Source organism: Schistocerca cancellata, chromosome 4 (assembly GCF_023864275.1).
Source record: "Schistocerca cancellata isolate TAMUIC-IGC-003103 chromosome 4, iqSchCanc2.1, whole genome shotgun sequence".
NCBI lineage: Eukaryota > Metazoa > Arthropoda > Insecta > Orthoptera > Acrididae > Schistocerca > Schistocerca cancellata.
This window is the reverse complement of record NC_064629.1, coordinates 270331565-270475743: the sequence shown is the minus strand read 5'-3', so window position 1 is coordinate 270475743 and position 144179 is coordinate 270331565.

Here is a 144179-nt window from a genome sequence, read left to right as displayed (position 1 = left end):
ATGACAATGCCACTACAGCAGAGTTACTAAACACGGTTTTCCAAAATTCTTTCACCAAAAAAGAGATGAAGTAAATATTGTAGAATTCGAAACAAGGACACCCCCAGACATGAATAACTCCTCCTCGGTGTATTGAAGCAGTTAAATCATTTAAGAAAGGCACGGCCTCCGATCCAGATTGTGTATCAGTTAGGTACCTTCCAGAGTATGCTGATACAATACTTCCTTAATTAGCTCTCACATAGAACTGCCACTCGTCGGAAGATTTGTATCTAAAGAGTGGGCAGTTGCATTACAGACCCATGTCACTAATGTTGTTTTGCAGTAGTTTTCTCGGACATACACTGTGCTCAAACATCATGAATTACCTATTTTTTGACAAACAGCTAACATGGATTCAGAAGATATTGTTCTTTGAAACACAACCAGCCCTCTACTTTCACAAAGCAATGAAGGCCTTCGATAAGAGATGTCACATTTATTCTATATTTCCAGATTTCCAGCAGGAGTTTGACTGTCCGTCACAAGCGACTGCCAATGAAATTGCGCACCTACGTAATATTGTTTCAGTTAAGCGAAAGGTTTCGTCATTGCCTGTCAGGAAGTTCACAGTTAGCAGTAACTGACGGAAAGTCATCGAGTAAAATAGAAGTAACAGCTGGCGTTGTCCAGGAAAGTGTCATAGGCCGTCTGCTGTTCGTGATCAACGGAAGGGAATTACTAGACATTCTGAGCAGCCCTTTTAAATTGTTTGCAAATGGTACTGTCATTTTCTGTCTTGTAGAGTCATCAGATGGCAACAGAAATTGCAAAATTAGTCAGACAAGATATCTTTATGGTGCGAAAAGTGAAAATTGACACAAATTAATGAGAAATAAGAAGTCATCCACATGAGTACAAAAGGGAATGCGCTAAATTTCGATTCTACTATGAATCACACAAGTCTAAAGGTGGCGATTCAACTAAATACTCAGGAATTACAGTTACGAATAACTTAAATTGAAAAGATCTTATAGATCATGTTGTGGGGAAAGCGAACTAAGGACTGCGATTTATTGGGAAACACTTAGAAAATACAACAGCTCTACTAAGGAGATTGTATACACTATGATATTTGTCCTTTTCTTGAATACTGCTCAGCTGTATGGGATCCACACGAGATAGGGTTAACGGAGGACATCGAGAAAGTTCAAAGAAAGGGCAGTTCGTTCGACACTATCGCAAAATAAGTGATACAATGTCATGAATGTGATACATGAGTTATGATGGCAATAATTAAAACACTGGCGTTATCCGTTGCGGCAGGATCTTCTCATCAAATTTCAATCACAAACTTTTCCCTCCGAATGCGGGAATATGTTGTTCGCACCCACATACAAAAGGAGAAATGGTCATCATAATAAAATAAGAGAAATCGGAGCTCGCATAGAAAGATGTTCGTTTTTCCCGCGTCCCTTTCGAGAGTGGAACGGTTCGATGAATCCTCTGCCAGGTACTTAATTGCAAGTTCCAGAGCAAGCATTTATATCTAGAAGTAGATGCGCAAAATATGGATATCGCAAGATTCGAACAGCCTGCCAAATGGAGACCCACAATGAGGCCCCTTTCAAACCCTGTCAGGTGCTAATAACGTTGCCTCATACGAGTACGCTGCATTTCTACGTGTTTCACAGTAATCACGCAACATTTGACGCCGTTCACGCCCCTCACGTACCCTTCCAGGCCCGTTAACAAGACTAACCACCGACACCTCTTCTGCACTCTATGTCTGTTCTACCTGTCACGATAATTGTAACTCTAATCATATACATACCTGCCGATGGTAGGTACATATAAGAAGTTATATTGGCATTCAACCATGTCCTCTAGGTGCATCACCTTTTTTTTGTGAAGTAGTATTTCATATACGTTGCAAGTGAGCGTTGTGCTTCCATAAACAAAGTTTGAATTAGTGCACCTGTGGACGAGCATCAAAGGGTGAAGGATTGGAAAATGACTTTCGAATTTAAATTTTAATATTATCCAGAAAATAAACAGAACATCTCACTAATAAGACATACAAATGTCCTCTAACGGAGACACCGGTGTGCAGAACCACACATTTACAAATGTAGAAACGTAACCCTATATTCACAATAATCTCTGAAACATTAATAACTGGGAAAGTAATACGAGGAGCCACTGATATGGTTGGGTGAATCAATGAAAACCAGATATTGATCCCTATTCTAAGAAAGACGTAAATGAACAAAGAGCCAGCATTGCCCACGTGAAACGCAGTTATAGAGCACCTTCCGCAAATAAACTTGGAAATTCATGTAAAATGTAGTTATGTCAGTACAGAAAACGTCTCGCCAATAATGCTGGACGGTGTAGCTTCAAAATTTTCATTTTAATAACACAAGACAAATATCTATGCTTTGCAACTCGGCAACAGGGAGAACGTGTTTACATGTCCAGAAGGAAACAAATAGTGTGCTGTCTGCCCATCAACGCTACCCTAGCGAACTAAAACCTCGACGTCAAGGAACATAATTCTCCGACGTGACTCAACGTTCAAAGTGCTCAGTACAAAATTGTTTTGCACTTCGCAGCCAAACAGTAAGCTACACTTTTCTAACGGAAAACTTTACTATAGAGCATTTGAGTCAGGAAAGTACTTAGCAACTGGCGTACTAGTACATGACATGAAAGTCGTTTATAGGAGATGTCTTTCAGGTCCCCAGAAGTCTGCGGAAGATTTCATTGTGAGGCCCTTGCGATTCTCTTGCTGTTTACAAGCAGCGTAAAGCAACGAGAAAAACTTGTGTACATATCTTCGTGACAGTTCGACAGAACTGATAATTTTCAAGTTTTCCGTTACTTAATAGAATATATTTTTGCTCCAGACATGGGTATTCGTGCAGCACGATGCATCGGCGAAGCCTATCTAGACGCAACTACTAGCAACTCTAATACCAAACTAAATAATTTAATTTAATCGTATGTCGTATGGCTAGGGCCCACCGTCGGGTAGACGGTTCGCCGGGTGCGATCTATCAATTTGACGCCACTTTGGCGACCTGCAGTCGATGAGGATGATGGGATGATGATCAGAACAGCACAACACCCAGCCCTGGGCGGATAAAATTCCCCGACCAAGCCGGGAATCGCACCTGGACCCAGAGGATTGACAATCCGTCACGCTGACACCACACGGACACCAAAGTAATGAAAGGTCTTTAAAATTTTATAACAGTGCCCTACACTGAGATATTCATTTGGCTGCCAGTCTTTCACTTCATGGCCTATGTTTCGAGTTAAAAAGCAATTTTCTAGGTAGCTCAATTTTTTGTTGTGTAGTAATTGGTGCTTGTTGCAAGACGAAGTATAAAATGTTCTGTGTTTTAGTGCCGCGTCATGTCTTAGTTAAAAACATGAGCTTTCGAAGATATCCACAATCTCATTCATCAAGATCTGACTCACTTCCGGAACCGATGTGTATCTGTTACTCAATGATGCTCTGACCCACTTTTGGTCAAGTGAAGTCACGAGGGGTGGCATCTGTGTGACTGAATGTGGGGAAACAGTGAAAATTTTAACATAGATGTAACAGTGTCAGTTGGCTGTATTTGAAGTTGGGTGTCGCACGAAACTTTTCAGTGCTCTATTTCTGTATTGCAAGCTTAGAAAGGAATGATTTTCTCAACTTGGCACGTTGCTTCCAGATAGGCCATCCCAATAAATTATATTTCAAGAAATGCTATTTCGGGAGCATGTGCAGATTATTACCTGATAGAAACTATTGAGATCGAACTTCAAAACACAAGGAAACAAAATTTGTGGTTTACATAGTCTTCATTTAAATCCAATATGTTGGACACTCAGACATCTACCATGGGCCAATAAGATTGCATGTAGGTAACGTAACGTGAGTGCAGTCTGAAACCAAGCAACTCAGTCACCTCCAAACGCCAAAAATCTTATTAACACGTGATAAAAGTAAACATAAAGCCTTCATTAACACTTCTAATACCATGCTCTATGGTCTAGCCACCTTACTACATATGGCAGTGTTGGCGCTAAGTATTGTTATTTTATACCCCTACCCAATATGGGCATAGGTGGGCTGACAGTGGCACAGTTCGCAGTTCTTCAGCCAAAGAATTGTATAAAATATCAAAGGGGAAACGTGAAATACATAAAATACAGGGATAACAGATGAAGTTGACACAAGAGAAGGGGAAAACAGTGGTAGTTAACGAAACGAGCAAGGAGTAGTTTGACGAGACACATTTACATAAAATCCACATACAGATAAAATGACACTCCACGAGGACGTAGCACATAAACACTGGTGGTACAGAGAGCACGAATAAAGACGCGATCACAGTATGAAAGCCACATGGGACGATGATACTTAAACACAGTGCACTTATGTAACGCACACGGCAAGCACCAAAACACGACGAAGAGAAATTGGATTAAAACTGAAAGGATCTGCCAAGAGATGCGAGGTCAAAGACGAGGGAGCAGGAAGGGGCAGAAGAGAGAGGGAGCCGGTAGCACACCAAGGGACAGGACACGTGGAGGGTGGAGAAGGGAACAATCCATGAAGGAACGCAAGGACTGGGAAAGGAGAAGCAGGAAGGACAGGGGTAGGTGGGGGAACAGTAGAGGGGGAGAGAAAGGAGAGGGAGTCCTAGGGATGAGGAGAGAGGAAGAGGAGGATCAAAGTTGGAATGAAGGATAAATCTTGGGGCGAAGCACATCATCTAGGACAGAGAGACGCTGGATGATTCTTTGGGAGAGGAGATGGAGGGTGTGGAAATACAGAGAGGGTGGAAGACACCGGCAGAGGCGTGGCAGCAGGTGGGGAGTGGAGAGGAAAGGCAACACCTGGGGGTGAGGAGATATTTATGATTGCTAATGAATTACCAATATTGGTAATGTTACTCATACATAGTGAGGAATAGAAATAGCCACAGCTAGAGGCGAGAAAGCAGGAATGAAATCATTTCGCAGAAGTAGTGCAATCTGAATAGGCAATTTGGGACTGATACCTCATAGGGAGTTTGCTGGTGTGGTGGAACTCCCTACGACAGGAGCAGGTGAACGTTCTGCATGCTGCTTCATGCAGGCTTAACCTCGTCCTGCTGAAAGTCCAATGCGGAGCGCTTCCCTCTGGAGAGTTGTAGTAGGAAAGCAAACCCCAGTTTTGACCCATAGCCGGCAACGCTTATTTGTCCTAGGACGTTGATCGACCAAACAGGGCTGAGATTTACTTATTTTAGAGGATATGTGAGGTTCATTAAAGTAAAAGACTAGAAGAAAAGGCGACTATGGGACTTCGTTTATTTCGACATATTTTACAGGATGTGTTACCTTCAGTAAACTAAAAGATTAGAATAAAAGGTGGCTCTTGAATTCAAAATTATTGAGGGTTGTTTAACACCACGATAACATCGTGCACTACCCTTGGGTAGACGCCGACGAAACCTCCAAGACCGTACATAAACAGACGTCTGTTTCAATGTAACTATAGAACTGTTCACCAAGTATGGACTTTACAGTCGAATGGCAGACTTCTCTATTCTTATTTCACTTACATAGAGCGCACAAATGAAATGGGATAAACGGTGGCATCGTGCGGGGTGACGTGACGGTAGCCTCCTTCTTGTATTGACTTAAATCACTTTTGTTATAACAGAATAGACGCCGAAAATTTCAGACACACAGCGATAGTCTGTCTTTCCTCGAAAAATCTAGAAAGTTTCCTATGACATTCTTAAACAAAACTTCCTGATATAATAAAAAAACGTGTATCTGACTATGTCTCGAACGAAGGTGATGTGCCGCCCCTGCGGCGGGGTGGGGTTTGTCTGTAAAGGCAGAAAATTAAAATTCACCTACCTCAGAACGGCGTCTGCTCGATGTCTTTTCATTCGGCAACGTAGATACTTACAAGATGATGTAAAATCAGTATTGATAAAAAACACCATATCTACACTTACTGAGGCCGCGCAACTCTAGTAATGAAATAAAGTTCTGTAGAAAAACTGTCATTAAAATTTTATCAGGCAGTAAGAAAATGGATTGGCTTCTGGAAACAATGTCCGAAATTTCAACACAAAAATGTTTATTTTGTCCTTATAGCCAAAGAAACGGTACTATTCAGTCCACATTTAAACTATTGGCTATTACCTTCCGGTTCGTGATTCGTACATACATTTCACACGCACAGCAGCCAGAAATCTGTCCAAACCCGACACGATTTAAAACACGTTTTCACAGTCATTAATTCCACCACTAACATGAGTTATTACATTCGGTCCTTCTTGTGGATTTCTAAAAAAGAAACTGCTCGCCAAAAATGCTCAGTGGTTGAATACTGAAACATGCTATTCGGATACTATTTTCACACGCGAGTATCATTCCAACAAAACAATTCCAAAACTTCCAAACTTCACAAAACTGTCTGTAACTACATCAGCGTTAGTCACGAAGGTATCAAACGAGAGGAATTCAATATTCCTTCATTTTACACATAATGAGAAATATCACATTTAACATCTCCTTCCGCGACCGAAGCTGGCGAGCAACTTCCTTCTTGCAGCCTCACTCCCAGTATAACTATCAGGTAACGACAGGAACCGTCTCAAATCTGATTGGCTGATCATACTCACTACCAATCATAATGCTCGCTCATTATCATACTCGCGCCAAAACTGGCCTGCACCAATCGTTATACACAGCGCATTTGCGTCAATCTGACATGCAAATATTAAAGTAATGTTTAATAAATGAAAAAGAAAAGACAGTAATTCTGAAAATATCCTTTAGATACAGATTTTACTCCAGCTGACTTTCTGGCTGCTCTGTTACAATAGGAATTACACCTAGACATATATCGTCAGCAAAGTGGGTAAATTCCCTAGGATCATTTTCCCACGACAGGCTTGTGTAAGTCTTGTGGGTTAGTTAAGATGATATATAATGCAACATTTAAATCTGACGAATGTCCCACGTACACACTCTCATTCACTCACATCTATTCCCACAACAATATTAGACACAAATAATAATTTTGTCTGATTTTTATATTACGAAACTATGATAATTACAATGTTGAAATTTTTATACAATCTTCTCCTGAATAACAAAAGGTAGTGTACCGATTTTGAAAATGACTGAATAATATTTAATATCATATATCTAGGTTCATAGGTGGCATGAATATACAGTCGCTCGAAGTGACACGCTGGTGCGTTCACACGCTGCAGTAGCTGCAGGTGTACATGACTCATTGATAGGACCCAACTTGCGGTTACCTTCACAGCCTCCAGCTCCAATACTGCAGGTTGTATAACAACGAATGTTATCGCGCAATATCTCGTGACGTTACACCCCGACAAAAAAAAATTGTCAACGAAAATAGCTAGCCATATATTCTACTTACTACTAAAATCATTCAATTTTGTAAAGACAAGACACATACGAAAACTAATTTTTCCCGTCTTATATACTGTAAATAATACATAGTAAGACTACTTATTTCAGTAATTTTGAAAATCTCACAGCACTACATTTTGTAATATACTGATCACAAAACATTCGTTTGCAACTGTGTCAAGTACATCTTAACTTTGTTCTAGGTGACCAGCTTTCAGCAGAAGAAAATATAACCTTAGGTATCTCAGATTAAATCATAAATTATATCTGTGTCAATGTGAATAATTTATTTATCTCTCAGTGCTTCAGAAACTATTAGATATTAACATCTTTTTCAACTCATTCATATCGAAGTAACCTTAATATTTTAATATTCTTTATTTCTGCAGGCAATGTGTCAGAGACTACTTTAGGTTGATGCATCGTACGCTTACGATATATGGTTTTGCAATGTACTTATCTTTGAAAATAATTCTTGTTATTAGTTTCATAATTCTAACCTTAGCTGGTTAATGCAGAATATATTGTGTGATTTAAAGTATCACACAATCATATATAAATAATTAGGGAAGAGCTATAATTTTAAATTCCTTAAAATGATTCCCACACATTTCTTTGTTGGTAGGCACTCTCATTAGACTTTTTCCTTGTCGAATTTTCAATCTCTGTTTTGCATGAGTTACATTTCCCAGAGCAGTACTCCATACCGCAGCAGGCTATAAACATTTTCATATGAAGCACGTAACACTGTTTCAACGTTACAGTAGAAACTAAGCATTGTTAATATGTGTATGTATTCAGTCAAACTTTGTCCAGTTGTAAAATAAGTTTCCCTTTCTGTATTAAGTGATAAAATATCCATACTTCAAGAAACTTCACGTAACACCCTTGTCACAATTCAATGTCCTTCAAGTTCAGTATGGCACAACTGGTGAGATATTGGTAACTAATATAGGTATCAACTGGGTTTAATACTAATCCTGTACTGGCGTAGAGAAACAACTAAAAGAGCTGAAAACAAATAAGTCGCCGAGTCCGGATGGAATACCAATTCGGTCTTACAAAGAGTTCAGTACGACATTGCCCCTTACTTAGCTTGCATTTATCGGGAATCTCTGGCCCAGCGCAAAGTTCTAAGCGATAGCAGAACAACACAGGTGGCTGCCGTATATAAGAATGGTAAAAGAATGGGTCCGAAAAATAATAAACCAATATCCTTTACATCGGTTGCTGAGTTAGAATATAATAAATTATCTTGAAATGGAAAAGTTTACGTCCACGAATCAGTCCGGTTTTAGAAAGCATCACTCTTGCGAAACTCAGTTAGTCCTTTTCTCAAATGATATACAGTGAATTATGGATGAAGGGCAACAGGCAGATTCCATGTTTCTACACTCCTGGAAATTGAAATAAGAACACCGTGAATTCATTGTCCCAGGAAGGGGAAACTTTATTGACACATTCCTGGGGTCAGATACATCACATGATCACACTGACAGAACCACAGGCACATAGACACAGGCAACAGAGCATGCACAATGTCGGCACTAGTACAGTGTATATCCACCTTTCGCAGCAATGCAGGCTGCTATTCTCCCATGGAGACGATCGTAGAGATGCTGGATGTAGTCCTGTGGAACGGCTTGCCATGCCATTTCCACCTGGCGCCTCAGTTGGACCAGCGTTCGTGCTGGACGTGCAGACCGCGTGAGACGACGCTTCATCCAGTCCCAAACATGCTCAACGGGGGACAGATCCGGAGATCTTGCTGGCCAGGGTAGTTGACTTACACCTTCTAGAGCACGTTGGGTGGCACGGGATACATGCGGACGTGCATTGTCCTGTTGGAACAGCAAGTTCCCTTGCCGGTCTAGGAATGGTAGAACGATGGGTTCGATGACAGTTTGGATGTACCGTGCACTATTCAGTGTCCCCTCGACGATCACCAGTGGTGTACGGCCAGTGTAGGAGATCGCTCCCCACACCATGATGCCGGGTGTTGGCCCTGTGTGCCTCGGTCGTATGCAGTCCTGATTGTGGCGCTCACCTGCACGGCGCCAAACACGCATACGACCATCATTGGCACCAAGGCAGAAGCGACTCTCATCGCTGAAGACGACACGTCTCCATTCGTCCCTCCATTCACGCCTGTCGCGACACCACTGGAGGCGGGCTGCACGATGTTGGGGCGTGAGCGGAAGACGGCCTAACGGTGTGCGGGACCGTAGCCCAGCTTCATGGAGACGGTTGCGAATGGTCCTCGCCGATATCCCAGGAGCAACAGTGTCCCTAATTTGCTGGGAAGTGGCGGTGCGGTCCCCTACGGCACTGCGTAGGATCCTACGGTCTTGGCGTGCATCCGTGCGTCGCTGCGGTCCGGTCCCAGGTCGACGGGCACGTGCACCTTCCGCCGACCACTGGCGACAACATCGATGTACTGTGGAGACCTCACGCCCCACGTGTTGAGCAATTCAGCGGTACGTCCACCCGGCCTCCCGCATGCCCACTATACGCCCTCGTTCAAAGTCCGTCAACTGCACATACGGTTCACGTCCACGCTGTCGCGGCATGCTACCAGTGTTAAAGACTGCGATGGAGCTCCGTATGCCACGGCAAACTGGCTGACACTGACGGCGGCGGTGCACAAATGCTGCGCAGCTAGCGCCATTCGACGGCCAACACCGCGGTTCCTGGTGTGTCCGCTGTGCCGTGCGTGTGATCATTGCTTGTACAGCCCTCTCGCAGTGTCCGGAGCAAGTATGGTGGGTCTGACACACCGGTGTCAATGTGTTCTTTTTTCCATTTCCAGGAGTGTAGATTATCGAGAAGCGTCCGACACAGTGCCCCATAGCAGACTGTTAAGGAAGGTACAAGCATGCGGAATAGGTTCCCTGGCATGTGCGTGGCTCGAAGACTTCTTCAGTGATAGAACTCAGTACATTGACCTCAACGCGAGTGTTCATCAGAGACAAGGGTATCGTCATGAGTGCCCCAGGGAAATGTGATAGGATCACTGTTATCTTCAATATGTTAAATGGTTTCGCAGACAGGTTAGGCAATCATCTGCGGTGGTTTGCTGATGATGCTGTGATGCATGGGAAGGTGTCGAAGTTGAATGACTGTAGAAACATACAGGATGACTTAGACAAAATTTCTAGTTTGTCTGATGAATAGCAGCTAGTTCTAAATGTAGAAAAATATAAGTTAATGAGGATGCATAGGAAACACCATTATTAGCGTCCTGCTTGACAGTCACGTCGCTTGAATATTTGAACTAAACGTTGTAAAGTGATTTGAAATGGAACGAGCACGTGAAGTTTCTGGTAGGTAAGGTGAATGGTCGGTTTCGGTTTGTTAGGAGAATGTTAGGAAAGTGAAGTTCATCAGTAAAGAGGACCAGCCATAGGACGCAGGTGCAACCTAGTCTTGAGTACTCCTCGAATGCCTGGGGTTCACACTGGGTTGGATGAATTAAAGACATCGAAGCAGTTCAGGGGCGGGCTGCTAGATTTGTTACCAGTAGGTTCGAAAAACACGTAGGTATTAGTGAAATGCTTAGGAAACTCAAATGGCAATCCCTGGAGGGGGGCGACGTTCTTTTAGGGGTACACTGTTGAGAAACATGAGAAAAAATACCACCTCAGCTGTATCTTGTGAGTGTCTGTATTCTATCACACGATTAGTTTCGGTGTCACATTACCACCATCCTCAGGCCCCACCACTGACAAAAGTGTATTTGATTTCCTTATTGCGGGATCCTTATCAGTAGCACAGGTGGGCTAGTTTTCATCGGGAGTCTAGACTCCCGATGAAAGCTAGCCCATCTGTGCTAGTAACAAGGGTACCACAATAAATGCGGCAAGGAACTCAAATACTCTTCTAGCAGTGGTGTGGCCTGAAGATGGCGGTAATGTGCCGCCGAAACTAGTCGTGTGATAGAGTAAAGACATTCTCAATTTAGTGCTGAGGTTGTACTTCTTCTGATATATATCGATAGCTGAAGGTCCTCGTACATGCAAGAAAATGGACATCCATAAACTATTGAGAAAATTTAGAGAACCGGCGTTTGACGCTCACTGCAGAATGATGCTACTACCGCCAACATAAATTTTGCATAAAGACCCGCATATAAGATACGAGAATTTAGTTCTCATACGGAGGCATATAGACAGTCGTTTTTCTTTCGATCTATTTTCGAGTGGAACAAGGAAATAATGACTAGTAGTGACAAAGGGTAACCTCCACCACGCACTGCAGGTGGCTTGCGGAGTATGTCTGTAGATTGTAGATGTAGGTGCAGACGTAGATCCAGTACATTCCTTTGGCGACGCCAACTTGTAGTCAAAATAATTCTAGTGTAAAATAACTAAGATTTATTTTGTAAGATATGAGAATTTCTTCTCAAATAAAAGAGTAATCTTCAAATATAGTCATTTTGTTAGATACTTCCTGAACTGACTTCTAACGTTTAAATTGTTTCAGTGCACCTGTGGAGTCAAATGTGCAGTACACTCCTCTGCATCCACGTGAGGACAGTGGAGGAGGCGTGAGAGGAGGCGAGGCTGAGACGGGTAACCAGCCAGACAGTGTTGAAGATGGCAGTCCCCAGCACGATTGCACAGCCCTGCAGTGGTTGGTATATCTTCACTCCATTTCTTTCGTTTGCCCCATCGCCTGCCTTTTCTTTCTAGAGATAGTGCTGTTGCGCAACTAACGGACTACTAGCAACGCTCTCGCGTACTTTAAATTAACTACACTCCACGCTACGAGATAAAGAAGCAATGACTGGTACAACCTATATACATGACATTATTGAGAGTTAGTGAGAGCTGGGAAGGAAGTAAAATTGGGCTGGAGGAGGGGGGGAGGGGGTAGACAATTAGCACATCCCTGTTTCGACCGTTAATACCAAATCATAGGTGCTACTTCTCATTCAAGTATCTCCTCAGCTGGCTTCAATAGACTAGCTGCAACTCATTCCCTTCCAGTCATTAGATGAAGGTTGTTTGCACAAGATGGAAATCAACTCAAAACCTCTCCATAGCAATCTGTCACATTTATGACTTGGTAATGGAGACAGAAACTAATTTCTATACAATACCAATATTTAGCTCTGAAACTTATTTCCGTAACCTCACTGAACCTGCAGGCATTTTTTTTTTGTATTAAAAGAAGTGGGAGGTTTAATGACAGTGGAGAATGTTGAAAGAAGAGAATTTCAGTAGAGAACTCTATAGACACACAGGAGGTAATAGTGGTTGAGGAGGGGGGATTTACGAGAGTGACTTGCAGAAGAGATAGCTGTTGTGATAGAAAGTGGGCCATTACCTGTGTTCTAAAGTTTGAAAGAATTTTAATTTGTCCAATATGTTGAAGAACTGTGTTCCAAAGTCCGATTCCTGATACAGAAAATCCTTATGGCAGGCGTGTGTAAAGGTACAGAGTGGATTTTACTCGGTTGGGGACGAGTTTTTCTGCTTCGTTGTTCAGATAGGATGTAAGGGTTGAAGATAAATTGGAGAGAGTGCAATGATTGAGAAGATCATACAGCAGACACGTGGTATAATGATCTCTACGCTTATTCACACGTAACCACGATTATTATTTTTATAGACAGGTTGATACGGTCGAAATACCATACATCGCAATGCGTCACACACAAGCGTTTATCGACAGTTACAGCCAACGTGAGCACTCATACGAAACTCTTTGAAGAACAGGATCACAATAATGAAGGATGGGGAGTATTAGTGACGACACAAGTTTCTTTTTAAGTTTGAGAGGAGATATTTTTTTTTACATTTCTGTAGTGAATGAAGCTATGCTGGTACCTTTTTACGCACTGCAGTTGAGTGTTCAGTTCAGTCTAAGTGATGGTCCAGGAGTATCCCCAGATCCTTTGCAGAAGAAAACAACGACTATTTCTGTGATGTTAAAATTAAAGGTGGAAGAGATTCTCTGAACTGAGGAGGAATATTGTTCACGTTTCAGATAGTATACATTGTAATGAAATATCTTAACATATAAAACCTTTGTCAGAGACTATGACCCGATCTTTGACCTCCCATGGAACATAGTAAGTACGATAGAGTACTGCACGATTGAAGCTATAGTCATATCGAGAAACATGTTAGTATGACTAAGGTGGTTGGTCTGTTACCCGTAAAAGGCGATGTATCAGTTCATATGGCACACTTTTCATATTTCGTATTGTTTTATTTGTTTATTTATGTAAGCTGACCTGATTACAGCCACCAGGCCCTCTCTTATATTGGACCACGGTTTCTCACACATGGTACCTTTTTTCATCATATTGACCGAAGAAATAACGTCGTTAATGCGACAAATTTTATTAAAACGATTTGAGTGTCTATAGCGACACTATGAGTAAATAATAGTGACTGTTGTTGTTGTTGTGGTCTTCAGTCCTGAGACTGGTTTGATGCAGCTCTCCATGCCACTCTATCCCGTGCAAGCATCTTCATCTCCCAGTACCTACTGCAGCCTACATCCTTCTGAATCTGCTTACTGTATTCTCCCTCTACGATTTTTACCCTCCACGCTGCCCTCCATTTCTGAATTGGTTATCCCTTGATGCCTCAGAATATGCCCTACCAATCGATCCCTTCTTCTAGTCAAGTTGTGCCACAAGCTCCTCTTCTCCCCAATTCCATTCAATACCTCCTCATTAGTTAAGTGATCTACCCATCTATTCTTCAGCATTCTTCTGTAGCACCACATTTCAAAAGCTTCTATTCTCTTCTTGTCTAAACTGTTTATCGTCCACGTTTCACTTCCATACATGGCTACACTCCATCCAAATACTTTCAGAAACGACTTCCTGACATTTAAATCTATACTCGATGTTAACAAATTCTTCTTCTTCAGAAACGATTTTCTTACCATTGCCAATCTACATTTTAAATCCTCTCTACTTCGACCATCATCAGTTATTTTGCTCCCCAAATAGCAAAACTCCTTTACTACTTTAAGTGTCTCATTTCATAATCTAATTCCCTCAGCATCACCCGACTTAATTCGACTACATTCCATTATCTTCGTTTTGTTTTTGTTGATGTTCATCTTATACCCTCCTTTCAGGACACTGTCCATTCCGTTCAACTGTTCTTTCAAGTCCTTTGCTGTCTCTGACAGAATTACAATGTCATCGGCGAACGTCAAAGTTTTTATTTCTTCCCCGTGGATTTTAATGCCTACTCCGAACTTTTCTTTTGTTTCCTTTATTGCTTGCTCAATATACAGATTCAATAACATCGGGGAGAGGCTACAACCCTGTCTCACTCCCTTCCCAACCACTGCTTCCCTTTCATGCCCCTCCAGTCTTATAACTGCCATCTGCTTTCTGTACAAATTACAAATAGCCTTTCGCTCCCTGTATTTTACCCCTGTCACCTTCACAATTTGAAAGAGAGTATTCCAATCAACATTGTCAAAAGCTTTCTCTAAATCTACAAATGCTACAAACATAGGTTTGCCTTTCCTTAATCTTTCTTCTATGATAAGTGGTAGGGTCAGTATTGCCTCACGTGTTCCAACGTTTCTACGGAATCCTAACTGATCTTCCCCGAGGTCGGCTTCTATCAGTTTTTCCATTAGTTTGTAAAGAATTCGCGTTAGTGTTTTGCAGCTGTGACTTATTAAACTGATAGTTCGGTAATTTTCACATCTGTCAACACCTGCTTTCTTTGGGATTGGAATTATTATATTCTTCTTGAAGTCTGAGCGTATTTCGCCTGTCTCATACATCTTGCTCACCAGATGGTAGAGTTTTGTCAAGACTGGCTCTCCCAAGGCCATCAGTAGTTCTAATAGAATGTTGTCTACTCCGGGGGCCTTGTTTCGACTAAGGTCTTTCAGTGCTCTGTCAGACTCTTCACGCAGTATCGTATCTCCCATTTCATCTTCATCTACATCCTCTTCCATTTCCATAATATTGTCCTCAAGTACATCGCCCTTGTATAGACCCTCTATATACTCCTTCCACCTTTCTGCTCTCCCTTCTTTGCTTAGAACCGGGTTTCCATCAAAGCTCTTGATATTCATGCAAGTGGTTCTCCTTTCACCAAAGGTTTCTTTAATTTTCCTGTAGGCAGTATCTATCTTACCCGTAAACTAATGAACTAATAAAGTTAATACTCGCGGTGCTTGTACTGCTGCTGATGCTGCTGCCTCTAGTAATAATAATAATAATAATAATAATAATAATAACAATCATCACACTAATGAAAGTGGTAAATACAATGAAGTTATAGGTTTACAAAATAGATGTATTCTGGTATAGCGAGTTCTGCGGAAAGGATATGTAAGGAGAGTACACCAGGTAAGAATACTACGTAATGAGGACGAAGATCCAGTTGGAAAGAAGGATGAGCAGGGGTAACAAGAGCGTTCAAGGACAATGTTAGTCATTTTGCGTAACTAAATCTCTTTTGCGTCTGGTGGTGTTGTTTATTTCTCTAATGTCGTGAGAAAGGTTATCAAAGAGCCGGGTTCCCGTTACTGAGGACTTGCAGAAAGTGGCTGAACGATGCAATGAGACAGAAAGAGTTTTGCTCTGATTGGATCGGATGATTCTATCATGTATATAAGACAAGAGCTTTATGGTCGGGGAAATATATGTGGGACAATGTACACTTATAAGACACTGGAGAAGACAGACATAATTAAAAACATTTACGGAACTTTTTCTCGTTGACACCACCGCCCCTACCGCGCTCATAATGACGAAAGAAAAAAAGTGATTGCTTACTACGTTTTCAATGCCCATGCAGTAAAACTGCATTATCAAGCATGACGTTTTAATTTATTACTTCTTTACTACTTACTCTATTCATAACCCATTTTTCATACAATATCCCTATATACCACTAAATGAACGTGAAAAATTATATCGATGTATGACTCATAGTTCAGGAGATATGACGTTTTATAATCAGAGTTTGGTGGAGTGGAGGTTTGCTGATTGTTGCCAGTCTTTGTTGCCACTTTTTGCCACAGATGTGCCTAAACCTGTTTAGGCCTGTGATGAAGCTGTGCAGTTGCTGCTTACAAGCAAGTCACCTTTTACCAGCAGCTGCTTTAGGTGGTAAGGGTTTCTCTTCATCACACATTTATACATTTGGCGTCAAGCGCACTTTGTTAATACGACAAACTTCCTACACTAGAAGTCGAAAACAAGAATAACCAAACACACGAGCATCAAAAAAGATATAGAGTAAATAGGCACACAACCTGGAAGGACTCGAAACTGAAACTGCTTCAGGACACCTGTAGTGACAGTTGGGATTTTTCAAGTCAACAAAAGGACCACTAGTGCCAAATAATCATATGAATGACATTCATGATACAGTGATTTGGTGAAAACTATGTGGTTTACATGGAAAAGCAATAAATGAGAACGAGTGTCAAAATGTTAACATGGCAATCGTAGTCATTAGATGGCAGACGAAGGGTAAAATAGATACATAATGACAGCCTGCTACGACGGCATTCCTATTCTAAAATCAGCGTGGGTACTCCTGCATAATATGCTAAGTAGCATATGATGAAGAATGGACGTGGTGGTGAATATTTCAGGCACAGTCTACGGGATACGTATAGAATGTATTTCACTCTTCAGATACATGATTTAGTCTTCCTAGAAGGGACATTATGTTCACAAATGAATGTAAACTTCCTCTCCCTCAGCGAACAGTCTAGGAGCAATACTGCATGAAAATCTAAAGAGGAATCACCACGTAACTTCTGTATGCAGGAGATCATCAGCGGATTTTCATGCCGTTCAGAAATATAAGAAGTGCATCCCTCTTGACCCGAAAAAGAAACTTGTATAGGCAGTTATATTTCCAATTCTTTATTAGCGTGATGTTATCTTTTTCAGGAAAGCTCACGGCGCTTAGAACTGGTTATGAACGCCTGTATTAGATGTGTCTTGGATGTTTGACTCTTTCATCACGTCTTACCATAAATGCACAGTTATCCTCGCTGTGTGCAGATAATTAAGATTACAGCTCTTATTGAACTGAATATGATTGCATTTTAAATTATTTAAATAGCGTCAATAACTGTATGAAATACTGTTTTCTGTTGATTTTTTAACCACTGGGAGACATTAGATAAACAACCTGAGATTGGTACTGTTCCCCAGGTTAGATATGTAGTAATGTAGGTTTACAGTGATTTATTAATAAAGATTTTACAACACGTAACTTGCATCTGAAAATTGTGTGTGAAAAGTGACTATATATTTAAAAATCACTGGCAACGATCTATCCTTGAACACCGCTATAGTCCTGAATCCACTAAAAGATGACTAACGTCACTTGTAGAACGTTCTGTTTGACTCATCTTGGCAGCGACTGTGGATGAGTCTTAATGCTTTCCTGAGGTACTGTGCTGATACCGTCTGCTGAGTGAAGCTGTCTGTCACTTCCATTCACGGTTAGCCGGCGGATGCCCACTAGGATACTATTTGTGTGGCGTCAAGAGTAAGAATAACGTTTTCTTGATGTGCTCCACCTTACTGGAGTCGACGTAACGACGTTGCCCCTCAGCTTTTGGCAGCTTCACACTCTTGTATGTAGGCTGTGTCCTGTATGTCCTTGAGGGACACAACAGTGTTAAAGATGCGTTTCGTCTATCTGATATTATTCATTCTTCGTACTGAACTTTGCGTTTTTTTCATTGAGTCTACATTTTTTTTGTTTTAAAATATTCTCCATGTTTCGTTTTTTTTGTGTAGATCCCAATTCATAATTTGAGCCGAGTATATTGAAGTAGATCTTGTCTTCTCTCGTTGATATTTCTCATTGCTTTCGCTTCCTCATAAGATATTTGCTAGCCATTTTATTCTGTTAATAGTTTCACAACACTAATGTGTTTTGCTGCTGTTGCAAAATCGTCCGTCATTTTGGCTACATAATTTATAAAACTCAAACAGTCTATTACTACAGCATTCTTCCTAGTCCCAATCTAGAAAGTTTAGAAAGATTTCAAAGTCTTCACTAACACGAAGTTGAACAAGAGTGGTTGGTGACAGTGCATCTCCCTGGTGAACTCTCCTTTAGAATTCAGAGGGCTTAGCTGCAGGAGCGGGCATGTATCCTGCACGTGTGCGGTGCACTTGCTCGTGTGCAGTTACCAGGTATTCTGCGTGCACACAGGGGAAAGTTGGCCACCCGCTTCTCTCCCCTACCCTCCGTACCGTCCCTCCGCTCCTTCCACCGTAATGCGTTTTGTTTCCTAGCTTGCTTTGTTGAATGAAGGAATAAGGTTAGTAGGTGTGTTTGAAAGAAATCATGGTTTGAAAGAGTACCTATTACCTACGATACGTTTAATGTTTGGAACAAAATTTCTACATACAGACAAACGCAAACAGTTAGGTAAACTTTCATCACTGATGTTTACTCTTAACCGAGACTTATTAATTTTCATAACAGAAAAAAATCTCTCACAAACGTATGTAGAGCCAAACATTGACATTATCTTCGCGGCTTCACGATGGAGACGAGGAAACTCATGCTGTGGAAATTCGTGATAAAAGTCTATTACACGTCTTGCCAAAAGGAACTTGTCTCTCAGACGAGAATTACACTGTAGATCTATTAATTCCATTTGCAAATTGGGATGAATATCATCTACGGAAACAGCAAATGGTCTCGAGAACCATTCAAAAGCTTGGGATAAATATGATATATCCCCAAATCGCTTGAGAAATTCCTCTTTTATTGCACTAAGACGGAAACATATTCTTTGCAATTCTGTTCTCGCACAGTAGACAGAGTAGGGAAACGCACTGCGTTCCCTGACGAGAGCTGTCGTTCCCACAGCTCAAACCTGCTAGTGAAAGCTTGCACCGTTTCAGCCATTTCACAAATTATCTGATTTTCTCCTTGCAAACTTGTGTTCAATGCATTCATGTGTCCGGTAATGTCCACTAAAAATGAAAGGTCGGCAACCCACTCTGGATCTTCTAACTTGGGATTGTACCTTCCTTTGTCCTTTAAAAACTGATTTATTGGTATTCTCAGCTCAAAAATTTTTTGAGTACATTACCGTGCCTAAGCCAGCGGCCTTCACTGTGGTATGGTATGTCACCGTACTCTTCCCCAATTTCAGCTAAATATGTGTGAAACTGTCTTTGTGTAAGCCCGTGGGCTCTCAAATAATTAACTGCCTAAATAACCACTTGCATGAGTCCCCCAGTTTTGCTGCTTTTGCACAGAGTACTTCTTGGTGCAAAATGCAGTGGACGCTATACAATGATTGTTCTGTACTCTGTAGTTTTTTTCTTATCAATCCAACAAATCCCATTTGTTCCCCTTTCATTGCAGGTGCTCCGTCTGTTGTCACTGACACCAAACGTTCCTACTTTAATTCAGCTGAATCGACAGCTTCTTCAACGGTTTTTAGGATGTCCGCGCCAGTGGTCGTGCTTTTTAAAGATATCATATCTAAAAAGCCCTCTGTTATGTGCAGAGCAGTGTCCACGCCGCGGATATAAATCACTAATTGCGCGGTGTCTGAAATATCTGTGGACTCATCAAGTGCGATGGAAAATGCAATAAACTCCAGCACTGCACTCCATAATTGACGGTAAACGTCACCTGCCATGACACTTATACGACGACTTACAGTCCGCCGAGAAAGAGTGACAGTTCGAAACTGATTTGCGTTCAGTGGGCAAAGTAAATCAGCAGCGTCATTGATGCACTCCTTTATAAACTCACCTTCAGCAAATGGTTTTTCAGCTCTCGCTATATTAAGCGCAATCATTTAACTTGCACGTACTGCTGGGCTATCATCGTTGGCGTCCTGAAAATTTGAAAACAGTGCGCCATAAAATGTTAAATCAGTTAGATGAGGGACATGACGAAAGAAAGTCGCAGATCTCTCGTGACAACAGCAACTTACATCAGATTCATCTCGTATCGTCAAATCGCTCTTCTTAAGCTCAGTCAATTTCCCCATCCGCTCAGGATCCGACAATAAATTGTAGTCGTCCTTGTGAAATTTACTATAATGGCGTTCAATACTAAACTTCCGGCCGGCCGGTGTGGCCGTGCGGTTCTAGGCGCTTCAGTTTGGAACCGCGTGACCGCTACGGTCGCAGGTTCGAATCCTGCCTCGGGCATGGATGTTTGTGATGTCCTTAGGTTAGTTAGGTTTAAGTAGTTCTAAGCTCTAGGGGACTGATGAACACAGATGTTAAGTCCCATAGTGCTCAGAGCCATCTGAACCATTTGAACTAAACTTCCGCTGACCAGCGAGAATACTGCCACATATTAAGCATTTTGAATTTTCACGTTTTTGCACAAAGAAAAAATGATTCTCCCATTCCTTTTAAAAATATAGAAAATCTCCATTTCTCCGTTTCCTTGATTCACTCTGCATTTTCCGGTTCTTGAAACACAACGTTCTCTACGTAGTGGTCGCTTCGCATCAACGTACGCAGCTTAGCCTGGTACTATATACACTACCGCAACCTGCCGGCTGTCGGCACTGCCCCGGTTCACGATTGCACGCGAGCAGCACACTTGCAGAGCTGTGCGCTCATGAGCCGCGTGCAACGTTTGCCCGGAACGTGAGTGCAATAATGTTTCAGATTTCATGTTGGCAAGATTGTTTTGTTGTCTATTACAATATTTTCAAGTTGGTGTGCTCTGTCAATATACTAAGTGGAACATTACTGTAGATTGAGGCATATGGCATTTCAAAATCTATTTTTCTATTTTTCTTTCCTCAGAAAATTATTTATTATTAATGTTTTCAGATTCAGTAATTGTTTTACTATTGACCGATATTTTCGAAACAGCCAGTGCTTGAATTGTCGCTCTAGTGGTTTTGTAGATTGACACTGACAAGATCTTTTACAGTACTAGAGGATTAGATGGTAAGATAATTATTCATCTCAGTTGTATTTTCATTGTCAAACCGAGGATGAATCAAAGCACATTTGCAATCATCCCGTACTCCCGTACCCCTTATTTCTCCCACATGTTTTCTATAGAGTTTTTTTAAACATCTAGTACCTGTACTGCTAGAAGCTTCCATAATTCAACAGATTTTTTTACAGATTTTCTCACTGATCATTTTAACGCTTCAATCGTTTCTCTTTCCTCTTCGCCCACCTAAAAAGCAACCATTTTCGTTCATTTACGTGATGTTATTTATAATTGTAGTGTTTATAAGAGAAAATTCCAATCACTTTCTACATCTACATCTACATTTATACTCCGCAAGCCACTCAACGGTGTGTGGCGGAGGGCACTTTACGTGCCACTCTCATTACCTTCCTTTCCTGTTCCAGTCGCGTATGGTTCGCGGGAAGAACGACTGAAGGAAAGCCTCCGTGCGCGCTCGAATTTCTCTAATTTTACATTCGTGATCTCCTCGGGAGGTATAAGTAGGGGGAAGCAATATATTCGATACCTCATCCAGAAATACACACTCTCGAAACCTGGATAACAAGCTACACCGCGATGCATAGCGCCTCTCTTGCAGAGTCTGCCACTTGAGTTTGCTAAACATCTCCGTAACGCTTTCACGCTTACCAAATAACCCTGTGACGAAACGCGCCGCTCTTCTTTGGATCATCACTATCTCCTCTGTCAACCCGACCTGGTACAGATCCCACACTGATGAGCAATACTCAAGTATAGGTCGAACGAGTATTTTGTAAGCCACCTCCTTTGTTGATGGACTACATTTTCTAAGGACTCTCCCAATGAATCTCAACCTGGTACCCGCCTTACCAACAATTAATTTTATATGATAATTCCACTTCAAATCATTCCGCACGCATACTCCCAGATATTTTACAGAAGTAACTGCTACCAGTGTTTGTTCCGCTATCATATAATCATACAATAATTTACGTGACGAAATTTATAATTATAGTGTTTTCAAGCGAAAGTTTTCCAGTAATTTCTAGTTACTTAGTCAATAAAGTAGAGCATCTGAAAAACTCTGAACATATGGCATACGCTTGCTCATTAGGTATAATGGATCCTCTGATCAATTAGCGCCCAGTCTGATACGTCCCATTAGATAAATCTTTAGAAATACTTGGAGAATAGTGTTACCAGCTGTCATAGAATTTCCATTGCCGATGCGCAGCGAGAACATTACGCCACCGTTATAAAACTTTACTTCACGTCCAGACTCACAGCTCTACATTTTCCCGTACCCTCCAACAAGGATACATTTAGATTAACTTTCATCAGAAGAGCACTATAATCTGAAAATTTATGGTCTGCATTTTTCATCAGACATAGCAAAGAAAAATTATTGTGTGAAAGTACTTTCTTAATTCAAGTTTTACATACTTTAGTAATGCTGATAATTAGTGATAGTATCACTTTTGGACATATTTCTCTTTATATATCCTACATCACATAGTTTACAAAATGTGAATGAAAACATCAAATTTCGCTAATAATAGCTATCATAAAGGAACAGTCTTCGGATTTTATAAGCAATTATCAAGCGCTATTACTATAATTCAAGGAAGTTTTATCACTACTAACGATAGCAATACACAAATAGATAAGATGTGGAACTGATAAACATTTTCGCATTTTTCAGGTTGTAGAGCTCCCTGTGGAGCACGCCTGCGCTGTCCCTAGTTTTTGACTAGACGGTGGGCGTTCACTGCCAATGAGTGCGTGCACCACGATTATCCGAACGGAGAATTACGTACTGCATCAGTCCCCGGAGACGAAGTGCTACAGTTCGGAAAAAATACCGAAGGTGAACTTTTTTTGGGGTGTGGGGGATTTCCCAACTTAATTACGTGCTATGAACTTGGGTAATAATATGCCATGTGTCTGGAACTACTTTTCTGGCATATGAACCAGGTTGAAATAATCAAGTTTGTTTAGTGGCATGTATCAGAAGGGAGCACCCAAAGTGTTGCTACAAAAATGCAAACAACAAAGACGTTACCTGATCTGTAGTTTTATAATGACTGATTTTCTACTATTTTTCTACTTTTTGTACCTGAAGATTACATGCAACTGTCAGATAGCCATCAATCCTGACTTCAATAGACAATATTGACTCAGAGCAAATCAGATTGTCATTTAGGTCGTGATTAAAAAACCTAACACAGTTAGTTGACCTTTGTAATGGTGTGAATCTATAATGGAACAAACGTTTGGGAAGAGGCAATCACATAACTAAAAAAAAAATTGTAACACATATTTTTTATTACACTGTGCTTCTATTGCTGCAAAGAAGGTTTGCTGTGTTTCATTGTATAGTACGGCTACTGACAGTTGTCAGCAGGCTTAATATATAATAATTACATGCAATAATAATGTACTGCTAATGTATGATCATATTTTACAAAAATAAAGAATATTCAGTGACAAAAGGCATGTTGTTTTCTTCTTGGAAAGAATACACTGGATGATCAAAAATAACACTCTTCTGGTAGAAGTTAAGAAGTGTAAAGGAAGAGCTTGCTGCAGGCTTTCACAAACTCATGAAGAAATTTTGCACGAAATCCGATAAATGCCGCCAGATTCAGTCACATTGGTTCAAAGATACACTAAATTTGATAGTGTAGATATATCTTCAGAATACGATGGTAGGAGGAGGTGACATTGTACGGGCTGGGAAAATAACACATACGCTATTGGCGGTAAGAGCAAACAGTTTTGCAAAGTAATATTGTATCACTGTCATACAATTACTTAAACAAACAGTCCTGCCTACAAATAGAAATCTCTTGAAGATTATCTGTGAAAATGCGTAGGGGGAAGAATCTGAGTCAGTGCTTCGGGGGGATGACCTCTACTGTCCCGACGATCCGAAATCAGCACGAAGACCACAAGTAAGTGTAATTTTTTTTTAAAAAATTTGTAAGTTACTACTGGAATAGCTGCGGGATCTGTACAATAATACGTTCAAATACACTTAAGTATGTCAGGTCAATAATTTATTCTAGAAGAACCTATTACACAATCCTCACATCTGAACACCGTTGTTGTCTGAGAACAAGTAATGTAAAAGTAATTATGTTAGTTAAGAACAATTGATCATTTGATTCATATGGGGTACCACAGCCGTAATTTGTTAATGTGCTGTAATATATATATAGTAACGAACCTAATACGATTAGCAAGTACCTATCGTATCTTCAATCAAAAATATAAACTATACGAATGTCCCACTGCAGATGGCAGCATTGATCCCTGACCTTTCCTTTCCTTTCTTCCCCTCTCCACCTTCAGTTTTCATATAACGTATAACAGCTTCAGATTCCGCATTCGTGAAATTTGCTAGGTCTAGCTGGGCAAGGACTCCACCTTCTTCAGTACAGATGCACAAATACGTCCGACCTCCTTTGGAAATCTCTAAAGAACGAATATGGAGGAAATAAACAGCGGCGGCGGCTAGGTGGTGCTCGATGGGAGTGTGGAATGGCCGTGAGGCGAGCTGAGATAGTCCGTGCAGTTGCGATAACACTGTGTCCAGGATGGAGCAATGGTTACCGCACCTACCTAGTAAGCAGGAGGTCCCGGGTTCGGATCCCGATCCGGTACACATTTTCACTCGTCGCCACCGATTTCGAGTAATGCTCAAATGCAGGTGATATTTGTGGTCTCTCCCTTTCCTTTTCTTTCTTCTCCTCTCCACCTACAATTTACATATAAAAATATAAACAGTACAAATGTACATTTCAGGCTAACGTACTGAAACACAGAGTCCAAAGAGTTAACGGTAATCTTCAAGTGAATATTACGTCTTCCCTACTAGTCAGTAATTCGTAAATTAGTAAGTATCCAAACGGGGAGAAGTATGCGCAGTAAAGCTACCATTAGCCATACAGCAAGGTACAAACAAAAGTTACAAGAAATGTACAGATTAAAATAAATGAAGGGAATTTCAAGACTGCTGACGTTATTTATTAGTTTGCAGAGGAACAAACCATATTCAATGAACAATAGTAGCACAGACAATCGACAACAGAAAGAGCCGAAGCTTCAACGCTGGCGAATCGGGCACTTCAATTTTACATTTCCTTATGGACCATATGCTAAAACCAGTTCTGTCTCGTTCCAGATCACCATTAATGGAGAAGCAGTTTCTAGATCTATGCTGAAATACGCCACAACTCTTATTATCTAGACAGTAGGACTGGAAAGAGAGAATAAAATAGCCAGTGCATTATCAATACAGTTTTCGGTAAATTGTTAACTGCGAATAGAGGAGAAGCATTGAGGTAAAGAGAAATGAAAAAAGAAACCGATACCTCGTATACGCAATATCTCTAAGGAGGTGGAAAAATAAATACGTAACAAAATGACATCCTCTACCAATAATAACGATCCAGAACTCGCATGAAATTCTACACGGAAACATTCGAAATTAACGCAGTTTGCCACTTAAGAATCTGTCTAATGGAAATAAATGTCTTCATAAGTTTCCCTCAAACAGATTTTTTGAAAAATAAACTGAAGAAGCGCCGCCATACGACAGACACATTTGATTCAGCGCTATAAAGTTAACTTCCGTAATATGTATTGCTTCATTTGTATATAAAAAAAACAATTTGCAGAGTCAAGATCTGTATTTCTGCACAAAGCTTTGAAACTAGGTTCCCACGTGGTCTGTGTCTTTGACAGTCCTCATTTACCACCAAAATGAATGAAACCAATACCTGACCAGCAGCGGCGGTTGATTCAGTTCTTATGACGATGCCAGAAACGTATAAAATCTATTTCCAATTTTGCTTTCAAGATCTGGTTCACAGGACTTTACAGTGAAAGTAGAAAGCTAGCAATTACTGCCTTCTGCAGACAAAGAATAACATATTATTTCTAAAATTTAACTGTGGAATCATATTACATCTTACTTGGGCCACATAAACTGAGATGACAAATTGATGGGATAGCAATATGCACATATACAAATGGCGCTAGTATCACGTATGTAAGGCGTAAATGGGCAGTGTATTGGCAGAGCTGTCATTTGTAGTCAGGTGATTCACATGGAAAGGTTTCCGACGTAGTTATGGCCGCCCGACGTGAATTAACAGACTTTGAACGCGGAATGGTAGTTGGAGCTAGACGCGTGAGACATTCCATTTCGGAAATCGTGAGGGAAGTTAGTATTTCGAGATCCACAGTGTCAAGTATGTGCTGATAAAACCAATTTTCAGGCCTGACTTCTCACCATGGACAACGCAGTGGCCGACGCCCTTACGTAACGACCGAGAGCAGCGGCGTTTGCGTAGAACTGTCATTGCTAACAGACCACGAAAACTGCATGAAATAACTGCAGAAATCTGTATGGGACGTACGACGACTGTATCCGTTAGGACAGTGTGGTGTAATTTGGCGTTAATGGACTATGGCAGCAGACGACAGAGGCGAGTTCCTTTACAAACAGCTCGACATCGCCAGCAGCGCTTATTCTGGGATCGTGACTACATAGGTTCGACCCTTGACGATTGGAAAACCATAGCCTGGTCATATGAGCCCCAGTTTTAGGTACTAAGAGCTGGTGATAGAGATCGAATGTGGCGCAGACTCTACGAAGCGGTGGACGCAGGTTTTCAACAAGACACTGTGCAAGCAGGAGATGGCTCCACAATGGCGTGGGCTGTGTTTACGTGGAACGGTCTGGGTTCTATGGTCCAACTGAACCGATCTTTAACTGGAAATGGTTATGTTCGGCCACTTGGAGACCAGTTGCAGCCATTCATGGACTTCATGTTTCCAAACAATGATCTCCCATGTCACCACACCACAATTGTCCGCGATTGGGTTGAGGAACATTGTAGACAGTTTGAGCGAATGATTTCGCCACCCATTTACGCAACATGCAAGTCATCGAATATTTATGGAACACAGGCGAGAGTTCAGTTCGTGTTCCATATCCTGCATCGGCAACCCTTTCACATTATGTTTCGCTACAGGGGCAGCATGGCTCAGAATTTCTGCAGGGGACTTATAACGACTTGATTTCATGCCACGTCAAGTTGCTGCACTACCCAGGGCAAAAGCAGGTCCCATCGCTTTGCTATTCCTCTGTCTGTCCGACTTTTAAAAAATCTTTTTTCTCAGGAATGGGTAGACGTACCAAGTTGGAACGTATCTCACATACGAAGGTCTATAGTCCCTTGGCGATGTAAAAAAAACAAAAAGTTCTAAGTCAATGCAATCAAAAGAAACGGCCATTTGTGTTACATATTTTGATGCCCACAAACTCACTCATCAAATACTATATGGCACTTCACGTTGATCTACAATGGTAAAATTTGGCAAGAAGTAAGGTTTAATACAACAACTAAAGGAAAAATTCGAAAATTGTTAATTTGTAACTAAAGGACACAAAAAAATATTTCTTTTTTCATTTTTATCCGACGACCAATTTGAAATTAAAACAAACATTAGTTCTGCATTGAGGCTGAATAGGCTGCAATGGTAAAAGTCAAACATCAAGCAAGGAATAACTTCGTTGCTCATGTTACGCGTTTCCAAGCGCCGCGGTGTGGCCCCGCGTTTTGAGGCGTCATGTCACGGACTGCGTGGCCCTTCCCGCCGGAGGTTTGAGTCCTCCCTCGGGCATGGGTGTGGGTGTTGTTTTTAGCATAAGTTAGTTTAAGTAGTGTGTAAGTCTACGGACCAATGGCCTCAGCAGTTTGGTCCCTTAGAAATTCACACACATTTGAACATTCGAACGCGTTTCTTAATTTATCCATCAGTTATTCAGGAGTAATTACTGCAGGTAGATACAACGTTTGAAGTACGGTTTGAAACACCATATCTACCTGTAGTAACCACTCCTGGATATTGAATCATAGATAAATTCCGAAACGCGTCATTTAAGCAATAAAGTCATTCCCTGCCTGATGTTTGACTTTTACCATTGTGAGCCAGTCAGCCAGAAAACCCCCAACGTTTTCAACAGATTTTTGCAATGATCCCAGTTCTAAATGTGATTATTATTCGAGTGGCCCTTTTCTGTAGTTTTAAAACTGTCTATCACGACATTGTTCCTGGGTGTATTGCGCGATCCCATCTCTCTCAATATGTGGGTACGTCCAGCATTGTCGAACATATTTTTTTTCATAGTCCTGATGTTACGGTGTGGGGAGACATAATGTTGCAAGGGCGCAGTGACTTCCTACACTTAGTGCACGGTATGTTCACTGGTCAATGTTACTGTTACACTGTACTCTTCCCCATGTGCACTTTTTGAGGGATGCTCTCGCTCTGACTTCGTTTTTGTGGATGACAGTGCGGAACATCATCGAACAGCGCTGCTGGATGAGCTCTTGGAACGGAAAAACGTTCTGCAAATGGGCTGACTTGCCCGTTCCTCTGACTTAAACCCCATCCACCACTGGTGGGATATGTTCAGGAGATGTATTACAGCACACCCACATGCACCAACGACAATCCACCGGTTTTTAAGCACGCCGATGGAGGCATGGAGCGCTCTAGCACCAGAACTCTTCTCTAACCTTGTGACAACATGGGAGCACGTTGGAGAGCACTGTTATAGGTTACCACACACCATATTAAGAACCAAATTCCATGTTTCATAATGTTCTGGGTATCGTCATAAATCGTGGTGACTTCAGTGCATTTACTGTCTTTGAATAAAAGTATTGTATCCCTTCCTCTCATTCCGCATTTATTTCCGTTACGTTGTGTGTTATACTGTAGCAATTCTTTCTGTATATGGTCCTAAGTTTCATCGAACTATGTTACTTAGCAATGACACATCACGCGAAAATTACTTTCGTCCTTAAATTTTTCACATCAGTGCACCTTGGTGTCTGATTAGACAGAACAGTAACATATTATAAGCACCATTTCAACATAGCTAAGATGGTACAAATACGAGTGAACCTGCTGAGCAAGATGGAAGGTAGTAAATGGAGAACAAATACATCAGGTCTCTGTAGAGCATCCTTTGCACTACAGCAGAACGTTGTGCACGAGACTGGCTCTGTAGAACTTATGTAAAGAAAATAGACGTCAGTTGTAATGCAGTTATGAGAACCATTAGTGTCACTCAGTTCTACACCTACATGCTGACTGCCAATACTATTGAACATGTCTTCCTCACTCTCGTCGACAGGCAGCAAGTTTCTAAAAATTATTCGCCCCCCTCTCTCTGCCTAGAGGAGACTTTCAATGCAGATGACCAGCATATGAAGGAGGAGACCAGATGCACTCCACTGGCTTCAATCAGGCCCCTTATACATGGTCCAGTCACATTAATGTGACCACCTGTCAAAAACCTGAACCACCACCTTTTGCCAAAGGTGCAAGAAGAGAGTCAGTGAGGTTCTGGAAGATACCGACAGGGATATGCAGCCTTGCTGATTCCATTGCCGTGGCCAGCTGCAGTAGATTTCTCGGTTGAGAATCCACAGTGCGAACAGCCCAATCGAGGTGGTCCCACAAAGTTTTAATTGGGTCTAAAACTGGGGAGTTTGATGACTAGGGTAGTAGACTAAATTCCTCCTGGTGTTCATCAAACCATGCATGTGCACTGCCAGCTGCATGACATGTTGAATTGTCCTGCTAGCAGATGCCGTTGTGTCAACAAAAAACAAACTGCACGTACGGGAGCATAATTGGCATGCAAATTCCAGGCAATGCATAGGAGTCAGCATGGATGCATGAATGAGGCACCTGTGGAGGCCCATACAAAGCTACATTCGCTAAACGGGCGTTGAGGAGACACAGTTCATAGCCCTTTTGTTAATCAGGGCGGTCAGTTGCTTAACTTTTGTAAGTCTATTCGCCCGTACACATCTCGACAGCTGTCATTCACTCCTGTCATCTACAGCCTGTGGTGCACTACAGTTGACTCAGCCTTGGTGTTGGATTGCGCCATTTTGCCATGCACAGTGTACTTCAATCATGGTGGTACGCAAAAGCTTACAAACTTAGTCTTTTCGAAAAAGCCAATGATCATGTTCTTTTGGACCTCAGAAAAAATTCCTCCATTTCCACATTACAACAACGCCTGTGCTGTTGTCTGTGTCCCCCTGACATGCCGTATACACCATCCACTGCTACTGCTGCATGATGCGGTCTGATAGTGGTTATTGCAAGTTGACATTGAATGTAGGCAATGGTCACATTAATGTGACTGGACCATGTACAATGTAAATAGTTCCAGATGTGTATTACTTTGATTTAATGCGTATACGATTTTTTGTTATAAATAATACATATATTAATAATAATCGTAGTATGTGTAGTGGCTACATTCACTCTGCAGTGCCCTTACATGTTCTTTGTACCTTGTATTAATACATCTGAAGTCAGTGCAATACATTAAGATTTACAGCTATTATATTTTAATTTTTGGTCTATTTTAATCTCATCTGTCTTCTGATTTAGTTTTTAGGTTCTTTTACACTCCTGGAAATTGAAATAAGAACACCGTGAATTCATTGTCCGAGGAAGGGGAAACTTTATTGACACATTCCTGGGGTCAGATACATCACATGATCACACTGACAGAACCACAGGCACATAGACACAGGCAACAGAGCATGCACAATGTCGGCACTAGTACAGTGTATACCCACCTTTCGCAGCAATGCAGGCTGCTATTCCCCCATGGAGACGATCGTAGAGATGCTGGATGTAGTCCTGTGGAACGGCTTGCCATGCCATTTCCACCTGGCGCCTCAGTTGGACCAGCGTTCGTGCTGGACGTGCAGACCGCGTGAGACGACGCTTCATCCAGTCCCAAACATGCTCAATGGGGGACAGATCCGGAGATCTTGCTGGCCAGGGTAGTTGACTTACACCTTCTAGAGCACGTTGGGTGGCACGGGATACATGCGGACGTGCATTGTCCTGTTGGAACAGCAAGTTCCCTTGCCGGTCTAGGAATGGTAGAACGATGGGTTCGATGACGGTTTGGATGTACCGTGCACTATTCAGTGTCCCCTCGACGATCACCAGTGGTGTACGGCCAGTGTAGGAGATCGCTCCCAACACCATGATGCCGGGTGTTGGCCCTGTGTGCCTCGGTCGTATGCAGTCCTGATTGTGGCGCTCACCTGCACGGCGCCAAACACGCATACGACCATCATTGGCACCAAGGCAGAAGCGACTCTCATCGCTGAAGACGACACGTCTCCATTCGTCCCTCCATTCACGCCTGTCGCGACACCACTGGAGGCGGGCTGCACGATGTTGGGGCGTGAGCGGAAGACGGCCTAACGGTGTGCGGGACCGTAGCCCAGCTTCATGGAGACGGTTGCGAATGGTCCTCGCCGATACCCCAGGAGCAACAGTGTCCCTAATTTGCTGGGAAGTGGCGGTGCGGTCCCCTACGGCACTGCGTAGGATCCTACGGTCTTGGCGTGCATCCGTGCGTCGCTGCGGTCCGGTCCCAGGTCGACGGGCACGTGCACCTTCCGCCGACCACTGGCGACATCGATGTACTGTGGAGACCTCACGCCTCACGTGTTGAGCAATTCGGCGGTACGTCCACCCGGCCTCCCGCATGCCCACTATACGCCCTCGCTCAAAGTCCGTCAACTGCACATACGGTTCACGTCCACGTTGTCGCGGCATGCTACCAGTGTTAAAGACTGCGATGGAGCTCCGTATGCCACGGCAAACTGGCTGACACTGACGGCGGCGGTGCACAAATGCTGCGCAGCTACCGCCATTCGACGGCCAACACCGCGGTTCCAGGTGTGTCCGCTGTGCCGTGCGTGTGATCATTGCTTGTACAGCCCTCTCGCAGTGTCCGGAGGAAGTATGGTGGGTCTGACACACCGGTGTCAATGTGCTTTTTTTCCATTTCCAGGAGTGTATATTGGGCCATTTGTCTTTAAGATTATATTAATTCTACGTAGTTTGACCCAGATATAGGCAGCACACGCAGGAAATGGCAAAGATTAGCAGCGAATCGAGCTTAAGAAACGCGTTTGTTTGGTGCATATTCAGAGACAGAATACGCGTCAATACAGTCAATGAATCGGCAGTTAGCTGACGTCCAAACAGAAGTAGACAGTGAGGAAGAGGGGGAACATTTAGAATACGTCGAACCTCTCGTACACATTCTAAATATGCCTCAGCAACAGGCACAGAATCTTGTGGAATTGCGAGCGCCACGAAAAGGTTCCGTAACAGACGCAACTGTACCTGCAAACACAAGACACGCACAACAGAGAGGGCAGTGGGCGAAGTTGTTTGCGCCACGTAATGGTTCAATGACATACGCAACTAGTCCTCAACACAAAGAACAACACAGGGAGAAGGGAAGGCAGTGCGGATTGTTGTAGTTATCAAACTTAGAAACGCCACAGCATAGCACAGTAAACGACGTAACTGAGAGAGTAGAAAACAATAGAACGAGAACAGACAGTTCAGCAGAAGGCAGTGTTACAGGACAGGAAGCGATCATGGAGATGTTACAAGGAATGAACGACAGTATGACGAAACAGAATCAGGATATTAATACACAGATGACGAAACAGCATCAGCAATTGAAACAGGATAATCAGAACTCGAGACAAGAGATAAAGACACAGATTCAACAAGTTAAAATCCAGATGGAAGAAGGGATCGATAGAATTAATAGTAAAATCACACAGATAAACAAAGACACGAAAGAATCGAGAGAAAGAATTCAAGTACTAACACAAAGTCACCAGCAATTACGCACTGACGTGGACAAGGTCCAATTGGACATCGTAGACGTTGACAAATAGGTGGAACGTTTTACGAAAAAAGCCACTCGAACAGGAATACAAATTTCGGAAGAAGAAGCAATTCAAAGCAAGGTCGCAAAAGTTGCACTGAAAAAATATGATCAGCTGATCAATAAGATAGAACTTAAAAACAAAGATCAGTTTGAAAAGTTTCGGGCAGCGTTGATACAAACTAAAGAAGAAGAGATCGAGACCGATTACACCTGTAGCGAAACAATTGATACGTCAAGCATTAATACAGTACCCGAACACGCGCTGTCTGAGAAAGTTCAAGTAGGACCAAGGCCAGATGTAACACTCGCTCAGAAATCGAAACAGAAAACCCCGATTAAAGTAATACATGACATATCACAGAACCAGGGACAGTATCTAGAAAAACAGGACACATACAGTCAGGCGATACCAATAGAAAGACAGGCGACTGAACCAGTAAATCCAGTGACACAATGTAACAGTAGCACAGGTACGGTACCGCGAATGACGTGTTTAGAGACAAACGAACAACACTTTTGTTCAGCAGTGTTACGATATGATGCAATTATGGGGCAGGAAACTGAGCATACGCAGACAGGCAGTAGATTACAAGAGAATTGGCAAGATGACAGAAGCAGTGGCAGACTCTTTGAGTCCATGAATCAGACACAAACCGGAGTTATGAGTAGATATGACACAGACCACTTTCTAACAGCTAGAAAATTTCAACATTTCAAGGAAGAAGGCGGTAGCGTACATGCACACACATTCATCGATCGCCGGTCGAGGTGGCCGAGCGGTTCTAGGCGCTACAGTCTGGAACCGCCCGACCGCTACGGTCGCAGGTTCGAAATCCTGCCTCGAGCATGGATGTGTGTGAAGTCCTTAGGTTAGTTAGGTTTAAGTAGTTCTAAGTCCTAGGTGACTGATGACCTCGGAAGTTAAGTCCCATTGTGCTCAGAGCCATTTGAACCATTTTTTAAACATTCATCGATCAGTTCCAAGTAGGCTTGCCAAACCATTGGAACATGGCTCACAAACTTGTCTTCATTTGTGCATACATGTCAGGAACAGTAGCGGAGGTGATGCAAAAGATCGCTGCTACCTGTACGTCTTACCTACCGTTCCGAACAGCATTTATCGAAAGATATTGGTCTAAGGAGGCGCAAAACAAAATTAAATACGAGTTACTTCAGATGACACCATATGAAAACTTAGGGGAGAATAGCGTGGTAAAATTCTTTGACACAATGGTCAAAAAGAATCAATGCCTAGACAAACCATACAGTAACGGAGAGCTGATAGGTCTATGTAGAATGATGCTACCGGTAAAATATCAACAGGCGACAGCAGAAAAAAACGAAACTGCGGAAGAATTCAAAGAGGTCTTAAGGGAACTTTAATTCATTTTTAAAGAAGACGAGGTTAAAGAAACAAGAAAGGAGAGGTAACAGCAAAAGGAGAGGACTAGGAACGAATATTCCAATAATAATAATCGTAACACTAATACCAATAATATCAGGCAATTTAACAGACAAGGACAGTGGCATAATGAAGGCAATTGGCATGGAAACGAGAACCAAAATAATTGGTGCCGAAATAGTGGCATAATGAAGGCGGTTGGCATGGAAACGAGAACCAAAGTAATTGGTGCCGAAATAGGAACGGTATTGGACACTAATACAGTGGTGGATATGGGTTTAGGAATCAGAATGCCAACGATCAAGGGTACTTTGAAAGAGGTCACGATGTCAGAAACAGCAACTGCGTCACGATGTCAGAAACAGCAACTGCCGAGACCAAGGCGCGAATAATTACACAGGAAATTACGGTCCACAGAGAAAAGAACAACACAGAAAAGGGAAACCAGAAGTAGGGGTTATGCCACCCAATCCGGAAAAACGTAAGGATTCATAGAAAAATACGGAAGAGGTTTGGCAAACGAACGACCACTCATTGTTGTTGTTGTGGTCTTCAGTCGTGAGACTGGTTTGATGCCGCTCTCCATGCTACACTATCCCATGCAAGCTCCTTCATCTCCCAGTACTTACTGCAAGCTACATCCTTCTGAATCTGCTTAGTGTATTCATTTCATGGTCTTCCTCTACGATTTGTACCCTACACGCTGCCCTCCAATTCTAAATTGGTGATCCCTTGATGCCTCAGAACATGTGCTACCAACCGATCCCTTCTTCTTGTCAAGTTGTGCCATAGACTCCTCTTCTCTCCAATTCTGTTCAATACCTCCTCATTAGTTATGTGATCTACCCATCTAATCTTCATTATTCTTCTATAGCACCACATTTCGAAAGCTTCTTTTGTCTTCTTGTCGAAACTATTTATCGTCCATGTTTCACTTCCGTACATGGCTACACTCCATACAAATACTTTCAGAAACGACTTCCTGACACTTAAATCTATACTTGATATTAACAAATTTCTCTTCTTCAGAAACGCTTTCCTCGCCATTGCCAGTCTACATTTAAATCTTCTCTACTTCGACCATCATCAGTTATTTTGCCCCACAAATAGCAAAATTCCTTTACTACTTTAAGTTCCTCATTTCCTAATCTAATTCCCTCAGCATCACCCGACTTAATTCGACAACATTCCATTATCCACGTTTTGTTGTTGTTGATGTTCATCATATACCCTCCTTTCAAGACACTGTCCATTCCGTTCAACTGCTCTTACAAATTCTTTGCTGTCTCTGACAGAATTACAATGTCATCAGCGAACCTCAAAGTTTTTATTTCTTCTCCATGGATTTTAATACCTACTCCGAATTTTTCTTTTGTTTCCTTTACTGCTTTCTCAGTATACAGATTGAATAACATCGTTGGGAGGCTACAACCCAGTCTCACTCCGTTCCCAACCACTGCTTCCCTTTCATGCCCCTCTACTCTTATAACTGCCACTTGGTGTATGTACAAATTGTAAATAGCCTTTCGCTCCCTGTATTTTACTCCTGCCACCTTTAGAATTTGAAAGAGAATATTCCAGTCAACATTGTCAAAAGCTTTCTCTAAGTCTACAAATGCTAGAAACGTAGGTTTGCCTTTCCTTAATCTTTCTTCTAAGATAAGTCGTAAGGTCAGTATTGCCTCACGTGTTCCAATATTTCTACGGAATCCAAACTGATCTTCCCCGAGGTCGGCTTCTACTAGTTTTTCCATTCGTCTGTAAGGAATTCGCGTTAGTATTTTGCAGCTGTGACTTATTAAACTGATAGTTCAGTAATTTTCACATCTGTCAACACCTGCTTTCTTTGGGATTGGAATTATTATATTCTTCTTGAAGTCTGAGGGTATTTCGCCTGTCTCATACATCTTGCTCACCAGATGGTAGAGTTTTGTCAGGACTGGCTCTCCCAAGGCTGTCAGTGGTTCTAATGGAATGTTGTCTACTCCCGGAGCTTGGTTGCGACTCAGGTCTTTCAGTGCTCTGTCAAACTCTGCACGCAGTATCGTATCTCCCATTTCATCTTCATCTACATCCTCTTCCATTTCCATAATATTGTCCTCAAGTACATCGCCCTTGTATAGACCCTCTATATACTCCTTCCACCTTTCTGCTTTCCCTTCTTTGCTTAGAACTGGGTTTCCATCTGATCTCTTGATATTCATACAAGTGGTTCTCTTTTCTCCAAAGGTCCCTTTAATTTTCCTGTAGGCAGTATCTATCTTACCCCTAGTGAGATAAGCCTCTACATCCTTACATTTATCCTCTAGCCATCCCTGCTTAGCCATTATGCACTTCCTGTCGATCTCATTTTTGAGACGTTTGTATTCCTTTTTGCCTGCATCGTTTACTGCATTTTTATATTTCCTCCTCTCATCAATTAAATTCAATATTTCTTCTGTTACCCAAGGATTCCTACTAGCCCTCGTCTTTTTACCTACTTGATCCTCTGCTGCCTTCACTACTTCAACCCTCAGAGCTACCCATTCTTCTTCTACTGTATTTCTTTCCCCCATTCCTGTCAATTGTTCCCTTTGCTCTCCCTGAAACTCTGTACAGCCTCTTGTTTAGTCAGTTTATCCAGGTCCCATCACCTTAAATTCCAACCTTTTTGCAGTTTCTTCACGTTTAATCTACAGTTCATAACCAACAGATTGTGGTCAGAGTTCACATCTGCCCCTGGAAATGTCTTACAATTTAAAACCTGGTTGCTAGATCTCTGTCTTACCATTATGTAATCTGTCTGATACCTTCTTGTATCTCCAGGATTCTTCCATGTATACAACCATTTTTATGATTCTTGGACCAGGTGTTAGCTATGATTAAGTTATGCTCTGTGCAAAATTCTACCAGACGGCTTCCTCTGTCATTTTTTACCCCCAATCCATATTCACCTACTATGTTTCCTTCTCTCCCTTTTCCTACTCTCGAATTCCAGTCACCCATGACTATTAAATTTTCGTCTCCCTTCACTACCTGAATAATTTCTTTTATCTCATCATACATTTCATCAATTTCTTCATCATCTGCAGAGCTAGTTGGTATATAAATTTGTACTACTGTAGTAGGCATGGGCTTCGTGTCTATCTTGGCCACAATAATGCGTTCACTATGCTGTTTGTAGTAACTTACCCGCACTCCTATTTTTTATTCATTATTAAACCTACTCTTGCATTACCCCTATCTGATTTTGTATTTATAACCCTGTATTCAACTGACCAAAAGTCTTGTTCCTCATGCCACCGAATTTCACTAATTTCCACTATATCTAACTTTAACCTATCCCTTTCCCTTTTTAAATTTTCTAACCTACCTGCCCGATTAAGGGATCTGACATTCCACGCTCCGATCCGTAGTTTACCAGTTTTCTTTCTCCTGATAACGACGTCCTCTTGAGTAGTCCCCGCCCAGAGATCCGAATGGGGGACTATTTTACCTCCAGAATATTTTACCCAAGAGGACGCCATCATCATTTAACCATACAGTAAAGCTGCATGCCGTCGGGAAAAATTACGGCTGTAGTTTCCTCAAGCTTTAAGCCGTTAGCAGTACCAGCACAACAAGCCCGTTTTGGTTAGTGTTGCAAGGCCAGATCAGTCAATCATCCAGACTGTAACCCCTGCAACTACAGTAATGACTGCTGCCCCTCTTCAGGAACCACACGTTTGTCTGGCCACTCAACAGACTCCCCTCCGTTGTGGTTGCACCTATGGTACGGCCATCTGTATCTCTGAGGCACGCAAGCGTCCCCACCAATGGCAAGGTCCATGGTTCATGGGGGAGGGGGGGGGGGTGATCAGATCAGAATATTCATGTCTTGGAAGGAGATAAGTCAAAATCAGAAAACACTGACAATAGCCGTAACTCAAATAGACAGGGACACCAGATATTCTTGAATTACGCTACATAGCCTGGGAGCACAGTATACAGGGGGAAAATTCCGTGTGCAAAAAAATTAAGCGAAGAAGAATTGTTTATGGGACTTAGCGATATGTTTAACGAGAATCAAGTAAATGAACGAGATAAAACAGAGCAAGGTATCTCAGAAGAAAACGAAACGCAGACACCGAGAATGCAAATCCGCGTAATGTGTATAACATGGGTGACTATGAGGAGATAGAGAGAGAGTATATCCGGGAATGTTTGGAAATGCAGGAAAAAGAGAGACAAGAGCTCGAAAACAGACGTAAGGAATTAGATAGGTCGCAAACGGTTTTGCTCACTGGGTTAACACCAAAGCAAACACAAACACAAATGGAAGGTACAATTATCCACAGGTTAAGCTATGAATCTATAGCAGAGGATTTGATGCAAGAAAAGGAAGTCGTAACATTCACAATTATAAAACCCATATTAAAGGTAAACTTTGGTGAAATTACGACACAAGCAATCATAGATAGTGGGAGTCAAGTGACTGCTATATCAGAAAGCCTATTTGAAAGGTGCGATAGAGAGAAAGAATTGCCGATTTTAAGGATAAAAAGGATAAGAGTTTTTGGAGCCTTAGGAAAAAAATGCAATTGAGGTGAAGTACAAAACACGTCTTTCATTCAATTGTCAAGGTTACAAAACACGTATTTCATTCAATTGTCAAGGTTACGAGTTTGAAAACAAGTTTGTAGTCGTACCAAATCTTACAGCTGATGTGATAGTCGGGGTAGATTTCATTAATGAGAGTAAGGTTCACATTTGCATACCACAAGGCTTCGTAACAATAGATGATGTAATACTATATTTTATTCAAACTTTGAATGAGGAAAAATTACAGGAAAAAGTAACGCAATTGCATTTATGTGAAGAAGGGGATGAAATAGAGGAGGAAAGACACCCTGATATAAGTCTGAGAAACACCCTGACCCACTCCCACCAGAAATAATAGAAGAAATTCATCAAGATAATGGTAATAAGATAGAGGAAATAGATGATATTTCACTCCAGGATAGGAAAAATTTGGAAGGCATATTCAGATCACATGTGGACGTATTTGCACCAAAGACGGGTAGCAATAAAGATTTTCAATACAAATTTGAGGTCAAAGATCATAAACCCTTTTGTGTTCCACCTTATTCCATACCATATAGTTATCGAGAGCAAGTATTTCTTGTGATTAGAAAAATGTTGGATGATGACATAATCGAACCAGCCAAATCACCATATAATTCACCCTTACACACTGTGAGTAAGAAGGACAGGAGCAAACGTTTTGTACTCGATTCGAGACGAATAAATACAATTATAATTTCGGAAACACATACATCGGAGAAATTGGAGGAGTTCAGAAGTCTCCTGGAGTACAGATCTTTTCATCCACAGATATGCGATTAAGGGTTTGGCAAATAGAATTGGAACTTTCATGTCGAAAATACACAGCCTTTATAGTCTTTGGTCGTTGCTACCAGCTCAAACGTTTACCATTTGGTCTGAAAATTTCGTCAGCTGCCTTTATTAGCGGTCTGAACTCTATACTGAATAGCGACATACATCAGAAAATTACTTGCTATATGGACGACGTTCTTGTGGTGGAGGCAACTTGGGCAGAACATAATTATATTCTGGATAATTTCCTACAAATTATGAAAAAAACATTACCAAATCTCATTTTGGAAAGTCAAAAATTAAATTTTTAGGACATAACATATCTGCAGAAGGTAAAACCCCAGACGAGAAGAAGATGAACGCTATTCGTAATATTCCTACTCCCTACAACAAGAAAAGTTTAAGGTGATTCTTGGGGTTAATAAATTTTTTCAAAAAGTTTATATGGATAGACACTCTTGCAGCACCGACACTGTGTGCAGTGACAGGAAAAACACACCCTGGATATGGGATAAACAGGCAGATGAAGAATTTCATAAGTTGAAAGAGGCATTGAAAAATGCTCCGATTTTATCACACCCAGATTTAAGTCAGGAGTTCTGCCTAGTTACGGATAGTGCAAAGACCGGGCTGGGGGCGGTACTATTTCAACAAATTGGAGAAAACGGTAAGAAAATACATAAAACAATAGCCTTTGCAAGTAGAGTACTATCGAAAGCAGAAAGGAATTATTCTATAACAGAGTTAGAAGCTCTAGCCATAGTATGGGCATTTCAAATATCTCGACATTTTCTGTTTGGCAGAAAAACACAAGTATACACGGATCATAAAGCATTAGAGTCTTTAATCTCTTCCAAATAAACCCATGGACGTTTGGCAAGATGGATGCAAGTATTGCAGGAGTATGACTTTTTAATCACATACATACCAGGACCTGAAAAAATTCTGGCTGACGCATTGTCTCGTTCACCGCAGAGAATGGCAGAGGACCAGAAAATCAACATTGAAGGAGACATTATCTAAAAACATTATCTAAAAAACGTACCATTCGAAAATTTCATCACAAATGCTTTAAAAAATTTATCTGATGAACAAAAGCAGGATCAGACCCTCCTCAACACAAACTTACTGACAAAACAAACACAGAAATTAGAAAAAAATACATAGCAAAAGACAAAATTTTATCTTTTAAACGTAATGATGATACTGCACAATGGTTAGCATGCATCCCTGACCAATTATTAATAAATACATTTGGTATACCCACTTCAGCAATGGACATTTTGGACCAAAGAAATGCTATCTAAAAATGAAACAAACAGTACACTTCCCAGATATGGAGCGACGTATTCGACTCGTTCTTAAAAGTTGAAAAAAATGCATACAGTCAAAACATGTGACATATCAGACCAGACCACCAATGTATCCAACTATTCCTGATAAATTAAGACAGATTGCTGCAATCGATATTTATGGTCCAATTCCACGAATAAGGAAAGGCTTCACCTACATATTTGTTGTAACTGAACTAGCATCAAAATATAGTACACTTACACCCTTAAAGAAAGCCAATGGATTTACAATTAGTATAGCATTTCAAAAGGACTTCATACAACAAGTTGGGCGAGTGAAAAGAATCATCCCAGATAATGGGCCTCAATATAGATCAGTGCATTGGAAAAACACTTTAGACAATTTAAAAATCAAACCCACCTTTATTTCTAAATATAAACCAAGTGAAAATCCGGCCAAACGTACCATGAAAGATTTGAGAACACTCTGTAGACCATTTTGTAGAAAGAACCACTGCACTTGGGACCTATATCTACGATACTTCGAAGAGATAATTAATGAGGCACAACATAGTACCACGACTTATCCACCAATTACAGTATTAAAGAATATAGATCCACCAGAAAAAAATAAAAGAACTCATTAAATTTTCAGTTATTCCTCGAAAGCAACAAACACGTATCGTCGCTTCTGCCTTACGAAACATTCGCTCAGCAGCAATGAGACGTAAGATCACTCAAGACAAGTCTGCCACAAAGAAACGCTTCACGCTGGGCTAAAAGGTATTCGTAAAAACTCATTACCTATCACATAAGAGTCAAAATAAATGCAGTAACCTTTTTGCAGTCTATAAACGGCCAATGATTATTTCCAGAATCGCTCACGAAAATGCCGTAGAGCTAACGAACCCAAAAACAGGTAAGTGTATTGGCATCTACCATGTGAGTCATTTAAAAGCTTGTGAATGAAAAGAGCGGTAGAGGAGATGAAAGGGAAAGAGATAGAGGGGCAAAGGAAACACCCTATCTTACACTAACCACTAAATAAAAGTTAAATTAATAGATCAACAGAGCAACTCAAAAAAGGGACAGAAAAGAAACTAACAATTTCTTGTAGTATTGAGTATCCTGCAACATGCACACAAACAAGAAATGACACACAACCCATAAAAGGATGAAGAAGTGGTAGGACATAATTGTTGTTGTTGTGGTCTTCAGTCCTGAGACTGGTTTTATGCACCTCTCCATGCTAGTCTATCCTGCGCAAGCTTCATCATCTCCCAGTACCTACTGCAGCCTACATCCTTCTGAATCTGCTTAGTGTATTCATCTCTTGGTCTCCCTCTACGATTTTTACCCTCCACGCTGCCCTCCAATACTAAATTGGTGATCCCTAGATGTCTCAGAACATGTCCTACCAACCGATCCCTTCTTCTAATCAAATTGTGCCACAAGCTCCTCTTCTCCCCAATTCTATTCAATACCTCCTCATTAGTTATGTGATCTACCCATCTAATCTTCAGCATTCTTCTGTACCACCACATTTCGAAAGCTTCTATTCTCTTCTTGTCGAAACTATTTATTGTCCACGTTTCAATTCCATACATGGCTACGCTTCATACAAATGTTTTCAGAAACGACTTCCTGACATCAAAATCTATACTCGATGTTAACAAATTCTTCTTCTTCAGAAACGCCTTCCTTGCCATTGCCTGTCTACATTTTATATCCTCTCTATTTCGACCATCATCAGTTATTTTGCTCCCCAAATAGCAAAACTCCTTTCCCGCTTTAAGTGTCTCATTTCCTAATCTAATACCCTCAGCACTTAATTCGACAACATTCCATTATCCTCGTTTTGCTTTTGTTGATGTTCATCTTATATCCTCCTTTCAAGACACTGTCCATTCCGTTCAACTGCTCTTCCAAGTCCTTTGCTGTCTCTGACAGAATTATAATGTCATCAGCGAACCTCAAAGATTTTATTTCTTCTCCACGGACTTTAATACCTACTCCGAACTTTTCTTTTGTTTCCTTTATTGCTTGCTCAATAAACAGATCGAATAACAATGGGGATAGGCTACAACCCTATCTCACTCCCTTCCCAACCACTGCTTCCCATTCATACACCTCCACTCTTATAACTGCCATCTGCTTTCTGTACAAATTGTAAATAGCCTTTCGCTCCCTGTATTTTACGCCTGCCACCTTCAGAATTTGAAAGAGAGTATTCCATTGAAGCCTTCCCCATGAACCATGTACCTTGCCGTTGGTGGGGAGGCTTGCGAGCCTCAGCGATACAGATGGCCGAACCGTAGGTTCAACCACAACGCAGGGATATCTGTTTAGAGGCCAGACAAACGTGTGGTTCCTGAAGACAGGCAGCAGCCTTTTCAGTAGTTGCAGGGGTAACAGTCTGGATGATTGACTGATCTGGCCTTGCAACACTAACCAAAACGGCCTTGCTGTGATAGTACTGCGAACGGCTGAAAGCAAGGGGAAACTACGGCCGTAATTTTTCCCGAGGACATGCAGCTTTACTATATGGATAAATGATGATGGCGTCCTCTTGGGTAAAATATTCCGGAGGTAAAATAGTCCCGCATTCGGATCTCCGGGCGGGGACTACTCAAGAGGATGTCGTTATCAGGAGAAAGAAAACTGGCGTTCTACGGATCAGAGCGTGGAATGTCAGATCCCTTAACTCGGCAGGTAGATTAGAAAATTTAAAAAGGGAAATGGATAGGTTAAAGTTAGATATAGTGGAAATTAGTGAAATTCGGTGGCAGGAGGAACAAGACTTTTGGTCAGTCGAATACAGGGTTATAAATACAAAATCAGATAGGGTTAATGCAAGAGTAGGTTTAATAATGAATAAAAAATAGGAGTGCGGGTAAGCTACAACAAACAGCATAGTGAACGCATTATTGTGGCCAAGATAGACACGAAGCCCATGCCTACTACAGTAGTACAAATTTATATGCCAACTAGCTCTGCAGATGATGAAAAAATTGAAGAAATGTATGATGAGATAAAAGAAATTATTCAGGTAGTGAAGTGAGACGAATATTTAATAGTCATGGGTGACTAGAATTCGAGAGTAGGAAAAGGGAGAGAAGGAAACATAGTAGGTGAATATGGATTGGGGCTAAGAAATGAAAGAGGAAGCCGCCTGGTAGAGTTTTGCACAGAGCATAACTTAATCATAGCTAACACTTGGTTGAAGGATCACGAAAGAAGATTAAGTACGTGGAAGAATCCTGGAGGTACTAGAAGGTACCAGATTGATTATATAATGGCAAGACAGAGATTTAGGATCCAGGTTTTAAATTGTAACACATATCCAGGGGTATATGTGGACTCTGACCACAATCTATTGGTTATGGTTCAAATGGCTCTGAGCACTATGGGACTCAACATCTTAGGTCATAAGTCCCCTAGAACTTAGAACTACTTAAACCAGAGGTTGTACAGAATTTCAGGGAGAGCATAAGGGAACAATTGACAGGAATGGTGGAAAGAAGTACAATAGAAGAAGAATGGGTAGCTCTGAGGGATGACGTAGTGAAGGCAGCAGAGGATCAAGTAGTTAAAAAGACGAGAGCTAGTAGAACTCCTTGGGTAACAGAAGAAATATTGAACTTAATTGACGAAAGGAGAAAATATATAAATGCAGTAAATGAAGCAGGCAAAAAGGAGTACAAACGTCTCAAAAATGAGATCGACAGGAAGTGCCAAATTGCTAAGCAGGGATGGCTAGAGGATAAATGTAAGGATGTAGAATTGCATATCACTAGGGGTAAGATAAATACTGCCTACAGGAAAATTAAAGAGATCTTTGGAAAAAAGTGAACCACTTGTATGAATATCAAGAGCTCAGATGGAAACCCAGTTCTAAGCAAAGAAGGGAAAGCAGAAAGGTGGATGAAGTATATAGAGGGTCTACACAAGGGTGATGTACTTGAGACAATATTATTGAAATGGAAGAGGATGTAGATGAAGATGAAATGGGAGATACGATACTGCGTGAAGAGTTTGACAGAGCACTGAAAGACCTGAGTCGAAACAAAGCCCCGGGAGTAGACAACATTCCATTAGAACTACTGATGGCCTTGGGAGAGCCAGTCCTGACAAAACACTACCATCTGGTGAGCAAGATGTATGAGACAGGTGAAATACCCTCAGACTTCAAGAAGAATATAATAATTCAAATGCCAAAGAAAGCAGGTATTGGCAGATGTGAAAATTACTGAACTATCAGTTTAATGAGTCACAGCTGCAAAATACTAACGCGAATTCCTTAGAGACGAATGGAAAAACTAGTAGAAGCCGACCTCGGGGAAGATCAGTTTGGATTCCGTAGAAATGTTGGAACACGTGAGGCAATACTGACCTTACGACTTATCTTAGAAGAAAGATTAAGGAAAGGCAAACCTACGTTTCTAGCATTTGTAGACTTAGAGAAAGCTTTTGACAATGTTGACTGGAATACTCTCTTTCAATTTCTAAAGGTGGCAGGAGTAAAATACAGGGAGCGAAAGGCTATTTACAATTTGTACATAAACCAGGTGGCAGTTATAAGAGTACAGGGGCATGAAAGGGAAGCAGTGGTTGGGAAGGGAGTGAGACTGGGTTGTAGCCTCTCCCCGATGTTATTCAATCTGTATACCGAGAAAGCAATATAGGAAACAAAAGAAAATTTCGGAGTAGGTATTAAAATCCATGGAGAAGAAATAAAAACTTTGAGGTTCGCCGATGACATTGTAATTCTGTCAGAGACAGCAAAGGATTTCTAAGAGCAGTTGAATGGAATGGACAGTGTCTTGGAGGGAGGGTATAAGATGAACATCAACAAAAGCAAAACGAGGATAATGGAATGTAGCCGAATTAAGTCGGGTGATGCTGAGGGAATTAGATTAGGAAATGAGGAACTTAAAGTAGTAAAGGAATTTTGCTATTTGTGCAGCAAAATAACTGATGATGGTCGAAGTAGAGAAGATTTAAATGTAGACTGGCAATGGCGAGGAAAGCGTTTCTGAAATGGTTCAAATGGCTCTGAGCACTATGGGACTTAACAGCTGTGGTCATCAGTCCCCTAGAACTTAGAACTACTTAAACCTAGCTAACCTAAGGACATCACACACATCCATGCCCGAGGCAGGATTCGAACCTGCGACCGTAGCAGTCGCACGGTTCCGGACTGCGCGCCTAGAACCGCGAGACCACCGCGGCCGGCAAGCGTTTCTGAAGAAGAGAAATTTGTTAACATCGAGTATACATTTAAGTGTCAGGAAGTCTTTTCTGAAAGTATTTGTATGGAGTCTAGCCAAGTATGGAAGTGAAACATGGACGATAAATAGTTTCGACAAGAAGAGAATAGAAGCTTTCGAAACTTGGTGCTTCAGAAGAATGCCTAAGATTAGATGGGTATGTCACATAACTAATGAAAAAGTATTGAATAGAATTGGGGAGAAGAGGAGCTTATGGCACAATTTCACAAAAAGAAGGGACCGGTTAGTAGGACATGTTCTGAGGCATCAAGGGATCATAAATTTAGCATTGGAGAGCAGCGTGGAGGGTAAAAATCGTAGAGGGAGACGGAGAGATGAATACACTAAGCAGATTCAGAAGGATGTGGGTCGCAGTAAGTACTGGGAGATGAAGAAGCTTGCACAGGATAGGGTAGCATGGAGAGCTGCATCAAACCAGTCTCAGGACTGAAGACCACAACAGCAACATTCCATTCAACATTGTCAAAAGCTTTCTCCAAGTCTACAAATGCTAGAAACGTAGGTTTGCCTTTCCTTAATCTTTCTTCTAAGGTAAGTCGTAGGGTCAGTATTGCCTCACGTGTTCCAACATTTCTACAGAATCCAAACTGATCTTCCCCGAGGTCGGCTTCTATCAGTTTTTCCATTCGTCTGTAAAGAATTCGCGTTAGTATTTTGCAGCTGTGACTTATTAAAGTGATAGTTCGGTAATTTTCACATCTGTCAACACCTGCTTTCTTTGGGATTGGAATTATTATATTATTCTTGAAGTCTGAGGGTATTTCGCCGTCTCGTACATCTTGCTCACCAGATGGTAGAGATTTGTCAGGACTGGCTCTCCCAAGCCGTCAGTAGTTCTAATGGAATGTTGTCTACTCCCGGGGCCTTGTTTCGACTCAGGTCTTTCAGTCCTCTGTCAAACTCTTCACACAGTATCGTATCTCCCATTTCATCTTCATCTACATCCTCTTCCATTTCCATAATATTGTCCTCAAGTACATCGCCCTTGTATAGACCCTCTATATACTCCTTTCACCTTTCTACTTTCCCTTCTTTGCTTAGAACTGGGTTTCCATCTGAGATCTTGATATTCATGCAAGTGTTCCTTTCTCCAAAGGCCTCTTTAATTTTCCTGTAAGCAGTATCTATCTTACTCCTAGTGAGATAAGCCTCTACATCCTTACATTTATCCTCTAGCCATCCCTGCTTAGCCATTATGCACTTCCTGTCGATCTCATTTTTGAGACGTTTGTATTCCTTTTTGCCTGCTTCATAAGGAGAAAATACAAAAACGCAGTAAATGAAGCAGGACATAATTAGAATAAAGAAATATATCAATCTAATCATTTTTGCCACTATCGTACATTTATGCATTATATAAAATCAGATTTTTTTTGTAAATAAGAATAACAAATATATGTAAAACAAAAAATTGTAATTATTTCTACGCGTCAGAGGGTCATCGCCACCAACATCAATTGCTAGCTGCCTCAACACCAAATGTTTCGAGATAGCGACGAAGAGGGTACAGACATGTTGAGAAAACACGTAGGACAATGACAACGACATGAAGACCAACGCTACACTGGAAATGCAGGTTGCAACCAGATTTAACTTCAGAAGAACAACGCGTAGCATGGACATGTCATATGCCACGATACTGCTACTTCATGGATAAGTGTGGGGAGAATCATGATACGACGAGACTACAAAGAAGTTACAAGAAATAAACTCATCAAGTTATATTTGGAAAGGCAGTCAGATCCTACAAATCCCATATCTTTCCTACATTAAAATTGACATATCCCTAGCCCAAGAAGAACAGTAGAATGCAAGAAAGGCGAGCAGAAGATGCAAATCGAAGAAGGGCAGAAGACAGTAAGATATCTTTGTCTCCTATCCTACAAAGAAAATTGTTTAAAACGTCTTTCCATGAACTTTGAAGCATGGTAACTACTAAACCACCTCTGAATACTTAGACAAATACAAACGAATGTCAAACGGGATATTAAGCGGTACCAACAAACTTTATCCAGTAATGGATTCAGCAAAAAAAAAAAAAAAAAAAAACATCATTCTCCCTACCACATTACCAAATTGCCATACCGAACCAGGTATGGAGTACCAAGACGTCACGGCACATATAGTATGTGACGATCGTCGGTAATCACCAACTTACTACAATCACAGAACTGCCATACCGCCCCATATGTGACAGCAAAGGAGTACCAAGACATCACCGTATACTCAATAAACCGCAGTCACCATCATCGGTTAAAAATTGCACTTCATGATGACAACATCAACAAATAAGACCCGGCCTCGCATGCTAGAGTGTTTCTCACGATTTATGACACCCATATAAATGAGTCGATGCCTTGCATCACTTCCATGGGGATCGTCGAACAAAGAAACGGAAAGAGTAAATACAACCAGCGTAAATTATAAAAATTAGCTACATGAAAATAATAGTTACCTTCTTATTTGTAAAAGTGATTATTTTATTAAATATGTAAAGTCCCTAATTTATACTTACCTCAAAATTTTTTAAAAAGAAACTAAATTAGGATAGTCATACAATCTCTTATTTTCTTTATATGTAAAATTAGAAAAAGAAGTATGTAGTATTTTCCTTCTGTAAAGAATGTTCATAAATAAATTTTTTTGTTGCAGTCATAACATTAATACCGAGGATAGAATGAAGAGAAAAGCTTCTTCATTCTTTAAAAGAAAAAAAAAACAGTGACACATAAAAGAAATAAATAAATGAAAGAAAGTGACACAACAGAAGTTTTGCGAACATTCACGCAAACCTTAACTAAAAAAAAGAAATAACCACACTATGACATGATACACTGTACACTAACGAGTTTAGAAAATTAATACTGTAAAAGCAACTTGTGTAAATAAAAAAGAAAAACTGAGACACATAATGGCAACGACAAGGAAAATCAACCTTTGTAAAGTCTATGTTTGCCTAACAACAAAACAAATTATATAACTAAAAACTAGAAACAGTAGCTATAAAGAAATAATTACAAAATTGTTAAGAATGGCTAAGAAAATTTATTGGAAAATCTAAAATAACAATTTTTGCCTGACTTTGTCAATGTTAGCCTTGACATTGACAAACCCCAGACAAATATTTTGTCACAAGGGGGGGGGGGGGGTTATGTAAGGTGGCGTGGTCTCCTCACCTTCATTTCTTACATATTCCGTCTTCACAATCGTATTGTGCACATCAAGACGCTTCATTCGAACCCAAACTCGATAAGGTAGAGTCAATTTTGTATGAATTCATGTAAGCGATATGCATATCTAATAAGGAAATCACAAGTACACATCGAGGTTGTAAAAGTCGAGGCTGGCATACACAACATGACGGCCACAGGAATTTTCGTTCTAAAGAGGAAACCAACCTGCTGGGAAGACCATCTCTTCATAGGGCTGGGTCAACAACATACCTACTTCGGTTGAAGCGACCGCCCAGAGAGAAGACAGCTTTTGCCACAACGAAGGGATAATGACCCCCGTGTTTAACTTAAAAGCAAATTCCGCTACATTGTATGGGAGCGCTCAGAAGACGCATTTTTTCATGGACCGACTGCATAGTTATGGAGTTCTCAAAGGAGGACAGTATACGCCAAACGGAGATGCTACATATTTCCGCATTGGTCGACTCAAAGGAAACATCATTCTCCCATTTAAAAGTGCAACGCTGATTGGCGGAATATTTCTGACTGGAGGCAGCGAAGGCAGCGAATGATATACCCTTGCAACTTTTCCCGAAAAAGGGGACATTCCGCTGTCGCTCTTGGAGGGGGAACACGTAACGAGAGCGAGTGCGCACCTATGTGTATGCAAAGAGCGAGGAACAAAGTCTCTCCTCAGTACTTCACTGGGAGAGCACCTCTGTTGTTCGTGAATCGGACTGATACTCTATACTGAATCGCTTGCGAATAAGCATTGTTCACTGTGTTGGCCGCAACACTTATTGTGAGGTGTGAACACAGAGAGAGTACTAGTTAAACACCTGCGAGCGACTGTTGAGTGGCATCGCAGTGGACTGGTTATTACCGGTGTATCATGCCAATAGTTAGACTAGGGGCGGATAGGAGTCCTTGACTTCATCAAGGCGTAGGGAGAGTTTGATTGGCGAAGGTCAATCCAGATAGAAAGAGATAGTTGTGTTATTTGTCAGCAGCGAGCGACACTGGCAGCACTCGTCGCAGCTCTTGGTATTGTGTCCTACAGCGTATGCGAGCCCCATCTGTCCTCCATAACAGTATACTCCATTACATTTCTCACGCGGCAGCCTTGACCGTACCTAGAAAGTTTATTCAAGTTGTGTAGGTGCGGCTCTCAGCCATTCTGCCCCGTAAATAACATTCTTAAACAAAAGGGAGAAAAGAATCTTTCCATACTTTGTAAAATAATAGCATTCGTATCTATAAGAGGCAATCTATTGTTCCGAAAATAACCCATATACTTATTATTTTTTTATATAAGAAAAAATTTCACTTGATTTCTCAGAAGTTTTTTTGTAATAAATAATATTTTTCGTTCGTTTAATGATTTTCTTACACTAACTAGCAATACTCCCGTACCCAAGCATTCCACTAGTTATGTGAGAATATACAGAATATTTTTTTGTCTTTTCCTTACAGCGGACGACTCCAGAATATATTTGTTGCCGAATATGTTTCAAGCAGTTCTTGTTGGTACATTAGGAGTGTCTGTCTGACTTCTGTAGTAGTGTGGGGTGGAAATTGTTTCTTGCAGGAGCCAAAGGGTACTTGTTGGGTCAATACATTGCGCAACTTGACAGAATAAAACCCACACACTCACAGTAGTATTTTGCTAATGCCAATCGGCGAGGTGCTAATGTTTTACAATGTGTTCGACGCCACCATAAGTGAACTACTGTCATGTTTCTTAATACGTATTATCTTTTAGGCACTCAACTAACTGCTCTTTTGTTAACTTCATTTATTATTTGGAAGTACTGCTTGATCCGAAGCAGCCCTGTGTTAGTAACTCTAATCAGCTTTTGCATGACCATATAGTACACTGAAGCGCCAAAGAAACTGGTATAGGAATGGGTATTCAAATATAGAGGTATGTAAAGGCAGAATACGGTGCTGCGGTCTACAGCTCCTATATAAGACAACAAGTGTGTGGCGTAGTTGTTAGATCGGTTACTGCTGTTACAATGGCAGGTTATCAAGATTTAAGTGAGTCTGAACGTGGTGTTATAGTCGGCGCGATGGGGAATACTCTGCTGGCGAATACTCTGCCAAGAAGATTCTAGGTGCGTCCCCAAAGCATCAACTGTAACTGCAGGAGGACCTGAACGAACAAGTTGCTGACTGACCATGTCCCAGAAACGTTTGATGGGTGACATATCAGGTGAATGGGCAGGTCAAGGAAGCAGTGGTTCCCGTCGTTCTCGGCGTTGTTCTGCTGAGATATGGCATGTGGAACGGCCTGCAGGAGGGACAGTCCCTCGGACTGTAAAACCTTCTTGGTCTAGCGGTAGCCGTTTGGATTATCCTCAAAACGTAGGAGGCGAGATCACATGCTATAGGCAATGGCGCCACAAACCATCACACTAGGTGTTTGTCCACTATGCTGCTCAAGAAGACAGACTGCCAGACTGTGTTCACCACGAAGGCGTGGAACGTTTATGTCCAATGCAATGCCAGCGCTTTGTACGGATCTCTTCTCCCCACTGATTCGAAATATGCCTCACTCTTGATGCAATATGCCCTGTACGAGCCGCAATATCCCGAAAAAGCAGGCCCGCCTCCTGGAGACCGGAGACCAGTCATTTTACCCCGTTCGGACACACTCACATGTCGATATTCTACCTTCTGATGTTGGCGAGGCATAGTGGCACTAAGTTACATGGTTTTACTTCGTGTGACGGTTCCGCAGCGACTGTGTTGCGTAACACTGACCTTTCTGTTCACACAAAAGAGGGCACTTTTGGGCCTATGTGCACGCCAGATCTCTGCCATTTAAATCACTTATTATTGTTCCGCTGTTCTACACGTCCTCTTAGTGTGGCTTACTGCAGACTAGTGCTTCTGAATGTTTCACTTTTCACAGACTGCCAGTATCCGGGTCTCTTATCTGAGAAACTTCTTCGCATACAGTTTTTTTTAGTATTATCTTCAACACTTTGTTCTGTGTCTCTCCCACATTGGATTAAACTGTTAGGTAGTACGCTGGCAGTTATCAGTTACTTTTGATTTGGTTAGTTTTATGAGTACTATGAAGCTCTACAGGTATATTTAAATCACTTGTTTTGTAGTTGTTCTTGTTGCTTGGACATACCCTACTTTCCATAACATACTGGATGTCTGCTTGCCACCCGTCTTCTCTACAGTACTTACCATTATTATGTAAAGCTCCACCATAACGGTGAAGATGCCATAGTTTCAGCCATTAGCCTAACTTGTGTGATATCTTAGTTAAATAATAAAGCACTTGACTGCAAAAAAGTAACACAAGCTAAAATACACAGTCTAATTAGTTTTATAGCATATATGTTATTTTTGTCTTAGAAAAGTATGTCATCGTTAAGTGAGATCATAAAATTAAGGGCTCTCTCATTAATTAGCATAGAACAGTTTTATCAATTTTAACGATTACATACACTACTTGCAAGTGTCTTGTTATTTTATTGCAGCCCGAATGAACGTAAAGAACTGAGAATTATTGAAGATTAGTCATGGAAAGGGATCATAGTTAAGGAATTTTCTTCCCTAGAGGTTCAACCACCGACCCAAAAACATTGAAATTCTGTTTTAGATGAAGAATGTTTCAATATTTGACCGTACTGAAAATGTAAATAGTAAGTATTTGAAAAAATGTTAGATACATAGTGATACTGAAAGCACTGTACAGTTGGCATCTTCCACTGATGGCTGGGTAAGATGCCACTTGTGTGGAGAGAAGATGCAACTGCGTGAAAGAAACAAAGTTGGTAAATCAATTAAATGAAACACAACAAAACAAGATGGCTTACATCATGAAGAACACAAACAAAAATAGCCTAGCAATCATCTGATGCTCATTCTTTGTTAAGGCTTCCAATTGCCGTTTGGTTTTTCTGATTCACGTTTTTGTATATTGCAGTAGTCATAATGCAGCCACTTCTTACACGCATTGCATTGGATCCAGATACACTTAGATTCTTTTTGTCATAAAAGCAGCCCATACAGACAGGATAGGTATCTTCGTTGCCGTCATTCTCTCCATTTGTGTTAGTGAGATGTGAAGATTTCTGATTGTCTGACTATGAACTGCTTGGTGGTCTCAACTCCTTCCTTCGCAGGTAACGGCATTTTGATCTGCTCCTTTGTGTCTTGTCCCTCATCTTCCTCCTTTTTGTACTGCTCGTTAGACCATAAAATCTTGCGTTTTGCTCTTGGTTGGCCTAGATGTTGGGGTTTATCAGCAGGAAAAGGAATTACTTGATTTTTCTCCACGAATTCTGAATATTGCTGCAGCTCTTCTGGAGGTTCCTGCATTGCTCGTACTATAGCTATCTCTGCTTTTGATATGGGTGGTGTTGATGCAGGGGTCGGCGTTGAAACACGGCTTGTGAATGGCTGTAAGATCCCCACTTTGGTAAACCTCCTGTAGTGTCTGAGTTTACTTGGTGAGTCGGTAGAATATGGCATAAGAGGTGTACACTATACACGGCCAATGCGAGGTGTTTTTCCGCCCTAGGCGAGAAATAAAACATGACACCCTCTCTTTTTACTATCATTGGTCTACCGATATCCCCCCTCCACCATCACCAACATCCAAGGGCAAAACAATGAAAATCGCTTATTATACTTTAAACTAAGGTGACCAGACGCCATTATTTATTAGAAACCGTCCTCAATTTTCATGCTTTGTCCTCAGCTACTTTAAAACTGATTAAGGACAACTGTCCTCAGATTCTTATCTTTCTTCCGCAGTTTTTGAAATTTCCCAAAATAATTGAAATAGGAAGAATGTGTCGCACGATTTACACAAGAAAGCAACTGAATATATCATTGCAACTATATTTCTCACCAATTCCTTACTTTTTTTAGTTGCAAGAAAGTGAACTAATAAAGGTGTGGAACTATTTTCTGGTGTGAATGAATTTTTCCGTGAATTTAGAAATTGTGCTACACTGAAGGGAGACATGTCGAAGCATCGAACTAGGTCATCTGGATAATCGTGATGTTATTTCGTTTCTGTTTTAGTCAGATGAAATTATATGCTCCAGAGACAAATTAAGTCTCAACTTTATGTTTATTTTAATTCATTATTCTGGCCTGTGTTCATTACCATAGATAAAGTCTCTCTTTTAACTGAAATATTTTTAGAATGAGGAATAAATTTCATCTTTTGAACATCCACTTTCTTGCGATTAAATCAATAAATAACGCCTTGTTTGCATTTCCTGTTGAGAGTTCTACAACTTCTATTAGCCGACTGGAACTAAAATATTTCAACAGAACCACTCAGTAACCTGATATTTGACAAATGACCTGTAGAAGCAAAAAGAGAAAGACGGTCTGACGGAGGTATGGTATCAACTTGTAACACGATCCTTAGCCAACGCTTATACCCCGCTCCTTCGCTCGACAGAAATTAATCAGTGTCATGTCTGTTTTCATTTTTTACTCAGTAGCGGCTGCTTTAACTTCGAAGTGGTTACAGGCAGTGTGTTTACTTTCGTCAAAGTAAAGACTTATCAAGTAACTGTGCCCTGTATCTTTGAAAACAATTGAGTGTTTTAATTTTTTCGATTTTTCATTTTTTCTCGTAATTTGCTCAAATTTCAGCTCCTTCATTTGAAACTAATTTTTTCCGCCGCTAAAATTTTTCTGCCCTGTAGTAGAATCGACCCTGACAGTTTAACTGACTGCGTTTCTCCATCAGAGATTCGCAGAGACTAAAACAACACGCCTTTAGATTATCATAGTGAGTCGTCGCATAGGATTTGTGCCTACCTGTTGTGCCGCAAAGCTGTCGCTCTCGTAGTTGATGTCCCTCGCTGAAGAAGTATCAGGATCCTCGGATTCTCTCGAAAGTGCAATTCCATATCCTATGATTCAAAATTATGATGCGAGAAGTTAATTCATTTAATGCGCCAGTGATGTGTTTCTTTATGAAAACACCTTAATCTGATGATAGTGAAACAATATACCACTTATTAACTAAAAACTTGCAAGCTATTGAGAGTATGGTCTTACGACAGAACGAATTTGCAAGGTAACCTGTTGGCGACCCGTGACTATGGCACGCAGGCTACATCACGTACTTAGAGTCATGAAACACCGTAGCTCTTCGTAAAACACCGTTATCGTAAACATTGTTCATTTGTTTATTGAAACGAATGCTTTCTTGCGTCGTAATATTGTTGTAAGAAAGTACTTATTACCAGTATACTTCTCTTAATATCTGTAGTGGAAAACTAGCCTTTTATTAGTGGATATTTATTAAACAAAATCATTTGTTTCATGCCACAATGGCCGTGGTTTCCCTACTTATTTTTGCCATGATGGAACTGTCTTTCTCACAGCTAGTCACAGCGCCTCACACCACCGTCCACTGGCAACGCCGGATGGTCCAGCGGCTACTTCAACCACCGTTGGAACTGACATCTTACTCCCTGCTATGAGTTCCGCAGTGTTGCCTGTTCTAATTGAATGCTACTGATATCGGCAGACGCAATATGAAATGTTAATCCTGAAAATAGTGAACTAGAAAGTTTTTTGAAAATAAGGGGTACCTTTCGCATCTCCCTCGATAATATCTTTTCCAAATTTTGGTTTATTTTTGTAAACAAAATAGAAATTTTGGAAAAACTAATACCCTGCTCTTACCGTTCTTAGTAGCAATCGGTACAATTTAGGTCCTTTTATTTTTTCATCAGATTATTTATAGTATTTCGTTATGAAAAGTTTTCCACACTAAATATAAGCGCTCAAGAGATATCACTAAATTCGCAGCTAATAAACAAATTTCTTTAGATTTAGATTAATTATATTAGCTGAATCTTTGAATTTTATCTCTCATAACATTGCAGACCATTACTCCTGCAAATTGAGAACCAGTGAACAGAGCCGGCTGCGGTGGCCGAGTGGTTCTAGGCGCTACTGTGTGGAACCGCGCGACCACTACGGTTCTTGGGTTAGTTAGGTTTAAGTAGTTCTAAGTTCTAGGGGACTAATGGCCTCAGCAGTTAAATCCCATAGTGCTCAGAGCCATTTTTGAACCAGTGAACACAAATAACATAGAAACTATAAAACTTGCAATACTGTATGTAAGATAACAAATACCAGTTTCTGAATATTAATTATGTGTATAAAGTGTGCTAACATGAGCAAAATTTTATTTGATTTTACAATTTTCCCGCTACCTACACCATACAGACACAAAATAGAGAAAATAGATAAACACATTATACACTAAATACACGAGAAATTTATTTCTGTTTACCCTATTATGGTGCATTTCCATTCACCATAACATTATTCAGGATCACTTGCGATTAAAGGTCATGATACTGACACATTAACTTTGGTTGAAACACTTTCTCGCTGGCCGAATTTGTTGGTCCTAGGAGATTTGTCTTCATTGTGTTTCCCTGTTGACAGCCATCATATGCACGTACCAATTGCGTTTCATGTTGGTGACTGTTGATCTGATTTGGACTTTAGTACATGTGATCTGGTTATACGTGCTCCTGATTTTCCCTTTTTTACATTCACTATAAAGTGCAGCACGAGTAGAAACAACAAAAACACATATTTTAGAAACAAGATAATAACAATTGTTTATATTTCTCGTACGATGAATATTTCAGTAATTATTTTCCTTATTCCGTCCCAGTAGCACATTGAAAACAATTTTCAAATGTTAATTTTATTAACTAATGAACTTAAATGCAATTCCTTAATTAATTAGTCTATAATAAATCACAACTCATTATATTTACACTAATAAAATTCACAATTTCATTCATATGTTTTTTTGGTTTTTTTTTTAATTCGAAGTCCGTTATCTGATGGTTCCATTAGATATTATTTTTTAATCGATCATTCAACAATAAATAATAATTCCCCAGGTGAAAACAATCATTCACATTCCTTGAGGGCAATACCAGTCACATTGTTTGTTTACTAAGGGACATACTGAGACGAGTTATTAGTTACGTCACGTCGGCGTTCATTCATTCTCGCACTCTGCCCGCATCAACTATCGGCCGTTACCACCTCCAGGCTGGCAGGTCTCTCTAAATCTCTGGCCGACACCACAACACGATAATGGCTCTGGTGGATTTCATTCAGCTCCTGCCAACTACTGTATACAAACAAAAAACTAAGCACATGTTATCTCTAAATTCTTAAAACCGTACTTTCTCTTAATACCTTTTCACTATTACTGTGCTACTATGTACAGTGAATTGTGCGACATATTTGGGTCTTTTAAGTACATCTCATTAGTTTGTTCAATTGTTCGTTGGTAGCTCGGATTTAAATTTTTCACAGCCGGCGGGCTTCACCTTAACTACCACAGTATCTCTTTACATCAACTACACTGTATATACTTCATTTTACTTTGGACTCAGGATGTGCTACTTCTGCTATGTTTGGATGTGGTACACTGCTCACCACGTAAGGTCCTTCAAAAATTTCGTAAAATTTATCTGAGTCTCTACCTTAGACGATTTCCGTTGAGCCCTTATTAGTACACTGTCTCTCAGTACAAATTCCTTTGGTGCCACTTTCGAGTGATGTCTCGCCTTTAGAGACTCTCCTTTTGTTACTAACCTCTTCACAGCTAGTTTACGCTTTTCTCCCAAACTGAGTGACGCGCGTTTCTTTGGCTCGCGAGTTTTTCCGCTCATTGAAGGTGTTACAGAGAAGTGCGGCAGTCCACAACGTGTGCATCCGACTAAACAAGTGTTACTTGCCGTGGTGTATTGCTCTCCGTTGATTACCATAAGTGATAAGTGAGTGAAAAATGGGAAGAGCACGAGTAAGCGGCAGCAGGCGAGGGTACAGGGGCGCAGGCAGCGCGAGCGCCCGGTCTCCGGCGGCAGGTGAGACCTCGCTTCCCGACATAGGGGAGCTCGGCCGGTCCCAGGTGAGTGCGGCGCTGCACAGTAAAGACACGCTAGACGTAATCGTGCAATCCATCACCGACTCTGTGACGGCCGCGGTCATGGACAAACTGCAAGAGTCTGTCGGGCGCAACAGCACCGAAATCCAGTCTCTTAGAAAGTCCCTGGCCGCACAAGAGAAAAAAGCCGCCGACCTAGAAGCTAAACTGTCTGCGGCCACCGATGAAATTGAGCAGTATAAGCGAAGGAACAGCTTGCGCTTGTTCGGGGTAGCTGAAAACGATCGTGAAAACACCGACGGCCTGGCCATTAGCCTCGTGCGTGAAAAAACTTGGCGTGCAGATCGACGTGGCCGATATTGACAGAAGCCACCGTGTTGGGAGCAGGATACTAGGTGCCATGAAACCCAGGCCCATAATAATTAAATTTGTGTCATACCGGAAAAGAGCTGAAGTGTTTGCTCAGAAAAGAAAACTCGCCAAGAGTGGGGTTACCCTGAGGGTAGATCTGACGCGCGAAAGACTAAAAGTTTTGAACGCTGCTATCACACAGTTCGGCCTTCAAAATGTATGGATCCAGGATGGCAGGATCATAGTCAAGACGGAAGGAGGGAGTAAAACGGTGACGAACATGCCCGAACTGAAAGACTGAGCGAAATCTCGCGAGACACAAAGTCTCATATTGTACTCTGTCTAATATAAGTTAATTTTTATTCTTTCTTTTCATTTTTTAACGTAAATATTGCTTCGTTATTTCTATAAGTGCCATAAGTACTCTATTTAAAATCAGTCAATTGTTTCACATAAATATTTCTTCTTTATTTGTCTATCACAAGTGCTAATGTATATTCATATTGTCAGTCAAACGGGAATTAACATTCTCCATTAACAGGAATCTCCTTAAAACCGCCTTTCTATATCTGTTATTTTCATCCTCGTCACTACCACTACTACTACTATTATCTTTTTCGTAACCACTACTGCCACTTTCCATCTTTCATTTCGCTCCCTTCTCCGATACCTCCAGCCTGTCTTTCACCTTTGGCCCACAGACGCTTGAGTCAGTCACGACCTTGGGCACACCTGTAAATACACTCCTGGAAATGGAAAAAAGAACACATTGACACCGGTGTGTCAGACCCACCATACTTCCTCCGGACACTGCGAGAGGGCTGTACAAGCAATGATCACACGCACGGCACAGCGGACACACCAGGAACCGCGGTGTTGGCCATCGAATGGCGCTAGCTGCGCAGCATTTGTGCACCGCCGCCGTCAGTGTCAGCCAGTTTGCCGTGGCATACGGAGCTCCATCGCAGTCTTTAGCACTGGTAGCATGCCGCGACAGCGTGGACGTGAACCGTATGTGCAGTTGACGGACTTTGAGCGAGGGCGTATAGTGGGCATGCGGGAGGCCGGGTGGACGTACCGCCGAATTGCTCAACACGTGGGGCGTGAGGTCTCCACAGTACATCGATGTTGTCGCCAGTGGTCGGCGGAAGGTGCACGTGCCCGTCGACCTGGGACCGGACCGCAGCGACGCACGGATGCACGCCAAGACCGTAGGATCCTACGCAGTGCCGTAGGGGACCGCACCGCCACTTCCCAGCAAATTAGGGACACTGTTGCTCCTGGGGTATCGGCGAGGACCATTCGCAACCGTCTCCATGAAGCTGGGCTACGGTCCCGCACACCGTTAGGCCGTCTTCCGCTCACGCCCCAACATCGTGCAGCCCGCCTCCAGTGGTGTCGCGACGGGCGTGAATGGAGGGACGAATGGAGACGTGTCGTCTTCAGCGATGAGAGTCGCTTCTGCCTTGGTGCCAATGATGGTCGTATGCGTGTTTGGCGCCGTGCAGGTGAGCGCCACAACCAGGACTGCATACGACCGAGGCACACAGGGCCAACACCCGGCATCATGGTGTGGGGAGCGATCTCCTACACTGGCCGTACACCACTGGTGATCGTCGAGGGGACACTGAATAGTGCACGGTACATCCAAACCGTCATCGAACCCATCGTTCTACCATTCCTAGACCGGCAAGGGAACTTGCTGTTCCAACAGGACAATGCACGTCCGCATGTATCCCGTGCCACCCAACGTGCTCTAGAAGGTGTAAGTCAACTACCCTGGCCAGCAAGATCTCCGGATCTGTCCCCCATTGAGCATGTTTGGGACTGGATGAAACGTCGTCTCACGCGGTCTGCATGTCCAGCACGAACGCTGGTCCAACTGAGGCGCCAGGTGGAAATGGCATGGCAAGCCGTTCCACAGGACTACATCCAGCATCTCTACGATCGTCTCCATGGGGGAATAGCAGCCAGCATTGCTGCGAAAGGTGGATATACACTGTACTAGTGCCGACATTGTGCATGCTCTGTTGCCTGTGTCTATGTGCCTGTGGTTCTGTCAGTGTGATCATGTGATGTATCTGACCCCAGGAATGTGTCAATAAAGTTTCCCCTTCCTGGGACAATGAATTCACGGTGTTCTTATTTCAATTTCCAGGGGTGTATGTCTTCCTCCGCGAAATCCAGCTTTTGTCCCTCTTCCGGCCAGCAGGTAAACGGAGCGCGCTCGGTCCTACAGGCGGCCACAATGGGACGGACAGGTTCCGGCGGCGGGCTCTTTGTGGCCCTCGCGAACGCGCAGTCGCTAACAGCTCACTTCGACGAGTTCTGTGACCTGTTCTGCCAATCGCTGTTCCATATTATCCTCGTCTCTGAAACTTGGTTGAAACCAAACATTTCTTCCGACGCTATCCGAATCACTGGTTACTCTCTCCTGAGGGCAGATCGTGAAACACGACGCGGGGGTGGTGTGGGTGCCTATGTTCGCTCTGATCTGAGACCTACTGTACTATGCACATCGGATGCAAAGGGCGAAGGAGAAGCAGAGTTCTTGTTTTTCGAAATAAATACATCAAATCAGAAACTGCTAATTGGAGTAATCTCTAAACCTCCAATCGTCGGTGCCATGTCCTCCTTTCAGTCTGCCCTGTCCTCGCTCGTGACACTGTATGAACACATAATCATTATGGGCGACACAAACATCGACTTACAGTTAAAATCTCCCTCTGCAGAAAACTAAGGAGACTGTTCCACTCCAATGATATGAGTTTAACACCACTGGACCCAACTCATTACACGCGACACAGCCATACAATCATAGATATAATAGCAACAAAGCGACCAGAAGAAATAATTCGCACCAATCAGACATCCGCTCCGGGACTCTCTGCTCATGACGTGATATTCTTAAATTACTCAGTGCATACTTCCAAAGAAAAATCTCACCTGGGAACCTACAGAAACCTAAAAATGTTAACCATGACGCTCTTCAAAAGGATTGCTCAGACATCCCTTGGCATGATATAAGCAATGAACCGACTTTAGACGGCAAAATTCGGGAATTATGTCGCAAAATAATTGCACTGTATGATAAACATGCTCCTCAACGCACTGTCAAGGTAAAGAGAGCTCCCGCTCCGTGGCTCACCACTGCATTACGCCAGTTAATGAATAAACGTGATGCTGCACACATGGCCTTCAAGCATAACACAACTCCCGAGGCCTACCAAGCTTATAGGAAACTCCGAAACAGAACCAAGCAAAGCGTGAGGAATGCCAAAATCAGACATGCCCGCTCTGTCGTATGCGGCATATCAAATCCTGCTGCACTGTGGAAAAAGCTGCGCAGTTTCGGTATAGGGAATCGAAGATCTAACGCTGTTTATCAAGCGTCTGCAGAAGAATTAAACGATTTCTTCTCAACAGCTGTAAACTGCCACGCAGCGACAAATTACCAGCCCCAAGATGTCAATCTCTCGAGAGACAAGTTGTTCCTAAAACATGTCACTACCTGTTCAAATGGTTCAAATGGCTCTGAGCACTATGGGACTTCACATCTGTGGCCATCAGTCCCCTATAACTTAGAACTACTTAAACCTAACTAACCTAAGGACATCACACACATCCATGCCCGAGGCAGGATTCGAACCTGCGAGGAGTGAGCATTGGCATGATTAAGAACGTCGTAGAAACTATTACTCCAGTTATCACAGACATCTTCAACCTGTCTCTTGTCAGTAGTACATATCCTACTGAGTGGAAGCAAAGTTTAATTCAACCTATTCCCAAGACTGAAAACCCTAAGTCTCCAGGTGACTACAGGCCGATCAGCATACTACCTGCAATATCTAAAGCCGTAGAATACATCGTCCATGAACAGCTGACGGATTACCTCAAAACTCATAACAGCCACGACAAATATCAGTAAGGCTTTCGAAAGCATCATAGTACAGCAACTGCATTAATCAAAGTAACTGATGACATTAAACATGCTATGGACCGACGTGAAGCTACCATCCTAACACTGCTTGACTTTAGCAAGGCTTTTGATACAGTTGACTTTGATATATTACTAATTAAAATGAAGCACCTGAATTTCTCAAAGAGCGCAATACACTGGTTCGACAGCTACCTCAAAAACAGAAGTCAACAAGCCATTTGTCGGCCGGAAAAGTCATCATGGAAAAACGTGCGCTCTGGAGTTCCCCAACGCTCCGTCCTCGGTCCATTACTGTTTTCACTGTACATTAATGATATTTCTTCAGTGATTCACTCCTGCAACTACCATCTATATGCCGACGACATCCAACTGTACATAAGTGCAAGGAACATTGCTGACGCAGTAGCGAGTATGAACGCAGATCTTTGCTCTGTTTCTCGATGGGCACAGAACCTAGGTCTGAAACTAAACCCCAAGAAATCCCAGGTCATACTTATATCTCATCCAAAGTTAATCAGCCGGTAATTTCGCGAAACAGTCCCTCAAATACTCCTCAATGGTATCCAACTAGCATACCAAAAAACAGTAAAAGAACTTGGAATAATCTTGGATGAACACCTAAACTGGGAGGAACAAACAGTCACAGCTTGCCGGAAATCGCTCTCCTCCCTACATGCAATTCAAAGATTTAGAAAAATATTTCCAACCCATGTTAAACAAAAATTAGTCCAAACACTAGTCTTGCCTAATCTTTACTACTGTGATGTAGTTCAACACGGCACAAATAGTGAAAATTCGAGATGCATCGAGCTAGTGATGAATGCTTGCGTTAGATACGTGTGCAATATACGGTTGTATGATCATATCAGTCCTTCATACTCACAGCTAGGTTGGATACGCCCACATAAGGCACGCGATCTCCACACGATGTGCTTACTTCATCGATTTCTTAGCCACTGGTACCCCCAATACTTATCTTCTCACATTAAACACCTATCATTATTCCACAACCACAATACCAGATCGGATACGTCTAGCATCTTGGCTGTACCTTTACATAACACAAAATCTTTCTCCGTGTCATTCTCCATATCAGCCATACGACTATGGAAACCGCTCCCCTGTAATCTACGTCTTATCCAGAACCACTCAACATTCAAGAGGGAACTCAAAACTTACATATTAGGGACGGTATAAAAAATGGTTCAAATGGCTCTGAGCACTATGGGACTCAACTGCTGAGGTCATTAGTCCCCTAGAACTTAGAACTAGTTAAACTTAACTAACCTAAGGACATCACAAATATCCATGCCCGAGGCAGGATTCGAACCTGCGACCGTAGCGGTCTTTCGGTTCCAGACTGCAGCGCCTTTAACCGCACGGCCACTTCGGCCGGGCTAGGGACGCTATAGGCACCACTGTTGTGCCCCTCTCATCTCTTTCTTTCTCCTCTCCACCATAGCTTCGAATTTTACCATTCTATTTCTCTTCCTCTAACCTATCTACCTCTTCTATATCTCTTTCACCCCATTCTATCGTCTTATGTCTCTGCTCACAAGCTGCAAAATATAACGAGAAAATTCCCAACTAGCGATAGGACTGACATTCATGAAAGAAAAATATGTTTACTTTCATATACATAGTCATTACTATTATTATTATTATTATTATTATTATTATTATTGATTGCTGTAATTATTTTTTTGATTTTTATAATTATCATTGTACTACTGTTATAATCTCTATTTTTTTTTCTTTAACATTAATACTGTATAACATGTTATATGTCCTTAAGGGGCTCCGGAAAGGCTCAAAATTATGAAAAGTTCAATTTTTACTTTTTTGCATTTTCTGAAACTGCAGACTATTACCTTTTAATAGATATATAATTTATTCAATTCCGAAGACTACAACTATTTTTAAATTTTTTTTTGAAATGTGTTCTACATGGGCGTGACCCACTGTGGCGCTGTTAAACTGCTGTCAAATGGTGTTATTATTAACGTCCGTGTTCATCAGGTACATTTTAGTGATGTGAGATAAAGTATGTGTTGTGGCTAACCTATTTTCAGAGACTTAGCAGCACCTGCACTGTTGAAAAAGTGTATTCACGGAAAAACTCAAAACCCCAATGAAAGTGTAAATAGTGTTATATGGTCGAGAATCCCCAAGACTGTATTTGTTGGAATAGAAACACTCCACTTTGGTGTGTATGATGCTGTTGCGACTTTCAATGATGGCAACATTGTAAGGTGCAAGGTATTTAGAAATATGGGAATGAAGACAGGTTATAACATGGTACGAGCGATGCTTGCTTTAGACAAGGAACGCCTTCGGGCTGCAGACAGGGCTGTAAAGAGTCTAGAAATACAAGCAAGAGTAAACAGGAGGAGGAACAAGAGGAAGCTGGAGGAGGAGTTTGCAGAGGATGAAGATAATCCATCTTATGGACCTGTAATGCACTAAAAAGTTAATCCAATCTTTGTCGCTCGATTCCCAAAACTTTTATTTTCTCATACTAATTACATGTTTTCTAAGGATCTTCCAAACATATTTGTTTCAAACTTTCAGTAAATGTTACACAGTACCTTCTGCATAATTTAACACAGCCTTTTTCCAAAAAAACTGTATATTTTTGAATATATAAATAAAAAATTGCAAAAAAATGTTGTGAATTTTCATTACAATTGGAAAAAAATCATCTTTAATAACTGAACTAAAATTTTGTAAAATCCCTGTGTTAAGTTGTAGCCCATATTCCAATAAATAATCTGTAAAAAGTTCAACTTCCTACCTCAAATACTTTGTGAGGAAAGATGTAATTTATAAGCGTTATTTTAACATTCCAAGTATAGGGCGTTCCGAAGCCCCTTAATGTTCTGTAGAAACTGAAATTTGCTCAATCTGAGTATGCCTGGTTAGGTGTAAGAGAGGGCCTGAAGGCCCTAATCTTGCCAGGTAAAATAAATGCATAAATAAATAAATAAAAATAAATAAATAATTCAATGTCTGACCAATCAGCATATGACCTCTCTCTTTAGGACTAACCATATGGTAATTTCGCTTTGAATTCCATTCACCGTCAGCTACCATTCCACCGATAAATCAGTCCCTATTACGAGCCCAATGCAGAGATCTGGAACCACTATGGTAGTAGCCGCCAACACTATTTCTTATAGTTTTACTTCTAATAATACTTGATTCTTTATCATTTTACACCTGCCGCATAATGGACCGGTAACTTTAACTGCTAGCAATGGTAGGTACTTATTCTTTATGTACTATTGGTCATGACATCCCTCTGCCACATCACACATTTCACTACCTGTATTAATATCCGCAACTGCCTTAATACAGTTATTCTCCATATCTTCTATAGACTGGAATGCCTAATTACTCGTAACTTCATCTTCCTTAAAGAGGGATTTCCTAATATCCGGAGAATCTTCTTTTATCAACCACTTTATTGCCACTAGTCTGCCACTCATATGAGTTCGCGTCTGGACCCCACACTGACTCCTTTCTAGTTTTCCCTTTCATAGCCATCTCTTTCGCGATCTCTCTCTACTCTACCATCACTATTTCTCCCAGTAGGTTCCTCATATCACCTGTTGTTGTAACTGTTCATACCTACCCGGTTCCACTCGCCACCTCCACGGATATTAAGACAGCTATTGTGCCTCTTGTTTTCCTTTGTCTCATTTGATACCATTATGATTTCGCCAGTTTTCATTTTCTCCTGACCTTCAATTCACACCTCTCTAAACGTTACTGGTTGTTTCTGCTCTTGATAAAACATCTAACCGATCCAATGCTTGAAAAATATCTTCAATTTTCATTTCAGTAATTCCTATTAACGTTTCTTGTGCACTCACTGGCAGTGTGGGCAAAACTACTGCAATAAGGTCTTCTTCACTATATGAGTTATCTAGATATATATTCTTTTCAAAGAAACTTATGAAGTAATCTTTGGAAGTATCATACCCACAACTCAGAAAATTCTTCACCTGAAAAATACTATTTCTTACGCTACATTGTGATCTTTTAAACCAATATTTGCTTAAGAACTTCTTAATAAACTTCTAGCATGACTGACAAGAATCTCATTTTCTCATTCCCCATCGAAGAGCATCCCTTCCATTCTACTGGTGACACATCCTATCTTTCCCCTGTCGTCCCACTTCTCTTGTAACACACCTTGAAACTTTTTTGCAAGCTCCTTGAGATGTAGTCTCCCCTTTGCTGCGAAAGTATAGAACGTACACACCTTTAATAATTGTCCTCATTGCTGCTGTTTCCACTACTGTCACTTACTGCAATAAGCTTTCTTAGTTTTGAACCTAACATTATTCTACCATCTCAGCAATGACATCAGTGCCTCTGGCAGTGAAATCATTGACCTCATGCTGAATGCCAGCTACACCTTCAAATATTCCTTTAGTTACCTTTTACAAAAGCCAGTGCTGAATCTATTCCATCAGAAAATGCTGACAGGGTTTCATCGAATTTTTGTTTAAATAGGAGATCGAAATATCAGTTTTCCAAATTCCTCACTAATATTTTCATGTAAATTTTTAATTATTAAGTTCGACTTCATTAATATATCTACCATGATTTATTATTGTGGCACTTCCAATAGCTACTCCTTTAGACAAATTCTCAGCTTTGTTACACCCACTTTTGTCTCATCCACTTGTTTAAATTTTTGCCAGCATCCTTGATGTATTGCTCTAATTTATCATTGGCCTTTTTGTTAGTTTCTTGAATGACTTTCAATAGCTTTTTGTTAGTATTTCTATCAGTTTGTTCTATTTTGTTGTTAGTTGAATCTACCTAGCAGTTTCTCTTGTTTTCTTCATTAAAGATGAAGTCATTTAGTGCATATTAAAATCTGTGCCCTTACTCTTGTTAGTGTGATCTCCTGTGGTCATGTACTCACTAACAACTACCTGATTGTTTGACTCAGGTATGTTTTCTGTTGAGTCCAGAGTTTCTAATGGCGTTTTCTGCTACTCATTTCCTACGATATTAATCATTCTAATTGCTAGTCCTTCCCCAGATTTTGCAAGCGGAAACATTTCACCATTCTCCGAAAAATATACATTTCCTTGGGTCTTATTTTGGTCAGCATTTTCACTTAGGTTACTCATTTTAATTGTTTGACTTACTCTGCCGCTTTTAAGCAACACTACGTTACCATTACTACAGCCTTTTCATACTCAAAATGAATTTTAACTCGCCTTAGCTACGTTTCAGTACTCTATGGTCAACGTAACACTCCGGTTTCTTGACATGCGTCGAATTCAGGATCTCTGCGTGTGCGCTTCCAGAGCATCCCTTCTCTGGCGCTGCTCTAAGTTGAGCTCCTTACCATAGGATCCCGGTGTCCTGCTATGCATCCTCCGGGTACGCGGCTATCATAGCCACGCTTGATGCTGTTACCTTCCTTAACTCCACCACGATATTTTCTCGACGGTCATTCATTGTGGTTCGCTCGTGAAATGTTCGTAATCCTTGGAAAACCTCCAAAGCAGTCATTATTAAGAAATCAGCGGACAGGGATCCTTCAGATCCAAAGACTTACGGGCCAATATGTCCAATAAACACCCTAGCAAAGATTCAGGAGAAGCTACTGTGTAAGCGTCTGCAAACACACAGAGCTCTCAGGGGTATGAGCCAACACCAGTTCGGCTTCAGATCTGGCAGATCAATAGATGATGCCATCAACCAGGCACTGCACATAGTTAACACCACAAAACAGAAATACGCCATTGCAATAATGATTGAAATTGCCGGAGCATTTGATAATCTTTGGTGGCCCGCTCTGTTTCAGAGGCTGAGACATCTGGAGGTACCACAATCACTGTACAACAGTTTTCTAGACTACTGTAAATACCGAGTAGTCGAATGGCACATGGACAGCAGGAAAGTAATTAAAAGAATTACGAAAGGTTGTCCTCAAGGGTCGATCTGCGGCCCCATCTTCTGGGAAATAACAATCGAACCCCTCCTACAACTTCTGCATGGGGATGACAGGTCAGACGGAATTGTCGCCTACGCAGATGACCTATTAGTTGTAGTCACTGCAAACAACAGAACCCAGTTAGAAGAGAAAGCCAGTGGAATACTACAAACAATTGCTCAGTGGTGTCACAACAACAAACTCTGGATAGCCGAAAACAAAACAACATATACTTTACTGAAAGGATCACTCCAAAGGAATCCTTCGGTTAAAATTGGGGACACAAACATCAAACGAGCACACATGACGCGCCATCTTGGGGTACACATAGAAGAAGAATTGAATTTCCACGAACACATAAGGCTAACAACACTCAAAGCAGAAAAAATACTACACAAACTGGTGAGGCCAAATTCAAGACAGTACAGACTACCTCTACCAGTCATATGTACATACCACTGTGCGCTCTTCGAATCAGTACTCAGCTTCGCACCTACCACGTGGGCACATAGACTGAACGTGGTCACGAACAAAGCATCCGTCAGACGAGGGCAGAGAAGTGTCCTACTTAGGCTATCTGGAGCCTTCAGTACCACCTCAGCGGATGCACTGTGTGTGGTGCTCGGAATATGCCCCATAGATATCACGATCAAATATAGAGCTGCAAGGTACTGGTTAAAGGTGGGGAGACTAGATAAGGTACACACAATAACCGGTGTGCCGATAGAGACGATACGTCACTTTAAAAGTTGGCGTTTGGATACATGGCAAGGTGAGTGGGATGTAAGTGATAAAGGACGTAGACTGCACGACTTCCTCCCTGACATAAGGGAGAGGTTGAGAATGAGATATATCGATCCCAGCCGCGGTATGGTACATTTCTTAACCGGACACGGACCTTATACCACGCAGTTAAACCGCGTGAGTCTGAGGCAGACACCTAGATGCACATGCGGGGAAGAAGGTTCCCCAGAACACACTGTCTTTTTCTGAGGGCAATACGCGAACAATAGACATACACTACACTTAGACTACACAGATACAGACATAGATATATACACAGCAATAAGAGACGAAGAACAATGGGCACAATTTAACGCACTGACAAAGAGTATTTCAAAAACAACACATGAAGAGTATATGCGGACACGACATTACAGACATGCCTATGTGCAGCGTAACCGAAATCTCCAGAGGATGGACAGCGATACCCACAGTGACAGCGAAAATAGTGACAATGAGGAGGAACAGGAGGAGGAAGCTGAGATGTGACAGTAAATAAGCAAAAGTGCTGGCAATCTAGCCAAGAAAACACCAAATGCTGTACATGGATGGGCACCTAAAGTAGTTAATACATAGGATTAGTAATAAATAGGATAAGCAACATTATTTCTCTACTAATAACCATTTATGTGTGTGCGTGTGTGAGTGAGTGAGTGAGTGTGTATGTGTCTGTGTTCAAATGGTTCAAATGGCTCTGAGCACTATCGGACTTAACATCTATGGTCATCAGTCCCCTAGAACTTAGAACTACTTAAACCTAACTAACCTAAGGACATCACACAACACCCAGCCATCACGAGGCAGAGAAAATCCCTGACCCCGCCGGGAATCGAACCCGGGAACCCGGGCGTGGGAAGCGAGAACGCTACCGCACGACCACGAGATGCGGGCTAGATGTGTCTGTGTGTATGTGACTGGTGGTCAACGGCTCGAAGAAACGATTACGAGGTATTCACCGTCAGTCACATTCGGTGATGGTACTAACAAACCTCTCATCTATCCTATCTTCTTTTTATATTATTCTTAAAAAACAACAAAATTTTATTTATATTTCAACCTTAAATTATTGTTATTTTGAGAAGTATTATTCTTTGTAAATGCTGTAGATAAAACAAAAGGAAAGAAAACTGTAAAAAGACGAAAAACGAAAATTGTAAGATGTACGACCTGTTTTAAACATCAGGTAACAGGTCTATAATTTGGCAATAAATAAATAAATAAAAAGTCTTTGGACGGGATTTGTATTTTGCACTACGTAGACTTATTACGATTCACGACACGTTTCTCGCATTCTGCAACGCGCACAGTTTCAATGTTGCTGCCCTCAGTTACAAATTCCAGTAATCTTTCATACTAATTTCTCACTTCCTTCTTTCTTTTCAGTTGCACTTGCTGTTATACTGCACTTCCTATCCTTAACACAAATTTGCAATAAATCGTTCCTCACACCTCAAGTTATCCAAATGTGATCGGATCTTTCAGCGCAACGGATGCAAAATGTAAGATCCTTCCACTTTGCTAAACCACATGAAATGTCTCAGTTTAGTTAATGAGTCTGTAGAAGACGACATAAGAGGTGTATAGTATAATTTGCCGTACTTTTCCGTCCGAGACTGGCAGAGATTGAGGAACACGTCCTTGGATTAACTTAGTGAGTCGTCGCGTAGGAGTTCTTCCTACCTGTTGAGCCGAAGCTCTCGTCTCGTAGTTGATGCCCCACGTAGAGCCAGTATCAGCGCCATCGGATTCTCTGGGAAGTACAATTCTATATCCTGGAATCATAAGGGACAATACGGTGAGCTATATTACTTGAAATAAAGTTCATAGATGACCTTAGGATGTAATCTGATAATAATGAAACAAAATACCACTTATTAACTGAAAAACTAGCAATTAATTGAAAGCATGGTCTTACGACACAACTAGTTCAGAAGGCATTCTATCGACGACTGGCAACTATTGCGCAAGTCTTCGTCTCGTACTTACGATCTTGAAACATGGTAGCTGTTCGTACAGCTTTGTTATCTTAAACATTGTTCATTTGTTTATTGCGTCGTAATATTGTTGAATGAAAGTGCTTATTGGCAGTAGCCTTCTCGTAATATCTGTAGTGTAGAAAGAGGCTTTTATTAATAAATATTTACTAAATAAAATCATTTGCTTTGTGCCAGAATGACTGTGGTCTCCGTAAGTATCGTGAGCTGATGTATTTGTCCCACGGCGTCTCACCCTAGCGTCCACTGGCAAAGTCAGATGATCAAACGGCCACCTCACCTAGTGTGGGAACTGAACTCTTAGTGCCAGCTACGCGTTCTGCAGTACTGCCTGAGCTCATTGAAAATAGGGGCTACATTACATGGTAAGCACGATTACTAGACAGCTCCACATTGTGCGTTGTTGATAACTTTGCTGCTATTTCCAATTTGTGTCAGTTGTCTGCCAGTTGCTCTGTCGTAGAGTGTAAATGCGTAGTCTGGGATTTTGGATGGGGCATGTAAAGAAATCCCACAGCCCAAACATTCAGACGTACCATTATCCATAGTTGCAGCACGATTCCATGCAGAACCAAACAGTTAGCGAAACTGCAGACGACTAACTTGGCGGCCTCGATGGCTGTAAATGCTATCGAGGCCTCAAAGTTACTCGTCTGCAGTTTCGCTAACTGTTTGGTTCTGCATGGAATCGTGCTGCAACTATGGGTAATGATACGTCTGGATGTTTGGGCTGTGGCATTTCTACACATGCCCCATCCAAAATCCCACACTACGCGTTTACTGTCGACATATTGTTACCAGAATGTTTTTAAGGGCTTTAAAAAGCCCTGATCTAGGGATTGCAAATATTTCATAGTATGGCTAGGTGGGAAGAGGAAAATAATCTGAATCTCAGCTACAAAATCAAAAATATTGACATCATACCAGTGTTACCTATGCCCATCCGGAATTACTAATACTTTGCCAGATTCCTACCTAGGATTGAAGTGACATCTATATACGCATCTGCAGACCTGTCATTCATTTCGACGTGGAAACATGGAGCCATACCGTCTTCAAATTCGTGTTCTTTATTTTCCATTAAATATGCAGTAAGCTGAAAGGAATTTTCCTTTAGTATTTCAACAGGCAATTATGGCTATGGTTTCACGTCCTTCCACTGTCGTTAATCTTTCACTGGTAGAACTTTCACCAAGTACCTTGATTAGCTGAAGTCCACACTCGTCCCTGTCATAAATTTTCCCAGACGGCTGAAACAATTTGTTCTCCCGGTAGGTGTGTAACAAGAGGGGACAACAGTTGTCAACCGTTTCTCGACACATTCTAAACTCTCTTTCCATGGATTTACCCTAGGCAATCCTAACAGCTACAGTGGGACGTCTTTTCAAGAATAGATTCAATCAGTCATAGCCTGCCATATTGCTATCTTTATTGAATCTGCTGATTTTTGCACGGACGGATTTCCAGCATTTTGCAGTTGTCGGATATAATCAACATCTGTGATGTGTGCTGTAGAAGTTTTCAATATGAAATTCATTTAGTATTTTTTACTACTAAAATTCCAACGTCTATAGTAAAGGCAAAGTTTTGCACCACTGTTGATTTTATGACAGTTTTCATACCTGCAGGGCTTGATTTATAACATTATTTGTTTATCGTTCATCTAAATTTTTGTAATATTTTGCTATAAAATTTTGCATATAGATACTATATTTTCTGTGTATGTAAAGTAAAGTGTGCTATACTGCAGTTAGAAGTAGTTTGCATTGTATGTGAGAGTGAAGCAAAGCTAGTAAAATCTATCAAATGAATATACACAGTTAGTTCAAAGAGCAAAAGCTTTTGAAAGTAAACTCCAGTAAGAAAGAACTTTTCTTGAAGTGAAATGTTCAGTGTAAAAAGTGTGTGCTTTAGTATCTAAGTATTCTTAGTATTTAAGTTTCTTTTTGGTTATGAAACGTTTTTTTTAAAGGTCCCCCTTGGCTAAAATCTTTTTTAGCTTCTTTGAAGTTATCTAATGGGCTTTTTCTCTTTTAAAACTTAATGTTTAAGGGTGTAGTCCATCATTGATTAAGTGGAGTAATATTTATTTGAAGAACCAAACGAAACAGAAGCAAGAAAGTAGGCAAAATTCATACTTATGCTTTTCCAATACTTCACTGTTTCATTCCCTGGATAGTCTGGCGACCATTAGCACATATTTTAAATCACTAAATGAACTTGGGACAGAGTTTTCCTAGCTTCAATATAATATTATTCATACTGCGTTTCAATATAGCAGCTGGGTAAAATCTTATGAGAGGAAGTGAATAATCCGATTTACTAAAACCATTAGACACAACACACAAAGGAGTAACTCTATTGATTAGCTTTTCCTGTTAACGGGACTATCCTCCCATAGTGTACATTATTTGCAAACTAAACTAAATTTTAGTAAGAGGGTTATACGTGGCAACAAAGAGACAGGAGTTCTGTTATTTAGGTAAAAGCATACAAAATTACGATAGTAGTGGCAGAGTTATGGGTTGATCTTTGGTTATAGTTTTGTTTTCCATTCTCCGTTTCAGGGTTCCTCATGTCTGTATTTCTTAGATTTTCTGTGCGTCCCACAAGGACACCTTCTCACTACTGACAACTTCTGTGGCCAGGAGGTGATTAGATTCTGACCATGAAGGTCTGTTTTTTTACTCTCGTACTGACACGAAGTGGAAGGTTACAATAATGGTAAATTAAAGGCTTACACATAAAGTACTTTGTGCTGGGTACCTCAGGGAAAAGCAGTTCTTACACTCCAAATTTAAGTTTACTGCTTTAGTATTTTAATGTCAGTCAGAAATACTGAAAATTAACACTTAATCTTCACACCACACAATTCTTTAATGGAGTGGCATCTTACGTAGTTTACATGGGGAAGATGCATCCGACATTTTCTTCAGCATAACCTCGATTAAAAATGGCCAAACTCACTATCTGTGTAGTAGGAAAATGCTTGTACAATGTAAATACTTTAGATCTAAAGGAGACCCTTCACCGACAAACAGAAGCGTTGAGATGTCGACAGGCACACAAAAAGGAACGAAAACTTGCTAATTACACATTGACGAGCTAGAGTAGAAAAACACATACACACACACACACACACACACAGTGTGTGTGTGTGTGTGTGTGTGTGTGTGTGTGTGTGCGCACACCTGTGCCCCTACATGGTATGGCTAGACTAACAGTGTCAATGCTGTTTTATAGCAGGTGGGCTCATTGCGATGGGTGTAGTGCCTAGTGGGGTGGGTAGAGGAAGATGGTGGCAGGAGGGAGAGAGAGGGCATGAGGCTGTGTGGCTAGCAGCTTGTAGTTAGGTGGCCAGTTTGTTGGCTAGGAATGTGGAAGGGAGGTGTGGAAGGCTGGTGGGAAGCGGCACACACTGAAGGCGATGTGGGGACATGAGTTGAGAGGGAGTGACAGGATGGTGGAAGGAGAAACTGTTGGGTAGAGGATACACGGACTAAGGGTTACCTGAGATTGTGGCCAGGACCATTATGGGAGTGGAGCATGTGTTGTGAGGATAGCTCCCATCTGCACAGTTCAGAAAAGCTGGTGATGGAGGGAAGAATCCAGATGGTTCAGGTTTAGAAACAGCCATTGAAATTGAACATGTTGTGCACAGTTGCAAGCTGTGCCAGCAAGTGGCCAACTGTGTCCTTCACAACATTTTGATAGTGGCTAGCTGGTTGGTGGCCATATCAACATGAAAGGCTGTGCAATGCTTTCAGCTGTTATTATATGATATGGCTGATTTCACCAGTGGCCTGGCTGGGTGGTTTGATTGGACAAGTCTTGCACCTCTGTATGCCAAAGGGATATGATACCTGTAGCAAAGGGTTGAGAATGCGAGTGGTATAGGGATGGACTAGGATGCTGTGTAGGTTGGTCACATGATGGAACACCTCTCTTTCAGAGGGGTGGGCAGGACATTGGGTAGGATGTCTTCATTCCAGATAGGATGAGAGATAATCAAAGCCTTGGCAAAGTATAGGGTTCAGTTGTTCCAGTCCTGGGTGACACTGTGTGACGAGGGGGAGGTGCTCCTTTGAAGCTGATTCTTGAGGGTGGTGCGAGGATTAGCGGTGTGTACAGATACAGTGTGTGATATTTGTTTGTGGACTAGGTTTTGGGAGTGCTGTCTGTCTATGAAGGCCTTCTTAACTCAATGCACTACTTAACTCAATGCATTCTCTGATTAATTCGTCTTCAATAGACAAATGCGGACAACTTTCTTCACAGTGGTTTCCCAATAACAAGTGGTAATGGTCAAGCGGCCTCCCACTGGGTGCTGGCCGAAGTACCAACATTGTGGCATATTCCACCTATTGGCGTCTTACACCCATCTGCCTCAACTAATTATTCCACAGTTTTAGTTGTGGATCGATGTATCAAAATGAAATGACTAAATGCATACAGAATTGGAGTCTCTGAATCGCTCTATAGTTCTGTATTTTTATCAAATGTAAATACAGTTAATTCATAGTAACATCGTGATGGTTTTGAGCTACCGAAAAGAGTTTTCTGTAAAATTAAAAGTGGTACTTTAATATGTACAACAGTTATTAAACAAAGCTGTATCTACTGATACTAAAAACGACGAAAGTCTTTCCAGTGGAAGCATGTCTCTTTTTAACTCATGAAAAAATAAGCGACATAAGAATATATAAACAACAATACAATTGTTCGACAGAAGGAATGTCCTAAATATAAAGCTGAATTTAACCGATACATTGTAGTTTCCGCTTCAGTTCCTTTTAAACGTATGTTAACTTGCTCAGAACTTCACTTTTCTGGCAGATCTCATTTACTCATTTAGCACATTTTCCTTTTCCTCTTGTTAAATAATTCTCTTACTTTGCTGTATATTAGAGATGGGTAGTTCGCGAACGAACGGGTGCAAAGGAACGGTTCACCAAGATGAACGAAAGGACCGAGGAACGAATTCCAAGGAACGATCGGTTCATAGTGCACTTCGGTAGCGGCGGTCTACTTATAGTTCCCGGGAACGAGGAACGAGCGGTTCATAGTTCACTTCGGTCACGGCGGTCTACTTATAGTTCCCGGGAACGAGGAACGATCGGTTCATAGTTCACTTCGGTCGCGGCGGTCTACATATAGTTCCCGGGAACGAACAACGATCGGTTCATAGTTCACTAGTTCACTTCGGTCGCGGCGGTCACTTCGCAAGTTCTCGTTCCAGCATCGGTCGCGTGCTCGTCTCAGTGTCGGTCTCCCTCGGCAGCACTCGTCGTTCTTCACATGACCACCTGTCTCATATCCACTGCCGACTGCTCCTAGTTAGTTCAGTATCCAGTTGTTCGTTTCGTTCACTGCGTTCGCCTATTTTACATGTGTTCCAAACTGTTCTTGCACTTGGTTCTGGCTATGTAGCGTCCACGACCAGTAATCAAAAAGTATTTTATAGTTACGTAAATTACGTAAAAGTTACGTTGTATGTAATAGGTACGTCTTTTCAGGTAACAAAAGGGCATGTCAGCATATCGATGAACAGCAGAAGACATAACAAGGCAAGTTTTTTTGTTATTCATATAAAACGATTTTCGTGTATCTTTCATATACAAAACATTACATTTAGGAAGGCTCTAATTATTTTTAAGTTTGGTTGTTTCCAATTTGCATTACCTGCTAGTTTGGTTTCTTTGAAAAAAAAAAGTGGGTTGTGGGTCATTTTGGTTCAGTAGGAAAAGCGGTGCCTCGTCATTCGAAAAGACATAGATTGCCATAAAATCGTATTTACTTATTATTTCAAAAACATTTTTTCAGAAGGTTCCTTCAAACCAAGAAATTTATTACTGCAAACTTAATTATTATTATTATTATTGCTGCATTAACTTTAATAATGCAACATAAAAACCTAATTTTTACTAAGCGTGTGACGTAAGTATGAGAAACCACATTTTATTTTATGCTTCCATAAAGTCTATTTCGCCTACGAACTCAGACACAAAAAATGGTCAAATGGCTCTGAGCACTATGGGACTTAACATCTATGGTTATCAGTCCCCTAGAACGTAGAACTACTTAAACCTAACTAACCTAAGGACATCACACAACACCCAATGATCACGAGGTGAACTCAGACACAACGTGAAGTATATATAGGGTGTAAACGATTATTGTTTACAACGTAGCATAGCTATGTAGTGGAAGTCGAAACGAAGAATTTTATACAAGACACTTGTGGTCTATTGTAAGTGGCGTGAATAAAAGGACGCTATGTGCAAGAAGCATGAAGCGCCCTTCGAATGTATCCTGATAGCTAAAAGAGCCACGCGCACTTTGAATAAGAAAATGCTACTTGACACTGAAATCAATATAAAAGATAGGGTCGCCACCAACTCTAGCCACACGACAAAGAAGAGGTAGCACTGAGTCGGAAAATTACTTAATTTATTAATAAGAAAAACTCACAAAAGAACATTCATTGTAAAGTCATTGATAAAGAATGGGATGTAGTTATTAATATGATCCATGCATTCTTCCCGTGAATCAAATATTGAGTAAAGTAAAGAGGGCGTGAACACCATGCGTAAGTGCAGCCTGCAGCAAGATTCGTGAAAACACGATCTATTCCAGAGCATTTGTTTCAGATAAAAAAAAGGGACACTAATCACTACACCTGTGCACATGGAAACGCTATAGGTGGGCCAACAAGGAAAACTACAAGGTAAATGGCGAAGGTAACGGCGACGTAACATCGGTACACAAGATAAGATTGAGGGCAAAATTATTTATTCCTTAAAACATTGATGTAGTGCATCTATAGACTGCTGTTGCATGCTAACTGTGTACAATTGCTTGTGAAATACTACACGTTTCATAACAGACTCGCGTGCCCACTCGGTCCGCGGAGACAATTTCTATGGACCGTGGCCAAATTTTAATCACATGAGACAAAGAAAATTCACAAATACACAAAAATTACCAAGATCCGGAAAAGATTAGAAGCATACACACACAGTTGTAGGCACATAAACATTCACACTGAACCGAGGGCACTTCAACATATGCAACTCCTTTGTGCTGCGTTCCTCTCACGGATCAAAGTCAAGACTGCATTGGGAATCAAACTGAAAGTCTACAAAAGCCTTACATTCCCTGCTGCAACCCAGCAAGTAAATCTTTATAAGACGAAATTCGAGACCAAAAGCTAAAAGCTCCCCTCTCTATGTGACAACGCGCCACGCGGTCAGTCCAATTCACCCTTCTTCGACTGGAGCACAGCTGTGTACGCTTCCCGTACCGGCGGCAGACTGCCTCCCGCTTCTCCAGCCTCTTCCACGCTCCGCGTGGACCGGAAAACCCCAGGATGCCATTTCCGCCACCAACCTAACGCAGGTGGATTTCTCACAAGTAGCGGAAACCTCTTTGCCGGCTTGACCACTACGAGAGTTGGCAATGAAAGGTGGCTACAGGACCCTTTCACTATTAAGTTGGGAAACAGCCACCAACAGGTTTACAAGACTACACGAGCTATAGCCCACGCGCGTAGCGTGAGATTTCCATGTTCTCTTCTCCATCTCTCTACACATCGTCATGTCGTTTAATGAACAAAGTAAGAGCATATGGACTATCAGACCAATTGTGTGATTGGATTGAGGAGTTCCTAGATAACAGGACGCAGCATGTTATTCTCAATGGAGAGAAGTCTTCCGAAGTAAGAGTGATATCAGGTGTGCCGCAGGGGAGTGTCATAGGACTGTTGCTGTTCACAATATACATAAATGACCTGGTGGATGACATCGGAAGTTCACTGAGGCTTTTTGCAGATGATGCTGTGGTGTATCGAGAGGTTGTAACAATGGAAAATTGTACTGAAATGCAGGAGGATCTGCAGCGAATTGACGCATGGTGCAGGGAATGGCAACTGAATCTCAATGTAGACAAGTGTAATGTGCTGCGGATACACAGAAAGATAGATCCTTTATCATTTAGCTACAAAATAGCAGGTCAGCAACTGGAAGCAGTTAATACCATAAATTATCTGGGAGTACGCATTAGGAGTGATTTAAAATGGAATGATCATATAATGTTGATTGTCGGTAAAGCAGATGCCAGACTGAGATTCATTGGAAGAATCCTAAGGAAATGCAATCCGAAAACAAAGGAAGTAGGTTACAGTACGCTTGTTCGCCCACTGCTTGAATACTGCTCAGCAGTGTGGGATCCGTACCAGATAGGGTTGATACAAGACATAGAGAAGATCCAACGGAGAGCAGCGCGCTTCGTTACAGGATCATTTAGTAATCGCGAAAGCGTTACGGAGATGATAGATAAACTCCAGTGGAAGACTCTGCAGGAGAGACGCTCAGTAGCTGGGTACGGGCTTTTGTCAAAGTTTCGAGAACATACCTTCACCGAAGAGTCAAGCAGTATATTGCTCCCTCCTACGTATATCTCGCGAAGAGACCATGAGGATAAAATCAGAGAGATTAGAGCCCACACAGAGGCATACCGACAATCCTTCTTTCCACGAACAATACGAGACTGGAATAGAAGGGAGAACCGATAGAGGTACTGAAGGTACCCTCTGCCACACACCGTCAGGTGGCTTGCGGAGTATGGATGTAGATGTAGATCTATTGTTTCGCAATTGTTGCTTGCATTAGCTTGTTATTTCTTCACTGCCTAATTATTATATGTTTGTCTGTTTGTTGTATCTGCTCGTAACGGGAAACACATCGTCCGTAATTGGCGAGTAGTCTGTACTCGAGGCCGGTTTTCGGTGCGCCACCCGATGTTATATCCCTGCGATCAGCCACACAACGCTACAGTTAGCTAAACGAGAGGTTACGCAGAATCACAGAAATTACTTCTAACTGTGTGTAAGAATTCTGTAATGAATAAAAACTCTATACTCCAGGGGGGAGGCAAGTGCCCCCTTTAGTGCCCTCCATCCTTCAGTCACCTATACTACTAGTTTTCAGTTTTTCATAAGAACCATATACCAAGCACAAATGAACGGTGAACGAGTAAAAATGAACGGTTCCCAAAGAAGAACGATCAGCAGTGAACTAGTTCCCAATGATGAACGAGTTTGCCCATCTCTACTGTATATGTGTGCTCGAACGCTCGTCTTAAAATTGTTATTCGGCTTAAGACGTGTGATTACGGTATCGTACTCATCGCCGTCTGTATAGGTGTAGCGTTAAACATCACTGCTCTATTGTTACTTTTCCGACTCACTACCAACGAAGACTACAGTCGATGGACATCTTTTTTTGTGCGTGCAGCTATCGATGACATGAGCACATGGCTTGTTGCATACCTGCCATCAATGACCTCTGACAATTAGGAGGCTGTCTTAACCGAAGTATAGGTGATAAAAGTCACCGAAAAAAAATGTTACAATGTGTGTGAAATCTTATGGGACTTAACTACTATAGTCATCAGTCCCTAAGTTTACACACTACTTAACCTAATTTATCGTTAGGACAAACACTCACACCCATACCCGAGGGAGGACTCGAACCTCCGCCGGGACCAGCCGCACAGTCCATGACTGCAGCGCCCTAGACCGCTCGACTAATCCGGCGCGGCAAAGCTCACCGACCAGGCACCATATTCCATTACTTGTTTGTGTAGCCAGATTGTTTTATGATGTAATTTCGTACTTATAGTCTACTCTACGAAAAATATGCGCAGCATTGCAGTAAAATACTCTCAAAAACATATATTTTCCGTAGCTGTTTTTTTGCGTATATATGTGTAAATGTGAAGGTGGTGCATCGTAACCCTATCACATCTTGTATCTGGACACACACACAACACACTTCATTAATGAAACGATGAGAGGAACTAGTACAATACACTACACTTGCGTAGGTGTGTATGACACGATAAAATACAGTTATAGAAATAAGAAGTTTTTTCGTTAATTATAATAATTCCAGCTGTACTTGAGATGAGACCTTTCTGTGAATCTTATGTAACTGGTATACCACAATTTTAATTGCTGGAGTTCAGTGGTTCGGTTTATTCCCTCATTAGATGCACATTATTATTCGTCAAGTTATTCCGTTGGCAGAGGCAGCCATATAGCATTTATCGAATGTGAGCAACCATCGCCCAGGAGTCGTCAGGAAGGCGGGGCTACCAGCGAGGAGATGCGTCTACTCTTCCCCGCATCTTCGCAGCCCCTATCAGCGCGCCTATTTACCACTTCTTCCATGTGTGAGGCACCATAGTGTTTCCTAGCAAGAGTGCCGCCATTTGAAGAAGCCTTACAGACATTCAGCAAGTAGCCTCTAAGGCGTAGGTTGCCGCAAATCGGGAAAAAAGAAAGGCACACCAAGAAGAGATCATCCGAAGGGGAGAGATATCAGCAGATGTGACGTACATGTACGTCATGTACATAAAGAATCATGATTACACCACGTTGAAGCACCTTATGAAAGCAGCTATTCCGCTTGGCATTGATTGACAAAGTTGTTGGAAGTCCTGCTGAGGTATGTCGTGCCAAATTCTGTCTAGTCTGTGTGTCAGGTAGTCAGAATCCCAATATGGTTTGAGGGCTCTGCCCTTAATGTCCCAAAAATTCTCAGTTGTAGAGAGATCAAAAAATAGTTCAAATGACTCTAAGCGCTATGGGACTTAACATCTGAGATCATCAGTCCCCTAGACTCAGAACTACTTAAACCTAACTAACGTAAGGACATCACACACAGTCATGCCCGAGGCAGGATTCGAACCAGCGACCATAGCAGCTGCGCGGTTCCGGACTGAAGCGCGTAGAACCGCTCGGCCACAGCGGCCGGCGGAGACAGATCCGGCGACTTTTACTGGCCAAGGTAGGATATGGCTAGCACGAAGAAAGGCAGTAGAAACTCTCACAGTGTGCAGGCGGGCATTGTGATGTTGAAATGTAAGCCCTGGGTGGTTGCTATGAAAGGCAACAAAATGCAGCGTAGAATATCGTTGACGTATAGCTGTGCTGTAAGGGTACCGCAGATGGCAACCAAATGGGTCATGCTATGAAAAGAAATGGCACCCCAGACTATCACTCATTACTGTCGGGCTGTATGGCGGGCGACGCTCAGTCTGGTATCCTACCGCTGTCCGGGGCGTCTATATACCTACGCAAAGAAAAGCTGTGACAAAGCCCTAGGCGTTTGCGGACAGTGAACCCCTTCGATAAGCCATCGAATCTGTATGCCAACCAAGAGGTGCAAGAGCAGCAGCGAGGACTGTCTCGTCACTGATTGCAACTGTACACTTTTTAACTGTTCAACAAAGTTACGTGGGTGGCACTGAGCATCCTGCCAAACTGAATGATCTAAGAGGAACCTTGTGCCGTTTTATTCAGGCATGTGTCAATTTTGCACTCCCCTTCCCACCCTCCACCACGCCCACTCGACAGGAATGCTTGAAACAAGAGAGCTGAAGAACCATAAACTTCCTTTCCTATCTCGTTCATATTTCGTCAAAGGATTTTGATCGGTCCCTCCTAGTTCCACCCTGTACACCAGAGGAAAAATTATGCTGTACTACACTTCAAAGATGTGTTATCGTATTCAGTGGGCTTGCAGGGCCGCGATGTCAAGCCGGCCGCTGTGAGCGAGCGGTTCTAGGAGCTTCAGTCTGGAACCGCTCCCGCTACGGTCGCAGGTTCGAATCCTGCCTCGGGCATGGATATCTGTGATGTCCTTAGGTTAGTTGGTTTAAGTAGTTCTAAGTTCTAAGGGACTGATGAATGGTTCACATGGCTCTGAGCACTATGGGACTTAACATCTGAGGTCATCAGTCCTCTAGAACTTAGAACTACTTAAACCTAAATAACCTAAGGACATCACACACATCCATGCCCGAGGCAGGATTCGAACCTGCGACCGTAGCAGTCTCGCGGTTCCGGACTGAAGCGCCTAGAACCGCACGGCCACCGCGGCCGGTGGGACTGATGATCTCAGATGTTAAGTCCCATGGTGCTCAGAGCCATTTGAACTATTGGAACCGCGATGTCATTAGAGAAGTGTTGAACCGCCCACTGGGCGTTAACACTGTCAAAGGTGGTCAAGAATATCTTCCTTGCTCATCACAACGTGAACTGTCATTATAGACTGCGAAATGTGTGGGACTCAACTCCCAAAGGAAAGTGTCATTTCAGTGACTCCTCTTATGCCACACACTGAGGTCTTTTAAAAGGATTTTACGCAGAAGAATCCAAAAATTACATGACTTATTATGACGACAATACGAAACATTTTTTTATATTTATCACGTTTTTATTTATTCAAAAACTATGAAATGAACATTATTTACAATTCAGCAAACAAGAATTACATGAGTAATAAAAATTTAAATTAAAAATTTCAGTGTGATGGATGAGATTGCTTTAGAGTAATAGCAGAAAGAGCCACTCGAAGTTCTTTGTTTACATTTAGCTTAGAACGGTAGTTTGAGTACATAGCTGACAAAGCTGAAAATCCAGTGTCACACAAGTATGTTGTTGCAAAAGGAATCAAGTTCTTCATTGCATTTTGGCTTTGCGTTGGGAAGTCATTGCTAATATGTATCCAAAACTCCCTCAAAGGCACTTCATTAAATTTACGCTTCAATGAAGTATCACAAGTGAGTTCAATAAGTTGTTCTTGCTCTTCTATATTTAGAAATGACGGTCCAGGGGCGTTTATGGATGGATTTTTAATCCGGTTAAATTTATCAAAATCGTTGCTGAAATATTTCTCGAAGTGAACTTTTAATGTTGCAAGATGATGAAGAAAGGAAGCTTTTATCGACATTGGAAATATCTAATTATTTGTATCTCCTAACAGTGACGCTATAGTAGGGAACATATCTAGTATGTATCTCTCCATTCGGTTTTGCCACAGCACTAATTTCTTTATGGACGCCTTCACCTTTTCATTCCAAGATACTACAGTTGCCTGATTACGTTGAAGTGAAGTGTTAAGTATATTTATTTTCTCAAAAATATCAGTGTGGTAAGCCATTTTAAATAAAAATCTCCTTTGCTGAAACAGTGCGCCAAACAGTGACTTCTCTAATTTAAAAAACTGAATACCTCATTCCTTGGTTCAAACATTATTTTCAGTACTTTACCCCATGAAAGCCATCGAGCATTACTAAAAAAGAGCAGCTGAGTGTGTTCAGTATATCAACAGCTGCTGGTAAAACCAGAGTTTCGGCAACCGTGTGTGGTTTCTTGCACGTAGCAGTTCTATGAGAAATCTGGTAAGAGACTAAAAGGGCCTTAGATTCACATGTGTCGTTCTAGCAAAGTTATTCTGGGTAGATAATAAAACATTTAGTTTACTGACTATAAAATCTTTTTGTTTTCCCGTTAATTCAGGCTGTTAGGTTTCAAGATGTTTGTTTAACTTGCTAGGTTTCATGCTGTCAGCAGCTAAAATCGTTAAACAAACTACACACTGCGTTCGCTCTTCACCATTGGTTGTAGTTTTTGTGAAGCCTAGCAATAAATAGTTCTTGTCATACCTCCTCGTTTTCGCCTTTGGAGTATCTCCCTCCCCCCGGCACAGTTGACGGACTACTGCTGTCTTGATATTTGTCACTAATTAGGAACCGCTTCATACTGCAGTCAAGTATTCCTCGCAACGTCTATGATTGTGAGACTATAACTGTAGTCGTCACTATAAGGATGCTTTGAGACAAACGAGCCAAACCTTGCACTGCGCGGGATAGTTACGGGAACAGTAATGGCGCATGCGACGAAGGGTATCCCGCAGAACATCGAAGGAAGCAACTCCACCTAGGAGCAACACCTGCTAGGCTCGGGTGTGTAGGCTTTGTTCCTAGGTGGTGTTGAAGGAAGTCGCACAGCTCGACCGATCATTTCAAACAATGCTGAAAATGTGACATCGGTTTCATTGTCGTCGACCACATCTGGCGTTAACACCGACGTCGGGCGAAATTCAAACCAGATCAGCGGCATGTCGTTTGTTCGACGAAAGATAAACCTAACAGTTTGTTACTAAGAATATTTTGTTTCCTAACATAAGGCGCGGCCATTGCACGCCATTCGCCCCCCTCCCCCCCACCTCCCTCGAGTTCGCGTGCCACAGTTTGAAAAGCACTGCTCTACACTACTGATGCTCGGCGTGCGTGAAGTTGGCACTTTACCCCGATGACACGGCGCTGTTTGTGCCCAGCATGAACGCGGCAGAAGGAGGAGACTCCTTCAACCTGGTTGATCAACCAAATGGCGGCTGAAGTACAACCCCGTCAACAGCCAGACGAAGAAGCTGTTGCCTCCACATCTGCCACCACTCATCATTAAAGGAGGCCCTGTCCCATGGAGCAAAAATCGGCCGCTACCTCTCGGCTACCCTGGACCAACGGTTGACAGGGCTGCCGCACATAAAAGGCATCAAGAGCAGAGAAGTAGGGCGACTTCGCGCCCTGTGTGCTCTGCTCAATCCGTCGTCGTCGCTGCTTCCTGGCCACGGCATCACGCTATACCTAACACTGATCACACCAGTGTTAGAGCATGCAGTAGTGGCGTCGGGCAATGTAGCTGAAACCCACATCGGAACGCTACAGAATGTGCAGAACCAAGAGCTGAAGCCCATCTTGCGCCTGCCAAGAAGATACAGTAGTAAACACCTTCTGAAGCAGACTGAGGATGACACAGACGCTAGCCATGCCAGAGGAAAATCCACAAAGAGAGGTACATACACCACATCACATCAACAAGAAGTACCGCAGGGGTAGCGAATCAAGCGCTCAACCGGCGCCATATTCAAGCTCAGGAAAAGCTTGTCATGTTTGCGACTACGACGGAATTCCAGCGTGCAAACAGGTGCAGCAAGCCAAAGATGGGACGTTTAAGGACGCTGCTGTTGGGAGCGCACCTCCAGCAGAACACCTGTAACCGATGATGGAGGATTAAGGGCATAGGTATAAATACTGGATCCGATCCACTTGGCAAGCAGTCTCAGGTAGCAGGGGATGAAGATAAAGAGTTATTTTGTGAAAATATCGAGCAAGAACGACGCTGGTATCTGGCAGAATACCTGATACCTCAAGATGTCAGTAATTTTACTGACCACTGGAGTAAAAAGTAAGCACAGGGTGGACAACATATAAGATCTAACCCTACTTGAGCTCGACTGCTGTATTAATCCCTGTCAAATTATTACTACCGAATGTGCTGTTGAGTGTAGTGTCACTGAATAGACGAGCCAAACCACACATAGACTCAGTAATGAACCATTCAGAATCATCTTCTAGCCATTATGTCCGTAATCCATTGTCCCCGCCCGGGTTCCCGGGTTCGATTCCCGGCGGGGTCAGGGATTTTCTCTGCCTCGTGATGGCTGGGTGTTGTGTGCTGTCCTTAGGTTAGTTAGGTTTAAGTAGTTCTAAGTTCTAGGGGACAGATGACCATCGATGTTAAGTCCCATTGTGCTCAGAGCCATTTGAACCATTTGAACCATTGTCCCATTCCAGTATATTAGCTGACGAGTCGATGTACATTTTGGCACAAGTGTAGCACTGTGTACGATATCATAGAACAATTTATGAGTCATCTGACTGTTTCCGGAGCACACAACTCTAGGTAATGAATTCTCCCACTCGGTGAAAAGGAACTCGCTATTACAGGTACAGGATCTTGCTGCTCCGGACCTGTATGTCTACCAACGATTTTAGATTATTTTAGTGAACAGATGATGTTTTCTCTTTGAAACCTTCTCAGACCTGTCACAGTGGTCTTTCGTGATTGTTGAGCGACCAAGAATTTACGTGGTGTCAAAGTGGATCTTCATTATGTCTGGATGAGTGCAAGTCGTTAAGCGCTGCTGTAAAAGCGTCAGTAATTAAATTTATTTAATTTCATAAGAGATTCCAGCAAATGGCGTGCAGTACTCAGTCTTAAAGAAAAGTATTCTAGCCATTACCCTGTCAGAGGATAGAGAAAGAATGTTGGCGTGCTTCAGTGTTATCTCTGAGACGATTGCGTTAACCTTCCAATGTACACTTTCGATGTTAGGTAAGTTTCATATGATTATTTTGCGAGTGGAGTGGCGATAGGCATTGTATATCAGGCAACTGCAAATTCCTCCTACCTGCCTTCAGTGATAGTGTCCTGAGAACGCTTTTTCACACTGAGAAGCTGCCTTTCGTTCTTGTGTTTGCATGCAGCAGGCCCAAACACACCCATGCATCCTTTGAATATAGTAAAAGTCTCACAACAACTTGTGAATTAATTAAGTAATTTCCTGGTCACCAATCACCAAGGAATTTTATGTGAACTTTCAAAATAACAATAGCTAATTACTGTACAAGTTGAAGTTCTACACTTTAAATAATTTTAGAGTTATTAAAAATAATCTAAAACATATTTCTGATAACTTCTCACTGCAATTAACCTCCTGACACGTTAATACGTTTTTATGAATGCATCAGAGGAGCCGACCCTGCGTTGGAGCTGTGTGGCGAAAAACGTAATGGATTCTGTCTGGAAAGTAATTCATGATGTAGTTTTGTGTCGAGTCATAAGCACGTACATAATGCTTAGGACACAACGTACCAAACAGTTTCAAATGGCTCTAAGCACTATGTGACTTAACTTCTGAGGTCATCAGTCCCCTAGAACTTAGAACTACTTAAACCTAACTAACCTAAGGACATCACACACATCCATGCCGGAGGCAGGATTCGAACCTGCGACCGTTGTGGTCTCGCGGTTCCAGACTGTAGCGCCTAGAACAGCTCGGCCACTCGGGCCGGCACCAAAGAGTTTCTGACTGCTGTTACCTATAGACTGTTTATCTAGAAACGACACATAGCTACGTGTGACATTATCGTTTTTCCACATTTCACAGAGCAGCTGATGTAGCGAAAAGATATTTTGTAATCAGAGCCCAACAAAAGTTCTGCAGTAACGTGTTGTAGGATCCTTCCACAAACGGAAGTATCCCGAGGCCTTTCTCAGTCAATAGAGCAGCTTTCTTAAACTGCAGTGACAAGTGCGTCGCTCTGTGCTTTGAATTATATGCAGTAAATAATAATAAATCCATTAGGGTTGGATATCTCTTGTTTTCAACTGCTTTTCAGTTTTGCTGACAAATATTTCAGCATGTTACTGTAATAATTATCACTTCAGTGAAAGAAACTTTTGAAATTAATACAGTGCTGGTTTGCAGCTACATATCTGCTGTTCTAATATACATATGGATCCCCGTCCAGAGTACCGTTGTACCCCACTAGGGGAGGCAAAACAAAATGGCGCAGCCTATTTATAAGGCGCAGTACGTATGTGGATTAGCTACACAGATTTAATAAACACGTCGAAAAAGTAAACTTGCATACCAGTAACTACATGTTTGCTTGTTTTCAAGTACATTTTTGCATTTTCGGTATTCAATTGAAATCATCACGCCGTAGTACCGTAACACGCCGCTAGAAGATCCTAAACAAAATGGAGCAAGTCACCTCCAATGTCTACGACAGTGTCAAAGCCAGCCTGCCTAGTAGCCTGAAGTGTTGCATCAGTCGAGGCACGACGGCTAAGCGCTGATTGGCGGCGTAATACCAAACTGTCGCAATCAGGGCAGTGGGCGTAACACTGATTCGTCTGCTGTGAGATAACCGGCTATACACTAGCAACCGCTATGAGATAGGCAGCCGTTATCAGGAAATATGGTGCGGGCCTGCTATAGGTCGCTGTTGGGACTCCGCCTACGTGAGTCTTTGCTGTGGCCTGTTTACATTCAGTCGACAATATCTGCGTCCACAAGCGTGCCAGTGAGTGTCATACTGCATCGTCAGCTGCGAATTTATCAGCAAGGCGTCAGCGACCGCTACGCAACTGGCGGCTAATGTCTACACCGCGCCGCGAGCAGAAATATGGCAGCTCTATGCTACTGTCTTTATCACAACTGGAGTTTCATTCTACAGATAGCTATCATCCGTTTTGCCATTTATATGGATAACATCCATTGAACATAGGATTTCCTTCCGTTGCTTGATTTCTTTTGTGACTTACGTCTCCCATAGTTCTTTAACTCTGTATGGGAAGTTGAGGTAAAGTTGCCAGTCTAAAGAGAGCTGGATTTTCATTAAACCATTGTTATTGTCACTTGCTTCTCGATTACATGTTTTGAGCCTAAATACTACAAGTTACCACACCAAGTACATTTTAAGTGAGAAAGAAAATAGAAACAGGAATATACATTTTTCTGATGGTTTGCATAGTTGCTCATTTTCCGTGCCAAAAGGGTTAATGCGATTCATGTTTGTTGTTCTGACTTCCGGGCATACTTCCTACGCATCTTGAGGCGTTAGTATCTGAAGCAATACCAAGACTCTGCAACAGGCCGTTTGCAATCGGATTTTTGTATTAGGTCAAATACAACAGAACAGAGACAATTTTAAATAATACTGTACATAGTCTACAAATTAATTCAAAATCACCGCAAACGGATAACATGACGGTTGGCAACTTCGTATCCAAAAGAGTTTCGAAGCCAATCTGATCTTTAATGTTATGCGCGATATGTGCAAGTAACTAACTGTAATTGGGGTAAACAATGTTGCCTCTTTTCGCGACGAGCAGTGTGGTCGCTTTTCCCAATCGGACACCATGTCAGCATTAGTGGTTCACAGATGAAACTATCAGATCAAGAAAAACGACAAGGGACTACAATAATAGTAGATCATTTGCCATTGATACTGCAAAAAAGCGTTACTCTACCTATAAGCAAGGTAATAAGAATAATATACACACATCAAATAAAGTTTTACATCACCCCATTTCCCAGAATTCCTGAAGATAGACGTTGACTGTGCATGTTGTATCACAGACACAGTCACTTTGACTGTTCAGAGATGTCACTAAACCCGCCCAAAGATGTAAACAACCATGCATGAGCATCCCCTATTAGACAGAGGGGGTCCGAAAACCGATCAGTTCCAGTCATTCCACCAGGATGGAGGTACACGGCTTGTGTTGTCTGTAGTTCAACTATTCCTAGACGGTCAATATCGTCGCTCGATCACGTACGCACAGTTACTTTGTGCCAGAAAGGGCTCTCCACAAAGGAAGTGTCCAGGCGTATCGGAGTGACCCAAAGCTACTTCACTCCCGACGTCCACTCCGAGGTCCATCTTTGCAACCACGACACCATGCACCGCGGTACAGATGGGCACAACAATATGCCGAATGGACCGCTGAGGATTGACATCTCGTTCCCTTTGCCGACGAGTGTCGCATATACCTTCAACCAGACAATCGTCGGAGACGTGTTTGGAGGCAACCCAGTCAGTCTCAACGTGTCCAGCGAGTGCAACAAGGTTGGAGGTTCCCTGATGTTTTGGGGTGGTATTATGTGGGGCTAACGTACGCCGCTGGTGGTCATGGAAGGCGCCGTAACGGCTGTACGATACGTGAATGCCATCCTCCGACTGATAGTGCAACCAAATCGGCAACAAATTGCGAGAGCATTCGTCTTCATGGACGACAATTCGCACCCTCATCATGATCATCTTGTGAATGAATTTCTCCAGGATAACGACATTGCTCTACTAGAGTGGCCAGAATGTTCTCCAGACATGAACCCTATCGATCATGCCTGGGATAGATCGAAAAGGGCTGTTTATGGACGATGTGACCCACCAACCACTCTGAGGGATCTACGCCGAATCGCCGTTGAGGAGTGGGACAATCTGGACCAACAGGGCCTTGATGAACTTGTAGATAGCATCTCACGACGAATACAGACAGTCATCAATGCAAGAGGACGTGCTACTGGGTATTAGAGGTACCGGTGTGTACAGCAATCAGGACCACCACATCTGAAGGTGCTGTATGGTGGTACAATATGAAATGTGGGGTTTTCATGAGTAATAAAACTGGCGGAAATGTTATTTATGATGATCTCTATTCCAGTTTTATGAACAGGTTCCGGAACTCTCTGAACCGAGGTGATGCAAAACTTTTTTTGATGTGTGTAAATGACGTAGGCCTACTTTACATGAAACTATAGAAAATCGGTGTAGTTGTTGCTAAAGAACGACGAAACAAGCTTTCTCTGTCAGATTCACTTACAAAATGAAGGAGTATGTTAGAACTAATGTGACCATGCTTCGGCAGGCTGCAGCACTCTTCAGGGCAAAAGATATGCTATGATCACATTTCCCGCCCTGGCCACTTTTCCTCAACTTCCCTAGGATTTTGGTAGCCCTTTTTTCAAACGCTTCATGTACAGATTTTTTCACCGGCAAAGAGAGACGTTAGAAAGTGAGAGCATGGTATTCGGAACTCCATGGACACTCAGCGATCTCCTTCAACAAGAAACCCAAGAAAGTTTTATCGCATTGACACGACACGAAAACCTTCATCTGCGTGTACTGCTTACTTTCTCGTTCAGATGCCTGTCTATAGCACAGTTGATCTGAAACTTGCTTTCTATATGACTTTCGAAAATTAAAATATTTTCTTTCCATTGGCATTATTTCTAACCTGTTTGCCAACAACAATTTGTTCATACCCGTCTCATCCACGCGAAATGCCTTGTAAGTGTTAGGTCCTTTACTTGCCAGACGAAGATCTCAAAACCATTCATTAATAAATTAAGCTTCTTTAACATTAAATGACTGCTTACCAATATTAGGAACACGTCAGTCCAAATACACGGATCTACGGAAGTTAAGCAATTCGAAGAAAGTAATCAGAAGCAAAACAATGTCACGTAAGAGTTATATGACCTCAAGGAAAGTAGAGATGTAAAACGCATTGACAGCATACGGGAACAGACGCACCTATCTACTTGAGTGCGCCTCACTTTAGCACTTAGATGCAGTTCTTCTACAATTTGAGAAATAGTTAGTTTGTAATAGTTCCACAATGAGAAAAAGAAACGGTTTCCCACTCCGAACGTCTTACTCGCATTGAGTACTTCCACGGTTTGTCTGTTTCGAAGGAAGTGTTCAAATACTAGTCGTATCACAAAGCATTAGGTTATGCATCATGATATCGCGAACTTTATGTGCTCAGTACCTTGGTTCAAAAAATGGTTCAAATGGCTCTGAGCATTATGGGACTTAACAGCTGAGGTCATCAGTCCCCTAAAACTTAAAACTACTTAAACCTAACCAACCTAAGGACATTACACACATCCATACCTGAGGCTGGATTCGAACCTGCGACCGTAGTGGTCGCGCGATTCCAGACTGAAGCGCCTAGAACCGCTCGGCCTCCACGGCCGGCCTCAGTACCTTGGTCTTTAGCGTCCATACTAAAATGAATAAATAATATTGTGGTTAATAACGATAAAACTCTCAGACTGTCACCTGAAATAAATGTAAACTACCTGGTTAAAAATATCTGGACACACCTATGCTATGCAGATTTGAGCACTAGATGTCACGAGAGTCTGACCCGCCAGTATAATGGGCAGGGGAGGGGGGAGGAGGGGGCGGCGGGGTAGGTCTATTGTGTCTTCGATAGAGAAGCAGTAACAATAGATTGGGTCGGTCAGCAGAGCTCAGTGACTTCGAGCATGGGATAGTCAGTGGGTTCTACCTAAGTAACGAATCCGTAATGGACATTTCAGCCGTTCTAAAGCTGCCGCATTCGACTATTGGTAATGTGATTGTGAATCGGAAACGTGAGGGAACAACCGCAGCTAAATCAAGTACAGGTAGAACTCATATAAAGACGGACAGGGACCGCCGAGCACTGCAGAGGGTGATTCTAATGAACTGCCTGCAGTCAGCAGACGGATTCACTCGTGAGTTCCAAAGTACTGCCAGCTGTCCAGCTAGCACAAAGACTGTGCGTCCGGAGATAAAGGAATGGAGTGTAATCCTCATAATCCATACATTCCCATAGTCGGTACAGAGCGACTCTTGAGATGGTATACAGAGCGACGCCACTGGACTTCGGTTGACTGGAAACGAGTGATTTAGGGTGATGAAATACGCTATACTCTGCGGAAATCCGATGGAAATGTTAGGGTTCGACGCATGTTTGGAGAGCATTACCTGCCATCATAAGTGGATGGTAGTAAGAAAGATGGAGAAATTCTGTATCAGACGCACGTGACTCCTTGGAAAAAAATTCTCACTGACCGCAGGGCTTTTATATTCCTTACAGCAGGGATGGGGAAATGTGCTATTGTTCGCGCGGGCCCCCGTGAGTGCCCACACCGCTTGCCAGCGGGCACTGCAGCCAGCAGTTCCCCCTTTAGCTGTCTTGTAACACCGCCTGTTTGTTACCGGTACGCTCACGGCATAAAGGGCCTGTTTACTTCGTATCGGTTGTCGGTTGTCGGTTCGAAGTCTCTTTAGCATTCACGATGGGACAAAATTAGTGAGAGGAAAATGGCTGCGGAGGAGTTAATGTTCTCAAAACTAAAATCGGTCAAATCCCTACACTTCAGTGCACTGTTGGAAGAAGATGACTGTTTTGTTGGAACACAAACCGACCCTTAGTGTCTGTTTTGTAATGCTATTTTACGGTCGTGGAAGAAGTACAACGTGAAGCGATGTTTTCAACTCCTTCATGAGAAATTCGTGATCACTTTCCAGACTGAGGACAGGAATGCCAAACATCCCGAGCTAAAAATGGAGAGAGAGGAAGAAGAACGTTCCTATTGATATAAGTCATTTCATGAAAACGTAACGATGTTATTTATAAAGCATTATGTGGTTCTTAGCTCGATTTTACGTCCTCCTCGTAATGCATCTGAAGGGAGAGAACCATGTCAACCACAATGATGGTGCCATGAGAGTGAGCTATCATAAAGATCTTAATAAAAACAAAACGATGCTTCCCTTCAACGATGGATACTTTGTCAAAAAGTGTTTTGTTGCTGCCGCAATTATCTTGTGTCCAGGGATTTTTCTGGTTTTGGAAACACTTCCTCTTTAATTGAGAACAGTTTGCAGCTGCATCGAAAAAATGGCAAACTATATGGAGACGCAACTGAAAGACAAGACAAAACATATCTTTTTCTCTCTTTGGCTTTGGCTGAAAGCATGGATGTAACGGTTATTGCTCAGTCTGCTGTATTTGTGAGAGGCGTTGACGCTGAGTTCAACTTGGTGGAGGAACTCCTTGATTATGTGCCAGTAGACGATGCAGCTACGGCCGACGACATATTTTCTTGCTTAGAAAACATTATTGACAAAATGACCTTAGTTGGGAAAAACTATATGTGATTGGAACAGATGGAGCTACTGCAATGATTGATCAAATACAATACACACGATATATTGTGTCGTAAGTATTAATAGCATTGCCGTGCTGTAATAATTACAATGCAAAGAATCCGAACGTAACTACAAACCTGAGTGTCATCTGCCGATCGTGTATTATCGGCAGTCTTCAGTCCCGTTCGTGAGTAGAGAATGCGTGCTGTGCGCATCTTGCCAGCACGGCGACACAAATGCCCACGTTGCCCGCGGGCAGCCTCGCGGGCTGCTCACGTGCCAAGCCGTCTTACAGCCACTCTTCCACCAATAAGAAAATGAATTTGTGACTTTACAATGACAACAGCTGCGAAGCGATAGCACATTTTTTTCTGCAGACTGACCTTGTAAGCTGCCTTGAATGCCGTCAGCTCCCTCGTTTTCCTCGATTATGACGCGCCCTTGTACCCAGCAGTGCGTCACTTCCTCCTCCTTTTGTAGCAGGAGAATCTCTCTGAGTTCTTCCCCACTCAAGCTTGGGTTAGGTATATGTGTGAGTTTTCTTTTCACTCTGATAGAAGTTTTGCGAGTAATATGAGCCGTGCAAACCGCGCCGAGAGTCATCTGGCCGGCAGTGTGCAGGCGTGGGACCAGAACACAGAGAGTCACACTTTGTAGTTTAGACCTCTCGTGTAAACGGCAATCTCCATATCTCAAGAGCTACACGTCGTAGGTCTCAAACAAGACAAACTATACCGTCATTCTGAGGAGTGCTGAGGGTACTCAGTAACTGCTTAGCGACCATATTGCGTCCAGGATTTCTGCCGTATTTCACACAGTACTGAAATGTTCTCAGAAGCTGCTCGCGGAAGTGCGACTTTCTGAGGGTTCTTATGTCGGGTTTTGTTGATCACTGAGATAAAGGTCAAGTATTCTGAATAGCCCTGAGTCTAGCAACCATTTATATACCTACAGAAGGAATGGACGTACTGTAGATATCCTATGGTAAAGGGCAAAGGTTTAAACACTACACACTTCCTCCAGCCCAGGCAATTCGAGCACATCAGCTGGTTCTCTTGCATTACTTGTTGTTTAGGGAGGACCTCAGACGATTTATGAAAGGACCATGCTCGGTTCGTGTGAATATCCCGAGAAACCACGATTTATGAGTACAAAAGTACCAATAGTGGGATGGCCACTTCTGTAATTTCTATTCATGGAAAATTTTCGGAATTTTTGCCATCTACTCTTAAGATGATATTCTCGAGGAAATTGGAAACTTTACCATTACCTGTTGACGAGATCCAGAGGTTCAAAGTTAGAGTATTTAAGAAGAAAACTGCAGAAACTGGTTTTTAGGGTTTTTTCATTGTCAGCAGCAATGATACAAATACCGACCACAGCAGATAGCGCAGATATTAACCGTACACATTAAGACATTTATCTAAAAACGCCTTTTTTCCGTTTCGAAAATCCGAATTCCTTATTAGATACACCAGAAAAATCACGATTTTTGGGGAACAAAAGTACGAATTGTAGCTATGGACTGTTCTATAATTGATAGCCAACTAATGGAAAATCGTCGAAACTTTTTCCGTCTGTTCTCAAGATGACGTTCTGGGAAAACTCTGAAGCTTTTCTCGATATCATTTTCTGTTACCGAGATTCAAATGTTCACAATTACGGAAATTTTGCAAGTAATATCCAATTTGAGGAGTAAGTGTAGTTTTAACTGACCTGGCGAACACATTGCGGAACGTTGGTGCTGTCACCAAACTATGTTTCAGCCAGCATCTTTTACCAAACAAAACTTTTGACTTGGTATCTCTGTGTAATGGACCTTCACACGTATACAAATATGCCCAAAGTGAGCATAGTATCCAGAAAAAATGTAAAGAAAGCGGTTTCGTGTTAAACTTACATCATGTGTATGTATTTGTTGTTTGTATGTGTCAAAGTAAACAGACGTGTCTAAGTATATAAATAGCATGTCAAGACTTTACTGGCGTATAGAATTCGTCCTCTATGAGCAACACACTCTGCTGTAGCAGGGAAAAGAAGAGATCCGCGGAAAAATGCTCCTGTCGGAGTACAGAAAAGGCGAATATGTTCCTCCTTAAAAGACTCTCTCAGATAAGTGGGGAACCAGCTACATCAATCCTCTTTCCACCTTAATCACCAAAAATTTGGCACGCGTACAGATTCGGGCTTATTGCGCTGAAAGAGTAGCATAGAGTCAGTGACGGTGGAACAGAGAGGATACAGTGATTGTGGGAGAGAGAAAGAGACCGCGAAAGAGAAAGAGAGATGGATGAAGACAATAGAAGTGGCAGCGAAATAGAGAGGAGCTATTGATGGTCAGTGAGAGACAGTGGCTCTGAAAGAGAAAGAGAGATAGATGCGGACAGAAGAAGTGAGGGTAAAAGAGAGAGGAAAATGTGGAAATGAAAAATAAAGAAGTATGCAGACAATAAATAGGTCTGCGGAGTCTGAACCCTCCTAGACCAGCGAACTTTAAGATGTAAATATAGGGGTGTACGCATTTTGCACCGACATTTTAAACACGTGAGTATAAGGGAAAAAGTAAGTTGGTCCCACCAGAATTTTTGAGTTGCCGAATGAAGACACAGGCAGTGGGGATGGGAGGCAAGAGAAGGCAATGAAAGCGAGAGAGGAGACAGTGTCAGTGGGATATGCTGTGAGTCAGTGGGAGAAAAAGGAGACAGTAGGAGAGATATATATATATAGACAGTGGCACTGAGAGGGAGATTCTGAGTATGAAGGCTTCAATGTGAAGTGAGACTACCGACCGTGGTGGCCACGCGGTTCTAGGCGCTGCAGTCCGGAACCGCGGGGCTGCTACAGTCGCAGGTTCGAATCCTGCCTCGGGCATGGGTGTGTGTGACGTCATTAGGTTAGTTCGGTATAAGTAGTTCTAAGTTCTAGGGGACTGATGACCTCAGATGTTAAGTCCCATAGTGCTCAGAGCCATTTGAACCATTTTTTTGAAGTGAGACTGAGTAAAAGGATTTAAAATTCTGTCTTAAGAGTGCGCGAATATGTTCGCACATTAACACTTTTGTTAAGGAGGCGGAATGAATATTGAGGCAGCTGTTCCTCACCTTTCAGTCAGAGTCTTTTAAAGAGGAACATATTCACATTTTTGTTTCCGACAGGAGCATTATTCCGCTATTAGGTTTTGGCATACTCATGCCCACATTAAATAAAAGTACTCCCGAAACAGTGTGTTTTGACCCACAGCCATGAGTTGTTGCAACAGAATGTTTCTAAGAGAAGAAATCGCCTATTTTACCTTCTACACGAACATGAGGAGCTGTTAGCCGTTTCGAAATTTCTAGACTTACACAGTACAACGCCGCAACAAACTGAATTAACAAATGAAAGGAAAATGTCACGGAGGAGACTCGATTCTTCATTAACCTAGATGACAGGCAGAAGAATTCTCCATAGCGTAACATAGACGTCGTGACCAGTTTCTCGAAAAACGTGTGCTGGCATTGTCGGGACAGTTGAGATTACTGTCGTGATGTATAAGCACGGTGAAGTGGCTATGTTGCTGCCAGCCATAGCTGCAGGTGCGTAATAAAGCATGTTTCCCAGTCATTCGGCAGAGTAATTTTGAATTTCGCGTTAAAACTATAGGTTTACAGTGAACAGTTTCATGAACCATTATAAGTCCTGATTGTAGTATTTGAGTGTTTAAGGTGTGGTACTGCATCCTGCCATTACCGAATAATCCATTAAGACTTATCTTTTACAACATGTACACATCAGCTAAAAATACGTCGCTTATGTATTCTAATTTTAGGAGTCATAACTAGAAAAGAATTCATGATCACGTGATCAACAACATCTGAGCTAGTATTGTATCCCCGTAGACAAAATAGTGCTTACAGCTGAATAACATCAACAATATACCCCCACAGCAATCCATGCACGAGCACGTAAGCTTTACCACTGGCTTTGGCACTTAGTGTTTACGTTTGGAGAGCTGGATAGTGAAATAAAAGTAGCAAGCCACACTTATTGATAAAAGCAATAAGGGCATATATACAGTTGTAAATTTACATATTTTCATGGAAAAACATGTTTCGTATGAAAAAATAATGAAGAAACGGAAAAAGTGTCAATTGTAAGATGCCACGATATTGTAGGAGAAGAAGGCGTACGCGCCTTACAGTTTATAAAGCAATAGACAATATTTCTATTAATACCGAGAACTATGTAGGTGCACAAGTCGTCCCGCATGGTCCATCAGTGTCCTGTGATAGAGTGCTTAACTTTACCCTTAGCAACAATGATACCTTGCAGCATACTAACGGCTGGGTAACCGTAGCCCTCGTCCGTGGACCTAAAGTCGATAAAGTTGCAGGGCTAGAAAACTGTAACAGCCGTGACGTCATGGCTTATCGGACATCTCACATCGCAAAGGTCTACAATAGAGATATGGGTAAATCATTTTACTTGTCGTCGACGCCGTTGGTTCTGAGGACTAGGAATCATCGTACAATAAATGAATCTGAATCTGCGTCAGTTTGGGTAAAAGGTATTGACAATTGTAAAAAAAATTAAACTCGTGGGTGATCTCACTCCGGATACGACACGATCGTAGAGGATATCTAAATTTATACTTAAGAAGTAGAGGAAATATATAGGGCCATACGCAGTAGAAAATGCCTGGTGATCTCTTAGATTTTTCCTAGAAAGTTACAAGGAAGGGAGAACTATCATAATTGAATGAGAGATATGTGCTAAAGTCTGAGAGAGAGAGAGAGAGAGAGAGAGAGAGAGCTGTGTGTGTGTGTGTGTGTGTGTGTGTGTGTGTGTGTGTGTGTATGAGTCTCGTTATTTTTGTAGAGCGAGAGACATACACAGATAATTAGAAATAAAAAAAAAATCTGTAGACACATAGGGAAATCGGTAGAGACTGCTACCGTAGATATAGCAGAGGTTATTCTGAATACGATGGTATTCTCCACGAAACGAATGGGTGCTGCCAATCATGTCTATTTGGAGTAAAAAATAATATTTCGGTGCAATGTAAAGTGGTATGATTCCAGGAGGGATCACATGGAGCACATACACTATGTGATTAAAAGTATCCGGACAACCCCAAAAACACGTTTTTCATATTAGCTGCATTGTGCTGCTCGTAAGTCACACATCACGCCTGTAAATGTCAAACGACGCCTCGCTTGGTATAAGTAGCGTAAACATTCGACGATTGAACAGTGGAAAAACGTTGTGTGGAGTGAAGAATCACGGTACACATTGTTGCTATCCGATGGCAGGGTGTAAGTATGGTAAATGCTGGGTGAACGTCGTCTGCCAGCGTGTCGTGTTTTTCATGGAGGGGTTGGTACCCCTTGTTGTTTTGCGTGGCACTATCACAGCACAGGTCTACATTGATGTTTTAAGCACGTTCTCGCTTCCCGCTATTGAAGAGCAAATCGGGGATGGCGATTGCATCTTTCAACACGATCGAGCACCTGTTCATGACGCACAGCCTGAGGATGGGTGGTTACACATCCCTGTAATGGACTAGCCTGCACAGAGTCCTGACCTGGATCCTACAGAACACCTCTGGTATGTTTTCGAACGCCGACTTCTTGCCAGGCCTCACCGACCGTCATCGATACCTCTCCTCAGTGCAGCACTCCGTGAAGAATGGGCTGCCATTCCCCAAGAAACCTTCCAGCACCGGACTGAACGTATGCCTGCGAGAGTGGAAGCTGTCATGAGGGCTGAGAGTGGGCCAACAATATATTGAATTCCAGTCTTACCGATGGAGGGCGCCACGAACTTATAAGTTATTTTCAGCCAGGTATCGGGATACTTTTCATGACATACTGTATATTGACGCTTCTATTACAGTTGGAATCACGAGAATTTTGCATGGGTGACATACATGACCTACGTCAGAAGCTAGCTCTATTTCACACCGTCCTCTCTAACTTTTTACGATTTGTTTTGTTTTAATCATTTTTTCGATTGTTCTCTCTTGCAATATCAGTTACAGCAAATTTACTACTTCCGACACACATACAACTGAGCATTATGGAGGAGAGTGAACACATGTTGGCGAGAGAGAGACGACCGAAGATGCGGTTAGCACTGATACGTCAACATCATGACTTCCTTTGATGTCGACTCTGCGTGAACTGGGCATTGCTCGGTGCTCGGCTTAAGTTTCGTTTTACTGTTGGCCGAGCGGCCTCTGCGCATTACTTGGGCGGGGGAGGAATTCTGAATATTAAATAGGCGGACAAACAGGTCGTTGATTCCTCCCCACTTATCAGTTTATGTAGGACGTTTTACCACGGTTGCCATTAGCCAATGTCCGCGCTTTCAAGCTGTTTTGGTTGTTAACCGAAGATAGCTATTTTATTTACGTGGAATGTGCCATTGTGAATGCCCATTGAAACCCTGCGGTGGTCTCATGAATCAAGAAAAATTGGTGGTGATTGTACTGTTATCATGTATGTGCAGCCAGTTTTTTCTAGCAATCATTGTATGTGATGTTCACAATCTGAATCCCGTTGTTGACACTTTAAGAACATATGAGTCTTTGGAGGATCGGATTACTGACAGATTTTGCGCGAACTCTGCAGCTCTCCAAGGTCCCTTTATATTCTATAGCGAGAGAGATCTCATAGCCTCTGTGAGTTAATGACTTTGTATGTAGGAATAGTTTGTTTTTGCTGCACTGTGGTCATTGCTCTGTTTTATTTGCCTGTGTTAAGGGCGTATGTACTTCAGATAATTTCTGTATCTACTTACAAGTCTTTTAGTGACGTCGCACACTAACATTGTGAGATTAAAATGTCTTTATATTCTATGACGGAGTGCTGAAAGGTAATGCCTCTAAATTTCTTATTATGTTCTCTATATATGTTCAGGCATTACATGCCATACACATTACTCAATCGACTTTCCTGAATCGCTTATACAAGTTGCAACCCTCAGCCGCTACAGGACTCCGAATTGTAGCATGTAACGTGGCAATATACAAGGTAACTATATCGTTGTGAGAGAAACAGATCGCTTTATTCAGATTCCACGAATTCGAAGAGTCCGTTCATACGTGGCGCACACTACCTACAGCATGACAATGCCAGGCCACAGACGACATCTACAACAATCTGGCACCTTGGGTTCACTGTCATCGCTCATCCTCCATACAGTCCGGACTTGGCCCCATCCGAGTTTTATCTGTCTCCAAAACTTCAGGAACATCTTCGAGGACTTCACTTTCATAGTGATGAAGTGGCACAAGCAGAGGTGGGGTTGTGGCACCATAAACAAAGGCGAACAGTGACGATATCAACAAACCTGATCCTCCTTGCAAGAAATGTGTTCGTCGACAGGTTGACTATGTTGAGAATTAAATACGTATTCACGAAGAATACAGATGCAAAACATTAATTAACTCTGTCTTATTAAAAATCTTCAAGAGTTTTCACATAAAAAAATCAGAGTCATTACTTTTCAGCAGACCAACGTACCTATGAGCCCAGTACCGCTGCGCTGTAGCGGTACCTCGCGCGAAGATACGCAGTGGTGCTCCGCCATTGCTCATGATACCTCTCCATACCATAACTCTTGGCCATATCGATGATGTTCATGAACATTTTGTGGTGTGTAACGTGTTTCTCTCTCTCTCTCTCTCCATAGTAACCGATGGCCAGAATAGCTTCCCATAGTAAAACCGGATTAGTTGCACAACATCTCTCTGACCACTGTTGCTGACCCAAACAAATATGCTCCCCACAGCAGCGATTCTTTGTTGCCGATGCCCTCGTTGAAATTGGATGCAGTCAACATGCAGACCAGCCTGATTTAATTGCCGCAAAATTGTTCTGGCAGACACACCTGCACCGGCAGTAGTTACAAGGCTTGCAGCAACCTACCTAGGAGTGAGAAATCTTTTCATTTCCTCCACTAGGGCTACGTATCGATCCTCTTGCCATGTGGTGGTGCGTCTACGACTACCGACATGCTTTCGCACAGCATTTCCACTTTCAGCGGCCGTATTTAATTTCGAGATGACACTTTTGGACACACTGTCCAACTGCTAGTCCACGATCGTAAGCAAACAAATGATGATTTGCTGACTTGCTGCCGTTCCATACGGAATGTCGCACTAATCGGTTCCACAACAACTTTCGTCAAACACCATGCTGCACAAACTGTCGAATGCATATAGAGCGTTCGTGCACAGGCTTCGTTGCAGTTAACACCTTCCACCCTCTACGTTTCCATTAACGAGTGCTATTATTGATCGGGTGTTCGGTAGAAATTGTCGGTTGTTCCGTAGTAACAGGCAGTTGTCCCTTAGTGAGTGACAGTTGTTTATTAGCAGTTGTCAAGCAATGTAGAAAACAATAAATCAGAAATGACTGATTGTGCTTAATATGTGATATATCATTATTATTATATTGTACAAACAGAAATATTATTATACATCACGTTTTTGAACAGAACAATTCGAGACAAACATTTTCTGAACTTCACTTCCCACGTAACATGGTACTTTTGCAACACAGTTTCGTTGTAAAGAACATGGTGGAGGTCTCTAGTCATATTGGATTACAGATTACTTACCTACTTAGTTCTTAGATAGATAATAGATTGCTTAACTTCATTTCAAACTTTACTCCTATTAGTTAACAATCCACAATTTGGTAACATGATTACAAGGCTACGTTACCGAGAGATCACTAAAAACAAAATTTGCAGTTTTCAAAGAATAAACTGAAATACCTAGATGGATAATTAGGACTTACGTACCTCCACTATTCTTATATCTTAGGAATTCGTTTGTGTTCGGCAATGACGTGAGGTTGGTGGTAAGAGACTTTTGTGTTTTCGTATGCGAACGGCGTGAAGGATTAGTTATTAATGATTGTGTGAGGTTTTGAACCAGTGAGCATAATTGTTTATGGCATAGTAACTCACAAACTGCGAAATTACCGGCTCATATCGCTCTGTTCTGACAGCAGCAGTTTGGTGTTTGTATCTTGCATCAGGCACTGACAAGCTGGCCTCAGAGTGGTTCTGTGGAAATTTTGTAACTTTGTGTGTTCATAGTCAGCCATCTGCCACGTCTTGAGAAATTAATTTTTGATCACTTGCGAGTGTTTCCGCAACGACTTGTGGTTGGTTCTGTTTTCCTCGCATGCAAACCGAGTGGAGGAACAGTTATTGATAGTTTGTCTACCTGTTTTTTTGTGTTAGCTTTCTCTTTTGAGACTGTTGACCTTGTGGAATCCGATGAAAATATTATATTGATGATATGACCGGTGAATTTACTGATGGGAGAAATGGATTTTGCACGTCTTACGGGAGAAAATAACCAGTAAGTCAGCCTCCTGTATAGAACTGCATCTTGACCAGCTGTAGTTAAACGTGGTTTGTCATAAGCGGATGCGACACTGTTATCTGAATGGTCACTCAGTCGGGCGTGTCCATGTTTGGACTGCCCGAGAACTTGTGGTTTGCGAGTGCTGGCTGTTCGTGTGTTGAACGAACGCTTGCGAATCCATTTTTGTTGCATTGTACAGCTGTTTGCGATGAGTATCCTCATCATGTGTTTTTTCTTTTTTTAATATTGTTGGTTGTGTTTATTGAACACACGACTGCGTATACATCTTAAGTGGTTACCTTGTTGACTAGCGTCTGCCTTGGGTTGATTATTCTCAAATGGTTCTAAGGAAAGAAGTATGCGCGTTGTCGCTGTTCACCCACTTGTTAAGGCCGTATTACGAGACGTTAACAGCAAAATTCTACAAAGATAGCTGTTCTGATTCTAGCAATGATAAATCAGTGTAGGGCGCTGAGCACTAGCAAAGCTAATGCTGTATACTTGTGTTCTAATGTCAGTGTGACCACGCCAGTGTTTGTCTGGCACACAACCCCACAACCCACTTTCTGTTCTATTTTTTGGTCAGGATGTGGTGTCCCAAGGCAGGTGAATATTATTTTCAGCTCCTGACCTACTTATTTCCCCATACTGTTCTTTTTTTAAGCTAATGACAACTTATCTCCTGGGACACATACAGGATTCAGTCCTATTTTTAACCCATGACCTACTTGTTTCCTCAGACAATTCCCTTTTTTTAAAATAATGACTACTTATCTCATGGGATACATCCAGGATTCTGGTCTGTTTTTAGTCCATGACCTACTTACTTCCTGGGTGACACATCCAGATCATACACTCCTGGAAATTGAAATAAGAACACCGTGAATTAATTGTCCCAGGAAGGGGAAACTTTATTGACACATTCCTGGGGTCAGATACATCACATGATCACACTGACAGAATCACAGGCACATAGACACAGGCAACAGAGCATGCACAATGTCGGCACTAGTACAGTGCATATCAACCTTTCGCAGCAATGCAGGCTGCTATTCTCCCATGGAGACGATCGTAGAGATGCTGGATGTAGTCCTGTGGAACGGCTTGCCATGCCATTTCCACCTGGCGCCTCAGTTGGACCAGCGTTCGTGCTGGACGTGCAGACCGCGTGAGACGACGCTTCATCCAGTCCCAAACATGCTCAATGGGGGACAGATCCGGAGATCTTGCTGGCCAGGGTAGTTGACTTACACCTTCTAGAGCACGTTGGGTGGCACGGGATACACGCGGACGTGCATTGTCCTGTTGGAACAGCAAGTTCCCTTGCCGGTCTAGGAATGGTAGAACGATGGGTTCGATGACGGTTTCGATGTACCGTGCACTATTCAGTGTCCCCTCGACGATCACCAGTGGTGTACGGCCAGTGTAGGAGATCGCTCTCCACACCATGATGCCGGGTGTTGGCCCTGTGTGCCTCGGTCGTATGCAGTCCTGATTGTGGCGCTCACCTGCACGGCGCCAAACACGCATACGACCATCATTGGCACCAAGGCAGAAGCGACTCTCATCGCTGAAGACGACACGTCTCCATTCGTCCCTCCATTCACGCCTGTCGCGACACCACTGGAGGCGGGCTGCACGATGTTGGGGCGTGAGCGGAAGACGGCCTAACGGTGTGCGGGACCGTAGCCCAGCTTCATGGAGACGGTTGCGAATGGTCCTCGCCGATACCCCAGGAGCAACAGTGTCCCTAATTTGCTGGGAAGTGGCGGTGCGGTCTCCTACGGCACTGCGTAGGATCCTACGGTCTTGGCGTGCATCCGTGCGTCGCTACGGTCCGGTCCCAGGTCGACGGGCACGTGCACCTTCCGCCGACCACAGGCGACAGCATCGATGTACTGTGGAGACCTCACGCCCCACGTGTTGAGCAATTCGGCGGTACGTCCACCCGGTCTCCCGCATGCCCACTATACGCCCTCGCTCAAAGTCCGTCAACTGCACATACGGTTCACGTCCACGCTGTCGCGGCATGCTACCAGTGTTAAAGACTGCGATGGAGCTCCGTATGCCACGGCAAACTGGCTGACACTGACGGCGGCGGTGCACAAATGCTGCGCAGCTAGCGCCATTCGACGGCCAACACCGCGGTTCCTGGTGTGTCCGCTGTGCCGTGCGTGTGATCATTGCTTGTACAGCCCTCTCGCAGTGTCCGGAGCAAGTATGGTGGGTCTGACATACCGGTGTCAATGTGTTCTTTTTTCCATTTCCAGGAGTGTATATCAGTTTTATTTTTAGCCCTTGATCTATGTGTTTCAGGGTACACACTGTTTTCAGCACATTGGAGTCATAAAATAGGGAGAAAAACGTGCTATGTTTTCAAGTTTGATTACGGCCGCCGGAGAGGCAGCTGCTCCGAAAAATTAGTGTGATACCACGTATCCACTGGGTGGCGGCTATAAAATCAAGCATTAGGGCGCACCCCAACCAGTCTAGCAAACAAAAATGGTGGTAGCTCTGCAATTAGCACTGGAGAGTTGCTCAAGCCAGTGTGAAAGAGTAGCTGATCAACAGACGTTTCGGAATTATTTTTCTTTATCGTCATTTCATTTTCCATCACCCCACATAGACTGGGGGGGGGGGGGGGGGGGACGTAGGCTATCAGTGGTACTTGAAACCCACTCTACAGCCAAGCGACAAGTGAAGACTAACTAAAAAGAAAATAAATACCAACATACAGGTGAGATATTCAAAATCAATTAAAATATTTTAAAAGTTAAAAAATGGATGTTTTCACGTATAAGAGATATGACTTCCATTGCTTTTGGTTAAAAAGAGCAATAATAAAAGATATAAACGACACACAATGAGAATATATTTAAAACCATGACTCAGAACACTGATGGTTCAAATGGCTCTAAGCACTATGGGACTTAACATCTGAGGTCATCAGTCCCCTAGACTTAGAACTACTTAAACCTAACTAACCTAAGGGCATCACACACATCCAGGCCCAAGGCAGGATTCGAACCTGCGACCATAGCAGCAGCGCGGTTTCGGACTGAAGCGCCTAGAACTGCTCCGCCACAGCGGTCGGCATTTCACTGCTGTCACTAAAACTGGAATGACCTGCTCTGTCATGTTTACTGTTGAGTAAGTTCAAAACTTTCTGTATTTGAAGTCTTTACTTAATAATCGTTGGGTGCATTTGTACTCAGGGCTTTACAACATTTTTTGACTGATTTGAATTGGTATGGTTTGAATGTTGTCAACCAGTGGTGATGTTGGATGGAAGGAGATCACTCTTGTGCAAAAGAATTTTTTATTGTATACATTTAATTTTTTTTTAAAGTTCTGCCGGGCGAGTTCAGCACAGAGCAGACTACCTGTGGCCTGGTGTGCCAATATGAATGTCAACAAGGCATACTACCGACGTAACAGAAATCAGGGTATGAAATTAGCATTGGCATACAACCCCTGAGCGAAGAAGGCAGGAACGCAAACATTGCAGTGCCACATAACAAGATAGTGTGAAATAATACTTTGAAACTTAAGCGCCAGAGCGCCACTGCAAAATGAAATGTAGGAAGAAAAATCCGAGCTCAATGACCCAGAATAGTTATTGAATTACTAAAGCAAGACAAGGAGAGCTGATGGGACCGATAAACGAGGGCAAATGCGCTCAGACACGCAAAGCGATTCTGAGTCCTTTAAAAAACAAGGCTTTCGGAGCTGAAAGACACATTCAATTGTGGCGCCATTCTGTTCGTATCGCTAGAACCAGAGAGAAAGACAGTTTCAGAGAAACTGGGACTAGATGATCGACGATGGTCTGCCTGCTACCTGCCTGGTGACTTGAACACCGGGATGCAACCAACCTGATGTACACTACAGCTGTGGTGTTTTTAGATTAGATTAGATTAGATGCAGTTTTCGTTCCATAGACCCAAAATATGAGATGATTCTCGTGGGTGTTGAACATGTCAAAGTATGACACAAAAACATAAAACATTTGAATATTATACTTACTACCCTGATCATCTGTCACGAGATAGTGGAAGTAGGCTAATACAATGCAGTAAACTGGAACAGCCAATACTTACAGAATTAACACGCTGTCAGAATGAAGCACTGTTATGCACTATTAATAAATTTATCATACAAAAAATACCTAATCTTGACTGCTGTGACCAAGTGTTGTCAAAACTGAAATCTAACATATTTTTATTTAGGCTGACTTTAGTGTGTCTGTTAAGATATTCATCTACGGAGTAGAAGGAGTTGCCTATCAAAAAGTCTTTCAAACTCTGCTTAAACTGTGCTTTATCTGAAAGGTAGTTTTTAATGGTTTCTGGAAATTTATTGAAAATGTGTGTTCCTGAATAATGGACCTCTTTTTGGACCAAGGTAAGTGATTTAAGTCTTTATGTAGACTGTTCTTATTCCTAGTATTGATACTATGTTTTGAGCTATTGGTTGGAAATAGAGATGTATTACTTGCAACAAAATTTCATTAAGGAATAAATACATTGAGAAGCAGTGATTAGAATACAAAGTTCCTTTAACAGATTTCTACAAGATGTTCTTTAATTTACACCACAAATGATTCTTATCACACGCTTTTGCACCATAAAAACTTTTTTGATGAGTTGGAGCAGAATGTCATCCCATATGACATAATAGAATGAAAGTAACCAGAGTGTGCAAGTTTTTTTTATATTTATATCTCCTACATCTGTCATCATTCTCACGGCAAATACAGACTTGTTTAAGCGCTTAAGGAGTTCTTTGTATGCTCTTCTCATTTGAATTTGTTATAGAGTTGTAATCCCAGAAATTTAACACTGTTAACCTCTTCGATCTGCATGTCTTCATATGTTATACTCATGCTGGAAGAAATCTGTTACAGGTTCTGAACTGCATGTAGTGGGTCTTCTCAAGGGTTAGTGACAATGAAATAGCTTTGAACCACTTCTTAATGTCAGTGAAAATTTGATTAGCATCTATTTCTAAATTTGTACTTGACTTGCTACTTATTGCAATATTTGTATCATCTGAAAACAAAACAAACTTAGCATCTGGCAATGTAACAGATGAGAGATCATTGATGTACACAAGAAAATGCAGTGGACCCAAGATGGAACATTGAGGAACATCACATGTAGTTAATTCTCAGTCAGATGAAGACTGACTGCTTACTGCACAGGTATTTCGCAACGACACCCTTTGTTTCCTGTTAGATAGATAAGACTCAAACCATTTCGCAGCATTGCCGGTGACACCACAATATTCTAATTTACTCAAGAGAATGCTGTGGTTCACACAGTCAAAGGCTTTTGACGGGCCACAGAAAATGCCAATAGCGTCCAATTTATTATCTAATGAATGAAGTACATTCTCACTGTATGTTTAAATAGCTTTCTTTATATCAGAATCGTTCAGAAATCCAAACCGTGATTTGGACAATACATTATCTGCAGTCAGATGCTTAAGGAGATGCTTGAACACAACCTTTTCAAATATTTTTGAGAAAGCTGGCAAAAGTGAAATTTGTCGATATTTTGATGGTCTCTCTTTATCTTCCTTCTTGTAAAGAGACTTAACTTCAGCATATTTTAGCCAGTCTGTAAATGTTCCACTGATAAGAGATTGATTACACAAATAACTTAAGATAGGACTCAACTCACATGAGCACTCTTTGATTAACTTTGTAGATATTGAAACGTCCCCATTGAAAAATTATACAAGACTGTGCTTAAACTGACACACAATATTTTTTAGCGCAACGCAATCTGACTTTCAGAAATCCCTACAAAGAAATGGCCCTGACTAACATTAACCTGTACCTTTCACAAATCACTTACCTCACCAAAAATCTTCGTTACTCGAACTACTGCAATACAGCGAGCGCCACTACTGCCAGCTAAATAAAAGATTCAAACTACTGAAGGCACTAACTACTGATAGGCATAGTTAGCAAATGAAAGATTTTAATAGAGAACAAACAATGTATTTACCTTAATAATCATAATATATATGCCATCCAGTCTTACAAATTTCAAATCTCCGCCATTTCTCTCCCCACATCCACCACTGCTGGCAGCTCACCTCCTACTGCGCAACGCTACGCGCTGTTCACATCCAGCTGCCGCTGCCCAACACTACAATGGCAGACAACAATGCAAACTAGCCACAGACTGCACACAGCACAGCCAGTGATTTTCATACAGAGAGCGCTACGTGGCGGCGGCGTTAGCAATATAAGAACCTAAACAGCCTACTTACATAGCCTACATACAATATGTTATCATACCCACTGGAATACTTAGATTTTAAAGATTTTATAATGAATGCTACTTCTTTAGGAGACGTGAGTGTCATTTCCATTTTACTGAAGTTATTTTTAAAGGCTGGTCTCAGATACTCCATTGCACTGTTCACCAAACCTCAAAACCCCAAGCTGTCAGTAACAGAAATGAAGTACTTATTAAAGAGATCTGCCACGCTAGATGTACTTGTTAGCAAGGTCTCATTTATTTTTAGAGCTGTCTGTTCCTCTTCCTTTTTGGCCCCACATGCCTCTGTCTTCACAATGTCTCATACAGTTTTTATTTGGTTACCTGATGTAATTATCTTTTTCTCATAATAAAGCTACTTCGTTTTCTGGATCACTTGTTTCAATATTTTGCAGTATTCTTTGTAATACATTACAATGCTAACATCAGAGCTGTTCCTAGATAGTACATACAGTCTCCTTTTTGTCCTACATGATATATTTATTCCTTGCGTAATCCACAGTTTAATTTTTGACTAATGTGTGATTTGAGTTACCCTTATGCGAAAACAATTTTCAAAAGTGGATGCAACTTTATTAATGAATGCTTTGCATTTTCCATTTGAGTGAGACGTATTGTAAACATCTATTCAGTCCATGTCTTTGAGCAATTTCCTCAATCTCTCAATTTTTGACTTATTTATTAACCTCCTCTACTCAGCTTTAATATATTTTTTATCCTGACAAGTTTCAATATTCAACACAAGATGCTGCATCTCATGATCAGATAACCCATTTACTATTGGTTTTGTGATATGAGTTTCTGCCCTATATTTGTCTACAAAGATATTATAAGTCGCAGTCTCAGAGCATTTACATATCCTAGTAGCAAAGTTCACAGTAGGAACTAAATTGAACGATAGTGTTACTGACTGCAATAATTTTCACTGACAGAGCTTTTCAATAAATCCACACTAAAATCCCCAGCAACCACTATATCCTTGTTTTTTTTTACTATGAGATGGGACAACAGAGCTTCCAGATATTTTACGAAGAGGTTAAAATTTCCTGAAGGTGATCTGTATATACCTAATATTATAAAGGACTTATAATTAAACACTGCTTCTGTTGCACAAGCTTCTAAGTGCTTCTCTGACCAAAATTTATTAATATCAATATTCTTGAAATCAAAACAGTTTCTGACAAATATGGCAACTCCTGCTTTCTCCATATTTTCTCTACAGAAATAAGAAGCTAACTTGAACCCTTTAACATTTAACATATCTATGCCAGTGGTCACATGATGCTCAGAGAGGTAGATTATATCAACTGGTTTTCTCAACTCTAATTCTTCAACACAAAAAAGCAACTCATTAAGGTTACCCCTTAGTCCTCGGATATCCTGATGCAATAGTGATAATTGATTTTATGCACTGGCTGAAATACATCTGGATGAAGCTAACTTTCCGGCCAATTTTTGAGTATCTTTAGTTTCCATCATATTCTGTCTTCATTAATTGTGTACATTAAAATTTGCTTTCTGGCTGCCTGTTTTATCAATGTGAATTTCATTTTCAGCCTGTCTCTGAACTTCTTTTGTTTCTGCCCTCCTCACCCTAAAAAATCTGCTGATCTGTCACTTGCAACCACTGCCACTTCACCACTTGTGACAGCGCCCCCCATTAGGTTATTTGTTATTAGCCCAGACCGTTTTCCCTTCTCTTTCCTGTTGAGGTGAACGCCATGCCTAGTATAGTCCCATCTGCTGATATAGTCAACAGGAAACATACCGATATGAGACCCCATATCCGATCCAAGCAGCCGTTCCACCTCTAAATTAACTCTCCTAACAAATGAGTTTAAATGAGGCCGGTCATGGCGTCTCAGAACAGACACAAGCCCAACACCAGCATGTCTCGTTCCTGAAGCTATCTTTACCAGGTCCCTCTCAATTGAATAATTGGGGTTCCTATCTATGCTGTTGCCCGCCCTACCTATTATTACCACGGTGTCATCCTTTGTGAAGTCTTTACAAAGTAAACCTACATCCTCTATCACCTGACCCAGACTTGTACTAGGTTTAAAAAAGCTTGTGACCTGGTAACCTGACCTTAGTTCATCTTGCAACAGTTGGCCAGCTTTTTCTGACTTCTTACTTTTCAAACACTTTTCGAAATCTTGTGGCTCATGAGTTTCCAACTGTGACTACGGATCAAACCTGTTTTCCACATTCACAACCACACTGTCTGAGAACGTCCTATTCCTATTTCTTCTATAACCTGTTCTCACTTCCCATCTCTCTTTTCCCTTCTCCCTCCTTAACCTTTCCAGATCTTGTTCGCTTTATCCAGTTCCGTCTGAAGGGCAGCAATCTTCTCCTCCTGTTCTACTATCTTCCTTTCTCTACAGCAAATCCTACACAACCAATGAGCCTTATTTATTTCCCCAATTCCTACGCCACTACAGTCACCCATATAAAAGAAACTGCAACAACCCTCACACCACACCCCGGAACTTACAATCCTACGGCAAGTCATACGCTTCTCACTAATGGAAAATAAATTTTAGCTTTAGTCTGAGTTAAAAAAAGAATAAATTCGCAAACTACTCAATTAATATATTAAATTTCTTAGAAAGTTTAGGCCTAAAGTTCGGATACTAATTCAAAACTTCTGGAGAAACAAAAACAATATGACCTGTACTGTTTACTTGACGAAACAAAAGGTAAACAAAGAACTGAGATTACGCTATATAAAGTTTCCACTTATTTCGGTACTTTTCACTTCGACTACTTACTAGAGAATCAAATGGATAGCGTATAAGAATACACTAACAACTCAAATTTTACTTTATTAAATTAATCACGTAACTTACAGTATATTACAACGTAAACAAATCGTAATCCAAAATTCGCGCGTATTAAATGTTTTCTTTTTTCAGAAAATACGCAAAAAAATTTAATCCTTCAATTGATAGTTTACAATAGGTATTACTTTCCTTAATTATGATTTAATATTGCCTTAATTAATTGTTATTAAGCAATTAAACATTTATCTTTACGAGAGTAGTGAATGTGCACTACCCGCCAACCACTTATACTGTACCGTTGATATCTACTCGGTCACTGCGGATGAGGAGGAGACTGGTGTACAACCAGCTCTCCTACACTACAGCTCATTGTAACGATCGTCAACTTGTCATCTCCTCGTCGAGCAGGCGTGGCGCGTTCACGCAGCCGTCTGGCCGACTCGTGAAAATCTTCTGCGGTCATGGTCGATCTATGGTAGATTAGCAGGGCCTAGTCTTCATATCAATCAACCTCATGGACTACAGTCGGCTGCTCTCATCTAAGTGCGCGACGGGCTGTCTACGAAAGCGCTGAGGTGGGAGCTGTGTTGTATCACAGAACGTCGGGCACTACACATTCCCCGCTGCCACGAACGCAGCGGGAGGCTGCGGCAAATTGTCCTGTAGGAGACCTCACATTTCACTTGTGAGGCATCAGTATTTCTTTGTGGCAGTCGCTTAAGCCCGACCACTGATCGCCATTATGAAGACCCTTTATTACTCTGTAAACTCAATACGATTAATAATTGTTATTGCAGATACCACTACGTCACTAACGCCTCCAGGCATAAACTGGATCACACACCCACACTCCATGCCTAGCGTCCTGCTCTCAATGAGACCCCAGCTTTTCGGGTCGTCTCGTCACTTTATTTATTCAGAACGGTTGCAGAGGAAGAGAATTTCCATTTTCCATTTAGCGCGGTCGTTGCTACCGACGCTGGGCAGGTCGAGATGCGTATGGTTTCCAAACCTGACACCGGGGTCACTAAAAGGAAGTCGGGTTCTCCAAATTGTCGTCGGATCTGAAGCATAGCTATTAATTAAAATTGAGCTGGAAGAAAAAGGTTTGAAATCAATAAATTTGCTTCAGCCAACTCAACCCTCAGTAGTGAATTAAACAACCGCAACACTCTCCTCTCCACGTCCCCTGGTTCACTATAGATGAACACAGTATATCACTGTTAAAATGTCCTCTTGAAAAGATGTGTTCCGCTTGCAACTTCGCTAACAATGTATGTCGGTCCCTATCTTCTGATGGAACACATTTTTGTCGGAAACACGCAAATAGTACTCCATTAAAAAAAAGAAACTTAGGATGTAGGTAAAGAATTTAGATTTTCTGTTACGTCACCATCAACCAAAACAGACCACCAACCAGTCATGACATTGCTGGATAACGCGTCCAGCCAATCGTGTGAAGAGCTGTATGGGAACCAAGAAAACCTAAAACCCGATAGGCTGGCAAAGATTTAAACTCAGAAAATTCCCATGCAATATTTTAGCCTCTGTTTCAACTTACTTCTTTCGTTTGATATAAGCATTAAGAATGATTTATTGTGAATGAAAGAATAACGACAGTTATGAACTAAGTTAGAAATCGACCACCACTTTACCTGCCACGCGGGATTAGCCGAGCGGTCTCAGGCGCTGCAGTCATGTACTGTGCGGCTGGTCCCGGCGGAGGTTCGAGTCCTCCCTCGGGTATGGGTGTGTGTGTTTGTTCTTAGGATAATTTTGGTTAAGTAGTGTGTAAGCTTAGGGACTGATGACCTTAGCAGTTTAGCCCCATAAGATTTCACACCCATTTTTGAACGACTTTACCGATATCTTGCAGCAAAAAGCATTAGATACAGTTTTTATTCTATTGTGGATACAGCTTTTAAACTTATTCCTGATTTGCAGTTAGCTTTATACACACATCAAAAAAAGTTTTGCATCACCCCGGTTCCCAGAACTCCTGCAGACAGACATTGACTGTCGAAATTGTACCACAGACACAGTCCCTTTGACTGTTCAGAGATGTCACTAAACCCGACCAAAGTTGTACACAACCACGCATGAGCAGCGCCTATTAGACGGAGGGGGTCCGACAGCCGATCAGTTCTAGTCACTCCACTGGGAAGGAGGTACACGACTCTTGTTGTCTGTAGTTCAACCATGCCTACACGGTCAATACCGCGGTTCGATCGCGTCCGCATTGTTACTTTGTGCCAGGAAGGGCTCTCAACGAGGGAAGTGTCCAGGCGTCTCGGAATTAACCAAAGCGATGTTGTTCGGACATGGAGGAGATACAAAGAGACAGGAACTTTCGATGACATACCTCGCTTAGGCCGCCCAAGGGCTACTATGGTAGTGGATAACCGCTACCTTCGGATTATTCCTCGGAGGAACCCTGATAGCAACGCCACCATGTTGAATCACGCTTTTCGTGCAGCCACAGGACGTCGTGTTACGACTCGAACTTTGCGCAATAGGCTGCATGATGTACAACTTCATTCTCGACGTCCATGGTGAGGTCCATCTATCCCACCACGACACCACACAGCGCTGTACAGATGGGACCAACAACATGCCGAATGGACCGCTCAGGATTGGCATCGCGTTCTCTTCAAACATGGTTCAAATGGTTCTGAGCACTATGGGATTTAACTTCTGAGGTCATCAGTCCCCTAGAACTTAGAACTACTTAAACCTAAATAACCTAAGGACATCACACACATCCATGCCCGAGGCAGGATTCGAACCTGCGACCGTAGTGGTCGCGCGGGTCCAGACTGTTGCGCCTAGAACCGCTCGGCCATATAGGCCGGCCGCGTTCTCTTCACCGATGAGTGTCGCATATACCTTCAATCAGACAATCGTCGGAAACGTGTTTCGATGCAACCCGGTCAGGCTGAACGCCTTAGACAGACTATCCAGTGAAAGCAGCAAGGTGGAACTACCCTGATGTTCTGGGGTAGCATTATGTGGGGCTGACGTACGCCGCTGATGGTCATGGAAGGCTCCGTAACGGCTGTACGATACGTGAATGCCGTCTTCCAACCGATAGTGCAATCATATCGGCAGCATACTGGCGAGGCATTCGTCTTCATGGACGACAATTCGCGCCCCCATCGTGCACATCTTGTGAATACTTCTTCAGGATAACGACATAGCTCGACTAGAGTGGCCAGCTTGTTCTCCAGACATGAACCCTATCGATCATGCCTGGGATAGGTTTAAAACTGCTGTATATGGACGATGTGATGCACCAATCACTCTGAGGGATCTACGCCGATTCGCCGTTGAGGAGTAGGACAATCTGGACCAACAGGGCCTTGATGAAATTGTGGATAATACGCCACGACGAATACAGGTACAACATGCAATGTGTGATTTTCATGAGTAATAAAAAGGGCGGAAATGATGTTTATGTTGATTTCTATTCCAATTTTCTGTACAGGTTCGGGAAGTCTTGGAACCGAGGTATAGGAAAACTTGTTTGATGTGTGCTCTTCCTCCGCAACACAACATAAGGTGACTTGCAAAGTATTTATGTTGAACTCACTTCCGTCAGCAACTATTTTGCGATATTTCTGACTGTTTTGAAGATTTAGACACCATATTACACAGCATAACACAACTGAAGTATCACTTTTTCGAAATACTTTTATTGGTTCCCATTGCAACGCGTAGGTTTGTAGTTTTGTTTAAAGTTACCTAAAGCCTTCCTACGTAATTATGCAAAAGCGTTGCGCCCAGCGATGTGACTCACGGACTTGGAGACGCTTCGAACAGCACTGTGTCGACACATGTGAAAAAACGGCCATAGCCCAGCTATGTGATGCGTTCATTATGTCACATTTGCACCAAATTTCAGCACAATTCTACGCAAGTGCACCACGCAAGTGTGAAGTGATGGGAAGGCTGTCTCGCCCATTCGTACCCACATTTAATCTTTTCTTCTACGATTTGGGTGTTGATTCTTGCACATTTCGCCGTCGAAAGTGATAGAACACAGTGTGATAACCAGAAGGTCTACTTTCTTGACGGCGTTCGACACTGCTGTCCCCCATACGCTTCATGGGTGTGTGTGTGTTGGTCTTAGCGTAAATTAGTTAAGTTAGATTAAGTGGTGTGTAAGCTTAGGGACCGATGAACTCAGCAGCTTGGTCCCACAAATTTCCAATCAAGCCCGCTCTAAGGTCATAGTGGGACTGCAACGAAATTGAACATTATCTGACTCCTTTGTGGTGTAGTGCTGCCGCCTGTTTTGCTTTGGTATACAGCGTGGAACCACTAGGGATCGTTCAAAAGCATTCGATGAAGCTTTTTCAGCCCTCCTGTGTCGCGTTTTCCTTTGGCGTGATCACGGGGCTGCAACATTAACTTGTCCGTAAATAAAACGGCAAGGGGTCCGTCTAAAACCCGCAGTTCGGCGTCAGGTACTCACATTTGTTGAACACGTTAAAAATATACCTCTCAAAATCTTCCACACCATCTGAGCGTCATGGTGTTTCTTGCACTTGAAGGTAGGCAAACCCCTCCTAAGGATGGACGAAGGGGTTTCCTAACCCTAAGGTTAAGATAAGGCCCATTTTTAACGTGTTCAACAATAGTGCGTGGATGGCACCAAGGGTGTTGTCTTACTGGCGGAACTTATTGGGACACTATATCATTTAATTAGCGCACATGTTAATGTTTCACTCCCTCATCATCGCGCCACAGGACGGAGCGAAACAGGAGGGCTGAGAAGCATTAACACCCTTTGCTACTTCGGATTACGTTCAAATTTTGTCCGATAGGTTTGATCGTTCCCTGATAGTGCCATTTCTATACGAGAGTAAAAATTGGTTTCGAACTTTACGTCAACGGTGTCTGGTCACGTTCAGTAGGACTGCATCTCAATGTTGTCCTTAAAGCAGGCTTTAAATTGCAAGGGGTAACAGCAGTGTCGAATATTATCAAGAACGTCGTCCGAATGTTTATCGCATTGCGAACTTTCATTTTCGACCGAGCAATGTGTGGGAATCAGCTCTCAAAGGGATGGGGTCATTACACTGATGCCCATTACACCACCTCCTCTGGACTTCTCATGTCGATCGTGAGCGACAGTATACATAAGGAAACCGAGTGATTTCAACCACGGGTGCCGCCGCTCTGACCGCCATAGCAGCGGCGCCAAAAGAGCGGTGAAATGTCGGCAAGACGAGGCGTGACGACCTTCCCGTCATGTGACACGTCCAAGGTGGCGTTGGGCAGAATTATGGTGATATTTGGTGCCAATGTGACATCATGAACCCACATTACAGCTTACATAAGCTTCTAAACCACGGCCTTTCTTCGTTTGTGTCAACTTCTTGCTGTTTAAAGCGTCGCCGAGCCCGAGAGTGATTTCGCAGGGCACCACGCTTTTACACCATTATAGGACAAGATAGGAGGCACGTTTGAGCTAAAGCCCAAACTTCTGCGTCGCAATGGGACAAGATTATTGGTTATCGAAAACGTGATCCTTTAATTTTGTTGCCCAATGTAGTTCAAAATGTCGCGTCCGACAGGTGATTATGAGTAACACGCGGCAGATACTACATATAAAAAGATGACGTTGGAATTTAATTCAATAAAAATTAGTTTCCAGGAGAATGAAACATACATTGTTCTGTAACTCATCATCCATCTGCTTTACTACGTTTCTGCGTCCTTCAGTGACCGTTATTGACAGTTATATTACTATACCAACTTCAGAGTTCAAGAATCAGATACACAGGCACCCTTATACCGAAGTGAAAAAAATCTGTTGGCACATAATTTAACTTTACACGTTTTGCTCAAACCTAATCCTATGATGCAGTTTTTCTATCGCATTTTTGACAAACATGTAAATGCCAGCCGCTGTGGCCGAGCGGTTCTAGGAGCTTTAATCAGGAACGGCGCTGCTGCTACGGTCGCAGGTTCGAATCCTGCCTCGGGCATGGATATGTGTGATGTTCTTATGTTAGTTAGGTTTAATTAGTTCTAGGGGACTGATGACCTCAGATGTTAAGTCCCATAGTGCTTATAGCCGTTTGAACCATTTGAAACACGTAAATTTCGAAAAACACTTTACCACATGCAATGTAGGAAGCACATTTTCTTTCAAAATAGTGAATCAATATTTAAATACCCGCAGAATTACAAGTTTTGTGCACTAAATTTTACTTTACGGTAACGAAAAACACTTAGTAAACCTTTACTGAATCAGTGGTCCAGCTACATTTTGCTTTTAGGTACACCTATGTAAAAACTACACAGTATTAAACTATTTGGTACACTACTGAATCGATAGTTTTCGCTCTCCGTTGTACTATAGTGCAGCCGTTAAATCGATAATACTTAATACTTGGTAAGACACAAGGTAACTTTGTAACTGTATTTGAACTAGACACTTTCGTCCTCTGCAAAGCACTGAGTAACCACCAAAAAGTGCAACACAGGAACCCTAGTGAATCTTATTCACTCTCTAGTCCAAAGAGCACAGCAGGCTGCTTGAACTTTAGTCTTCTACGGAGTCTCGGTTCATTTTATCCAAGTACTAGGCTAGTTGGTACTGAGTTAGAGCAGTTTCAAATTGGAAATAAGTGAGAAGCTTTTACCAGTTCCGCCATTTGCTTTACAACCAACGGAAAGCTCTCTAAAACATTAACTGCAACTGGAGGACTGGGACAATTTTCAGTTTATTTCTGGGCAATGTTGTTCACTGACCTAACAAAACAAAAAAATGTGTGTGTGTGTGTGTGTGAAAGGGAGAGGGGGAGAGAGAGAGAGAGAGAGAGAGAGAGAGAGAGAGAGAGAGAGAATGTATGTGTGTGTATGTTTGTGTGTTTTTCCACATGACAACGTGTCTCCGTGTGAGTGTAAGTGCACTGTGTGCACAACATGAACACGAATTTGCCTAGTTTTAGAAAAATGAATGGAAATGGTGCAGCACTGTGCTAAATGCACATGGCCGCATAGTGTAATTCGTTAACAAGTGCGAACGGGACATTCTGTAACACACTGTGTCATTCCTATATATTCCTTTCATTCTTGAAACAGGGATTTACATCAATAGTGAGAGGAGTAAAGGAGAGGTAGCTGCCATTAGTGAACTAAGAAAATTGCTAATGAGACAGAGTGAGGTTATTGGCTCCAGATAGACCATTGTGGATTTTCTGTGGACACTTTCATACTACCTTATTTATTGTATGTCACAACACGGTTTTAAGAACTGATGTCGCTGTTAGCGGCATATTTTCAGTGCTTTTTCTGTTGCCATTTTCCTTGAATTTACATCATGTCATCTGCAACTGTTTGAGCGGCAGTTAATAAACAAATACTAAAAAGTGAACTTACGTATGTCAGCGTTATACAGTTGGGATTGCCGTCGTGTGGTGAATCCAGTTTTGGTGTGTACTAGGTTGTTATGTAGTATGTCGTGTCCTCACGTTCGTTGGGCGGCTTGCAGCTAATTTTATACACAGAAAAACAAAACTTTCGCACTTCATTTATGATGCAAAACATTACGCCATCTTGCTGTTGGCGTGTGTCGCGAGAAATGTATCGCATGTTGCGAGAAGGCTATGAAAACTGTAGCTGGAGTTCGGACGATTTCTGTTCCTTATTTATGTCTCTGTGCGTAATGGGGAAGTGGTTCTCTTGCTTGTGTGTCCTGGGCCAGTTCTCTGAGAGCAATAAAGAGTGTGTTGTTGCAAAGTGTTGTGTTTTCTTTATTACGTTTTTGCCTTCCGCTATAGCCATTGTATGTAGTAATTTTCTTCTATTGTGGACACAGAACAGAAAGCAAACACTGGCAAAAGAATCACTCCATCACACACATGGCCATAAACAATGAACGGAAGTCGTCAGAACAGTTTTCATAGCCTCCTCGCAATGCGCGAACAGCAAGATGGCATAATGTTTTGCATCATAAATGAAATGCGAAAGTTTCGTTTTTCTGTGGATAAAATTAGCTGCAAGCCGCCCAGCGAACGTGAGTACACGACAACCTAAGTAAGAGCTTAGTACTCACCAAAAGTGGATCCACAACACTACCGCAATCCCAACTGTATATCGCTGACATACGCAAGTTCACGTTTCAGTATTTGCTTACAAACAGCCGCTCACACAGTTGCAGATGACATGATATATGCCGAGAGAAACGGTAACTTAAAAATCACTGAAAATATTCGGTAACAGTGACAACAATTGTCAAAACCATGTTGTGATTTATAATAAATAAGGTAGTATGAAAGTATCCACCAAAAACAATATTTAAAAACCAAACAGTGCAAATGTAATAACGTATTATAGTGTTTTAGAACTACGCTATTTTCTACATGTTTTAGATTTAAAGAACTCACTGATGATGCCGATATTTGTCGCTGAAATTAGTTTGGGGAATAAATAAGAAAATAAATAACAAAAAGTGTTTTGCATATAGACGGATTCACAATTCCCATATTGTTATTATACCTGAGGAAAACAATGTAGAGGTCCTGGACAGTTTTAATGTGAAAAGATTTGTCTTTGCAATTACAATACCATACCTTGCAGGTCAGTCAGGTACTCGTCCATCTGCACTTCCATAGGGGCGCTTTCAACAGAAATGGCAAACGGTCTCGGAAACAGCTCGAAAACAGATGTAAGACTGACAGTGTCCTCAAAACCTTTGTAAAACTGTCCTTGTAACTCATCCAAGTCCACAATGAATTCTTGAGGGCTCGAGCTTTATTTAACCTCAGTGAGCTTAGGGAACTGGATAGTCTGTCTTAGAATTTGCCCCTTCTACAACGCGATTTACTTTTTTAACGCATCCCTAATAAATCACAAGGAAGTTAATTTGCTGTGTATCACTGTGGTCAGCGCACAGTCAAGTCCCCTTAAAATACGAAATCTCCATTCCATTCTGGGTATTGTAATTTTCGTTTTTGCACTTCTTTTTCCTTCATAAATTCAACAATAGCAAGATTTAAATCGAAAAATCGCTTCAGGTATGCGCCTTGATTTAACCAAAATACTTTGTAGTAATGTATGAAGTCTCCATGCTCTTCGTTCATTTTCTCTGAAAACTGTTGCAGCTGACAGTAGAACAATAGATCGACTGAAAGAATTTTAATTATTGTAACACCAATTTCTTCAAGCGCTGCATGCCTGCAAGTTTAGCACATACTGCTTTTTGATGTACAGAACAATGAATCTTGTCAAATGGCTCAAATTGCTCTAAGCACTATGGGACTTAACATCTGAGGTCATCAGTCCCCTGGACTTAGAACTACTTAAACCTAACTAACCTAAGGACATCACACACATCCATTCCCGAGGCAAGATTCGAACCTGCGACCATAGCAGCAGCAGCGTGGTTCCGGACTGAAGCGCCTAGAACCGCTCGGCCACAGTGGCCGGCTCTTGATTGTCGATCGCAATAATTTTTTGCTGTCTCATTGTCACCTAAACGTTTCAATTCTTTCTGATGGTACTTTAAAGTTATTTCATAGCATATAAACAGTACCCATCGCTTATGAGAATTGAGAATTCTCATCTTTCTCTTCTCTCATTCCCATACATTATAAATGACTGAGACCATAGATCGCTAGGCTTCCTCTTTTTGTGCACGTTGCCACTGGACTTGTGCACGTCCTTCATACCACGAACAAATAGTGAAAGGTGAACACCGCCGATACACGATTGTTGAACTCAGAGAGTTGTGGCGAACGAAAAATGCCGTACTGGAGTGTTAAATAACGGTGGAGCTGCTCCAGGTACTTCCGAGAAGGACCGAGCAAAGCCGAGGGACATGCCGGTCTTTGGTTCCCACGCGGCTCGCATTCACTGCACGCGTGATGTTTGGAAGTCCGTGACCGGCCCTGTTTCAGGAATTACACCAAGTTCAGGCAGCAGAAGACACTCAATGCAGTCAACATGCTGTAGTGAACGAGCAAGTTCCGGTGACGCCACAGCTACCGCTGTCAGTTTCCGCCACGAAATGTGTACAACACAAGCGACCAAGCCGCCCCTCGTTTCCAAGAAGGGGCACTCTACTCGCTCGGCTTAGCTGCATTCCTCATAACCAACAGCATACACGTCCATAACTGTTTCTGCTGGCCCACACTTAAACGTCTACCGACTTCGCACCGAAGCTTTGTCGTATAAAGTGGTTGTCATTAACATTTGATCGCTTCACTCCTTCTGATAGAATGTTTTTATTTGCACATATACATTTAATAAGCAAGTAAGATTTCAATAAACTAAAAATTCGTTCCATTAATAAATGGAAACTACGGTATATAATTTCTTAAGTAACACAACAACAAGAATATTTTATTTGATAATATTTCAGAGTTTAGCACAACAGTGTATTTAACATTCGGCCAAAACCTTAATTATTTTTGATTACAGGATAATATTGGAGCTCAATACTTCGTGGGATTTATCTTCTGCTTTATAAACGCATTCAAATGGTCCTTCATGTTATCGGCTTTGGTGTGTAGTCAGGTCCAAATGGTTTTAATTATTCCTCGAGAATCTGTTTAAACCTTCTTTCGATTTGGTTGTGGTTTTCCTGACCCTTCTATCCTTTTTACTCCATTAGTCTGTAATGAGGTCAAGTCTAGTGATTGAAGTGGTATCTCAAAAACAATGGAACATCTGTAACAAAATAACTTCTTTGTAAGGTACGATATGGGCATCATGTCATCATTATCTTCGAAACATTCTCAGCGTTTCTGCACGCCTGTATTAATTTTTCTTCACAATGTAGAGATGTGTCTGCTTGTTTAACATCATGCCGTCAATGAAAGCAAATTCCTTCTCACAACATGACGAAACACTGCTCCATACCAAAACAGTCCCTCCCCTCTCCCCCCCCCCCCCCTCCCGGTTGTGTTTTAGAGTAGTTTGGGGGTGTTTAGCCTGCAACTCTTCAGTTCACTTACGTCATAGGTATCCTTCTCTTGGAAAGACGTTGGATTTGCTCAAATCAGCAAATGTGACTTTATTAACGTACCTGGATAACCCAGCGCGTAAACGAGCTCCGTGCCCCTGATTAAATTCGCCTCGTGGATTAAGGATGCGAGATGATGGGCCAACCACACTGAATGTTGTTTTTAGACGGCTTTCCGCATCCCAGTATGTAAATACGCGGTGGGTACTCCTCTCCAGCCTCAGGTACACGCAAAGCAAACATGTCGGAAAGTTCCACACTTCATCATGGGTTTTGTTCTAGACGCATACAAATGGGGTACACTGCATCCGTCCCAGGGGGGAGAGATGGCATTTGGAAGAGCGTCTGTCACTAACAGTGCCAAAATCCATGTAATGATGCCGATCCCGTGGAGAAACGGGAGTAGATAAGGAAGGGGAAGAAGATAAAGAGCAAATGTAACGTCTTTTCAGCACTCTGACCTTTCATATACGTGGTCCCTTGCGATCTGGAGTCTTTCGTTTCAATTCAATTTGTCACACGTGTCATTCTTCCGTAGTACCCTACTTCTCTTATAACACTCAGTATAGCTGAATCACTCACTTGCTTACCACATTCTTGCGGGAGATGTTTTATAACTGCAGAGGAATGTAATCGAGAACTGCGCTTAATATTTCTCATGATTACCATCCATTCTCTTTCACTAAGCTTCCTTGGCAGCCTTTTTTGAGGTACATACTCTATGCTATTCTCCTACTCAGATCGTCTTGTAATATCCGTAACCGTACTTCTGCGTGTATTTCACCAATTAGCAATATCTCTGTGAATATGATGCTTTCACACTTAGCGGTTTTAGAACATCGTGTTAGTTCCCTTGTGTCCCACTGCGACTTTGTAGACCACTCTGTATGATGGAACAATATCAAGTGGACGGAAAAGGAGAAGCACACCGTATTATACCACCCACAACGTGTATCTACACAAGTGCTCTCAAGTCACTCTAATACGTGACCGGATGTTAAAGCGTCATTCTTTTACGACCCCTCCCAATTAATTACTTTCAAAACTCGTATATTAAAAAGTTGACCGGGATTCGATGAATCTTTGTTTTTTATAATCTCGCTTTCTCTACTGAAAGAAAGCCTTTATGTATCAAATGTACCCTCGAATTGTGGGAGAAAGACACAAGAAAACGACGGAAAAAGGAGAAGGATTATTTGTTTCTAGTGTAGCCTTGCGCGTAAGTGAAATGTGGATAATGACTGTAGAGACAAGAAGACAATAGAACAGGTGCTGTCCACCTTTTCATATCTAAGGAAATGATGGCAAAGTAAATTAGAGATGAACCGGAATTACTATAGTTACATTTACTAGATTTATCTTCTTATTTATATCTGCATAGGTACTCGTAGAATCATAAAGTCCATGAAATTACATTAAGGTTCTTAAATAGTTATGGGATCCCTGAGGTGGATGCTGTGATGCCAAATACTGGATATGTGGCACAGATCTTTTAAGGAAAAAATCGAATAAATGCCCAGGTTGTTTATTTTTTTGGTCTTAATATGGTTGGCAGCACTAAAGTCTGATTGCACAAGATATGACGTAGGGAAAAGTGTCAATAAGCTGAATATAGTTTTCCACATGTCTGGATATGTGGCAGACATTCTATTATTTTTCCATAGGTTCCCATATCTACCACTATCAAATTTATCTTTACTTTCTTCGCCCTGAACAATTTCTATCAGTTCTTCTTGGAAAGTTGTATCAGCGTCTTCAGTATTTGCGATAAAAGAGTTTTTCATCCAGTCGTTTACGTTCAATTTCAAACCGTCTAAAAACTGTTTCTCAGTGCCCAGTTTAAGTTCATTGAAGTGGGTACTGAATCTGTCTATATCCTCTGAAGTTACACCAACTTTTATACATGGTGAGTCACGAGGAAAGGTACATGCTTTGAAGGGTGCCAATGTTAATGATTCTGAACAAAAAACGTCATATGAACGCATAACCTGTTCTTAACAGTTTCCGCGGAAACTAATGAAACAATGGGGGACAGAAAAAATGCAGATGATAGTAAATGAAACATTGTGACCTGATGGTTTGTTTAATTGAGTTCATTTCCTCACAAAAGATATTCAAAAAGTCCACCATCAACTACAATGTATTTAGCAGCTCTAGTAGATGGCTGCTGTGTTGCTGATCTGAGCTCATTCGTACGGGCGTTTACTTCAGCGCAAGCCTGTAAAAGACGAACAAGGAGTTTTTTCTCTGTGTCCATTCTGCGCTGGTAGACTTCGCCCTTGTGGCCAACACCACACACAGTGATCTGACGGGGTAATATCGGGTGACCTCGGTGGCCAAGAAATGACTCCACAGCTACTGATCCAACGCCCAGGATACGTTCCAGTAAGGTACTGTGTGAAGAGCGAATTGAATTTGTCAGTAAAAACAACACTACGTAGCCTAATGTCGCTTTGGTTTTATTCGCATGTGAATGCTGATGAAGAAGGACATACGACTGATACCCCTGATTTTTAAACAGCTGTATGACGGATACAGCATTCACAGAGGCTGGGTTTTCTGGTAGTTGGGAGCTCCAACGTTAGGGGCATAATGGGACCCCTTAGGAACATGGCTGCCAAGGAGGGGAAGGAACCCAATGTGCACTCCATGTACATACTGGGGGAGTCATTCCAGATGTGGAAAGGGTGCTTCCGGATGCCACGAAGAGTACAGGGTGCAGCCAACTGCAGGTGGTGACTCATTTCGGTAGCAATTATGTGTGTCGCCTTGGATCGGAGGAGATTCTCCCTGGTTTTGGCCGGCTAACGGAAATGGTAAAGACCGCCAGTCTTGCTTCCGAGATTAAGGTTGAGCTCACAATCTGCAGCATCGTTGATAGAACCGACTATGGTCTTTCGGTGCAGAGCCGAGTGGAGAGATAGTATCGACAGTAATTGAGGAATATATATTACATAAATTAATAAGTGATGGTACTGATCCCTCATGGTACACAAAACGCGTGAGATCGCTTTTGCAGAAGCAGCAAAAAAAGCATGTAAAATTTAAAAGGACGTAACATCACCAACAGTGTAAAAGTTTTGTAGAAGTTCGAAATATAGTGCGTACTTCAATGCGAGATGCTTTTAACAATTTCCACAACGAAATTCTGTCTCGAAATCTGGCAGAAAACCCAAAGAGATTCTGGTCGTACATAAAGCACACCAATGGCAAAACGCAATCAATATCTTTACTGCGCGATAACAACGGTGAAGTCACTGATGACAGTGCCACTAAAATAGAGTTATTAAACACGGTATTCCGAAAATCCTTCACGGAAGAAGACGAAGAAAATATTCCTGAATTCCAATCAAGAACAACTTAATATACAACCGCTCGCTCACAGAAAGATCCGTACCTAAGGACTGGAAAATTGCTCAAGTCACACCAATACCCAATAAGGGAAGTAGGAGTAATCCGTTGCATTACAGGCCCATATCACTAACGTCGATTTGCAGTAAGGTTTTGGAACTTATACTGTATTCGAACATTATGAAGTACCTCGAAGAAAACGATTTATTGACACATACTCAGAATGCATTCAGAAAATATCGTCCTTGCGAAACACAACTTGCTCTTTATTCTGATGAAGTAATGAGTGCCATCGATAGGGGATGTCAAATTGATATTTTTAGATTTGCAGAAGGCTTTCGACACCGTTCCTCATAAGCGTCTTCTAAACAAACTGCGTGCTTATGGAATATCGCCTCAATTGTGCGACTGGGTTCGTGATTTCCTGTCAGAAAGGTCACAGTTCGAAGGAACAGGCGGAAAGCCATCGAGTAAAACAGAAGTAATATCCGGCGTTCCCCACGGAAGTGTTATAGGCCCTGTATTGTTCCTGATCTATATCAACGACATAGGAAACAATCTGAGTAGGCCTCTTAGATTGTTTGCAGATGATGCTGTCATTACCGTCTTCTTAAGTCATCAGATGACCAAAACGAATTGCAAAATGATTTAGATAAGATATCTGTACGGTGCGAGCAGTGGCAATTGACCCCGAATAAAGAACATTGTGAATTTATTCACCTGAGTACTAAAAGTTGCCGGCCGGAGTGGCCGAGCGGTTCTAGGCGCTACAGTCTGGAACCGCGAGACCGCTACGGTCGCAGGTTCGAATCCTGCCTCGGGCATGGATGTGTGTGATGTCCTTAGGTTAGTTAGGTTTAAGTAGTGTTAAATTCTAGGGGACTGATGACCTCAGAAGTTAAGTCCCATAGTGCTCAGAGCCATTTGCATTAAAAGAAATTCGCAAATTTCGATTACGCGACAAGTCACACAAATCTTAAGACTATAAATTCAACTAAATACTTAGGGATTACAATTACAAATAACGTAAATTTGAACGATCACATCGATAATATTGTGGGTAGAGCAAACCAAAGACTGCGATTCATTTTCAGAGCACTTGAAGGTGGTACAGGCCTACGAAAGAGATTGATTACACCATCCTTGTCCGCCCCATTCGTGAGTATTGCTGTGCGATGTGGGATCCGCATCAGGTGGGACTGACGGATGGCATCGAAAAAGTACAAAGAAGGGCGGTTCGTTTCTTACTATCGCGAAATAGGGGACATAGTGCCCCAGACATGATACGTGAATTGGAGTCGAAATCATTAAAACAAAGGAGTTTTTCGTTGCGACGGGATCTTCTGATGAGATTGCAATCGCCAGTTTTCTCCTCCGATTGCGAAAACATTCTGTTGGCTCCCACCTATATAGGGAGAAATGATCTTCACGGTAAAATAAGAGAAGTCAGGGCTCGCACAGAAAAATTTAAGTGACAGCTTGAATGTGGTTTATTGAACCCTCTGCCAGACACTTTATTGTGAGTAACACAGTAATCACGTAGATGTAGATGTCGATCTACGGTTAAGAAAAGGGCATATGTTCATTTGAAGGTTTTTTAAGAATCACCAGTAGCATAACCTCTCAAAGCATGTAACCTTCCTCCTGACTCCTCCTGGAGATGATGACTTAGAAAAATGGTAAAAATCTCATTTCAAAGAACTGTTACAAAGTAGTTCAAGTTTGTCAATAAATAACGACACAATACTTTGGTAGTCTGTAAAAGTTTTATTAGCTCATTGAAGCTGCAAAGAGTCATTATTAAATCTCTTGAAATTACCTGTCAAATGAAGTCAAATAAGTGTTTGCTGCTAGTAACTGTTGACACAGATTGGTGTCATTATGTATTTCAACAAAAGACATTATATAATCGCCACCGTAATTAGGCAAAGTTGTACCAAGTACTAACATGGTGATAAAGAAGATTAGCTATTGGGACTGACTTTAATTGATATAGAAATTATGTTTTGCGAATAAGATATAAGGCAGTAGCGCAATTTATAAAGCAATGTAACGGTAGCTTGGCATGAATAACACAAAAGGAATACTATCCCATTTTGCATCAACTGTCTCTCACTAACACTTACTATCTGTATATTAAAGCAGAAATTTTATGAATAATATAGGTAAAGAATTACTAATGATGAAGCAATATTAGCCGGCCGAAGTGGCCGTGCGGTTAAAGGCGCTGCAGTCTGGAAGCGCACGATCGCTACGGTCGCAGGTTCGAATCCTGCCTCGGGCATGGATGTTTGTGATGTCCTTAGGTTAGTTAGGTTTAACTAGTTCTAAGTTCTAGGGGACTAATGACGTCAGCAGTTGAGTCCCATAGTGCTCAGAGCCATTTGAACCATTTGAAGCAATATTAACTTGGGGAAGAGGTGCATTTATCAGCTTAATATTTGGAAATTACTGTAACTGAAAAGATTTTCAGGTGATCAGATGATCTTCTCTATTGCGATTATTATTTGAATTCTGAATGAGCGTTCACTTTCTAATGCTGCTAGCTCAAATGGAACATGCAGTACCTGGATCTAGTACAGTTTGAATATTTGTAGCCAGTTGATTGTTATAGTACACAAATGTAAGTGAATTGGCAAATACACTTCATTAATGCTGTAGTTGTAATATGAAACTCTAATCTAGCTCAACAGTTAGCATGAGGACGCAGAAACTAATCTATCAGTAGACTCAGATCAAGCCCGAGCATCTTAGCCAAAACACAATATGAGAAACAATATATACACATGAAATTGTAAACACTGTTACTTCCAGTCCGCTATGGTCACAGGTTCAAATCCTGCCTCGAGCATGGACGTGTGTGATGTCCATAGGCTAGTTAGGTTTAAGTAGTTCTAAGTTCTAGGGGACTGATGACCTCAGCAGTGAAGTCCCATAGTGCTCAGAGCCATTTGAGCCACTTCCAGTCACGCACAAAAATTAATCCTCAAAGTCTACTAGTTAGTAACACTCATGAATCATCACGGTTTTTACAGGTAACTGTAATACTGTACTGAGATATCAATGCGAACGATCTTCAAGCTGACTACATTAAATCTTTCTTAAGCAGTTGTAATTTGGTGAAACTTTAAGTATTCTTTTACGAAAAATACGTGAAGTACTTCCAAACTTACGCTCACTGAATAATAACGAAACTTACTACTCCACAAAGTATCAACCGTGGTGAAAGTTTACTGAAACGACTTTTCAGGTCAATAAAACAGGTTACTCGCAAATATCGTAGCACTTGGGATATGACCCTGTCCAGGCAAATGACTAAAGATAAAATACAGATGCCCGGCACGAAATTTAACGACCACGAACATACACTCCTGGAAATGGAAAAAAGAACACATTGACACCGGTGTGTCAGACCCACCATACTTGCTCCGGACACTGCGAGAGGGCTGTACAAGCAATGATCACACGCACGGCACAGCGGACACACCAGGAACCGCGGTGTTGGCCGTCGAATGGCGCAAGCTGCGCAGCATTTGTGCACCGCCGCCGTCAGTGTCAGCCAGTTTGCCGTGGCATACGGAGCTGCATCGCAGTCTTTAACACTGGTAGCATGCCGCGACAGCGTGGACGTGAACCGTATGTGCAGTTGACGGACTTTGAGCGAGGGCGTATAGTGGGCATGCGGGAGGCCGGGTGGACGTACCGCCGAATTGCTCAACACGTGGGGCGTGAGGTCTCCATAGTACATCGATGTTGTCGCCAGTGGTCGGTGGAAGGTGCACGTGCCCGTCGACCTGGGACCGGACCGCAGCGACGCACGGATGCACGCCAAGACCGTAGGATCCTACGCAGTGCCGTAGGGGACCGCACCGCCACTTCCCAGCAAATTAGGGACACTGTTGCTCCTGGGGTATCGGCGAGGACCATTCGCAACCGTCTCCATGAAGCTGGGCTACGGTCCCGCACACCGTTAGGCCGTCTTCCGCTCGCGCCCCAACATCGTGCAGCCCGCCTCCAGTGGTGTCGCGACAGGCGTGAATGGAGGGACAAATGGAGACGTGTCGTCTTCAGCGATGAGAGTCGCTTCTGCCTTGGTGCCAATGATGGTCGTATGCGTGTTTGGCGCCGTGCAGGTGAGCGCCACAATCAGGACTGCATACGACCGAGGCACACAGGGCCAACACCCGGCATCATGGTGTGGGGAGCGATCTCCTACACTGGCCGTACACCACTGGTGATCGTCGAGGGGACACTGAATAGTGCACGGTACATCCAAACCGTCATCGAACCCATCGTTCTACCATTCCTAGACCGGTAAGGGAACTTGCTGTTCCAACAGGACAATGCACGTCCGCATGTATCCCGTGCCACCCAACGTGCTCTAGAAGGTGTAAGTCAACTACCCTGGCCAGCAAGATCTCCGGATCTGTCCCCCATTGAGCATGTTTGGGACTGGATGAAGCGTCGTCTCACGCGGTCTGCACGTCCAGCACGAACGCTGGTCCAACTGAGGCGCCAGGTGGAAATGGCATGGCAAGCCGTTCCACAGGACTACATCCAGCATCTCTACGATCGTCTCCATGGGAGAATAGCAGCCTGAATTGCTGCGAAAGGTGGATATACACTGTACTAGTGCCGACATTGTGCATGCTCTGTTGCCTGTGTCTATGTGCCTGTGGTTCTGTCAGTGTGATCATGTGATGTATCTGACCCCAGGAATGTGTCAATAAAGTTTCCCCTTCCTGGGACAATGAATTCACGGTGTTCTTATTTCAATTTCCAGGAGTGTATTAATGAAAAATAAACTGCATAAGTGGTCTACGCAGCTATACAGTACTCAACTAATAATCTCAGACGTAGGTGGTAACAGTGTCGATCTCCAGCAGCTATTGAAGAAAGGTGGCAAAAATATCTTACTTCCACATCCAAGTTTATATTATATAATCTTGCTGTTCTCTTTGCCTCATTCAGTTCACAAAATGTGAACACTTTGCCTACTAGCCACCAACTGACTCTTGCCACAAAAGAGCCTAGCAGATCAACCATCATATCCACCTTTTTTATTCACGCCATGCCAGTTTCGTTGTAGAGGATCTTCCCTCCAAGTTTCACTTGATTACAAACCGACTTTTCCTATGCATTAACCAGTATTTCAAGTACAGTTTTAACATTTACATTCGTTTATGTAATATTATTTTTAAACTTACATCCATAGACCAACCCAGTTGACATAAATAATGAATAAAGCATTTACACAGATGTCACGTCAAAGTGCTTGTTGATACGGAAGTCACATTAGGTAAAACCGAACAACGAAGTTAAATAAGACAAGTGTAGATGATATCGATAATTGTGTTACGAGGTGAACGCCCTTATCGTCTCCGTGATGAGAGTCCCGAGAGCAATAATTATGAGCGTAATGTTCGCTGCTCTCCGCTTTCTGTGACCGCTGCGTGTTTTATGAATACATTCACAATGGCAGAATCAACAAGCTCTCCGCTTTCTGTGACCGCTGCGTGCTTTATGAATACATTCACATTGTCAGAATCAACTAGAAAATAAAAAAAAAAATTCGGTGCCAACTTTTTAGACATCGCCACCCAGTTTCATACAGTTCGCTCCTGATCAAAGAGATACACGCTATCCATTCCTCTGTTGTGCAGATTTATGGCACTTGGATAGGCTAAGATACAGAGCGTATGATCTTTTCGATTTCGGGACACAAATGTTACGTCCTTAGGAGATATTACTGTAGACAGAACCATTACTGATCTTGAGTCTTACCACTTTACCGCAGCGATAGAATCTCTTATTTGAGCCTTGAACTCATCTCGCTAAAGTTTGTAGTTTTCTTCCTAATGTCTGGAAGGCCGTTTTTGTTGACTGTGGTAGTACCTACAGTATATATTCCAGCATACAGAATCGTTTTAATTAGGGACTTCTAAATTAAACAATTGTCGTCTGCCACAATACATTTTATATGTAGTAGAGGTGAACACAATTCTAGTAAAACCCTTACACAAAGATGTTTATCGGCATTGTTGTGTTCCCCTTTCACACAGTAGGTATGAACCTTAATAGATGTCTTTATTTCAGCGTCTGTGGCATTCACCCTGTTCTTCGTTGTTGTAGGTATTTCACGACTAAATCGAAAATTTGACTGCTCTTGGAATGCTTACAAGTCTGTTTGTTCACCAAAAAAATGGTCCAAATGGCTCTGAGCACTATGGGACTTAACATCTATGGTCATCAGTCCCCTAGAACTTAGAACTACTTAAACCTGACTAACCTAAAGACAGCACACAACACCCAGCCATCACGAGGCAGAGAAAATCCCTGACCCCGCCGGGAATCAAACCCGGGAACCCGGGCGTGGGAAGCGAGAACGCTACCGCACGACCACGAGATGCGGGCATTTGTTCACCAATATTCTAAATGATCTTAACATTTAGCCTAGTCAATGAAGATCAAAAAAGATCAGTCAGCTGAAAAATTTCCTGCAGTCGCATGTTTTTGTGCAGTGCAAGGGGAAGTATGCCATAACAACACATTAATGATCCTGACCAGTGACATATGAGCGTTGTGTTTGTGGAGCGTTTGAAGATCACTTTTTTGTATTTCTGGAATGAATCGAAAACCACAGACTCTAACAAAAATGTTTCCCCGCAAAAAATTGAACTACATTAAATTTACCACAAACAGATGCTACCCATTTTTTCTCCACCACTATACAATTTCCGCCTCGCAGAGAATGGCTAAATATCAGGTGATTGACCCTTTCACGCCTGAATTTTTCAGGATGAAAGAAAATATTTCATTACGTGGTAATGTTGTTAGTGATTTTTTAATGACTTTAGATGTCAGATTTATACAAAAGTATGTACCCGTTTTCAATACATGCTTTGTCCACTTGGCTTCATTTTATGGACTAAAATACACTCCTGGAAATGGAAAAAAGGACACATTGACACCGGTGTGTCAGACCCACCATACTTCCTCCGGACACTGCGAGAGGGCTGTACAAGCAATGATCACACGCACGGCACAGCGGACACACCAGGAACCGCGGTGTTGGCCGTCGAATGGCGCTAGCTGCGCAGCATTTGTGCACCGCCGCCGTCAGTGTCAGCCAGTTTGCCGTGGCATACGGAGCTCCATCGCAGTCTTTAACACTGGTAGCATGCCGCGACAGCGTGGACGTGAACCGTATGTGCAGTTGACGGACTTTGAGCGAGGGCGTATATTGGGCATGCGGGAGGCCGGGTGGACGTACCGCCGAATTGCTCAACACGTGGGGCGTGATGTCTCCACAGTACATCGATGTTGTCGCCAGTGGTCGGCGGAAGGTGCACGTGCCCGTCGACCTGGGACCGGACCGCAGCGACGCACAGATGCACGCCAAGACCGTAGGATACTACGCAGTGCCGTAGGGGACCGCACCGCCACTTCCCAACAAATTAGGGACACTGTTGCTCCTGGGGTATCGGCGAGGACCATTCGCAACCGTCTCCATGAAGCTGGACTACGGTCCCGCACACCGTTAGGCCGTCTTCCGCTCACGCCCCAACATCGTGCAGCCCGTCTCCAGTGGTGTCGCGACAGGCGTGAATGGAGGGACGAATGGAGACGTGTCGTCTTCAGCGATGAGAGTCGCTTCTGCCTTGGTGCCAATGATGGTCGTATGCGTGTTTGGCGCCGTGCAGGTGAGCACCACAATCAGGACTGCATACGACCGAGGCACACAGGGCCAACACCCGGCATCATGGTGTGGGGAGCGATCTCCTACACTGGCCGTACACCACTGGTGATCGTCGAGGGGACACTGAATAGTGCACGATACATCCAAACCGTCATTGAACCCATCGTTCTACCATTCCTAGACCGGCAAGGGAACTTGCTGTTCCAACAGGACAATGCACGTCCGCGTGTATCCCGTGCCACCCAACGTGCTCTAGAAGGTGTAAGTCAACTACCCTGGCCAGCAAGATCTCCGGATCTGTCCCCCATTGAGCATGTTTGGGACTGGATGAAGCGTCGTCTCACGCGGTCTGCACGTCCAGCACGAACGCTGGTCCAACTGAGGCGCCAGGTGGAAATGGCATGGCAAGCCGTTCCACAGGACTACATCCAGCATCTCTACGATCGTCTCCATGGGAGAATAGCAGCCTGCATTGCTGCGAAAGGTGGATATACACTGTACTAGTGCATGCTCTGTTGCCTGTGTCTATGTGCCTGTGGTTCTGTCAGTGTGATCATGTGATGTATCTGACCCCAGGAATGTGTCAATAAAGTTTCCCCTTCCTGGGACAATGAATTTACGGTGTTCTTATTTCAATTTCCAGGAGTGTAACTATTTAAGAAATATTCTTTGTTGTAATAAATAATAAAATGAACATTCAATAATTATAATCCAAAGTAACAATAACAATATTCAATATTATTCTAGAATATAGCGAACCAATCACATCCGTGTACTCTGGTGGTCACGAGCTGGTGTACACTGTTGCGCATTGCTGCGCACTGCTTCGTTGACTTGCTGATTTTCATACTGATGCCCAACAATGGCAGTACTTGCGCGTGATCAAAAGGGTTAACATTCACAAATGCGTATCTCCAAGTTCCGTTAGAAAAAAAATATTTTTGTTGCAGCTAAGACACAGTATAAGTTAATGTTCACAATTGTAGCCGAAGGGCTTGAAAGGATTAAAAACAGTGTATTAATGATATAAAATCACTATTTGTTATTACATGAAATTGGATAAGGAGAACTATGAAATGTGTACCATGTCGCAGTGTGGCAGAGCCGTATTAATGTATAAATTGTGTCCTGACGGTGTAAGAAGGTGGAGTGTAGACGCAGTAGAGAATGTAGATCACCAGATTGTGGTCATACACTTCCCTCCTCCATAGGTATGCAAACTGAAGAGCGAACAGGTGATTCTCCTATCTTTCCACTCAAATACGTAACGAGAAGCTACTTCTCTTCTTATTAGCCATGGACGATTATAACTGTGAAATAAATACGAGTGTCATACCATAGTATCCATCTTTGGTGAATGTTAGCGAACAGTGCGAAAATTAATATTAACTGCTGCTGAAGCTACTTTCATAAGCTGTTCATAAATATGTAACTTAAAGTTACAGGGTGGTAGAATGTATTCCATATTCTGTGAGGCGGTAGTGTGGACCGAAACAGGACAAAATTTATCAGCAAACATGAGCTCTAAAATCCATATCTTATGAACTGTTCATCTTTGTTACTGTGAAACACATCTCCTCTACTACAAGCACTTTGCTGTTACGAGCTGCCTACAGAATGCAGAGAACACTGCTACTGTGAAACAGCAGCGCTTCTAATTTCATCTGCTTGCTGTTACATACGAACTGCACTTATAATCCATCGCTAAAGCAAGTGTTCAGTGTTGTGTCCACTCATCGTACTGCATGCTTCTGTCCGGAATCTTAGGGAACCACGTACTCTGTGAAAAACTCCAGGCTTATCACGGATGCGATGGGAGGCATTGATGACTTAGTATTTTATGTAATTAGTGGGAATTGCATACACTAAATATTTCAGTTGATCCCAGAACGAAAACTTTAAGGGACTAAGATCGGGGGAACAAGCTAACCAACGTACTGGACCTCCCCGAACAATCCACTAACCATTAAATGTCTGTGTGACGAGTTCTCGGACATTTCCGAGGATGTGAGTTAGTGCTCCATTATTCATGAATCACACCTCCTGTTGTTGGAACAGTACCTTCCAAGCAGGACGGGCAGTTCGTTGGAATGGAGCTTATTTGTATACTGCTTTCTGTAAGTCGTTTGTGAAAGCGGAGCGCTTGCAGTGGAAGAGATGTGTTTCACAGTGGCGAAGACGAATAAGTGCTCATGGCTTTTAAGCTACGCATTTTAGAGCCCATGTTTACTGTTTTTTCCTTGTTTTGGTACATAACAACCCCTCTCAATATATGTAATTTTTCTTTTAACAACCTTTTTAGTTTGTCACGCTAGGACAGTAATGGTGCGGGTAATGCCTATACAATATCTCAAAAGCTCTTCCACAAAATCGTGTCCTCATGGGTCTGAAAGTGAAAGCTGCAGTGAGCTTCCCAATGCATACTCTTTGAAGGTGCCAAAATGAATAACGTGGTTTGTTGAGTGTTAAGGGGGATGACAGCGGTACTTGAAGATATCCGTAAGTCGTAGTAGGGCTGACCTGGTTGCAGTTGCAGACGAGCTGTTCAATCAGGAGGACAATATCAATCTACCCTACAATAAAAGAAAGAGAAAACGATCGCGCAAGCATCAAAGACGAAACTGAAACTTCCTAGTGAATGACCAGCTGTTAGATAAGTCTATAATAATGAAACAATCTGCAGACATGTGCGCCAAAATTTCTAATGCCTCCTGGAGCTTATATTTTTCAAAAGGATTTTTAATATCCAGAAATTTAGTTAATTTATAGTGGTAAGTATTTTCCATAGGTTATAACCTATCCCGATAGAGTAAGTAAAAGTCCATACCAACCAAAGTTGGAAAAATTTGCGTGAGAGATACATGAGCACCCGCTCAAAAAGGATGCTGAGGAAATCAGTCGTGGAATTGTTGAATGAACCATTCATCCACTATCCTGTAAATATTTATGGAAAACATGAAACACTAAATCATAATGACTGGACGTGAATATTAAATTTGGTCCTTCGAATAACAGTGAAGTTCTACACCCACCGCACCAACCCTTTTGGTTAAATTCAGATTAGCGTAATGTGTCTGTCATTACTTGGATCGAAAGTACAGTAGTCAGAGAAGGCCATCCCTAGGAACAGGTAAATTCTATACTTACGATACGTTTTTAAGTCTATGCCTCATCTCCTTCTCAACTGTTTAATAGTGTCCAACTACGAGACAAAGCGCAAGTGATTACTTTGAAATTTCCTGTCGCCATATTTTCAAATGAATATACGAAATAGTTTTTGAGCATGTATGTTACATTTAAAATGTCATTTATTCATTTTATCCTTGAAATGAAAGTTTATTTACTGGAAATAATACATTTGAATCATTCTCGACTATTATATATCTGCAGAAATTTATCACTGATTGCTTTAAGCAACAGTCAATGATGTGACAAATTGTAGCGTTGACTCATTCGCGACCGGGTGCTCGGTCTTGTTATTGGAAGGTCTAAGGGAAGAAATTTAACGTTGGTTGCTGACTCATGAGCTGCTTGACTGTTATCAGTGACTCAATGTACGGCAGACGCAAGGCGCTGTCGTCAGCATAGGAAAAGGGTGGGGTGGGGTGGGGTGGAGCTTCTGGAAGGCGTTCCATAGTTCTTGTGCCCGTCACAGTCAGTTGTCGGCAGTCGTTTGGACGAGACGGAGCCCAGAGCAGACGGCAGGTGCTTTCTATATTGGTAAGTACAATTCTGTGGAAAATATTGCATCTGCATACTTGTATCTATAAATACGTTTGTAGCACAGCTGAAACTGCTATATTGCTGCTGCTATAAAAGCGATCTTTTACAAAATAGCTATGCGTGATGTTCAGTTAACATCCATGTTCGTCTATAGTGTTCAAACATATTACGCTGGACTTTTATTGAAGTGAATAAGTGAATTTCAGGCAATTCACAGACATGCTCATATGAAAGGCGTTTTTTTGTTTTTTTTTTTTCAAAAATTAATTCTTAGTTTTGGCGAACAAGTTAGTTTCAACTTACGTGCGCCAGGTCAGTCAGCGTGTGACCTCTGTTGGCTTCAAGAACAATACACAATGGTATCAAACTGTCAAAATGGAAAACCATATGTTTTCGAATATTGTGTATATAATTTCCAGTGATCTATGAAGGCTATGAGAATTTTGGACTTTTCTCTTACCCAGTGATTAGATTGCTAGATATTTCGTTAGCTGTAAGTTACTGTTACTGTTATTCCTGTCTTTCCACAGTTTCAGATTTATCGTTTTGTTCAGTAAGCCAAAGAGATAAAAATTACCTCTTCCTTACGCCTGTCGAAAAATAAATAAATAATAGAAAATGGCTCTGAGCACTATGGGACTTAGCTGCTGACGTCCTCAGTCGCCTAGAACTATTTAAACCTAACTAACCTAAGGATTCGAACTTGCAACCGTTGCGGTCGCGCGGTTCCAGACTGAAGCGCCTAGAACCGCTCGGCCACCCCGGCCGGCACAAATAATAGAAGAAAGTAGATCTAATACAAGTATTAATTACTCTGAGCGATACTTTAAGCGTTATGTCAAGATTTTACTTCCATGACGATTTACAGGGCCAGAGATATAGTGCGCGATACACAAGTCTGCACAGTAGTTTCCTCGAAATTAAGCCTGTGATGAAGACTGTAGATACTGGGAAAAGGGAATTTACAGTCATTTTCCCTATTATGTCATTCTTGTACTTGTTGATACAAAGTAGATCGAGGATATGGACACATAGTAGCTACATTCACACACTGACGAAATATTTTAAGGAATGACTGTATATTTACCACGAGTAAACAACCGAGAATTATTTTCTTAATGAAGAGCTGTTAGGTAAAGTGTTGAATTACCACTACGTTTTTACGAGTTTCATAGTAATCATATCCTGGCGAAGTATCAAAATATTGCGAACGTCCCCCTTCTTTTCACGCTCGACAGACGGCTGCTGTTTCTCCCTGCGTGCAGGCAACAGGTTCTTGCTCTGTGGACAGCAAGTCTGGTGTAGTGGCCGTGGGACCTGGGAGGAGTGGGACGTGGGTGGGTACAGGAGGCGCCTTAAAGTCTCTGCGTGGCCATTCTTGAGGATCGAACGCAGCCTCCAGCCCCACCCGCCCCTCTACGGCACATGACCACGGCGAACTGTGCTTTGGGGTATATGCAGCCATGTGCCGTATATGAACTGGGTGGCATCTGTCACATCTCTACACTTCTCCTGAAGATTATCTCTGCTACACGCTTTGAAACGTCGCGTACTGCAACAGTACCACCCGGCTAGAAAAACGAGAGCTTCTCACTAGCAGTATACACCGGAAAAATCTATAATCACATATCGTAATCTCGTTGCTAAAACGGCAGCAAAAGCTAATAATTATTGTGTGGTTACGAAAACAAAAGAACTTGGTTGTGACAATGAATCTGAGCGAAATAACGTGCTTTGCCGCCAGTAGTATACCAGCCACAAACAAATTTTCTGTCTACATCTCGATTCATTTTCATTCATCCTAAACATTATGTCACATAATCTGGCAAAAACTTTAAATTAAAATTGTAACAGCGCCGGTAAAAGAAAGGAGAACAACAGAGTAACGGATCTTTAAACGTAGAATTTTGTGAAGGATTGATCACGTCACCTTTGCTCAGGTAAATAAATTAAATTTCCATCTGTCACACACACTCGATTTTAGTATGAAGGAGCTGTCTAGAGCCACCACTACCAGAAATTTACTCAAAATCAGGCGAAACGTTTTCCTACATTCATGAAATCTAATGACCACGTTAATAACTTATATAAAAAAGCAGGGAGACCCAAGTAATTGTCAAGAAGACTGGATCAGAGACAAAGGGAGATTTATTCTGCCATCGTAGTTTCCTAAGCAGTGAACGAGCGACGAGTGTTCATACTAAGACACGCAGAACACAGTTTTCGTTTTGCCACCCGCATATAGGCGGCCTACACCTCGCCAAGGACGTTCCGAAGCCCCACCACACCTCCACTGTCCCCCCCTCCCACTGCAGTCTTATCGTCTTGCTGTAAGAAGGTCTGAGTGGGAGGATGTTAGCGTTTCACAGCTGCTGACTCACAAGCTGCTTGACGGCACTCAGTGGACGGCAGACGCGAGGCCCTGCCATTAGCATAGCGAGAGGGTGGGGTAGGGGTGGGGCCTTTTGAAGGCGTTCCATAGCTCTTCGATACGCAACACTCCCTTGTCCCTTGGATGAGACATAGTTGGGACATAGTCGAGAGCGGAAGTCGATGTGGCAACTACGAATATACGGCTGCCTATTCTGTTTGTCGGTATATCTCAAGATAAAATAGTGCTTACTTGTAACATGCGTAAATACTTTTGCAACACACTGTAGTTTACAGTAGTTTGAAACTTAAGTGGTAAACTGAATGTTTCCGTTAAATTCTTAGACTCAAGGTCCTGTGAATGACAAAAGAAAGTTATCATCTTCAGACAAAGTGCACAGTATACACCTAAATCGTTTTCGTTTTATTATTGCTGTTCTAAAAGAGCTGTTCTATGAAACTACATCGCAAGTTTAAACTTTCAGCTGTGTGAAGCTGCAGTGTTTAAATATGTCTCTGTACTTCTATCGAAGACAATTTCAAACAATGCATGGAACCTAGCAATGAAACCTCTTTCTTTAAGCATTCGTGAGTCTTGACAAGTTAGTCACTTTCGACATCTATCGACCATATTGCTAAGGGGAAACCTCTTTTTCCGTCAATCTAGATAAATGAGAATGTGGAACTGTCTGAATTGGGTAAAATATGTTTCTAGACAATCATTTACCGATATATTGTAGATGTGGTAATAAAACGAACTTTGGGTTATCTATATAGGACATTATGACATTCTGTCTTTCGCAGTGAACACGATGTTAGACATTTTATTCGCTGTAAATTACTCTCATAGTCGTTTTTTTCTTTAATTGTGAAAGATTCGCCCCGCGTTAACTTATTTTCATAAATATCATTTGAAGGTGCGAAGCGAATTGCTAAAACATAAATTTTTAGTTGTGCAGGTCGATATGTAATTCGGTAATAGAAAAATGTTGTTGTTGTAAGAATATTTATTTTTCTCAGCGATGTACTGAGAATAACGAAGTTACTCAAATGTCAGTGTATGGACACGTATTGCTTGGATCAAAATTTATAAATTATAGAGTGCTGCAATCAGTCGTCCTTTTTTAGATTATATTACGCAAATTCAGATGTCAGCTAGTAGCTAGTCATTCTCAATGCACTATTTTTCTATTGTCAGTGCATGTAAGTCCCTGTTGTTGGGGTGTCAGTCACAGTTCTTTGAATACTATGTAGTTTCGTGAACTAGATTTTGAAAGTTGTAAAAAAGACTAAGTATTCAAAATTTTAGTGTTTAGAACAGATAAAAAGAAACACTTTCTACGCAACACAAATGTCACAGTTGCGCCATATCCCCACTAGGGCTTCAGAGACCATGTTCAAGCTTCCGTGTGATGAATATCGTTTAATTTATTTACTGAGATTGTCAGCCGTTTACATTAGTGTACAACTGGTATCTGCGCGTTAATGATTGTCTAATAATCTTAAAGCAACCAAATGTTTCACGCATAATGACTACAGCTTCAGTCAAACGGCAAACAGCTCACCTGGAGCGTCTGTTGGTGTCTCGTACACGAAATACTTCATCTTTCCCCACAAAATGGAATTCATAGCTCAGCAACACCTCTAAAAGAATATACATCATACGGCAATTTGAACAGCGTCTTTGATCTTCACTAGCGTCAAAGCCTCAACGGATCCCTAGACGGGTAACGGACCATCTATGTGATAATTGTGTCTCTTAAGAAAAGCCTCTTTCCATTTCTTCTGAACACTCTCATACTTTGTTTACATGAATTTTTATGCCGTATACATTTTGCGAGTGGAAAACGCAGGAACGATTTCGTGACGAAAAGCTGCGTGGTTTCCAATAGAGACGATGAGAGGAATTATGACGACGTTTCAACGAGCGTCAAGTTGATCATCTTTCGGCGCAGTGTCAAGATTTGCGGATCTCTCCCTATTGAAGGCGAGAGGTGGCAACTGCCTCACTCTGGATGAGGGCGATGGGGCGTTGTGCTGTTGACAGCCTTGCTGGCGGGATTATTTTAGGATCTGGGTGGGCCACTATTGAGATCCATATTGGGCCCCGCGTTGCCGCCCCCTCCGCCACACTGTCAGCCAGCCTTACAAGGCCCTGGCAGAAGCTCCGTTTTGGTGGGGGATCGCCCTTCGCGTCTGAACAGGTGGAGGTGGCACTAGAACCAAGTTTTAAACAAGAAACTATCTCAACAGCACTATACGCCAGGAAAGCGTACTTTCACATATCGTAATCTTGTCTTCAGAAGTCAAATTATTTCGAAAATCGGCAGCAAGATGTAATAAAAGTATCACACTGTAGTAAAAAGACTAACTGTTGCGTAACAATAAACCTTAAGAAAAAATCGCTGGTGGAACCCAGGTATATCGTTCAGTTTTAATGTGGATTAAATTTTCTTCATACTGGAAATACACTGATGTGCAAACCTTAAAGACCCACGTAACTTTGGCATTATATGCCAAGTAACATAGCTCGATGAAACTTTGACCATACAAAAAATAACTGCTACAGTATTGTACAGAAGGTAACTGGAAGAACTACACTGTGAGGTGACCAGAAAGAACACTTTTATTCAAAGAAAATAAATACACTGAAGTCGCCAGTATTAGTGATGGTCCCCTGTACATTAGAGATGGCGACACATGGTTCTTATAGATTGCACTGCATACTCTGCCGATATGTATGAACAAGGCCAGGAAAATCCGTCTTCAATGTCTGACTTACCACGCCTCGTGT